The 144179-nt window shown below is 35.7% G+C and overlaps 1 protein-coding gene and 1 long non-coding RNA gene across 3 annotated transcripts; both read left to right on the top strand.

Annotated features, from left to right (window-relative positions):
* Positions 1 to 34767: 34767 nt before the first annotated feature.
* LOC118527743 (uncharacterized) lies at positions 34768 to 96298 on the top strand. The gene is made up of 4 exons (XR_013442680.1): positions 34768 to 34860; positions 36207 to 36242; positions 95533 to 95624; positions 96055 to 96298. It is a non-coding gene; the product is annotated as an uncharacterized LOC118527743 (long non-coding RNA).
* LOC118539810 (peptidyl-prolyl cis-trans isomerase FKBP5-like) lies at positions 88535 to 90626 on the top strand. 2 transcript variants are annotated; one of them, XM_078058290.1, is made up of 2 exons: positions 88535 to 89511; positions 89588 to 89839. In XM_078058290.1, the coding sequence occupies exons 1-2, from the start codon at positions 88842 to 88844 to the stop codon at positions 89704 to 89706; spliced, it is 789 nt and encodes a 262-aa protein (XP_077914416.1). In that variant the 5' UTR covers positions 88535 to 88841; the 3' UTR covers positions 89707 to 89839. The 2 variants fall into 2 exon arrangements, with proteins under 2 accessions (XP_077914416.1, XP_077914415.1); XM_078058289.1 differs by having other exon boundaries at positions 88535 to 90626.
* Positions 96299 to 144179: the final 47881 nt, after the last annotated feature.

Below are 144179 nucleotides of genomic sequence, written 5' to 3'. Positions count from 1 at the left end.
AAACATAGACCAAAATAAGGCAGACAGGGAAGATAGGTACAAACTCAACCAAGACTTGTCAATGAATCACTGCAAAGCCTTAACCCCTCTATTTGTTTTGCTTATGCATTCTTCTTCTTATTTTTTTTTAACTCCAGAGAATTAGGTCACTGTAAAACAAACAAAAAACCAAACAAACAAGAATGACATTTCCCATTTAAGAGACTTTCAAGAAATGAGCTGTTAAGAACTTCTTGGTACATGTCCTTCTTACTACAAATTTGATTCAACAAAAATTTTCAAATGAGATATTTGCATTGAAACCAAACATGCATATTAAAGTTTAAAATAATAATTTAAAAATTCTAAAGCCTAGATCGGATGGTCTGGGCTGATGAACTGATAGCTATGTTTTAGCCAATGTAATGACATCAAAAATAGCAAAATGAAAATAAATAAATATTACTATTTCTACCCTCATAAGATCCATGCATTTATTGCTAATATATAGATATTTTGATTGAAAGAAAGGAAGGCCAAGTAAAGAAGAGAAACAGGACAAACAAAACTCGATGGATCACCTACTATGGACTATATCTTTTATCAGAAATTGTCATATATTCTTATTTAACTTAATCTTCCAACAATCCCTTAAAATAAGTATTGGTTTACCTTCTTTACAAAAGAAGAATCAGAACATCAGTGAGATAAAGAAACTTTCCCAAGTTGATGCAGCTTATAAAGAGCAAAAGAAGTTAAACATGGGGTAGCAAATTCTTCACGCTTTTCACTATGTTTCCTCCAGAAGGGCCAGAAACTAACTCACATTTGTTATATATTTATTATGTATTTCCCAGATGTGTGTTACATCCCTTAATTCATTTCAAACAGTGTCAACATTTTAAGAATAAGCTTCCTTATAATCATTTTTACAATAGGTTAAGTCTGTGTTTCCCAACACTAATCCACAAACAAGGAATAGTTTTTGATAATGTTTTCAACAATCCAAAGATAAAAAATAACCTGTAAGAATGAGAAAATAGGGATAAAATAGTGACCTCCATGAATTATTTTTTAAATTTAAAGTATATTAATTGTTTTGATATTGGATATATCTTATGTTTTGAGTGTTAACATGTAAAAGGTAGTAGTTGGAGTTGTTTTTTAGTTTGTTTTAGTGTTAAATTTTGCACTTGGCAACCTCAATTTTTGTTATTGGTACTTAATTTTACTATTCTATACAATACAAAAGTTTTGGAATCTATATGTTTTTCACTTGGATTTTCACAGTTGGTACTAGGTGGGGTTGAAACTCAAAGCCTGTCTCTCCCCACTGCAATGGAGTTCTGCTGACTATTTGGGAATACACCAGTATAACACCCTTCTCATCATGGATTGTGTGCTGTTTTTCATGCAAAGAGATAATTTAATTAGGGACATTTACTCCTTTATATAAGTACTTAATCTTTACTTACCTATGTAAGAGTTTTGGTGTTATCTTCCATGCTTTTTTTGCTAGATTATCACATTTTAGCAGATGGCAGATTGTTGTCAAAAAGCACAGAAATAAACTGATTATTCTGATATCTCTTGGTGGAGATTTGTATGTAGGACAGAGGTTGTGTAATCATTTTAATAAAGATGCATTTGTGGCTCATCCCATTTCATAATTTACAGACCCAGCTGTGCTCCTCCCTAGGCTTCCTGTATAATTAAATGGGCAGACTGCATATTGAAGCAGCTGAATTTGTGCTTGATTTCCCGATCAAACTGCATATTTTATTACATAAATTTCCAAAGGCAGGTACCTTTCCTAATCAAGCTGAATTTTTAACTAATCAAGATAATATAAGAGTTCAGGGTGCCTGGGTGGCTCAGTCATTAAGCGTCTGCCTTCGGCTCAGGTCGTGATCTCAGGGTCCTGGGATCGAGCTCCGCATCAGGCTCCCTGCTCGGCGGGAAGTCTGCTTCTCCCTCTCCCACTCCCCCTGCTTGTGTTCCCTCTCTCGCTGTGTCTCTCTCTGTCAAATAAATAAATAAAATCTTAAAAAAAAAAAAAGGTAAGTGTTCTGATGACCTGTGCCTAGACTTTCATTGTATTCTTTTGCTCAATTCTTAAGCTTACCACTTTCATTTCTCGCTTCCTTTAATACAGAAAGTAGTTCTTCCATAAATTTGATGAATTACCCACTATATATAGATACATGTATATTCACTATTTCAAAATTACAGTGTATTGCTTAATTTAATGTGGGTGAAGGGAAGTAAGATACGACATTTTCATATATTCAAGAAAGATAATCATTGGTTCAAACTGATACAGAAGGGAGAGCCTATGTTCTCAAGTACTATACTGGTTTAAATATATATATGAATAAGTATATGGGCCACCTATACACAGATACTCTATTTTTATAAATGGCAATACTTCTTTTTGAAGTGACAGAACCGGGGCGCCTGGGTGGCTCAGTTGGTTAAGCATCCAACTCTCGATTTTGGCTCAGGTCATGATCTCAGGGTCATGAGATTGAGCCCTGAGAGACTCTCTCTCTCCCTCTCCCTCTTTCCCTCCTCTCTCTTTCTAATAAAAAAATAAAATAAAATAAAAAATAAAATGACAACAATTACATTCTCATGAAATTTTTTTTTTTTTTACTTATACCTAGATTGGTAGATTAGCTTAACTGTAAAAACATAAACTTAATTATAAAAACATAAACTTAATTATAAAAACTTAATTGTAAAAACATAAACTAAGAGAGTGGAAATAACTTAATTGTAAAAATAACTTAATTGTAAAAACATAAACTAAGAGAACAGAAAGGAAAGAGGAAGCAGGAAATCAGAAAGGAGAAAGAGAGAGATTGAACTAAAATTTAATGTTTGGCACTTTAAATGCCTATCTTGACTATTTCATTTACAATAATTATATGAGCTATATATTATTAACCTGCTTTTTCTGATGATGACACTAAAATTGAGTACTTAAGTAGTTTTTCCAAGGTCATACATCATCACGTAGCACATCTAAAATTTAAGTCAAGCCTGTCTAATGTCAAATCTATTTTTACCTTAACTGATGTTGTATTTTTCCAGAGTCTGGTTGCTGCTGAGTAGAAAGTGCACGAAGTTTCAAGTCAGATGCATCCAGGTTGAATTTTCATTCTAATATTTAGAAGTTTGATCTGCTGCCAGTGGATTGAATTTTATTGTCCTTTTCTCCTCCTTTGCTCAATATGAAAAAGTAAGGGAGAAGGTGAGGGGCACTGTGTGGTGGGCGGAGGGAGAACAGAAATAAAAAGAGTAGGAGGAATGAGCAATTTGATACTTTTCATTGTCTCTCTCTTTCATTCTCTCTCTCCCTTCCTCCTTTTCTCCTGTCTTTCCTCCTTCCTTCTCTCCCTCCCTCCGTCTTATGATTATTCCAAAGTGTATCCATTATGAAGGGTTTATTCTCCTTGACTGATCAGTCTATGGTGAGTGACAAAGAGGTAACTTCCTAGTAGACATTTATGAAAACATGGAATCCCCATGTTCTGTGATCAGTGCACATTTAGTTCAGGTCCTTCACATCCTCTTTAGCAGCATCAAAACACCTAGGCTTTGTTTCACTGTATTCAGAAAGCTTATCTCCAGAAGAACAAAGATTCTCAGTTATACATGGTTTCATTACATGTCCCTAGAAATTTCTGCAAAAATAATGAGAAGTGTCTACCTAAGAAATATCACCCCCTTATTATTCCACCCAAAGATAACTAAATTAAAATTTTTATATTTTCATTTCCATCTTTTTATATGAATAATTTCTTTTGTATAGTCCTAATAATCATCTAAATAAATTTTACTTTATCCTTCTACTATAAGCATTTTTGACATTTCTAAACATTTTTAAGGAATGCTAGTTCCATCATTAAAAATATGTCATGTTATTGTGGTATCATTCATTAACCCTCCTATATATTTCAACCATTTATTTATTTTCTATCTTTTTAATCATATAAAGTTTTAACATGATTGAAGATTATTTACTTCAAAGAGGAAATTCCAGATTTGAAATAAATAGAATCATAAGCATATTTAAGATTTTTATCTTTAAATTGTATACAAAATCCTGAATCAATTTATTATAATAAAAGTATTGCAAGTAAAAGAACATAATGATTTAATTTCATTATGTTCTAGCCAATAGTGATCCTATTTGTTATATTTGTTTGACAAACAAAAGTACTGAGTCTGGCATCTGATAGACATAAATATGTCTGAAAAGATTAATTCATAACTAAATTTTTAAATAAATCGGACAGGTGACAATAATCATAATTTATAGATAACTACCATTTAGCGAATGTGGGTGTATGTGTGTCTGTATGTAAGGAAAAATGTTATAATGGTGATAACAGATAAGGTTTATTGAAAATATAGCATGTTCCTGGAACTACATAAGGACTTTTTAATGTTATTTCATTAATCCTTACATCAACCCCATGAAATGAGTTATATTTTTGTGTCCTTTCTTTTATGATGTTGGAAATGTGGACAATAAACACAAAACTCAAAGGTATTAAGTAACGAGCCCAATATTACATGGATAACAAGTAATAACTTGCAATAAATATCACACTGATTTTATGCATAAGGAAATTCTAAACAAAATTCACACCCAGGTCTTCCTATTCCAAAGTCCACTGCGTTGAATTGTTGCAATTCTCACTGAGTTCTTTTAGTTCAGAACTTCCATATTAGTTTTAGTTTATGACATACCAAATACTACTGTTTTTTGTCTCTCCCATTTTTACCGTGTCTACTGATTTTCTTTGAGAAAAACAGACATTTAAAAAAAAAAAAATTTTTTTTTTTTTAAAAACAGACATTTTAGACATTCATCATTTACCCATATGTTTAGCCCAATTACCACTCTAAAATAGTGTTGATATACATTTTGCAGAGTTTTGGTTAGAAGAAGATATATAATGTGTATTAAACTACCTTGTACTTAAATTGATTGTTGAATCTAAATCTCCTTTGTAATTACTGTCCTTAACCTTTTTCTTAGTTTATTGTATAAAATAAATCACTTAAGAAATGTGAGTAGGATGTAATTTTTTTGTGCATGAACAAACCAAATTTTAACGGCTTGAAGTTGGTATTTTTTCCCTAACAAAGTATGATTATCAAATGTTGGAGATACCTTGTGGCTATGGCAGCCAGCAGATCAACATGGCGAACTTGTTTTATTCATATCATTCAACGGAGTCTCACAGGTAGGGGGCATTTCGAATATGACTGAATCCAGTCATTACATGAACCTGACTTCTGATTGTCTGGGAGGGAGCTATTCTGGCTTGGCATAAATATTTATAGAGCCAGGGCGTGCAGTTTGTCTTAAGATAGTTCATTCCATTTGGGGATATGTCTAAATTTAAGAAATGATTCTTTGGTAAAGGTTTCAATCCAGCCTCTCTGGACTGCTCACTCGAGTATCCTAGGTAAATCTGTGGAGGAACACAGACACCTACTACATCTAGCCCTTCTTACCTCATAACCACCATTTTAAATATTTGAGATATTTTTCACCACATTGATAGTATTTTTTGTGACTAAAATTGCCTAATATTAGCCAACTCTTTGAATGATAGTAATTATCTTCTTTCTAAGAGTTATGACAGGGGCACCTGGGTGGCTCAGTCGGTTAAGCGGCTGCCTTCAGCTCAGGTCATGATCCTGAGGTCCTGGGATTGAGCCCCACGTCTGGCTCCCTGCTCAGCAGAGAGCCTGCTTCTCCCTCTCCCTCTGCCTGCCACTCTGCTTACTTGTGCTCTCTCTCTATCTCTCTGTCAAATTAAAAAAAAAAAAAAAAAGAGTTATGACAATACATTCAGACAAAACAGAAAAACTTGCCAAATACCCAGGACAATAGAATTGTTTGCTTTATATTATACATAAGAAATGTGAATGTGAAAGAAATTAAGGTACTTAATCAAGGCCACAAATTTAGCACAAAGCAGATTTTAGACCTTGAACATTAGATTAGCCAATGTTTTCAATACTATGTACTCGTTTTGTTTTAAAATATTTTATATGAGACATTCCCTGCATCTTTCCAAGAGTTATGTATTTAAATAGACTGCATCAGGCAGAAATTAAGGAATGAAAATTTAATAATTATTCTAGTCAGTGTTGGCAAATGAAGGAGAGAGTGTATTAGGGGCAATTAAATGTCTTGTGCTCATGTTTAACAGCATAATAAGTAAGCCTGTGTTTCTAAATAGGTGAGTGCAGATTCTTCTGTTGTTGTTTTTAAATGCAGTGGTACTAGTCTTACCATGCTTTTGCTATGATTTATCAAGGTGAGTATGTTGGCCACAATTCTGAATCTCATCTCACTTTTTAAATAAAACAGTCTCATCCAACTTTTTATTCTTTCCTTGCCTTCCTCCTCTCATATCATTCCAAATGCAAACAGGAAAAAAATCTGCAAGGAAAATTTGGCAAAACATGTCTTTACACTTTTTGCTATAAAAAACATGCAGATTTTCAAATGTATATTTGTTCAAATATAGAAAATTAGAAAAGCCAGTGTGGGATGATTTCTCAATAAGAAAGGCATTTTCATTTTTTGAGTTGTTTGTTCTTTCCTTCACACCCAATCTTTTGGGACTCAAAAATCTCCTACTCTTCCTTGGCTTTATGTACACAAGACTATTTAAGGAGGAGTCCAATTTAGACGTAGTTACAATAAAGTTGTGTGATCATGCTTTTCGGTGGAGGACCAGGGGAAATGGCAGACTGGAAGGAATGCTTATAACCTTTTAACTCCACAGAAGTTATTAGCCTTGGGGATCTGTCCTTTAAATTGCTCTGTAAAAGGCAGTCGCTTTTATAAAACTCTCCCCAAAACCTGTAGCAGGATTGAAGGTGACCCACATTGTAGGCAGCTAGGAAAAACTCCAGAATGCAAAGGAGAATGCCCACAGGGTAGGAGTCCCCTCACTGGAGCCTATTAGGTGTGTGACATACTAATTAAAATAACTTTATTTACACCGATAATCTTGGACCCATCTACCCAGAGTCAGAGAATAGATGCAGTAGCTCAGGGTTTTTTGTGGGTTTTTTTTTTTTTTCATTTAAATTCAGTTAGCCAACATATAGTACATCATTAGTTTTTGATATAATGTTCAATGATTCATTAGTTGTGTATAACACCCAGTGCTCATCAGATCACATGCCCTCCTTATTGCCCATCACTGAGTTACCCTATTCCCCCACTCACCTCCCTTTCCATAACCCTCAGTTTGTTTCCCTGGAGTCAGGAGTCTCATATGGTTTGTCTCCCTCTTATTTCTTCCCCTTCAGTGTTCCCTCCCTTCCCCTATTGTCCTCTGCACTATTCCTTAGCTCAGGGTTTTTGAATCAGTTTCCTGAGAAATAGCTTACAGCGTTGCACACAGAAGGACAGCCTCCTGTAATCACTTCAACATTCATTTTCCAACTTCAAGACACAGCTTTCTTTTTAGGGCAATGCAACAGTAAATCCGTGCATGACAAGTAACTGGATAAAGTTTGTTGTTTGGTTTTTGTTTTGTGTAAAATAGTACTTTCTTATTTATTAAGAATTCATTACTTTAAGTAGGTTCTATTAATACTAATTAAAATTGTCCTGTATTTTTCTATTATGTAGTATATACAATATATAATGCTAAAATGCTATTATGTATGATTTTTGGCTACATAATGTTGTCTAAAATATACTTTAATTGTTTCACATCTTTGATTGTTATTAGAATAAAATGAGAAGGAATCCGTAGCATTAGGAAGTTGAAATGCACCCAGTACAGTTGGAATAAGACCCACCAGATTGATTTCAATGTCAGATTGTTAGTAAAATATTAATTGGGTATATTTGTGTGGCTCTGAGATCTTTATTTGGTTCCGTAGATATGTATATCCCTCGGCCAATTCCCACACAGTCTTAATTATATCATCAGGAAGAGTGTTTCTTCCCACTTCTTTTTTCTTTTTTTTGAAAATTGTTTTAGCTATTCTAGGGCCTTTTTCTTCCAATGTGAACTTTAAAATAAGTTTTTCTATGTCTATAAAAACTTTACTGAAATTTTGACAGGAACAGCATTAAAGCTATAGATCAATTTAGGGAGGATTTGCATCTTTGCTATATTGAGCCTTCCAATCCGTAACACTGCCCGTTCCTCCAATTATTTATAGATCCTTTTAAATTTATTTCATCAACATTTTTTAAGCTTCAGGATACAAGTCCTGCATATCTATTATTAGACTAACAACTAGTTATTTTATTCTGGAATGGTATTGTATTTTTAAATTTCGGTGACCTCATACTTATTGCTCGTCTATAGGAATACAATTGATACACGCAGGTTTTATCCTGTGAACTGAACTCATCAATTTTTTATTTTTCTTGTAGATATCTTGGGATTTTCTAAATCAACAATCACGCCATCTGCAAGTAGGGGCTGTAACTTTTCAAACTCTAATTGTCTTATTTCATTCCCTTGACTTACTGAGCTGGCTAGAACTTGGCAATATTCTCTTGAATAGCAGTGGTGAATTGTCTTCATAGTTTTTGCATTTTCTGAATGTCATACAGTTGGAATCATAGAGTATGTAGCCTTTTCAGATTGGCTTCTTTCACTTGGTAATATGCATTTAGGCCTGAGCTCATTTCTTTTTAACACTGCATAATACTCAATTTTATGGATTTTTTTGGTCATTTCTCTTGGATTTTCTACAGAGATGATCATGTCATCTGCAAACAGTTTTCTTTTCCCCCCCAATTTCTATACCTTTTAATTCCATTAAACATGTGTTACACATTTTTAGTTGTCCCACATACCTTGGATATTCTGTTTTGCTTTTTCAGTCTTGTTCTCTTTGCTTTTCAGGTTTTTTTTTTTTTTTTAAGATTTTATTTATTTATTTGACCGAGAGAGAAGCAGTGAGAGAGGGAACACAAGAGGGAGTGGGGGAGGGGGAAGCAGGCTTCCCGCGGAGCAGGGAGCCCGATGTGGGCCTCGATTCCAGGACCCTGGGATCATGACCTGAGCCGAAGGTAGACACTTAATGACTGAGCCACCCAGGCGCCCTGCTTTTCAGTTTTTGAAAATTCTACTGATAAATCCTCTAGCTCAGAAATTCTTTCCATGTCCAGTCTGCTAATTAGCCCATCAAGGCGTTCTTTATTTTTGCTCCTTTTTTTTTTTTTTAATCTAGCATTTCTCTTTGGTACTTTCTTAGGATTTCCATCTGCCTGCGCACATCATCCATTTGTTCTTACATGCTGTCTACATTATCCTTGAGAGCCCTCAGCATCTGAATCAGAGTTGTTTTAGATGTGTGACCTGATAATTGCTGTGTCCCTGCCATGTCTGCTTCTGATGCTTGCTGTTTCTTCAAACTGTGCTTTTTTCCCTATTGGTATGACTCGTAATTTTTTCTTGATAGCTAGATATGATGTAAGGGGTAGAAGAAACTGCTAGAAATAGGCCTTTGGTAATGCAGTGGCGATGTGAGTGGGGAGAGGAAGCAGTCCACAGTCCTGTCATTCAGTCTCTGCCTTTTATCGAGCCTGTGCCTCTAGACTGTGAACCTCACAAGTGTTTCTCAGTTTTTCTCTCCCTCCTTTGGTGAGATCAATTGGCTAGAGTGGGCTCAAGTTGGATGTTTCCCTTGTCCCACATGGAAGACGAGAGCAGGTTGGAGCTGAGGATTCCCTTCACCCTGGGTCAGTTAAGTACCCCGTGGGTTAAGCTCTGGTGAACTAGTTTCTCATGAAGGTGGGCTTTGTTAAGAAAAGCTCTGGCATGTGTCAAAATGATTTCTCTTTCCCTCCCTCTGCCAGAAGCAGAAGGGGATTTTTCTTTGATGTTTATGTGGGAATCTTTTTGAGCTTCTCGAGGTAACTGTCACAATGTTATTGTCTCCCCCTCCTCTTAACTGGATCCACGCAGAGCTTTTAACTCTCAGAGTTGTGGGCACAAAGCCTCCAGTCACCCGTTAATCACAGTTCAGGGTTTCTTACCCTTGCACTGCTTCTCCGGGTGGTTTCCCTTCCTGAGTCCCTGCTCTGCTAAACCTCAACTCTCTATATTCACCTGTCTGCTTCTCCAGTTTTGGAGGCAGCTGTTTGCTCTGTGTCCTCCCTTCTTGTAGGGATCAAGAAGAGTTGTTCATTATTCATCTAGTTTTCCACTTATTCTCTGCGATGGAGCGGTGATTTCCAAGCTCCTTACATAGGGTGTCTCACCTTTTTCTGGATCATGAATGGGTGTTGAATTTTGTCAAATGATTTGATCAAGTGATTTTTCTTCTTTAAACTGTCTTTTGTAGAACATGTATTGCTTTATAACTTCTTTTCTAATAAAAAGGTGAGATTTTTTAATTCTTTTTTTTCTTCAAGAGAACTTTCCATTGATTTTTGGAGCATTTTTATGACGGCTGCTTTAAAATTCTTTTCAGGTAATTTTAACATCTGAGGCATCTTGTTATTGGCATTAACTGATTGATTGTCTTTCCTTATTCAAATCGTGGTTTTCCTGGATTTTGGTTTGAGTGGTGATCATATTTAGGATTGTAGGAAGAATCCTACAGATGCAGGTTATTATGTCAGGAGAGCTTTTAGTATATTTAACACTTCTATTTTAGCAGACAATTACCCTGAATAGGTTTAGCATGGAGGGTCTGGCCTACTTACTGGGCTTTAGTTGCAACAACAGTTCAGTTTTCTATTTTGATTTCACAGTTCTGTAGATTTCCATTCAAAACCTCTTGGTGCCATCTGCAGGTGAAGCTACTTCCCTGAACAAAGACAATGTTCCTGGGGTAACTTCTCAAGCCAAGTTCCATTTTTAGCACAATGCCGCCTTTTTACCACAATACAGGAGAAGGGGCAGTTCTCCCTGATTTCAGCATTTGCAATCATCTGGGGCATTTTCCGCGATCATTCCCCCCACCACCCCCCCCAAGGCAAGGTGAGTGCTATTTGCAATGAGAGCGAGGTAGAGAGAAATCTGTCAAGATCCACCTCCCTTTCATATTCTTCCAGAGGGAAAGCCGGCTTCAACAATAGCTACAGTGCTGATAAGATAGCTAAGGCAGGACACTTGCAAGTCATAATTATTTTGGACTTATCTCTTGCTCTCTCTTTGAGAAACACTGAACATTTTCTGAACACTATCTTGCTAAGTTTTCATAATGCCCGAGGAGCACAAAGAAAACAAATTTAAAGATATTTTTGTCAATAAAGATCAAGGTACCAGACAAGGTTGTTGCTGATATCCAGCCATCAATCATGTTTTTTTAATTTTCAAATTTAATAAATGGTGTTGGGATGACCAAAGAATTTTCTCCGCATAATTATCTATGCTTACGTTAATGAAGGAACCCACACTACAGCATATCCTAAAGTGCCTTTTTCATGACTATAGTGTCAAGGGATATGCTATACCAAAGGGGTTTCAGGGTAAGGGAATAGATTCAGAAAAGTTGTACACTATATCTACCTCATATTATATTTGACCGTTATCAGGTAGCGCAATTCAAACCTCACTGGGCTTCTGAATTACCTAGGATGCTGACTAAAAGCGTGGATTCAGGGGCGCCTGGGTGGTTCAGTTGGTGAAGCATCTGCCTTCGGCTCAGGTCATGATCCCAGGGTCCTGGGATGGAGTTCCGCATCGGTCTCCTTGCTCAGCGGGGAGCCTGCTTCTCCCTCTCCCTCTGCCCCTCCCCTCAACTCATTCACTCTCTCTCTCTTTCTCTCTTCTCTCAGATAAATAAATAAAATCTTTTTTTAACACAGTGTGGGTTCCAATAATAAACAGCTGCTATGGTTTTAGAATACAAGCACTCAATCTTATTAAAAAATACTGAAGTTGATATATGAGATGAGATTTCCTAATGAACAAAAGACTGTATCTTAGTTTTCACTGTGCTACTATCTGTTACAAGATGTTGAGGTTTTTTCCCAGACAGATTGATGATTATGATTTTAAATTACTTCATGATTTCTATTACTGTATCTAAAAGCATATGGGTCATTATCATTTTTTTTTAATTATGGTGTCTAGACACCTCATGATTTTGATGCTTTTCTAATTCTTTTATATAAAAATATTTTACTTATTACAAAGAAAGAACTTTCTAGTGGCAACTTGTTCATATTGACTGAATGCCTTTATGTCTATTGAAAGCCACTGTGAATACTTGATTTCTTCTTGTAGATGCCACTAATGTTTGTGATTTTGTCTCTATTTTGTCCTTCCCACATGTATTAAAGTGCTGGGACTTTCTCAAATGTGAAGAATTCAAGCAAATTTGTTGTTCCCTTTCCTCCTCAAATTTAACTTCTTTGGTCTATTCTCAATTGGTACATCTACAGGACCTGTTCAATAAAGCACGAAGAATGTCTCCCAAGCAACACTACTGCCTGGAGATATTTCTGGTTCTGATTATAGAAAGCATTTATTAGATCTACTATAGTAGATCTTTTCCTGTGAACTTCTAGCACAGGTATAATGCAAGAAGGAGGCTGTTTCCTCACCTGGCACCTTACACACACCCATCCTGGTGTTAGGCTTTACATGATTCCATTTGTTTGTAGAAGGCGCACAAAAGTTTGAGAGTGAGGGAAATACCTTCCCCCAAAAAACTGAAACAGAAACAAAAAACAAAACTAAAACAAAGTTTGCACACATTTTTTTATGACACAAAATAGATAAATAGGATATCGGGAGAGGTATACAACCACTTAGACCCACCCCTCATAAATAAGGCAACCAAGGAAATTATTTTGGAAATTCAACTATCATCATTCTGTGTTTGACAAAATCTATTGTATCATGAAAAGACTTAACTTTTATCTCTTTCAATACAACACTTCTGATCCTTTTGTTTGGACAGATCGGAGGTAAATGGTTTGTCTAGATTCTTCTCAGAATCATTATTAAAATACCCTGCCATGTACAAACAAAATATTTTTGTGCATTACATAAGTAGAAATATATGATATTTAGATTTTAAAAATTTTGCCTCATACTAGTTTTTTTTATGACTTTTATGTTTTGTAATTTGTTGAGCCAAATAAGTTAATCTTAAATTATTAGGATTCTTGATTTTTATTTATTAAATTATATTAATTTTGACTCTTATTTTTTTGTAAATATTTTAAAAGAAATTTCAAAAGTGTCCTTGCACTAGAAAATGAGATACACACACACACACACACACACACACACACAGGCAGAAAAGCAACAGAACAACTTCTAATGAATAGTAAATACAGAAGAAAATCTATAAACAAACAACTAGATAGAACCAAAAGCTGAGTTATATACACTTAGTTGTTAGTTTCTTTATACACTTTAGAATATAATCTTGGTTGAAAAGCATGATACTTAAAAAATAATTTTATGTATTTGTAAAGTAGTCCATTTTTTCCCCCTAAAAGATAGCAGACCAATTTTGATCCTTCAAAAATAATTTGGAATAGATATCCATAGACATAATTTCATAAAGACTATATTGTCTTTTTTAGGAACTTGCCAATTATGAATTCATCTGTTTTGAATCCAGTGTTATATAACCGTTAATGTTTCTAGTTCATTCAATTTTCTAATCCTTCTATGATCCAGTTTTAAAATCACTTTGTGGATTATGAAAATTTGTGGATCCTTAGCATTATCAGGATCAAACTTACAACTGTTCCATAAATGTTTGGTTTACACAACTGATTAGATCACTTTTCTCAAGTCTGGATTCTATGCTAACGTGAGTGTATCGTTACTGTGAGTTTTATTTCTCTACTTACTTTATACTAGTAAGTCTATATAATATTAGGAAAAAATGATTAAGTAATTTAGTACTTGGCTAAAGAATTCATTACAACTGATATTTGGCATGTTATTTGAAAAAAAATTTGGATGAATGATTCAATTAATTTATTTAGCATTCTAAAGACAATTCTCATATGTATATCTCATGGAATTACCCCAACTTAGAAAAATTGTTGGCTTGTTAGAAACGTTTAACATTATTTTTTGTGTAAATCAGATAGTGGCATGTGGACTGGGAAGAACAGTTCTAGAAAACAAACACAACAAGCAGATAACACGCTCTATTTAAAAGGGAAGTTTAAGAAAGTGGGATTTAATCAAAGTAAAAATTCACATACAACCGATAATCCCAGACTCGTACTTTTAAACCACAAGCATATTATTACAAATTTAATGACTTTATTAATAACTGAAAATTAGAGTCTTGATACGACCTGAGAAATCAAATAAATGCACTGTTGAACATTCAGGAAATGGCTTTCAAGTTTAAGGAAACTGGTATTTGAATAATTACCTGATTGATAGAATTGATAGGGCCTTGAGCATATGGATTCAAGTTAAATGAAATGGATTGAATGAAGCAGTAATTTCTCTACCCTGAGTGTATTCGGTTTTTCTGGGTAGATAATATTTTGTAAACACAAAAAACATGAACAAATCATCGGTTTTACAAAATAAATTTACCAAGGCACAATGAGCACATTCAAACAAAATAATGTAAATGATAGGCCCTGTGCCGTGTACACTGTCTCAGAAATGCCTTTCAGATATGGAAGACCAGAGACTTAGAGGGATATAGTATTTTGTTCATAAAAAATATTAAACAAAAGCTCAAATCAATAGGTCACCTTCCATTTTGGGATACATTTTGGTTATGGCATATCAAAGCAATTTAGTGATTTGGAGAAATAGAAAACTATTACTAGTACTAAATTATTGTTTTAAAATATAGAAACTTTACTTAAAGAGTAATTTAGGGTCATTTATGACCTAATTTTCACATTTTCCATAGCACAGCTAGAGACAAAGAGTATGAGAAAGAAAAAGAGAAAGAACCAATTTTATAGATGATATTTAGAGTTTCCAGGTGAAATGAATAGGGTAAAATGAGGAATCAAAATTTCTTTTTTTTAAAAAAAGATTTTATCTATTTATTTGAGAGATAGAGAGCGAGCGAGTGAGAGGGATAGAGAATCTGAAGACGACTCTGTACTGAGCACAGAGCCTGACGTGGGGCTTGATCCCACAACTGTGAGATCAGGACCTGAGCCGAAACCAAGAGTCCGCGGCTTAACTGACTGAGACACTCAGGCGCCTCAAGGAATCAAAAATTTCTGCTGGCTCTCTGAGGCCCCTTCTCAGTTCTAAAAATATGTGTTTGTGTGAGTGAATATTGCCTCTTACTAGTCCCCTTAATTTTCCACCTTTCTCAGGGGAGAGGTTTAACTGTCTTTACAAGTTTATGAAAGGGAATCAGGAAACATTTCAATTTTAGGTCCACGCTTCATCCCACCCGACCCTATGCAATATAAAGCAAAGTTGGTCATCATTCCACATTAACACGATGCATATTTGAAGTATTTATAAAACTTGACAGGAGAAGCAGGCTGATTTTGTCAGGAATTATATGGCGGTAATATATTGACCAAAAAAACCATTTTGGCCTAATAGTTTTCTAGATGGAGAATCAGATTTGAACAAGTTTACTTTTTCCTATTTGTTTACTTTAACTGTTCTAAATTTTCATTCTGAGATATGACAGTATATTTAATTTTGCATCTTTTAATTTCTGGCATGATTAAGTGGGTCTTGTAGCACTGGGTGTTCTTGTTTTTCAAAGATACACACAGCCATGCATCCTTAAGTACTTATTGTAGTGAACTCATTACATTATTTGTTCTACCATAAAAACAATTGATAGTAAGAGTGGCTTTTTAAGGATTTTAAAAGAAATATGTATATTTCTTTAGTAATAGAAAGCACTAGATTATTTTCACTGTATTCTATGACGTTAAATGTAATACATGTATTTATTTCATATATTCTTTTACTTGCTTAAATTAGAACTAGTAAGGTTTAAATTGATTTAATTTTATAACTTTTTGACTAGAATAGAGGTATCATATTTAAAAAAAATATAGCTATATATATATAAGTGATCTTTTTAACTTGTTAACATATATAGCCTGATCACTTTAATGTAAAATAAAACATTAAACTAAGTGTTGGAGAACAGTAATAAAATTGTGCGGTATGCCGATAACGACAGGAGTCAAAGACTGTCCATCTTCCGTGTAATAAAAACTGATTCTTGAGTAACAACCACGTTGGCCCTTGAAATAGCATGCTTTTATAAAGGTCTGAACAGACACAAAAGTAGTTTAGTTCTTTCCAGTTCTTTAAAAGTGTTTATTAGTACGTTATATAGATTTATTTCTAAGTTAGGAATTTCTTTTGTACTTTGGTTTCATTTTATATATTCCAACTATCCGTAAATTGAATAGGTATACACTTTGTATCATGGAGAGAGCGAGAGAGAAAGAGAGAGCAAGCCTGTGTCTATCTAGCACCCGGTGCAAATATGTTTTTGAAAGAAATGTGAGGACAAAATATACTCAGTGTACAGGAAGTCAGAAGGCTTTAGTTCTTGATTAGACACAAGGAAGTTTTTCCTTTTGATCCTTATGGGTTGGACTGAAATTACTGATTTTCCTGTTTCTTCTTGTGGATGCTCAGCATCTTGGCAGAAAACTCTGGAACTGCTTAGTAGGTAAACAGACGCTTGAGAGGTAACGAATAGGGACTATTTTCCCTCCTCTACATTAAATTACAGTCTCTTTTATTTCAGGCATTATCGGGCTAACACATTGGTACCCTATATGTAATTTGATTGAAAAACAGGTTTCATGGCTAAAATGGTTTGATAATGACCAAAGATATCTATGATGTCTTTCCCATCATTTATTCGTTAAATAATTTAGTCATCAAACTATTCTAGAATCACTTTTTATATACTCACAATGTGTCAGGAATTATACAAGCTACTGGAAATACTATAATAAAGAAAAAATATAATAAAATATGAATATTCTTTTTTTAAAAAAAGATTTTATTTATTTATTTGACAGAGAGAGAGACACACAGGGAGAGAGGGAACACAAGCAGGGGCAGAGGGAGAGGGAGAAGCAGGCTTCCCGCGGAGCAGGGAGCCTGATGTGGGGCTTGATCCCAGGACCCTGGGATCATGACTTGAGCTGAAGGCAGACACTTAATGACTGAGCCACCCAGGTGTCCCAAAATATGAATATTCTTATTATCCAGGCACTATTCTAAATGCTTCTTCATATATTAACTTACTAAATCCTCTCAACACCCTGGGAAGTAGATACTATATTTGCCCTTACATTACAGAGGAGGAAAATGAGTTAAAGGATGTTATGTCACTTGCCCGTGGTTACACTTAGTAGTGAGAGGATGAGCTGGGACAGTGGCCAGGTGATATATTGTAGACATGTGTTTAACCAGCTTTTCATACTGCTTCTGCAGAAAAGGCCAGAGCCCTGTCTTAACATAGCCTAAATTCTGGTGGAAGAGACAAACATTTAACAACACAGCCTATAATTAAACATGTAATTACATGGGGCACCTGGGTGGTTAAGCACCAGTCAGTTAAGGGTCTGCCTTCGGCTCAGGTCATGATCCCAGGGTTCTGGGATCGAGCCCCGCATAGGGCTCCCTGCTCAGCAGTGAGTTTGTTTCTCCTTCTTCCTCTCCCCCTCCGCCTGCTTGTTCTCTTTCTCTCTCTCTCTCAAATAAATAAAATCCTTTAATAATAAATAAAAAAATAAACACGTAATTACAAACAGTGATAACCACTACCAAGAAAAACCTTAGAATCATAGAACAAAGGGATCAGAATGTGTTTCAGTTGTCTGATGATTTCACTGAGGAAATAGAATTTGAATTAAGCTTAGCTAACACATTCTTCTCTATGGATTTCCAAAACCTCTGAAATGAAATTCTGTATTTTATTCAGATACTGCCTTGAAATATTTGAAAGTGTATGCTGGGATTCAAATAACCAAATAATTTTGCGAATGTAGTGGGTGGAGAACGACAACATCACTTGAAACCAATGCCATTGTTATTTATTCTGTGCAATCTTTCTGAGGTTCTTTAAATTAGGTTCTTTAAATTAAGCCTTTTAAACTTAATTTTTTCTATAGACATTTTATGTTCTCTGTTGTGTCTCTCTCTCTCTCTCCATTGTATCTCTAGCGTGTGTGCATATCAGAAGGCCAGAATTTTGATATAAAAATTATTGATCCAAAATTTTCTATACCATGTACCATGATAGCATCAACGTAAATGAATATGTGTGCATGTGTTTTCCTTTATCTATCTTAGCTCAAACCCAACTGCTTAATTCCTTTGAGGGCATCATTCTACTTAATGCCACTCAGACACAGTAATGTCTTGGGAACAGGTAATACCATCTACTTATACCCAGCACCCCCTACCCTCCACCTGCACAGGGCTAGTAAACTGCACTCCTGGTTATGCAACGAGAAGATCTCTAGCTTCCCTGGGCAATATCTCTACCAAACAAGAGGACAGAGCAAGGGAATGTGCTTCTTTTCTTTGTATTATTTTCTTCTAGCCGGTCTGTAACACTATTATCATGTAAAATCTGGCTATTAGATGAATTTTGATCTGCGTAAGTCTAGTGATGGATATTTAACAGATCGGTTCTGCTTAAGTTTAAAGGCTACAGCAGGAGTTTAAGCTCTGCTCAGGCTCTGCACTTACCCCTATTAAATAAGCAATACATTCAAGATGATAAATACCCATCCTCTTTGGGTTTGAAAGGAAGAAATTTTGCTTTTTTTTTTTTATATGGTAATGTAGGCTGTATTTTTATTATTTTCCTTTACTTGAATGAGCAAAACTCGAGAATAGCTAGGTATGTTCAGGAACGTGCAGGAGGTGATAATGAAGGTGATGAACTCTAGAATCCTTGGAAAAGGAAAGTGAATCTTCTCAAAATGTAGTAGTAAATTGAGAGTTTCCTTTACTCGTATTCAGATTAACATGAATACACAGAATAAGGGATTAAAGAATTGATTACAGTTTTGGGAAATTAGAACTCTGGAAGAAATCTTCTCTGGAGAAACAGAACAGCTTTTGAATGAAACCTAGGACAGATCTTCCTACCTCACAATAGTATGTTCACTGCCTGTGATTTCTGCTTTCACCATCACTTATTTGGGGGAGGAAAAAAAATACTTTCTGGTGTTTGAGTTCCCTAATAAATTTTACTTCTTTCTAGAATGCAAATGTTTCCTTCCTTCTGAGATCTCAACTATTAGCTGAAAATTATCATTTCTGCTTGTATATATATTTATATAAATATATGTTTCCTTTTGTGTGTGTGTGTATTTCTCTGTACAGCCCCACTGTGCACATTCTCAAAGGCTTGTGTTTCCATATTTGTTGGCACATACATTAGGCATATAATAGATATATTATATACATATAATATACATATATATGTGTGTGTGTTTGTATATGTATACTCCTGACATGAATGTGTACATGTATCTACACATGTGTCTATGCCTAATAACATAGATCCAGAAAATGTACAAACAAATGTACTTATTTGTTTGCTGTGGTTTTATTTTTGTTAAAACTGTTCACAGCATTATTTACATAAGAACTTTAAAAGCACTAGGTATTAGGATTCTAAAAGCATTAGATACTATTGTTGTGTGAAGTTCCAATGTAGTTGCAGTGACCCAATATGGATAATATAGGCCGTCCACAGCGACCAAAGCTACATTGATGGGACATCCATGCCTGCCTCATAGACAGAGGCTTCATCTACATCTTCACTCCACTCATTTGCCTACATTTGGACCAGGACTAAGGAGTTACATTTGGATTTATTCACTGGATGCCCACAGAGTGGATTTGTTTTAGCAGAGCTGGGTATGCTGAGAGCCCTAAAGGAATTTTATAAATTATCCTGATTTACATCCAAGATATTTTTAATTGGATGCAAGTGAAGGAAGCAAGTATGTTAGATGGCACACGTTGTGACCACGCTGAAAAGAATGTGTACAATTAGAGATGTCATAATTTAGTTATAATGTCAAGGAAAAGAGGATATTTCATTTGTTTCCAATAACAATGGATAGAATGTTCTTATAGACACTAGCTTTAGCTATTTCTGAGCATGGGACTATTTTTTTAAAATCAATATGCTTTTGAAACCAGTGTCTGTTTGTGAGTAAAGATGGTATTTAGTTTTTGTTTAAAACAAGCAGTACATTAAAACTTTGCCGCTTCTCTACGTGCTTTATTTGTAATTTCAGTGATGCTGGTCAAACATGTGCTAACAACTCAAACAAGATGCCAGCTCTTCTTCGCTGGGGTAACCCACCAACCTTTCTTAGCTTTTACCTAAGATCTAGTGTTCATTGTATAATCTCCACAGGTAATCTGTGGACTACAACTAGCTAACCAAGTAGGTCATTATTTCTCTCCATCTTATCATCAAGTTGTTCCCTAAGAAATGCATAAATAATGAAAGCTTACCAGTTTTCATCTCTGAAAGTTTATCGATGTACTTTGTCTGGCTCAGGGGATGTGGTGTCTTTTATCAGGGGGCTGCAGAGACCTTCCTGAGCATGGCCCTCTATTTGTGGTCTTATAATAAACTAGTAAGAATGTCTCAGATCTGCTTATCCAACAGCTTGGACCTGCATACTAAGGTCCAAACATTTAGTAGACATATGTATATAGTAGAAATGGTTCAGCATAATGGTTAAGAGCAAAAGGGGCGACCAGGTGGTTCAGTTAAACGTCTGCCTTCAGCTCAAGTCATGATCTCAGGGTCCTGGAATTGAGCCCCGAGTTGGGCTCCCTGCTCAGCAGGGAGTCAGCTTCTCCCTCTCTGTCTGCCCCTCCCCCCCCAGCTTGTGCGCTCTCTCTCTCACTCTCTCAATCAAATAAATAAATAAAATCTTTAAAAATAAAAAACAGAGCAAAAGCTTTGGACCTGGACTTCTTGGGGATTCTCAGTTCAACCGTTCATTGACTTAGTGATCTTAGGCACATTGTTTATCCATTATGTGTCCCATTTTTATCATTTTTTAAAATTGAGAATAGGAATGCCTGTCTAATAAATACAGTAGGTATCCCTTGGAATATTAAGATATTATATTATCTTAATAATATAAACAAAATACCTGGACCATAATAAACCTTCTATAAATCTTAGCTACTGCTTCATATGCAGTGTATGTAACATGTTTACATACATATATGCATAGGAAGATAATCACATGTGTAAAATTTTATACAAGTAGTGGTCTTAATGCACACTCCTTATGATTATAACTCCATGTATAGGAATAAATGCATGTATTGCCATGTGTCCTTATACTCATGATGATCATATGTACATATGTGTAAAAACCATCTCTGAATACACATACATACATACATACACAGACTTCCATGCATTAAGCTTATTCAGCAAATATTGTGTGTGTAGAGGGCAGGCACTATAATTTTCTCACCTCCAAAGGAGTACTCCTACTTTGAATTATCTGGGGGGAAAAAAGACAGAATTACTCAAGATAGTTCTCTATTGTACTTAGTCTATAAGACGCAGGAGTCAAAGATATGGTGATCATCCTGGTAAAACTTCAAGAACAGTGACATAAGTGACTCTACATTTGTTAATTAGCTTTATCACATAATATTTATTTATGCAAAATTATTTCTGTCTCTGTTGTACATCACAAAGTCTGTATGATTTTGTTCACTTATATTGCAAGAATTATAAAATAATGTAATTTTGTTCCCTTCTGAGATAATTTATTTTCTGGATCTTTGTCTTTATTTGTGTTAAAAAGTAACATTGGTGACACTGGAGAGAACAAAAATAAATCATATATTTATTATCCATAACTGAAGGATGTAATTTTTTTTTTAAAGATTTTATTTATTTGAGAAAGAGAGAGCACATGCATGTGCCTGCACACAGGGTCGGGGGGAGAAAGAGAGAGTTAGAAAGTCTTTGTTTTAAAGATTTTATTTATTTATTTGAGAGAGAAAGCACAAGTGGGGTGAGGGTCAGAGGGAGAAGCAGACTCCCTGCTGAGTAGGGAGCCTGATATGGGACTGATCCCAGGACTCCGGAATCATGACCTGAGCTGAAGGCAGACGCTTCAGGCACCCGGGCACCTGGGAGAGAGAGAGTCTTAAGCAGACTCCGTGCTAAGTGCAGAGCTGGTCGTGGGGCTAGATCTCAGGACCCTGAGATCACAACCTGAGCCAAACCCAAGAATCAGACACTTAACCAACTGAGCCACCCAGGCTCCCCAGATATAATATTTTAATGACAAATCTTACTCTATAATTGCAATGAGAAAGGAGGATTTTTTTGTTTTTTGTTTTTTTTCTTTTTTTCAATTGTCTGAGTAGCATTTTGAAGGAAGCTGGATTTGGTTAAACTCTAAAATCCTTTCTACATTTATATTCACTAACCCAGAGAAATTGAAGTAGCTCAATGACCTTGTTTAGTAAAAGTGTATAAGGAAAGATGTTTAGGAAGAGAAATCCTTCTGAGAAAGTTAAAATTCCAATAGGCTGAAGTAGTTCTGTTATCCACAGGGTTCAAAAATCCCTGGCTCATTGTCATTTTTCAGAGTATGATTTTAATGCCTGATTAAAATGTCATGTAATTGAAATGATATAAATAAAATTTTATCTATAACAAAGAATAAAATCACTTCTTTCTGGGACATTTTTTTTTAAAGATTTTATTTATTTATTTAATTGACAGAGAGAGCAAGACAGCGATAGAGGGAACACAAGCAGGGGGAGTGGGAGAAGGAGAAGCAGGCTTCCCGCAGAGCAGGGAGCCCAATGCGGGGCTCGATCCCAGCACCCTGGGATCATGACCTGAGCCGAAGGCAGCCACTCAACTGACTGAGCCACCCAGGTGCCCCTTTCTGGGACATTTTAATGCAGGTGGAGATTAGACGGGGACTAAAGGAAAGAAAATTGGAAAAAAGGAAGAGAATATTCAGGGGGAATTTCATGGGTGCATATAGTAGGCAAAATACTGGCAGAAAACACACAGGACACTCAAAGATTTTAAGTGAAGAGAATTTAATGAAAGGTTATTTATAGTAGCTAAGGTATCTAACAAGCAATATGAAGTCCCCAGAGTCTGGGAACATCAAGAAGTGGTTAGCACATCTAGAAATAAAGGAACAAGAGGAAGGAAGAAGTTATTGAAGGTTAATGATGCCTGGAGAGGTGTTAAATGCATGAAAAAAAAAGAGCAACCCAACAGGAACTTGTACCTTAGAATTCAGTAGAACCATGACCATGACCATGTTCCTTAGTGGAAAAGTTCCTATTTAGGTTAGTAGGCCTCCATATCTACTAATTGCAAAGTAGTAGGGATGGAAAACAAAATTTCTTTAGAAGTGGGCTCTTAAGTAAAATACTAAAGTAAGCTACACTTGCTCCACATCTTGGTTTCTAGACCCATCTATTCTGGCTATGGGGAAAAACACACAAAAAACTGGCTGCTAGTTTAAGATATAGTCATATCCTACAGGACAGGGCCCAAAATTCCAGGGGTTTTCCCATTCAATGACAAAAATTAATGTCTATAAGCCATTGGCCATCCTATCAGGATGCACATAACGAAATGAAGTGACATTTTTAATATTTGCCTGTAATATTCTCCTGGGATATAATACCAGAATGGGATACCTGTATCAGAGTATAACTATTCCAGAGGGAGGGAGTGAATACAGATAGCTGTGGAAAATAAAAATAAAGATCCCCCAACATCTTTCTCTTCTCTCCTTATGATCTACTACCTGTTATTCCCAGTTACTGAACCTCACTGGAAACCAGTGTGAACTTCAGCTTATATCCTGCAGCACAGATATCAGACTCTTTGGCACAGAACAAGGCAGAAGAGAATACACAGAAAATCTGGTGGAGCAAATGGAGAGTAACAAGTAAAATGTGCCTAAAAGGGGCGCCTGGGTGGCTCAGTCGTTAAGCGGCTGCCTTCGGCTCAGGTCATGATCCCAGGGCCCTGGGATCGAGCCCCGCATCGGGCTCCCTGCTCCACGGGAAGCCTGCTTCTCCCTCTCCCACTCTCACTGCTTGTGTTCCCTCTCTCGTGTCTCTCTCTGTCAAATAAATAAATAAAATCTTTAAAAAAAAAAAAATGTGCCTAAAAAAGGATTTTCAGGGGCGCCTGGGTGGCTCAGTTGGTTAAGAATCTACCTTCGACTCAGGTCATGATCCCAGGGTCCTGGGATCGAGTCCAGCATTGGGCTCCCTGCTCGGCAGGAAGCCTGCTTCTCCCTCTCCTCCCCGCTAGTGCTCTCTCTTGCTATCTCTGTCTCTCTCTCTGTGTCTCAAATAAATAAATAATCTTAAAAAAAAAAAAAAAAGAATTTTCATTAGGCCAGGAATAAGAAATGCTTTCAAAGTGGAGAGAATATTACAGGCAAATATTAAAAATGTCACTTCACTTCCTCATGTACAACATCCAGCAGGAGCAGAACAGACCATTGCAGAACCACACACAAAAATAACTGAAAAAATCTTGAATATGGATCCTGGGTTTATATTTTATACTTTAGCATCATGTGGTTGCAGGCTGAGACTCAAACCTAATTTTTTATCATAGAAGAAAAATAGAGAAAAAGGAGTCCTCACTCTAAGTACTGGGGTGGAAAAAAAATAATTATTATAAACAAAGTTATTGAATAATTAGAATGTTCTTATTTTCTTTTCTGTTAGAAAAAAAAAATTACTTGCTGCTATTTTACTTTTTTTTTCTGATCAACATAAAGAAATCTTTCCACCTCTTTGGAGTGCCAAAGAATCTGGAATTAAAGTGTGTGTTAAACTAGTTTGTACCACTATACAGTCATACCAGTTGTTTATGACCAAAATCCATTTTTATTTGTTGTACCTATTTAAGTTGGATAGTACTTGTTCTTTTCCACTTGTTAAATATTTTAATACCATCTGCATGTGTGTTGAATTTAATAACCTTAAATTCTCAATTCTCTTTCATGGATAACCCTGCAGAGGTTTCTCCATACATTAGGTAATAAATTCTTACAATTCCTTCCCCTTCTTTATATATTTATTAAGAGGAGGATGGTTTGCTTACAACCTTCTCTCTCTTCACTACCTGACATCAAAATCTGTTGCCACATAGTTTAGGTGTTTGTTAAAATAGTGTTCCCTTTTTGTTACCAATTCCTATACTTACTAAGTATAATATTGTATAACAAACCACACAAACTCGGTGATTTAAAGCAACAATTTATTCTAGTTATCATAGTTGTATGTCTTCTAAAGTGTTTCTGACACAGGCTGGGCTTGCTTGAGTGACTCTGTCTCTAGCTGCATACTTAGCTGTAAATTTCATTCAGATATGCTCAGGATGAATTTATTCTGGTGCCAGATTGCGGGAGGTGCAGCTACCTGAGGCATATTTACTTCTCATTGATATTGGAGGTTTGCAAAAGACAGGCTCAGCCCCACAAGCACACTTTAAGCCTCTGCTCATCTCATATCTGCTAATATCCCATTGCCTGAAGCAAGATACATGACCAAACAAACTGGTAAAATAATCTTTCTGTGGAGGACAGAAGGGAGAGTCAATGTTTTGAAAAATAATCTGATCTACAAAAATGTGCAAATCTGTATCTGTGGGGTTTTCTGTCTATAGAAGCAGTTAGAAATTTCTTTACTTTCTATAACATATGGGGAAATAGGGTTAGCTCTCTCCACACTAATGCCATACTAGAGCTCATCAGTACATTTCAAAGTAGCCTGACTTGCCAACATTAGGTCGGTCTTACACAAATGTCAACTTTGTCCCCCTAGACCAAGACTCACTTCAAAGGTTTGAAATTTCTTTGCCAAGGCTTTGAAAGAAAAATATCTACCTCTGTGCTGCTATGCCTTTCATCTATAGTTCCTGGATTTTGTTAAACATCTCGCTTTCTCTCATTATTTTTCCCATAAGAAACTTAAGCATATCTCTTACCTTAGAGAGTATATGATAAAATGCACTATATTAAGTTTATAATAATGATGGATTATTAGTCACCTTTTTATAAATTAACTCCATAGGGACAGAGATCATGACTTACTCCATTCACCATTATATACCCAATTAGGCCTGTATTTGGGGCAATTTAGGCTGTCATTAAATGCATGGCTAATAAGTGAGTTACCTTATATTTATTATGTCATCCCAACCAGCAATGGAAATTACATTCACTAAGCAATTCTTATGTGTCAAGCATTTTTAATTTCATTTAGTTGATATCATATACATTATTTTTATTTTGACTTTGTATATTTTATAATCTTGATATGTAGATATAGATATATAATAAAGAAAAATAAAAATGCACTGATTAAAAAAAGATTACCTCAAAGTCATGGCCCTTGCAAGTGGCAGAAATAATGTTTATTTCCAACTTTATAACCCTTGTAATATAACCTAACGCTTCTTACCTGCTTAGATTGACTGTTGTTCCAGCACATTCTACATGTAGTAAAACTTCAGTCTGTGGAGGAAAATTTATTTAAAATATGCTTTAATTCCACTGGCAAAATAAATTGAAGATTCACAACGGAATCTTGAAACTAATAGACACTATGCTATGTAGTGAACCAAGATCATGTCAAAATGAAGGTCTCTAATCATTATAATTCCAATAGAGGAGTCTAAAATTACTTGCGTATGGAGTCTTAAAAAGTGGGAGATGTTCTACTAGGGAATCTAAGAATATAAACCTCAATATAGATTTGAGCTAATGAAAAGGCATGTAATGATTTAACACTACATTTTAAAAACTGTACATAGGCCAATTTAGTAAAGAATACAGTCACCATTTTTAGGAATAATATTTTGTAAAAACTCATGTTTAAAATTACAGTTGAGGGGTGCCTGGGTGGCTCAGTCGTTAAGCATCTGCCTTCAGCTTGGGTCATGATCTCAGGGTCCTGGGATCGAGCCCCGCATCAGGCTCCCTGCTCAGCGGGAAGCCTGCTTCTCCCTCTCCCACTCCCCCTGCTTGTGTTCCCTCTCTCGCTGTGTATCTTTCTGTCAAATAAATACATAAAAAATCTTTAAAAAAATAAAAATAAAATTACAGTTGAGAAAATGGTATAGGCTTAAAATCACTTTATCTAGTTTTAACTGGAATTGGGAGAAAGAGGACATTCATTGAAAACTCTCCTGATTAATTTCAACCAAGGAGTAATTAGCATACTATTGAAGAGCAAGCTCCCTGTTTGAATAACACTCCATGATGAATGGACCAGTCAAACTCCAATCTTACCAAACACAATGCTCCCATGAAGAGTGATAATGATGATTTGCATTAAAAAAAACGGGTGTATGTTATTTATATGTTTATTTTCTTGGCTCTCAGTAGTAGAGCTATCTAGTGATACATAAACTCCCTAATTCACTGACAGAATCTCTCATGGAGATTATTGTGGGCAAATGACTAAGCAATAGATAATATGTGAAAGGAAGCACATTGGGAATACTAAGGATTACCCGCATGTTTGGAGGGTCCAGAGAGCTAAGAATTAGGTTTTCAAAAATGTGAAATTAAGTTCGGCCAGGCAACAGCATATCACAAGTGAAACCATCAAGAGGACAAAAGTTTGCCAAGACAAGTTGAGTGACCAAAACTTTTATTCTACACTATGAGCAAAAGAAAGAGGAGATGCTACCTCAGGAATGAATGCCCTCAACTGTTGGAAAGAAAAGTAATGATTTAATAATTATAGTAATGCAATAGATAGTAGTACTCAATTTTTATGCTCATGAATTGTGCTAAGAGCTTCATAAGTCTCATTTATTTCTTAAAATAACCCCATAAAGAAGATTCTCTTACCAATCCTATTTTAATTATAAGGAAATTGGTGTTAAGTGAGTCTGAATACCTTCATGAGGTTACTGGTACCAAAGAGGTTTTATGTTTTCAAAAGAATCACAAGTTTTTTTTCCATTCAGCACAAATCATCTCATTTGTACTCAAAACTGTCCATTTTAAAGCCCAGAAACTGTGACTCAAATATTGAAGTCCTAATGTGGAAATTGTTAAATTTTTAGGATGTTTGTGAGGAAATTGTTAAAGTTGTTAAATGCAGCCATTATTAAAAATTAATTTATGTAAATCAGACATAAGTATGTCATATTAAACACAAAAGTAATACATATTCAAAATTCATAATTTCTTAATCATTTTACTATATTTACTATAACCTGTATTCTTGAAATTGTTTGAATCCTTTGTGTGTGTGTATGTATGGTGAAAATACAGATCTTTTCACAGTGTAAAATCTCAGTGATGTCCTATTGGTAGTATGAAATAAGCCATAGTAGAAATTTGTAAATTTATGAAACAGAAATTGGCAAATACTACAAATTGGGGCTTCAGTCATTATTATGTTGATTGGCTAGAGTGATAGGGAGAACGTGAAGAGGATAAATTAAACTTAAAAGTGTATCATATCTTTAGCCATTACATTGTGAATAGCAAAAAAAGCGGGGGGGGGAATGAATTTCTTCCAGTATTCAAAAATTACGTATAATTCATTAAAGAAGTCATTTACATGTGTGATAAACAAATAAAGATTTGGCATATGTCTTTCTTGTTCACTTTGGTTTTACACATAACTGTAAGTGAAAACAATCAGTATGTCAGAACTACCCTTGTTTTTTAATTGCAAACATAGTTTGGCTACAGTATAAAAGCTTGAAAAAGATTGATGAATACATAATGGAACATATCAACTAGGCATAGAATATTTACAAAAAAAGAGTCTTGTACTTTTATTATTATTTCTTAATTGTTTTTCTCTCTGTTGGCTTTATTCCCAGACAGACAAAAATGTTTACCAGCCTTAACCTAAAATTCTACCCCCTTCAAAATCTCAGCAGGAAGAAGATTTGTCTTCCCAAAATGTCAGAAAAACTTCTAGGATTGATTCTATTGGCCTCATTTGGGTCATAGTCAATCACTGAAAATGTGAATGTTGCCATGGAAATGGAGTTCAGATTGGCAAATTTTGGGTTACCTTTATCACTCTCTGGATTCTGGGATAGGTGCCGGGCTCATCAAAGTCATGGTGACTATTAGGATGTGTTAGTTCCCCCAAAAGAATGCTGCATAGGACATAAGCATTTGTCCATGACACATACATTCATTTGGAAACCCAGAGTCTAGAATGTGAAAGTAATTTGCCTCATGTCACAAAGTGAATTACTAGAAGAACTGGCATAACTCCTTATACCCAGATGATCAATCTGACACCCCCCAAGCTGTCTGGGGTACAGATTTTTAAATTTAAGCCTAATATCATCACAAAGCTTATTCTTTGAGAAGTGTAGTGGTGCATGTTTAATGCTTTTTTAAAAAGCTAAAGTAATTCAGAGCTAAATTTATTAAGATTTATGATTGACCTGAATAATGTGTAAGATAGGGAAAAAAAGAGTTACTATAGTTAGGCTATTGTGGACATTGCTGCTATAAACATTGGGGTTCATGTGCCCCTTCAGATGACTACATTTGTATCTTTCAGGTAAATACCCAGTAGGGCAATTGCTGGGTCATAGGGTAGCTCTATTTTCAACTTTTTGAGGAACCTCCATACAGTTTTCCAGAGTGGCTGCACCAGCTTGCATTCCCACCAACAGTGTAGGAGGGTTCCCCTTTCTCTGCATCCTCGCCAACATCTGTCGTTTCCTGACTTGTTAATTTTAGCCATTCTGACTGGTGTGAGGTGGTATCTCATGAGGTTTTGATTTGTATCTCCCTGATGCTGAGTGATGTTGAACACTTTTTCATGTATCTGTAACAGATGAATGGATAAAGAAGATGTGGTGTATATATACAATGGAATATTATGCAGCCATCATAAAACATGAAATCTTGCCATTTGCAACAACGTGGATGGAACTAGAGGGTATTATGCTAAGTGAAAGACAAGTATCATATGATCTCACTGATATGAGGAATTTGAGAAACAAGACAGAGGATCATAGGGGAAGGGAGGAAAAAATAAAACAAGATGAAACCAGAGAGGGAGATAAACCATAAGAGACTCTTAATCTCAGGAAACAAACTGAGGGTTGCTGGAGTGGTGGGGGGTGGGAGGGATGGGGTGGCTGGGTGATGGACATTGGGGAGGGTATGTGCTATGGTGAGTGCTGTGAATTGTGTAAGACTGATGAATCACAGACCTGTACCTCTGAAACAAATAATACATTATATGTTAAAAAAAAAAAAAGAAGATAGTAGGAAGGGAAAAATGAAGGGGGGGTAACTGGAGGGGGAGATGAACCATGAGAGACTATGGACTCTGAGAACAAACTGAGGGTTCTAGAGGGGAGGGGGGTGGGGGGATGGGTTAGCCTGGTGATGGGTATTAAGGAGGGTCTGAATGGAGAACTGGGTGTTATACGCAAACAATGAATCATGGAACACTACATCAAAAACTAATGATGTAATGTATGGTGATTAACATAACATAATAAAATAAAAAAAAGAGTTACTATAATTTAATAAAAATACTCAACATATGTCTCAGAAAATAATGTGGAAAAATTTACTTAAGCTGAAAATATATATGTGTATATATATATATGTGGTAATTTTGAGTAAAACACATAATATATCCTATAATCATAGTCATTTATCACACAAAATAATCTTGTCCAAAAACATTATCTCTAATTTATATACACAACTTATTTTATCATAAAAGAAAAACTAAGACAGCAAGATTTAGTTCAACTGCATGTGATTTCTGTTTAAAAAATATTTTTAAATTATGAATATGAATGATGAAGGCTGTTCCTTAAACAAACAAATAAATGAACAAAAACTTTGAAGTGAACTTTCTTATGTACCTTGATGGAGAAATGTTAAAAAACCAATATACAGAATATAACTGTCTACTACCAAAATAAAATAAAAATTACCAAAATAAAATATGGATCTTTAACAAGAATTTAAAATTTGCATAACGGAAAGGCATATAATGTTCTTGGAGGAAAAATACTAAATATTCTTCCCTTGTGAGTTTTCACTAATTTGATCAATAAATTTGGTAAAGTAAAATATCAATACCAGTAAGATAATTTTATAGGCTGAAAATGCATATATTAAAATTATTTTGAAAAATAGATTGCGAAAGTTCAGAAAATAATATTTAAAAAAAAACAAAGAAAAAAGAGTAGGCTAATAGTAAAAAAAAAATCGGCTATTAAAATACATTAATGTCTGCGAAGTTCTCTCTCACAAGAGAAATTCCAGAAACACTGAATATTACATATAAATTTAATATATGTTAGTAATCAAAACAAAACAGCAAAAAATAGATTTAATTAGTATATTTAAATAATTGGAGGGGCACTTGGGTAGCTCAGTTGTTTAAGCGTCTGACTCTTGATCTCAGCTCAGGTGGAGCCTACTTAATAAAATAAAATAAAACAAAACAAAATAAAATAAAATAAAAGGATAGGTATTTGGGGAAAATAATGTCTACAATTTTTATCATTTATTAAATGATGCTCTAGATAGATAACAAAATTAAATCTTTTTTTAATATCAAAAATGCTATCTTAGCAAATCCAGTGAATTAAGCCACTAATTAATGATCCAGAGAAAGGACTTCCTGGTAAAAAGTAAGTTTGAGAACTATGATTGACTATTCCTTCTCTCTGCCTTATTTAGTAACACTTTATAGACATGAAGAATTGCAGTAGGAGAAACCTATTTAACTTTGTTTAACCCAAATGTTACCAAACATATTTGATTATAGAACATGTTTCCAGTAATATTGACTTTATCTTATTTGGTACAAGTGTTCAGAGAGACAACACTTTAAGAAATACAAATCTCGGTCATTGGAAAATTATTCTAAAGATATAAATATTTAAAAAACTTAGAAAAGAAACATTTGCATGTTTGACTATGAACATAGTTTTAATTCCAAAAAATGTAACTGGACTTAATAAAATTAACTCCAGGAAAGGTGTGACCAGATGTTCTTGTTCACCATATATTCTCAGTAGTAGTTACTTTATAGCTGATTATTTCTGAAAAATAATTAATCAATTAAAAAGACACAGAAGAATGAGGAAGTACATTTGTTTTTAGAATATAAAACCTAATAACATTTAAAATAGATAAATGGACAAGAGGCATAAAGAAGCAATTCACGTAAGAAATAATAGTGCAAAAGTCATATGCATAAAACAATGTTTGACCACACTAGGAATGATTCCACTAGAAATTTTTTAAATTACAGTACTAAAAAATGAATTACAATTTTCTATACACAAATTTATGAAAAATGTAAAATAATGCTTTTAACAATGGTGAAATTAATGTAAAAGTAGTTTATTCAACTATTCCATGCCTTTCTGCAAAATATGTCATTCTTTTAGGAAAACAATATGGCAATATTAATATAGGTAGGGAAATGTGTGTGCATATCTGTTGATCCTATAAAGATATTCTTGAGTGCTTTCTGAGTAAATATTCCAAAAAAAGAAAAAGTGCGTATTTTTAATGCTTATGATGGGCCACATTTTGTATTTTATTTCCTGTTTTCCTTTATTTTATCATATAGTTGGGATAAGCTTTCTTTTTTATTTTCTATTGGGAATTAATCTTAAAATTTAAATCAATGTGATTATACTAAGTCTATCTATCACAGAGAATCCTCAAGCTAATGGAGTAGAGACTTAATTCAGACTATATATGGCCCCTAATTTATGATGGTTCAATTTACAATTTTTCCACTTCACAATGATGCAAAAGCAATACACATTCAGTAGAAACCCCACTTCGAATTTTGAATTTGAATCTCCTGTGCGAGCAATATGCAGTAGGATTCTCTCTGGTGATGCTGGGCAGTAAGCTACAGCTCCCAGTCAGCCACGTGATCATGAGGGTAAACAGCCAATACACTTACAGCTATTCTGTACCTATACAACCATTCTGTTTTTTCAGTACAATACTCAATAAATTACAGGAGATATTCAACACTTAATTATCAAATAGGATTTGTGTTAGATGATTTTGCTTAGCTGTAGGCTAAAATAAGTGTGTTCTGAGCACATTTAAAGTAGGCTAGGTTAAGCTATGTTTGGTAGGTTAGATGTATTTCATGTATTTTTTCACTTACAATATTTGCAACTTCAAATGGATTTATTGGGACATAACCCCATCACAAATGAAGGAAGATCCATAGTTTATAAGAGTACTGCATATGTGTGGTCCCAATTATTGGTGTGTGACCTGAATTGAGCCAATGAAACTGATCCCTAACAAGTTGATATGTATTTGATGGGAAAGAAATGGTCTTTCTCATTACTAAAATTATAAGCTACCAAAGCATTCAAAGCTGGACTTGCGGGCGCCTGGGTGGCTCAGTTGGTTCTTCAGCTCAGGTCATGATCCCAGAGTCCTGGGATCGAGTCCCGCGTGGAGCTCCCTGCTCAGCGGGGAGTCTGCTTCTCCCTCTGACCCTCCCTCCTCTCGTGCTCTTTAATAAATAAATAAATAAAATTAAAAAAAAAAAGCTGGACTTGCATCCATCTTTTATGAGACTTGGAGTAAACTGACCACAGACTGAAACCCAGAGAGCAGAACCAAGATATGAAAAGAAGCCCTTAACATTATTAACTGAGATCCTGGAACGAGTGATAACTGAGACTGGGTGTTCTTTCTGCCCTCTTCCAACCTCTTGTGTCTTCAGAGGCTGCTCTGCCAGTTGTGTGTGTGCCCTAATAAACCCCTGCAGCAGATCATCTTAAACAACTTCTCCTCCATATGACAGAATTGTTTAAAAAGATAATTAGATGATACTCAGTAATGACTATCGTTTTCTTGACTCGTTATTTAGCTTTAAGATATAATTAACCATAATGAAGAGGAATGATTTTCAGTTTTAAAGGTGGTATTCACGTTTGGTAAACTTGTTTTCATAGGAACTAAAATTTACACTTATCAAGCAAAATAACACTTTGAACTTTCATTGTTTTAGGTTCTGAAACAGGAATAAAAAAACTAAAACATTCCTACAGAATTTCAGAATTGAGTAATCAAAGATTTTATTTCTGTGTAAGTCCCCCGCTATGGCTGTTTATGTTGAATATTCTGCTTCCAAGCAAGAATGCGTCCTGCCCAGGGACTGGAGGCACAGCGGCAAACAGAAACAAGGCCGAGGGCGCCTGGGTAGCTCAGTCGTTAAGCGTCTGCTGTGGGTTCAGGTCATGATCCCAGGGTCCTGGGATCAAGCCCCGCATCGGGCTCCCTGCTCCGCGGGAAGCCTGCTTCTCCCTCTCCCACTCCCCCTGCTTGTGTTCCCTCTCTCGCTGTGTCTCTCTCTGTCAAATAAATAAAATCTTAAAAAAAAAAAAACAAAAAAAAACAAGGCCAGATGAATCCGAGGCCCCGTGGGCTCTCCGAAGGAACAAGGAAAGCTGAGTCTGTGTGTGTCGGAGGCAAACTGTCCAGGGTGAGTTATCCGAATTAACTCCTAGATAGAATGAGAGGTTTATTACAAGGTAAGTGAAAAAACAAAAAAGTCCTAATTTAAATTCACATATATTTAAAAGCAATGGTAATCACAGAAAATATTTAAAATTTATGGCAAATTTTTTTTTAGGGAGACATATCTTTTTTTCACAGACATTGTTTAGGTTTCCCATTGCGTGGTTAAGATTTCAGGTATTTTTGTAAGGTTTTAAAATTCTTTTCAGAAAGTACACCCACTTATTACCGAAGCCAGGCAGACCATTTGTGCAGTTTCCCTCTGGCTGCTGGCTGGTGTCTGGCACACGTTAGCACTCAAGACAGCGCTGGAAGAAATTAATGAGAAGGGATCCAGAAGGAGCCATTTGAGGGAGGTAAATACAGCTATAGTTCTGATTTGGCAATTTAAGGACTACTTAAATATTTAAATGCAGGGGTCAAGGAGGCAGTTGGATACAGCACATCAGGGCTCGGGGGAGAATTCCTGGCTGGGGATGTGGACTAGAAATTCATCCATTTGCACTACTTATTACAGTCCTGACAGTCAGCGAGATTACCCACATAAAAGAGGGCTGGGGACTGAGCACTGGAGCAAGCAGACATTTGGAGGCGTCCTGGATAGGAAAACAAGAACACTGTGATGGGGCAGATGATGAAGGGGTGATACGAATGGATGTGGTGTCCAGGGAGGTTTAGGAGACAAACCCTCACAAAGAAAAGAAGGGTGATGCCAACCACGTCAAATGCTGTTGAGAGACTGAGTGGGAGGATAATTAAAAATTATTCACTGACTTCAGCCTCATAATTGCCATTGGAGACTTTAATAAGTCTGAATGGAATACATTGCGGAAAGAATGAGCTGTGCAGTGGAGACAGCAAATGTACGCAAAATACTTTGCGATGTGAGATAATTCAGGATACAGGTAACATATGGAGAGTGGGGTGGAAGAGTGCTTTTTTTCTTTTTTTAAATGATGGCTGTTTTTAAGGCATCTGTGTGTCCAAAAACAAACAAAAAGGACGGAATAAACACAGGAAATTAAAGATACGGGAGAGAGGGACAATAATCCAGAACAGTCTGTTGGAAAACAAGGACAATTCAGTGGAGGACACAAGGAGAAACAATTTTTCATTGTTACAGAAGGGAAGGTTACCGTAAATTAAATTATCATGCATAAGTGACATCGAATGATCTGAATCATTAAATCATGAAATGCAATCTATAATACAAAAAGAAACAGAACAACATAACACATTATATTAAAAACTATGTAAAATTTATATGGATAAAGAATTGAGGGGAAGCTATGCTATTTCATTCAGTATAGAAGCTGCTTATTTGACAATATTTTTACCAGCATTTTAATCAGATGTTATTCTTCTTCCATTCTTCTGCAGAGAGCTTTTGACAAGTTATTTAAAGATGAAGTCTTGTAGGCATAATAAAACTGATTAAACAGTTCAGTAAGATTAAAATGAAATTTAATTTTTCTCCAAGTGTGACTGACACGTAAAATAGTGGATTTCATAGCAGGAAAGGATAAAGAACACAACAGAAGTACTTGTGGTAAAAATGAAAGAATAGAATACTTACTTTCATATTCAATTTTCATTTAAACCATTTCCACACATGAAATTTGTTTCTAAATCTAGAAAATAAATATCAAATTCTAGAATAAGTATGATGCTAACTTCCAATTTTCCTTTTTTCCTATGACAGATGCTGCCCAATTTCTACCAGCTCATTAAATTTACGGTAAGATAAATCATCTTGTGAGTATATTTATCTTATTTTTATTACACCATAATTCTTTTGCTGGCTTAATTCATTTTACATGGGTGCTTCAATTTCAGGGAAATAGTTTATTTCTTTGATCAAGGGTGTGGTCCCATAAAAATTATCTTTTGTTCTTCAGTGTAAAAGGGACTTTAATCCTAAGTGGAGTCCTAATTTAAAATAAATATACAATCTTTATTTGTCTTTTTGTAAAAAAAAAAATAATCCTACCTGGGTGGATTTTACCAATGATTCCCTAATTCAGAAAATCTGAAGTAAATTTTGTCTATCCCTCAAAGGCCACACCCAATGAAGCTGAAAATCTCACATCTTCTATAATTTTCTCATATTATAAATATGTCTCCTCATACTCTTTTTTTTTCCTTTGCAAAATTAGTGTCATTTCTTACAAGGAATATTGAAGCAGGATTTGGGCTCATTGCCTTCAATTTATATTTCTTTCTAATCTAGAGTAAAATAACATTTTTTAAAATTTCACATTCAAAAGAGATTCTGGAAGCAACTTTTTTTTCTTTTTTCCTCCAACTTATTTGAAGAACACTTGGCAAATAAAAGTATATATATTTAAGGTGTATAATGTGATGATTGGATGTATGGATACACCGTGGATAGATTACCAAGACCAAGATAATTAACATGGCCATCACTTCACAATGTTAACTTTGTGTGTGGTGAGAGCACTGAGATCTACTCTGAGCAGCTTGTAAGTGTACAATACTGTGTTATTAACTATAGTCACCATGTTCTACATGAGATCCTCAGAACTTATTTTTGTAACTAAAAGTTTGACCTATTTCCCCCTCCCCCAGCCCCTGGCAACCACCATCCTATTCTCCATTTCTATGAAGTCAGCTTTTTTTTTTTAATTCCACATATAAGTGATACCATACAGTAAATCAATTTTTGATAACCTTACTCCTCTGCAGTGCTTGAAGGAGGCATATTAGGTGCCTGATACATCTGATATGACTTGGGGTGATTTCAGAAGACTTAGCATCTTTCCTTTAGATGGTTATTTTTCTTTGCATGTTGAAAAGAAAGTATTAGCAGCAAAACTGAAATCTAACTCTTACTTTTCCAGTGGAAGTCCAAGAATGAAAGATTGGAAGGAAAACATGAGAGAAGGAAAGAGGAAAGGAAGGGAGGAAAATGATTACTAAATACTATAATGACAGACCTACTGGCAGACACACTAATGATGGGAAAATCTGTGGGAAAATATGTGGATATGGAATACTTTTAGCAGGCTGAACCTGTTCTGTCTAGGATCAACTACAATAAATAATCATGGAATGTATAGATTTACATGCTATTCATCTCTACAAAATGTCACCTTATATAATTATCAGAGCATAAAATGGAGATGTTTGATTACCAAAATTGCATCATTCTCTGTAAGTGATGCTCTGTTTGCAATATTTAGAGAGATCCATAACAAAAATCTGGTCCAGGGACATTCTTATGTGGACAGACAGGATCTAAGATTGATGTTCCCTGCTTTTCCTGGAGCTCAGAATGACCTATATCATTGAATTTATTAGTGAAGTTAGACACTGGGTAAGTTATCTGCATTGTATGTGTCTGATTGGATAATTTGTTATCTTACATTCATAGATAATAAAATACAGAGTATATTTCCTTTTAATCTTGACCCTTAGGATAAACACTTAAGGAATTGGTATGATGGGGTGCTTGGATGGCTCAGTAGTTGGGCATCTGACTTTTGATTTCAGCTCAAGTCATGTTCTCTGGGGACTGAGCACTGGAGCAAGCAGACATTTGGAGGCTCTGCACTAAGTGGGGAGTCTGCTTGAGATTCTTTCTCTCCTGCTCTGCCCCTTCCCCCACTCATGCTCTCTCTCTCAAATAAATAAATAAATAAAATCTTTTTGGGCGCCTGGGTGGCTCAGTTGGTTAAGCGACTGCCTTCGGCTCAGGTCATGATCCTGGAGTCCCTGGATCGAGTCCCGCATCCGGCTCCCTACTCGGCAGGGAGTCTGCTTCTCCCTCTGACCCTCCCCCCTCTCATGTGCTCTCTCTCATTCTCTCTCTCTCAAATAAATAAATAAAATCTAAAAAAAAATAAAAAATAAATAAATAAATAAAATCTTTTTAATAAAAGAAACCGGTATGCTGTTTTTCTGACTCCATTCCAAACTTTTACCAGTAAGTAGGCACTTTATACACATTGATAATAAAAAAAGAAGCAAAAAAGGAAATAACAAATCGAGTGTAGCAATTGGATTTGGCCAACTAGAATATAATTACCAACACATTCCCCACCCATGTCACTAAATCAATTATTTGGAGAATATGATTTTTTTCCAGGTGACACAAAATATTTTTAGGAAATCAATTATAGTACTGCAGCTTCTCAAATTATTGATATGTATATATATATATTATACAGAACACATAAACACACATTATGAGAAAGAGATTGTGAAAACTCACCCATAGAATAATCTTCACTTCTTTTCATAGCAGGTATAAGGAGTTGATTAATAAATATATTTTCAATTTACATAATGGCTTTTAAATTATTAACGTTTTCATAAATCCCTTTCTGTGGCATTTGTTTTGTTTTTATTTACTGGTAAATGGAATAAATACTCGCAAATACAACTTGTAGTTAGTGGGACATATTGGACAGACTCTCTTGGGGCAATAGCTAATTATAAATTTTCATTCTTTTCTTCCCTCGGGACTGAAAACCAACTAGGTATTTAATTTTATTAAACATTATTTCAAAGTTTTCAATAAAGATATGAATCTTTAAATTATGTATATGCTAATTAGAGTGATTATCTAATCAGAGAAGTAAAAATTACTCATGTTAAGTTTAGGAGTTTTTACAATTATTTCTTTTTTCTTTTTAAATTTTTTTTTAAGATTTATTTATTTAACAGAGGGAGACACAGCGAGAGAGGGAACACAAGCAGGGGGAGTGGGAGGGGGAGAAGCAGGCTTCCTGCTGAGCAGGGAGCCTGATGCGGGTCTCGATCCCAGGACCCTGGGATCATGACCTGAGCCAAAGGCAGATGCTTAACGACTGAGCCACCCAGGCGCCCCTACAATTATTTCTATACTAAAATTATGTATATTTTTTTTCCAAAAATTTAAGCCCTATTTGAGATAGACTATTTTCATTGACTTTCTTTTGTTACATCAATTTGTAACTATTCCGGTTAATTTATGTTCTCTATTTAAAGTTAGCTATAAATCTAACCCAATCCCAATTGTTTTTTTTTTTTTAAAGATTTTATTTATTTATTTGACAGAGAGAGACACAGCGAGAGAGGGAACACAAGCAGGGGGAGTGGGAGAGGGAGAAGCAGGCTCCCCGCCGAGCAGGGAGCCTGATGCGGGGCTCCATCCCAGGACCCTGGGATCATGACCCGAGCCGAAGGCAGACGCTTAACGACTGAGCCACCCGGGCGCCCCTAACCCAATCCCAATTGTAATAATTAAGTGCAGTATTTCCTAATTACTACTTCTGTCAAGTAGAAATTATTTCTGTAGGCCACCAGGAAACATTTAAGTGTTAAAGGCCATTGCATCAAATTATATCTATTCTTTGAGTCTCTATTCAAAGCATTTAAATGACTTATTCTCATGTAATTTTGATAGTTTTAATTGGAAATTTTTTTGTTAGATTCTAAAAGCTATTTCCTCTTTTTTGATTAAAAGAACTTAAGTCACAGTTTCCAGTTTCTTGGACAAATATGTCATGGTATATTTTTTTATCTGAATGCCAATTTTAATGTAATTAAAATTCTTTTTAAAAGAGGTTAGTCCAATGAAAATGGAAGTTATCTGAAATATATCTTAGTTTAAAGATGCCAGTTTCGGCAATAAAGACATAAAATTTGCTATATTAATAATGTATTTCTAGATAAGTAATTATTATTTTACTTAATAAGAGAATAAAATAAAACTTAATATATTAAAGTTTTAATAAAACTTTATATATTCAAAACAATGACAGTCAAAATATCATCAGAATTTTCGCAGACCTTTAACAAGCTCATATTAAAATTCCTTTAAAAATTCAAGAGCCAAGAATTGTCCAAATGATTTTCAAATATAAAATAAAAAGGACAATGTTGCCATGAAACTACACTTATATCTAGATCTAATAAAGTTTTATAATAATGCATTTCAAAGAAACAGATGCAAAATGAAAATGTTTCTAGTTCACAGGCCCAAAACTTGCAACTCATCTTTACTTTCCACTCTCGCTCCAGCCCGTTTATGACTCACCAAAATACTTTTATCTCCACCTTCAAAATACAAATCATTTGACAATTATTTCACTACCTTCATACCTGGCTTATTAAAATAGCTTCCTCAAATCCCTTCCCGCTCCTGTTCTCGAATCCCACTTCTCTACTGTCAACATTGTGGTCACAATAATCCTTCTAGTATGTAAGTGTGATTATCATTCTTTTGCTCAAAACTTTTGTTGGCTCCCTATTTCTCTCAAAGTAATAGAATTGTTAAAAGTGTCTACCAAATGCTGTCTCAATCTTTTCTAGCTGTATTGTCCATCTGGGTGTTCTTTAAACACATGAGGCACATTCTTGCCTCAGGTCTTGTCTTTGCTGTTCAATTTATCTGTAACTCTTTCCTCTCAATAAACACATGGCTCACTCCTCATCTCCTTCATGTCTTCACTTAAATATAATTCTCTTAATGATGAACGTGCTCTCCATTCTTCAAAAAAAAAAAAAAGCTTCTCTCAATTTCTTTCTTTCATTCTCAATTCTTTTTTGACTTATTTATGTCTGAAGCTTAAATTATAATCTTTTTAATTAATTATTTTTATTACCTATCTCTCGCCACAATAACATCAACTCCAGGAGAGCAAACATTTGCCAGTTTTGTTCACTGTTCCATTCCCATGGGCTGTAAGCAAGCCTGTCACATAAAAGACAGGATTGTATGGTGGCAGAGATTAAGTTTCTGTAGGAACCTAACTTTGATAAGGCCAAGTAGCAACACAGATGGTGAAATCACAGAGATAAACCTTTAAAAATTCAGGGGCAACTCACTGCGCTGGACGTGTCCTATGAACCAACTTCCCACAACTCCTTCAGTATTTTTCTGCTTGCTCACCCTCATGCTTAAAATCCCTCCCACCTTTGTTTCAGTAAGGTTGAATTCAATCTCTCTTCCACATTGTATAGAGCTGAATAACATCTTCTTTGACTGTATAACTCTGTCTGGTGTAATATTTCTTTCACAATGTGTAGATGAATGGTTTTTACAGAAAAGTGTATATAATAAAAAAAAACTAGAAACCAAATTTTCCTGAAAAGACGGATGGACAAATTTAGTTATATAAAATTATGTAATAAATTTCTATCCAGTAAATAAAATGAATAAATTAGATTGAGATTACACAATATTGAGTAAACCGATAGGATGCAAAATATGTATTGAAAGTGATATATATATTCAAAACATATCCACAATATTATATACTATAATAATTCAAAATATATCAACAATATTATACACTATAATAGGTTCATATATAGAAGAATACAAAAATTTGGATAGAGAAAGATACCAATTTCAATATACTATCCCCTTCAGCCCCTACCTTCAGGAGAGAAAAAGATTAAAACATGGGTAGAGAGATAATTAGCAACATCTACAAAATATCTGGCAAAATCTGTAATAAAAATCAATCTTGAATTTTATGAAGAAGATCAGGGTTGATATTTTAACCTCAGTGTTTACATGGGTTTCTATATTTCAAAGATTCAGGATTTTCCCATTTGCATAAATAAAAAACAATATGAATAAGATTTTTCAACCTCTGGTTTTAGATTTCAAATCTGTTATCGCTATGAAATACATATTTCAAAAGGAAGTATAGTGGAAGACACAAGGAAAATGTGCACAAAAAAGCATTATTAAAACTAGACAAATTTATATTCTATGTATAAAATATGTGAGAGTTGCAGGTGCTTTACTGGGCAAATCATTCAATTGCTCTGGGGCTTGGCTTCCTTGACTAAAAACCAAGTGGGTGGATGATCGGGCATATAAAGCCCCTTAAAACTCAGATTTTATGAATATAAAGACAACCTAATTTATTCTTAGTGACAAGTAGCTTGCACTCTAGTCAAATCCTTCTTGATTATTACAAAAAGATTTTATTATTATACTTCTGGTGCTTGCTATAAGCACTTTTCCTCATAAAGAACATATTAGGTACTTTCAGAGAGCCCAAATAATTTTCTAATCAGGTGTTTCTCCACTATTTTCTCCCTTTTTAAAAAAAAGTCCTCAGAAGAGTACTGTAGAAACTAAGTAGTATAAGCTAAATAAGAACTCCAAAATTTTATTCTTCCGTAGTATGTGCTAACTAATGTAAAAAATAATTCTCTCAGTGGTCCTATGTATCCTCACAATAACAGAATGTTAATAATTGCATGACACTAAGAAAAAGGAGTGGTGGGCAGCAAATCTGATATTGAACATAGATTAATTCTGTTATTAAAACAGAATTTTTTTCCCACCAAACTGCTTTGGTAATGAACTCTTGTATTTCAGAAAATGACATATAATAGATGTTCTTCCAAGAAGCAAAATATGGTTTATATAAATGGCAAGGCCTTCAGTGTATTTGTCCTTGTTTCCCTTGTGAAGGGTAGTAGGAAATTCTTCCCTGATACTCCCTTGAAATGGGGATGCAAAGCATGGAATTGGTCATCAGAGAACACTTTAATATAACTGTCTAGTGTAGGTTAGAGAAAAGCACATAATGAGTTACAATATATTGCTGTATCGCCTATGAAAAATTTCAAACATACAAAAATTCATAAAATAATATAATACACACTATCAACAAACACTAACATGTTGCTTAATTTATTCTGGGCTTTGGGAGACTTTATCACAAAAATTTTAAAAAATACGTATATTCACATTATCTAATAGTTATAGCTAAGTGATGACTGTGGAATGAGGTGCTGAATTATATCCTCAACTTTGTATTCTATCATCTATCTATCTATCTATCTATCTATCTATCTATCTATCTATCTATCTATCTACCTACCTACATGTCTACCTATCATCTATCTTGTGAGATTTTTTCTGGTCTGTAAGAACAAACAGTTTCATATTCTGCAGAAATAAGCCTTACAGGGAACAATTTTGTAAAGATAAAAGATTACCAGGGTCTATTGGCATTGTGATTTTACTCTAAATTTTCTCTCTTAAAGGTGTTGAAAAAGTAAAAAAAAAAATGCATTTAGATAATATTGTTAGCTCTAAATGGAAAGAAACAGCCCAATATGCTCATAATATAAACAAAGACAAATATATCCCAATTGAAATGTCAAATTTTCTCCTGCTCTACTGCCATTAATTTATTTGCAAACCAACTAGTTCTGAAGTTTATACAAAGCATCTTATGAAATAGTAAGAACAGGCAGAAGCCATTTGGACATAATTCCATTTGAAATTAGGGGAAAAAAACTCACAACTGGTGACTAACAACTATTCAACTAAATAAATATAGGAAAGAAGAAAATAAATAAATGATGTAAATAATTTACTAGTTAAGAGAAGGTAAATTGAGTACCATTTTACATGGTGACTGTTGCTTAACATTTTCTAATTAAGATGAATTAAGATGATTGGGTTTCTTTGCTATGACTACTCATTACCCAACTATTGATGTGGATTTTACTTACTAATCCTTATTGACCTATTGCTACCATATATTAATGAATTCACTGAACCTATACTTGCTTTATCATTTATGCTAAAACTCTTCTGTTTCTAATTCTCCCCTAATAAAACTATAAAACCTGGAAATAAAACAACAGGGAAACAAAGAAGATACTGAAAAATTTTAAGAAAAGGAGGATGGACTTGAGATCACAGGATTGGAAGAGTAGCATCTCATGACTTCCACCCTGCTTCAGAACGTAACACAGATCCAGTATTTCCTGAACCCCAACAAAGCAGCAGAAGAAAGCCCAGGTAGATGCATTCACTATGGACTGTATGGGAGTCCCACTGAAAGCATGACTTTATCAAGGTCACAGGATAAAAGATCAATATACAAAAATCAATCACAGTTTTTTTTACTTTTCTTGAGATTGATTGATTGATTTAAAGTTTCTCTGTGCCCACTGTGAGCCTTGAACTCACAACCCTGAGATCAAGAGTTACATCCTCTACTGACTGAGCCAGCCAGGTGCCCCTCAATCACATTTTTATATACTAGAAATAAACATGTGGAAACTGAAATTAGAAGCACAATACCATTTTTAATGGCTCCAAACAGAAGGAAATATTTTGTCTAAATCTAACAAAACATGTATAGGATTTATATACTAAAAATTACAAAATGCTGATGAAGAAAATCCAAGACCTAAAAATGGAGAGTCATAATGTGTTCATGGATTAGAAGACTCAATTATAGTAAAGAAGTCAAAATGTGAAACTGGTGCAATCTCAAACCTGAATAAGGTTGGTGGATTGTATTAAAGTCATTTTCCTTGCCGTGATATTAAATTGTAGTTATGCAAAGTGCTACCATTGAGGGGAATTTGGTGAAAAGTACAAAGGATTTCTCTGTATCTTAAAATAGCCTGTGGACCTAAAATTACCTCAAACTAAATATTTATACACATGCACAGAAACACACATATACACAGAAAATTTGATTGGTCGACAGATATAGATATATAGATATAATTAACAGGAAATGTTCATTTCTTATCCTTTCTATTCCTCTGGTTATTTGTAGAAGCTTGAGCTGTAAGCACATTGGCTGATGAACACAGAAAACAAATTGCAGTTTAAGAACTGTAAAAGAAATAAGCACACTAAATACTGGCTATGCAGATAGGTCTGTGTTTGCAGAATAAAACTGGACAAGTTCTCATGAGTGCTGTTGCTGGGGAAGACATTTGTGCATCTGTAATGAGCAGGCAGGTGAGGGCATGTAAGTGTGGGTGTGTCAGCTCAAAAAAGGATTCACTTTCTTCTGGAAAGATGATGGAGTTTATCCTTGGGCTACTTCTTTTGCTTAAAACTTGATGGAGCCATTATGCTTAAGAATTAGGGGGTGTTGGGGGCGCCTGGGTGGCTCAGTCGTTAAGCGTCTGCCTTCAGCTCGGGTCATGGTCTCAGGGTCCTGGGATCGAGCCCTGCATCGGGCTCCCTGCTCAGCGGGAAGCCTGCTTCTCCCTCTCCCACTCCCCCTGCTTGTGTTCCCTCTCTCGCTGTGTCTGTCAAATAAATAAATGAAAAATCTTTAAAAAAAAAAAAAAGAATTAGGGGGTGTTGGATGGTCTTATGCTATATATGAGGGTTCCCCGGTAGTACTGGGATAGGCTGTATATATGAATTTAGATCTTTGGGGCAAATCCCAACACCAACCAAAATCTTTGCCTCAAGAGATGATTAGGAGTGTCCATGATTCACTTTTATTTCCATAAAAAATACAGATGATTATATTCAAATAAAAGGGCTGGCTATGTGAAATAAATTTGTTTAAAACATGAACATGGGTTATACTTTCTTGTACACAGAGATTATGATTATTTATAAAAATAATTTTAAATGATACAGAAAAAAGTTGAAGGTGTTTAGGCTGAATATTTTAAACTGTTTAAAAACATACTATCATACAGTGCTTGATACCTCAAATCTAAGATGGACACTTTAATATTTTCATACATTTTTCCAACAACCCACTTAATACGTTCTCAGTTCATAAGTGCCATCATGTAACTTTGAAAATAGCTGAGACTGAGCTCTTCAGTACACAAGAAAATGACAGGTTCTTGATTATTGAAAATGACAGTTTAAAAATGCACATGAGCATTTTCTTATTCAAATATATGCAATTCAAAGTGTAAAAACTTACATTTGCATTATTTTTAGCTCTTTAAATTTACAAATTACCTAGCAGCAAGGCGGCAGTGTCATCTAAAGAAAAAAAGTGTAAATTTTGATCAGAAACAGTTTTTTTTTTTAAGATTTTTATTTTTAAGTAATCTCTACACCCAACATGGGGCTCAAACTCACAAAGCCAAGATCAAGAGTCACATGCTCTACCGGCTGAGCCAGCCAGGCACCCGTGGTCAGAACAAAATTTGAGAACCATTTTCACCATTCACTTGGGCACATCATTTAACCCAGGTATTAGGTCTATTATTTTTATTCTAACAACATTATCTGTTGCACAGAGTTGTATGTATTAATAACAATGCACCACGAAAATGCTCTGGAGTATGCTACAGAAATTGTTCATTTTTCCCAATAAGTACTTTTTAAGAAAGTAATAAAGTAGGGACTTTCTAACAATTTTTATGAAATAGAAGGATACTTTTAAGGATAAAATACTCACTATGAAAGTATAAGTATGATGATCTACCAAGGTTAATGCCTAGCTTTAAATGGTCAAGCTCTTTGAGCATTTAGGGAGAGCTTTTGTTGAGGATGAAACACCTGATATAAAAGGAATATTAAGACTGAGTCTTAATAGTCTGTGCCACTGGAGTCTTTAGGACATAGTACTTTATTTGTCGTTCCCTTATTGTCCCTAACACCAACTCCACACACATTTAGCACCATTTCTCTCCCCAGTACTGACTCAGTGATCCTGATTTCATCTCTGTGCCACCACTATTTTACCCTGGATTATGTCCATACTTGGCAAACAGACTCAAATACCTATTTGCTTTGATTATGGTTTGGATGTGGAGTTCTTGGTGCCTAGACTGCATCTCTGAATCCTGTTAACTTCACCGAGATATATCCTAAGGAAATGATCAAAGCCTTTTCTCTCTCCTAGGGTGGCTAATCATATTGCCTTCATATTTAAGTGGACAAAGAACTCAGAGAAATCGGGGTATGGAATCATGAACTCAAATGAGAGGGAAATGATAATCAAATAAAAAACATGGGTTAATTCTCAGCAAAGCCATTTTTTTCAGGGTATGGAAGATGGAGGCATAATCTAAAGAGTTCATGAGAATTTTATCCATGAGATGGTGTACATTTCTTACTGTGCTTTATGGACACTCCATCTTGAAGAAAATTTGAGATGTTTATACACTTACAGAACAAATATAACATTTTGTATTTTATGATTTTTATATTTTGATACCATTTTATGCTCTTTTCATGTGTTCTTTGTTTTTTATTCTGTTATGTATGGAAGTTTATCGTGTATATGTGCTTTATCTTAGAATATGAGGCCATTACTTATATTACACTGCTGTTCATTAGGTAACACAGACCTTGGGAAAGTCTTGGATAGATGCTTGGATAGACGCTACAGAAGGAAAAACAACTTCTGTTTTATTGTTAGTGGATGGCTATTATATGAGCTGTTGTTTTCTATTTTTTGTTTATAAGGGCAGGTTCTACTCTAGACAGGGAACATAACATTAAGTAGAGGGAAAAACAGTCCAAGGCCTCTTCTATTACTACTTCTGTATAACAAACCACAATCCACCAGAACTTCAGTGGGAGACAACAACGATTTTATTATGCATATGAATTCTGTAGGTTAAGGATTCAGAAGCACTATAGGGATGGCTCTCTTTGGTAGTATGCTTAGTTGGCACTCACTGACTGAGGAAAACTTTTTGTGTATGTCTTTTCCCATCTTCGTGTTCAGTGATGCCATGTTGGTAGCTTGAAATTACCTAAACAGCCATGGTGGGGATTTTCACACTATGGAAATTGGAAAATTCTCTACAAACCAGGGTTCCCCCCTCTCTTAGCTCAGAGAACCAGGTGTTAATAGTTTACCTGAACACCAATAGTTCTTTTCTACTACATAAAGTCTGGGGAACTGGTTGTTATGATTCCAAATTTTTGTGGCTACTTGACTCATTAGGGTCACTGTAATGCCTTATCTGTATAAAAATTCCACTACAGAGCTCTTAAAGGTTTTGGCACCTTAATTTTTTTTTTCAAAGCCTTGTGTCCTATATGATAAAGATAGAGGCAATTAAGTCCTAAATAATGTAACCATTCTAAGATTCTGATCTCCTTAAGCCATCGGGTATTATTCTCTATAGTATTCCATGGCAGTGGGATGAGGTCTCAACTTAATTTGGGGTATCCAACCTCTGGATCTATGTTTTGATTAACCAATCATGTAAACTCTCAGTGCCACCCCTAGACGAGCTAATATCTGAATTAAGAATCTGTGCTGGGAGATTGGCACTAGGACAAAGATTGGTGGAGTCAGCCTCACTGTACATGCAAGTGTGGGAGCTGTGAAGGGCCATGTTTCTGCCCTGTAGGCCAGAGAAGTCTGGGGGTCAAAGGAGTAAAACAGAAATGATACTAATTTGTAGAGAGATGCAAAAACTGAAAAAGAGAGAATCTTAACATTGTCTCTAATCCATGTCCTTCCTGAGTTCCTTTACTGCACTCACTTTCATGGAAAATCCAGTATCTTTACGAGAGATTCTCTGAGTTTGTTTCAGGTACCTTAGATTGGTTTTTACTAAAATTTTCCTGATTTATACATTCCCTATACAGTTGACCCGTGAACAACATGGGTTTGAACTGCATGGATCCACTTACAGGCAGATTTTTTTTTTATGTATATAAATACAGTACAGCACTATAAATGCTTTTTTTTTCCTTACGATTTTCTTAATAACATTTTCTTTTCTCTAGCTTGCTTTATTGTAAGAATACAGTATATAATACATATAACCTACCAGCTATGTTTTAATCAACTCTGTTATCAATAAGGCTTCTGGTCAATAGTAGGCTATTAGTTTTGGGGGATTCAAAAGTTTTATGCAGATTTTTGAACATGTGAGGGTCAGCACTCCTAACCGCCCCCACCCTTGTTCAAGGGTCAACTGCAGTTGAATTTGCCGGTGTAGCAATATAACCCAGGCAGAAGCCATGGAGTCTTCCAACAAGTTATCTCTACCGGAGTGTGGAAATGTGGCATCAGTGCCAAATTCTCAAGACTGCACATCTTCCACAGCTTCATGAAAGTGACACAGAATGTTATTAACTGTCCAAAGAAAAGCAGGGTTAAATTTCTCTATTTGTGAAAAGATGCAGGCTAAAGATGAATAGAGACAACTCTGGAGCCAGACTGTCCTGGTTAAATTCTGGTTCCACCAATATGAACCGTCTGACCTTTCATGGATCATTCTAGCTCCTTGAACCTCAGTTTTCTTACTTTTCAGTTAGGAATGATAATAAAACCTATCTTAGAGTGTTGTAAGGATTAAATGATTAAAGAAATGTAGCCCTCTTAGAAGAATGCTTCAGACATAGTCAACATATAATACAACGTTAAAGTTATTGTTTTTCACATTGCCTGTATAATCATGTATCCCTCTGGATTATTTGGCAATATAAATGTAACTAATTTGACAGGCTCAGAAATACACACACACAAAATGTGCGCACCTCTCTCTCCTCTCTGTTTCTCCTCCCTTCTTAATATGGTATGCATTTAAATACATAAATATGTATGTATATATTTTGCCAAATAGCTTTATTATGAGAAAGCTGTGTGTATAACCATATCTCCATTTTGCAGAGATGATAGCATGTTACAAGTTGAACAGGCTATATTTTCATACTCTGCACTGCTTGTTGTTTCTTTTCCAATAGTGCTAAGGTCATAAACTTCACCTATAATCGTGAGCCCTAATTATGTTGGTACATAAGTCTTTGAGAAAAATAGTATGCTAATGCCGATGAGCTATTTGCTTAGTGGGGCCATTCATTGTTCTTTGTTTCCTTATCACATCCTTCTGCACCATTAGGTTTTAGTGAAATTGCTCAGGAAAATAAAGAAACTTCAAAAGAAACCATTTCAGTAATAGTGACCCTACTACCACAACTATGGAAGACTGTAAGCATTCTATATCCAAGAATCCCTTTCTGTGGCTGTCAAAAAAGTTCTACCAGAATAGAAACTAGGACGCTACTTTCAGGAATTACAGTCTAAGGAACATGTGTTGTATGGACACAGAATATAGAATAAGAGCCTATCATTTTCTATAACGATATTGTTAGTATTCAAATTGTTTTCCAAGTCTATTTCTCTTATATCCAAGACAATTTCAAGTTTTTTGCTTTCAATGTCTCTAGAAATCACTGATTTATATATATATATATATATGTATATATATATATATATATATATATATATATATATATATATATATATATTCGTTTTGTATGTATGTAGATAGGATATGTCTGTCTGTCTACCTATCTATCTATCTATCATCTATCATCTATTTATTCTGAATGTGTGTCATCCAACCCTAAACTTTCTCTGGTTTTTGCAAATAGTGCCATATAAAACACACCGAATCCTTGACTGTTTCTTCTACACATAAAATAAATGCTATAGGAAGATAATAGAACAAAAGAGAAAACTATGGATTTTGAGCATTTTCTTCATCCTGCCATCAGAAGCTTAGTGAGGGACTGTGTAATTTCCACCAGCTCAGTGAATTTTCACAGGATTTCTTTCAGTTAGTGTATGAGAATCATAAATTTCAGAGCTGTAAGAGAACTTAAAGATCACTTGATAAATAAGAAACATGAACACCAATGGTAACCATGATCCTAACCCTAACCCTAACACACACACACATTATAAATATATAAATTACATAAATGTAGCAAATATGTTACATATGTAACACATATGTGTGTTGCATATATAAACATATGTATATATGTTACACACATGCACACACACGTATATCTCAGGATGATTTTATGTAATTCTCTATGACTTAAAGCACCCAAAAGTTTATTTTCCCCACTGAGTTTTGAAGAAATTTCTTTTTCCATCTTTCATAAAACTAACTCTACAGAACTGGTTTTTGATAGCTCATCATGCACTTCTGAGACATGGACCTATACCAAGATTGCTCTTCTAAAATATTTTTTTTGACAGTCTCATCCTAAAGCAGGCAGGAAGATAGATGAAATAACAAGAAACCATTTATTTATAAGAATTGTTTTTTCATTGATTGACATCTGAACTCAAAGAATATATGGTTTTACTTTCCCCTGAGAGGGTGAATCAAGTCTGTCAACCTAAATTCTTCTGAGGCAAATATTCTTTATTTCATTTGATGAATCAGAGACTAGTTTCTATGTCAGGGTACAAATCTTAGAGCTTAGCTCCCTGCTCCAAATTAAAATTATCATGATTTGCCATGCAATCTGGAATAAACCAATTAATATATTTTCTGCCCTGGTTTTTCTTTAATTAGATTTCCTGGGGACTTCTGTTAAAAAATTAAAACCCTTTTAATTCTTCTTATTTTCCCCACCCCTTTCAGCTTTCTGTAACTTATTGGCACAGATTAGTTCATTAAAAATGATAGAGTTCTTAAGCTTGGATATTAGAGTAAAATATGAGTTAAACATAGAACCACAGAAATGACTTCTTTTTTTTTTTACTATAATTTGAAGCCTCAAAGTGAGACAGGGGAAAATGTTGATTGTTTTGCCTGTTCTATTGTAGGATCTGAAAATAATTTTTAAAGCTTTACTTTTTATTCCTTGATTTTCCTTATATAAACTAAAACTTAAATCAACCATCTAGTTGAGAAGCACATACTAAATTCCATGAGTGAAACTTTCTTAAGCAGCAAATATTGCATTCCATCTTCAAATAAATGATTTAATTATGGCCAAATCAAAGTTTAGATTCTTCCATGTGTTAAAAAAAAAAAAGATATAGTGCTTAGATGTTCTCATCCAAAAGACGATTCAGCCACCATCCTTCAAATTTATAGCCAAGCATCTGACGTTTTAATTGTCCTCCATTATAACTGGAATGACAAGGAAAAAAACCACAAGAAAAGACTTTGAATGTTGAGTAATGTTTCAAATTCCCACCTGCCACATGCAGTTGGTTGAGATCCATATGCAGTTAAGTATGACCCTGATGCAGTCATCTTAGTGAAGAGTTTCACTGCCAACAATATTAATGAAAGCAAGGAGCAGTGACACAAAATACAAGCATTTACTAAAAGGCACTCGAAAATAGTATATGAGCAGCATTTGTTTTCAAAAACTTATATTTAGAAGGCAAAAAATAATGTAGTGTGTGTGGTAACACACACACCAGGATGTAGGTTCCTCTCCATTAGGCAATGTAATCTTACTTGCTCTTCTTACATATTCTGTGAAAAATTTTACCTCTTTCATGACCAGAGTGGAATGGTTGAGCAAATGTCTAATCTGAGATATTTATATGTTCATGCTGTGCCCATCAGGAACTAGTGAACTCTCAAGGTTAAAAGAAACCTACAAAAAGTCTATGAAATCTCTCTACATTATATTCTAAGCACAGTCCATAGACAAGCAATATGAGTACTGAAATAGACTTTTTGGAAATACAAAACAATCCATTCCCTCTCTCACCTGTAGAATCAAGATCTTCATTTTAACAAGATCCCCAGGTGATTTTAGACGTATTAAACTTGAGGGGCATTACTCTCCAATATATGCTCATCCTGACCATAATGTAACATTTTCCAGCTATTGGGAAATCGTTGTCGGGGATAACCTATTTCATAGTTGAACAATTCTAATCATTTTTAAATTCTTTCTTATATTAAGGGAAAGTCTGCTTCTCTGTTACATCTTTCAAACTAGTCATAGTTTTGCACTCTAGCTTTTAGGACAGATATGGGTAGATGATTGCCTTTTTATCATCTTAACTCTTTCTCAGTTCTTTCAGTCATTCCTCGAATTACACAGTGTTCACATCATGTTAGATGTATTACTCTGAACACTTGGGTGATTGTCACTAAGATGAAAGCAACTGAATCCCGTAGTCAAGGTTTGGTCTAATTAAAGAAGAGATGGCCGACTTATTTTGCTAAGCATAATACTCTCTAGCTCCATCCATGTCCTTCCAAATGGCAAGATTTCATTCTTTTTTATGACTAACCATATGATTTCACTCATATGAAGATTTAGGAAACAAAACAAATTTTAGCAAAGGGGAAAAAAAGGGAGAGAGAGAGAGAGGCAAACCAAGAAACTGACTCTTAACTATAGAGAACAAACTGATGGTTATAAGAGGGGAGAGAGGTGGGGGGATGGGCTAAATAGTTGATGGGGATTAAGGAGGGTACTTGCTGTGATGAGCATCGGGTGTTGTATGGAAGTGTTGAATCACTACATTGTACACCTGAAACTAATATTAAACTGGACATTAACTAGCTGGAGTTAAAATAAAAACTTGAAAAAAAGAAGAGGTGAGAGAATCAACATTTATCCCATTCTTAATATTCAAAATCTATTAAAATTGCCTATGTTTTAACTGGCCTTATTTTGGGGGTGGTGAGAGAGAGGGGTGCATCATCATGTGATCTCATATTAAGTTTACAGATACCAAGAATCCTGTGTCTTTTTTGAACTTTCGAAGTAGTGCTAACTTATGCTGGTATGTTCTTCCTCTCCTCCTACATATCAATTTAATATTTGGGACCCAAAGAAAAAACTTTCTAAACGCTGACCATGTGAGGCCACACACAAATATCTGCCTTATTCTCGGAAGTGGCTTTGGTTAGCGGCAATTACTTATACTCACCCCTTTGAAATTCAGCACATCAAATCAGCCAACTTATATAATTCAAAACCATAATTTCTTTTGTCTTAAGAAATTTTTATTCCTGGGGCGCCTGGGTGGCTCAGTTGTTAAGCGTCTGCCTTCGGCTCAGGTCATGATTCCAGGTCCTGGGGTCGAGCCCCGCATCGGGCTCCCTGCTCCACGGGAAGCCTGCTTCTCCCTCTCCCACTCCCCCTGCTTGTGTTCCCTCTCTCTCTGTGTCTCTCTCTGTCAAATAAATAAATAAAATCTTTAAAAAAAAAAAAAAAGAAATTTTTATTCCTTCTACCTTAATCTCTTTTAAGGCTGAAAACTGCTATTATTAACCACATCTGAGAAATTAAGATTTTGATATGGTTTTCTATATAGCAATTCTTAAAATTTATAAAGTATATTTAATAATTCTGGCCATACACAGGATATATTTTCTCTGATGTCTGAAATGCACAACACCCTTTATAAGTCTACTTATAATTTTTTTTTGAAAATATGTGGTTTGTACTCAGAAAACTAAATGACTTGAATTTAGGACTACTATATGCCAGGATCTGGGACTCAAGGCCAGAAGCCATTAGTGTATTGTATCATTCCTGCACTTGTGGCAGACATTGCTCATCTTTTAATTGGGTCCAAGAAATAGGTATATTTTTTAGAAAAATTGGTTAACTGTATATAAAGTATTACATAGAATGCTACTGTAAATGCTTTTGGAGAAGATTTCGGATGGAAGTGCTAAAACAACATTTTGAGATCTTTTGATATTAATGTATTAGATGCATTTTTTTCCTGACTATTGTAAGAAATTTTTCTTTGAAATTGTTCTGTTAGCTGAGACCTAAAGCAGTTCCAAAGCAATTGATCAGCATCTTAGAATAAAAGCATGCCATTTCACACCAGGGACCTCAAATTATTACATTACCTTCACTAAATTCACATAAGTTCCTAATCGAATATAGGTTCTTTCATCAACATATGAAAAATGAGACTATATGTATAAATACACACACACCCACACCCACATAAATGTGTGTATCCAGAATGGTGTCCCATTTAATTACTGTAGATAATGAAATTCAGGACACACTACCCCATAAAGACGGACCTTGGCAAATTGAGTATTTTAAGCTGAAGGAATTTGAGAAACTATAGGGGCAGGAAGGACGTTCTGATCCTCCCCTGAAGTAGATCATAAGACCCTCATCCTTAGGTGAGAGGTAATCTCCCTATACATGGAGGAAAGGAACATCCTTATTTTTGGATTCACAGGAACTATGACAGGAATCTGAACAAACAGTCTTGCTCATTTCCCCCATTTGTTCCACTGAGCTCATACCCCTTTTGTTCTGTCACATATTTTGACAGCTTTCCATAAATCATCAACTCTACCATAAACACACTCAGGCTCAGCTTCTTTTTTAAGTCTTCATTTTCTTATGAAGGCTCACACATCACCTCAAATTTATATTACATAAATAAATTTCTGTGCTTTGGTCTTGTCAATCTGACTTCTGTTATAGGGGCCCCAGTCAAGAGCTTAGAAAATTAGAGGAAAATATATCTGTCCTCCCCTATATAGGTGTTTAAAGCTTGTTAGTTTTATTACTTGCCTTCACCCCAACCACTGTTCACAAAGTGAAAGCATTCAGGCTTCATTAACTCACTATTTAATCCTTGTGGCCATGAAAATAATTTGAGTGTGTGTGTTTTCATGATGATTGATTAAGCATGAATGTAATCTTACGTCTGCCGCTCTTTGTTGCTTTGCCAGAAACAGCCTGTAACACAGTAAGAATTTTGTGTTGGGCCCCCTGATTTTGAAATGGTTTCTGAAGTTAACAAATGAGATCATTAACGTTGTGTACAAAATGAATTGTTAGAAGACCGTTTTGTGTTTTGGTTTCCTTCAGTGCTAAATTCCCAACTAAATGCCATTAGAAGGTTGTCATCTCTGACATTCTTTATTTCAGAGTATATTATTTGGTTCACTTGTCTACATTGTTCATAATGGTGGGCATTTCTTTTGCAATCTTTTAATAATAAATCCTTGAGTGATAAAAATCATCTGGATTTTAAAATATATACCATATATAGAGTTACGCATTAATGATCTGCTAAAGGGCCCATAATGTATTTTCCTCAAAATCTCCTTATGTATAATGTACAAACACAGAATGGTCATATCTCTATCTAGTTCTCTGAACTTTTCACTAAAATATTTAACTCCAGCCCTTCTAATTTTTCTGTCTCAGATAATGAGGGTTAAAAAAAAAAATAGAATGACTCTAATGAACATGTGACAGCCACTTTCATACCTTAGACCCATTAAAAGAATGAGATTTAATCATAAAATCACAGAACGCCTCTCCTCCGCGACATCTTACTATCACACTAACAAGGGTCCAAGATAACAACAGATTGTAGCTCAAGCAGCTGTAAGACACAACATTGCTTAAGAGGAGTTCTTATGAAAACCCAGAGACAACAGCTGAAAGAAACAAGGGCACTAGACGCACTCAAAGCCCTGACACTTAAAGCTACAGCGAACAGTAATGTATGGGGATTAACATAACAATAAAAAATTAAAAAAAAAAAAAGCTACAGCGAACATTAAAAACAGCCCAATTCCAAGTCACATTAACATTAAATCTCACAGTAAGGTCTGTTAACCTTAGTTCCTGCTGGGAACACCATGCCTGGCTTTTAACGCAAACTACACAGCATATTAAAAGGAAGGAGGGACGCCTGGGTGGCTCAGTTGGTTAAGCATCCGCCTTCAGCTCAGGTCATGATCTCAGGGTCCTGGGATCGAGTTCCGCATCCCTGCTCAGTGGGGAGTCTGCTTCTCCCTCTCCCTCTGCCCGTGCCGCCAACTCATGCTCTGCTTCTACCTCTCCCTCTGCCCTCCCCCTGCCCATTCGTGCTCTCGTTCTCTCTCTTAAATAAATAAATAAATAAATAAATAAATAAATAAATAAATGGGAAAGCAGAGCCTGAGAAGTCAAAGCAAGCATTAGAACCAAACTCAGCGTGTGGGAGAAGATAAGCAGGTGGAGTGCAGAGGATTTTCAGGGCAGTGAAAATACTCTGTATGATATTACAATGGTAGATACACATCATTAAACATTTATCCAAGCCCATAGAATATATAACACCAAGAATTAATCTAAATGTAAACTGTGGACTTTGGGTGATTATAATGGGTCAATGTGAATTCATCAGTTGTATAAAAATATACCATTCTTGTAGATGTTGAGCATGGGGGAGGCTATGCATGTGTAGGGGCAGTGGGTATATGGGAAATCTCTGTACCTTGCTCTCAATTTTGCTGTAAAGCTGAAACAGCCCCCCAAAAATCAAGTCTTAAAAAATTAGCTAAAACTTCCAAACTTAGTTTCTTTACTTCTCTAACCACATTTCAAGTGCTCAGTGATCACATGTGGGTAATGGCTGCCCCACTGGACAATTCAGATACAGAACATTATACAAAAGTCTGTTGAACACGTAGATTCTGTATTTTCGTCCAAACTTCTGTGCCATACACACAACCCAGAATGTGATCATTACGTTATTTGAATCACACATTTTTGTTGCTTAGCAAATCCCCAAGGTTATTATTATTTTAAACATAAATTTCATACAATTGCACAATCAGAAAATCAGAATACTGCTCTGTATCATTTTGGTAGTAAGGGTCTCAGTGTTGTTAGTGTCTTAGGCTCTTCCAATTTGCCAAATGCCTTCATAGTCTGTTTTAGGTAAACTGGCCAGACACCCTTCTGCATGAGTATATAATGAGTGGCCTATTTCCATGTATCAAAGATTATAATTTGGGACAACACCGAAATCTTAGGGGATCTAGGAATCTAGGAAATTGTAGGCACATTTCAGGCATTTGGGTTTATGTGTGTGGATTTATAAAAGTGTGTTAGGAGTGTTGCTTTTTTCCAATCAAAGAGTGTATATATGTTCTCAGGAGAAAATCCATGGTTTTTATCAGTTTTTCAAAAAAATCTGATACTCAAAGGAATATTAAATCACTGACCTAAAAAGCAGAGTTATTTTATCAGGATGCAAGACATCTAACAACATACAGCTTGAAGAATAATTGTTTGAATAACTGACAACTCATTCCCTAGATGTTCAAGGCACTTTTTGATACTTTGTTTAAGTAACTAACACTTTTAAACATGGAGAGTGAAATGGGTTGGAAGCGAGCATTTGAATGAAAGATGAATAAGCTACCTCCATGAGTGTTCACTAAAAATGCTCATTATGTAAAAAGGATTCCATGTATTTTGTAGATGGAAATGTTCAGGAAATATTTCTTTCATTAACAAAGGGAAAGCATGACCTGGAGAATGGTTGCCCAGCATTTTCGAAGCTATCACTTAGTTATCAAATGAAACCGCATCTTTATTCATGTGTTTGCAAACAAGAGAAGATAAACTCTTGGTGATTTTAATACCAAGCTACAGCTACCATGTAAATTTTATTTTACTAAGGCAATCCTAAAGTCACTTCAATGCCCCATGACTTCTAGTAATTAATTACCTTTGTTTATCTTAGCTGTAAATGCCTTTGACGCTGGATCCCAGCCTAGAATCACATGGAAACAATGCTTTAATCATTCTGCATCACTGTTTTTTAAAAATTATATAAGACTATTCAGATTATTAAATTAAATTAAAATTGTTTAAAATATCTTTGTACCAAAGGAATGGAATAGAATATTATTCTTTCATCACTGTTTTCCAAAGGAAGGAACAGTTGTACAATTCTATGATAATTCAAGAATTGCCTTTTTAATTATCATGCACAAATGTTAGAAATTATTATTTTAGCATGACGGTGGCACAGTGACATGAATCAAAAGAAAAAAAAGTTTAGTAAGAGAGTTCTCTTCTAATTACCCTTACCATCATATATCTTTTTAATTTGTCTTGAAAATATGTTTTCTGTCATTTAGAATGTGATATATTTCCTTTAGATGTGATTTAGAAAGTTATAAAATTGAAGGAATTCCTAGATACCTTGTCAGAATCACTGATACAAGAATATGTTTAAATATAACTGAAACTTAATCAACACTGAGTTCGGAAAATTCAGACTTGCATAAATAGGGAAAATTCTCCAATGAGAAGGATCCTGACAAGTGTTTAGCTTCTGCCTTCATCATAGTGTCAATTAAAAACCATTTATGAAATTCTATTTTAGTTATGATAAGAATTATCCATGTGTGAAGACTTATTCCAACTATGAAATGACAGGTTTGATATGCTGACATAGACTTCTCACAATCCTGTTGGGGCTGCCTTATGTGGATGCGGCACATAGAGCTCACCTGGGCAAGCAATGATATGCCCTAATCAAAGACAGGCAGCTGCATTTTAGACTGGGAAAGGCCCATTATATGCATGCAGGCCCTCATTCTATCATAATGGCATCCTTGGTTGGAGGTAGCAAGAAGAGAGGGTAGTGGTAATGGGAAGGAGGGACATAAATTGGCACCACTTTGTAGAGTGCAGAACCTGAACCTTCTGGAGATATGTGCTGACCCCCCGTGGCATCAAGTTCATGACCAGCGAAATCAATAGCAAAGCCAAGACTTGTACCCAGCTCCCAGGCTTCTCAGTCATGATCTTTTCTCCAATTTATCGGTCACCAAACTATCCCTTAGATTTTCTGCCCTTTTTTTTAACTATAATTTTTCACTAAGAAGTTCATGGAAAAGAGTGAACTGACTTTTGATGAACTGTTACTTTAAGTTAGGAATGACATTTTATGCTTTCATGTAACTATATTTAACTCTCATAACAACCCTTTGTGAACTATGAGATAGCTATTATTATCCTCACTTAACATATGAAAAATTAAGATTCACTGAGGCCAGGAAGACAATAATTAAAGTGCTATACAGTTGGTTGGCAGGTCTGATTAATTGACTCTCTGCTTATCAGGTTCTTGATGATGATTAGTAGTGAGTACCTAAGCTTAAAATGAGAAAATATGAAGAATATTTATTCTAGAGCCTAATATAACCATATCAAAACCAATGTGGTTCCCTCAAGAATTATCCTAACAGGGGCACCTGGGTGGCTCAGTCGTTAAGCGTCTGCCTTCGGCTCAGGTCATGATCCCCGGATCCTGGGATCGAGTCCCGCATCGGGCTCCCTGCTCCGCGGGAAGCCTGCTTCTCCCTCTCCCACTCCCCCTGCTTGTGTTCCCTCTCTCGCTGTGTCTCTCTCTATCAAATAAATAAATAAAAATCTAAAAAAAAAAAAAAAAAAAAAAAAGAATTATCCTAACAGTATACCTTGGGTTGTTACCTCTTCTTTGAGACACACAGGGTTTCCTAGTCCCCTTCACTAAAGATCTATGGCTTTATAATAATTATTATCAACCCACTAATTAACATTTACTTCTTGCCTTTTATGTGTAACAGGGTCTTACCTAGATTTATAATGATTCCTAGTGATTACTTAAGCTTAAATCTGAGTAAACATGGGAAATGTCTCCAGAGGTAAATACAGCTTTATCATTAGCCAAATTTGACACAAAGCGACATAAATTTCTATCTGTAATAGTGCATAAAGCCTTGGACATATTTTCTGGATGTGTATATTTTAAGGTCTAGAAATTAGTTCTATAGCCTCCTACAACTGGGAGTTTTTCAGTTTTTAGTTTATTTTTCTTTTTTCACTCACTAAGGAGATTTTCATTCAAGAATTCTTACTTGAGCACCAACTAGGCACTACAGACTATTGGAATCTGAGATTTGTTTGTGAACAGAACATGGATCCATTTCTCATGGTTTCTATATTCTATTAAAATTCACATCTTTCTGAAGGAAGAAACTTTGGAAATCAACCAAACATTTGCAGATTTTTTTTTCCCGATGAGAATCACAGGAATATTGATGCAGTGTGTTAGGACACTCAGAATTCTCTAAGGAGCTCTAGCTATTCACCATTCACCTGTGCCTATTTTGATTTCTAGGATTTGACTCCAAGAACCAAGTAAGGCAAAGCAGTCTGGACACTTACCTATGGCAATATCTAGATGGTTTTCAACCTTAGATTCTGCAGGATGTTCAAGGGATGTCTGAGGAATAACCAAATGCACTAAGCAATCTGTCAATATCACACAGAAATTAATATGAGAACGGAGATTTGAAAAGACTCCAAAACTCATGTTTATTCTTCTCATACGTAGCTTCCAGTGAGAAGACAGAGGGATGACTTATTGTGTCTGACTCCAGAGATCAATGAGGTCTCTTCAGAGAGGAAATGGTGATGGACCAAATCAGCGGAGAATAGCAATGGTCAATTTCAGAAGGTCATTCAGAAAGGAAAACATTTACCTTGGGTCACATTTCAATCCTAATATGGTAGGACTGATAAAACAGATCTCCTTAAGATTAAAAAAAAACTGTTATAAATGCAGAGATGTGCACACATCTGTCTTTCCCAATTAGCCAAAATTAACTTGTTCATTTAGTAAGCAGTGTATTCTTATCCAGTCTGTTTTGAAATGTGATCTGAAAGGTTTGCTCTTTTCTCTGAAGATAGGCATCTCTGAGAGCGAAATCTTCAGCCAACTTCTCAAATATTAGCATACTTCCAAACAAACAATTTATGATGTGAAAATGTTGGGGTTTAAAGTGAATAGTCGAGAAAGAATTCTTGAGACATTTTTGGTGTAAAAAGAGTGGCTTTATTAAAGCATAGGGACAGGACCCATGGGCAGAAAGAGCTGCACCGGGGTCAAGAGGAGTGGCCCATCATATACTTTCAAGTTGGGAGGGGGTTAGAGATAGCTAAGTCTCCAAGGAATTTAAAAGCAAGGTTTCCAGGACATTGAGGGGCTAGCTGTTGTTAGGAAAAAGTCATTTACTACTGTCCACTAAAACCTTTGTAATGAGACCCTGCAGATGTATATCAGTGGGCCGTATGCTTAGATGATGATTGCCAACATGTATCTTGGGGAGAGTAGAGATAAAGGAAGTTTCCAAAGAAATTTTTATATGTTGAAGGAGACTTACAGTATCCTGGAGGTCGGGCTAATGTTCAGCTAAAGTATTAACATTGAGGCAGTTGAGATCCTAGAGGAAGGTTGTCTGCCTATCTCAAGGACTTCTCAATGGGCTGTAAGGAAATTTAATTTTTTTTTTTTTACCTTGTTCTCCACATCGATTTAGAGATCCTTTTCAAAGCAAAAAACAAATGCTGGTATATTGCTGAAACCTGATTTTGGCTGATTATGTTTTATGATGGTTTTGCCAGTGTGGGTTTATATTATCTGACATTTAACACCAGATGGGCATATATACTGCAAAATAAAGTAGACACCGCCTTCTGGTAGCTTAAAAACAGACTGTGTGATTGACCTCAGAGGTCTTTCTCATCTGGAATGTAAGTGGATATATGATTTTTCTGTGAATTTAAATTCACAGAATTAGACATTGAGCTCTGCTAATGTCTATATTGAAAACCTTATTTTGTTTGAATCAGTTTGCCTGAGGTTTGGGGAAGTCTATCTCTTATTCTTTACCCCTGTGTTCTTTCATGAAGAATATTTTTTCCATTTTGTTTTTCTCTTCTAATAAAGAATATTTTATTAAGTTTTAGATGTGTGTAAAATTTAAAATATTTTCATTTTGTTTTGTATAAAAAAGTCAAGGATGACTGCCTGGCACAGTCAGTGGAGGATGGGATTCTCGATCTCAGGTTTGTAAGATGTAGAGATTACTTAAAAATAAAAAAATCTTTAAAAAGATAAAAAACAAAAACAAAGGCACATCTTTATTTTGTTTTTAAATAGAAAAGGGGTCAAATCTTAGCTCATTGCTCTTTTAATCATTAATTTTACATTTAAATGTGTGTTTACATACTTCTGTTTCCTATAGTAAAAGATTTGGCAAAGCATTTGTGTAACTAGATAGTTGTTGTATTGATATGTTGTATTGATATTTACTGAATATTTACCATGTTGTAGGCATTTGCTTTAGACCAGTGAATTTATTGAAGAGACACTAAAAGATCTTTGGATCAAGGACAGCTAAGAATTTAGGTTGTACTAAAACGAGAAGCTGGAAATGCTCTGGGCCATGCTTTCTTCTCTTAATCTGTTTTCCTCTTTCAGCTATTTCATTCCTGCTCATTTTGTTTTGTTCTGTTCTGTTTTGTTTTGGCAGAGAGACTTTACTTTTTACTAATACGACATTGTAATTCACATCTTTTCTCCTTCACTAATGTCACTGGTTCAGTTCCAAATTTCTGGGGTCTGGGGCTTTCTTTCCTCCAGCTATCATCTCTGGATCTGTGGCCATGGGCTTAGGGTCATAGTTTTCAGGATACTTCTCACTGGGTAACATTCTTAAACTATGAGTGTCATCGTGAACTCAACGAACACTCCAAAAGATGTTAGTTGAAATATCATGCTGAGAGGCTACCACATATGATCTGAGTCTATTCTTTCAACAACATTTAGTTAGGAAGGAAATCAGGTTTATACATGTTGCCCAAGGTGACACAACTGATTAACAGATCCATGATTTAACTTCAACCCGTTTTAACTTCTGAGTTCAGTCAAACTCACACAGTCTATATAAAAACAGGTATGATGGGTAAGTATATCATCTATAAGTGAAAACCAATTTCCAAAATTGAGGCATTTATCATATAGCTACATTGATCATAAATGATAAATGTATCAGATCTTATACTGACAGATCTTATTTATCAGATCTTATAAATTATTTATTTGTGGTTTTGGCGAATATTCTAAGAAAACCAATAAACACTTAGTCCTGGGGAAAGAAAACTACTAAACTTCTATTTCAAGGGAAAGATAAAAAATGGTGATATGTCCAATTAGGGATTCAATTTAACTTTTCCCTCATCCTGAGCATCAGATTTGATGGAATTGTGCGTGGATAAAAAGTACCACAAACGAGTAGTAGTGGTAGTATGGGGGTGGGGGGTGGTTACTGAGGAGTGCATGTTCTCTTAAAGTGATGTATTCCCATAAATTCAGGAATGCCTATAGTCTACTCATAAATGTAACCTGAGTAGCTAAGCAAGCATGAGGGGAGTTTATTTTAATTTTATTTTTAAGAGGGGAGTTTAAAATTAGAAAGGTTGGCATCTCCATATGTCTGTGTGATTCTTAATTAATAGCATAAATCCCTCTTCTCCTTCTGTAGTCCTCAGGACCCTACCCTGCATCACCCAATATATACTATCCATAACATAGTCAGGCAAATAGGAAAGAGGATAAAAATAAAGAAGAGGACATCCCATGTGAAACAAATTCATCCTATCCCATCCTCATTTTATTAATCTCATTGGCTCATTATAAGTAAAATCAGGCTGCATGGTGATTTACCAGGCAATGTGAAGACAGACTTTGTTGAGCAGAACAATATTCTAATCAGAGTTATAATTAGGGAGTACACAGCATAGTCCCTGGATCATAAGAAAGGATTAGTAAGGTTAGTGCATTTATATCTATGGTAAAATATTATATTAATTATATTCTAAAGAATTCACTAATTATATGTCTCATTTAATTTGATTAGTCACAAAATTGTGAGTTTTCTCTCTGCATAAGAATGGCCATAGAATAATGGGCCATGAAAACAGAACTGCATTTTCCTTAAAATTCCAGGATAGTATACTCTTTAGCCAAATGAAGCAGTCTAAAAATTAGATCTTCAAATGCAGGTAAGTTAGAATTTATTAGAGCAGGCATGTTTCTTAGTGTATAAATGCATACTTTGTGCTTGCAAAGTATTCTGGTCTACTGAGTTCTCAATTGTTCATGAGTAAGCTGATTTTGCATGAAAATAGTAAGTTATGGATGCAAGATATGAAAATACAGATGCATTCAAAAAGGAACATTGGATACTCTGGGCTGGCAAGAAAAAGTCATTTGAAAGGATTGTTTCCATCAGCTTGGCCTTGAATCAAGAAAATTGGGCTTTCCAGCAAACTTCCCAGCCACAGTGATATTTGTTTTCATCAGAAGCCTTACAGGAATGATTCAAATTTGCAGACTAAGGATAAATAAATACACTGTATAAAAATATATAACATGTATTTTCACAATGACCTCTACTGAGAGTATGATCTCTTCAGAATAAATTATATGAAATAACTAATGTCCGCCAAGAGGGTGACTTGCCCTATTGTAGAAATGCTGTGTCATGTGTGACAGACGCTACTCACCAGGATTGCTGGGACTTCCCTCAACTCCCCACGCTACCAAATGCCTGACTCATGGGTGCATTCTATTTAGTTTGTATACAGTTGGAAATTTTCACTCTAAAAATACAAATAAAAAGTAAATATATTTATTTATTTATTTATTTATATGTGCTTCACTTGTAGATTGGGGTTCAAATTCTCAATTAATCAATGGCAAACTCTGTGTCTTTGGGTAAGGTGCAATCTTTCTGAGCCTCAGTCTCTTCAACTGTAAAATTTGGATATCGTTCTTTTAAAATGGGTTGTTAAAAGAATAAATAGATTATGTACATAAATTCTAAAGGAAGGTCTGAGCCAATATGTGCTTCTGTGTTGTTTTGAAGACAATTGCAAAATAGCTTATCTGGTCAAAACATCTTTCTACCATGTGCCAGAAAAAATATAAAAATATGTACACATATTCAAGATGAACAAAAGGCATATTGGCCCTCTAGTATTGGTGATATATAATTATATAACTGTATGCAGCAGTTTTAAGTACCTGTCATAAAATAAGCACCCAAACCATCGTTGTTACTATAGTTCCCAGTCACCAAACCTGTCAAACAGTGGTAGAATGCTGTGTTCTGGAATTGCAGATGAGCCAGGACATGGTGGAGGAGCTGAGGCTCAGGAAGCTATATGTTATATCCCCACACCTCCACCGGGACCTGACCAAATTTCAGCTTTCCTACTTGCAAATCTACCTTAATTAAACCATAGTTGCTAATCAGGAAATGAAAAAAAAAAAAAAAAAAAACTTTACTAAATTTCTTCAGGTACTGAGAAACTGTGAAGTGGGTTCCTGGTGGGTCCCAAACCACTCACTAGTCTCTCCCAAGAGGACTCGGTGCTCCTCTGATGGGTCTTCTCTCTCGTCTTTGGTTCTGCTTTTATCTCAAAGTGTCTTATTTTACATCACGCTTGCCCTGTAAACTGCTTCAAATTATTTTGATTTAGAGAAAATGGGATTTAAATCTAAAATAAACACCTTCATAAATACATACTATATTTGAAATGGAATGTGGAGGAAACTTCACATTTTCCAGAATTGTAAAGGAGAGAAGCAGCTAATGAACTGTGAACTGGCATGGGAGCCCGTGGGAATGGTAATGAGGTAGCGAGAGCTGTATTACCGTTCCAGGGCTACCCTAACAAAGTACCACAAACTGAATGGCTTAAACAACAGAAATTTACTGTTTCACAATTCTGGAGGCCAGAAATCCAAGATCAAAGTTTCAGCAGGGCCATTTTTTTCTGAAGACACCAGGGAAATAAGTGTTCCAGGTCTCTTAGCTTCTAGTAGGTCCGTGGCTCAAGGGATAACTACAGTCTTCACGTGGCATACTCCCTCTGTGAGACTGTTGGTCCAAATTTCCACTCTTTATAAAGATGTCAGTCATATTGGAGTGGGGACCCACTGTACTCCAGAATCTCCTCATCTTAATTTGACTAATTATATCTGTAAGGATCTTATTTCCAAATACGCTAACCTTAGATATTTTTCCTGTTAGAGAAGATATTATTTAATCCAATATTATATAAAATCACTAGAAATAATTATGAGAAAAATTAATTTCATAATATAGAATTAGAGTCAAATAAGTATATACTTTATATGATATAAACACAAATAAGATTACTTGATATTAAAATGAAATAATAATTGATACCACAGATTTTCTACTACTTTATCTAATGTTAATTTCCTATCATATCCTGGATCTTCTGACTCATTACTTTAATTGTAACATCTGTCACTTGTACTGGAACTTCTATACTAATTACAAAGAAATCTCAGCCTTTTATCTAAAATAACTCACAAGAGCTTCTCCATAATGAATTTATATTGACCAAACTATTCTGGTTCCAATTAGCTACTACTGCAAAGTTTTGTGTATTGCTGAAACTTAGGATAGTTTTCTTGAAACTATCTGCATCACCTCCTTTGCAGCTCAGCAGATTTTGAAGTGGTAACAGAGGCTGACTTTTAGCAGGAAAATAGCATCTAAACAGAAGCCTTTCTAAGTGGGTATAGAAATCATGAATTCAATGATTTCCTTTAATATCAAGTACTCCCATTCATCCTTGCCCAGGATTTGGTTGTATAATCATTTATTGCATATGGATGTATAGAATAATTATTATAAATAATAAGAGTGATCATGATTATCATGTTATCTCTAATTTTCTTTAAAACACTTCAGTAGACAGTGTAATATATGTGTGTGTCTTCTAACCTATACTTTAATGGCAGTTAACATTTGAAGCTCTCCAATCACTTACACATTATCCAGCAATGGTGTACTAAAAGCGCTTGAACTATGGCTATATCGTCAATAGAACATTTTCTAGTTACTATAAATAATTAGAAACTTTTTTGTTGGGGAAATGTACAGTGGTTGATACATGTAGATTAGTCAGCAAAATTCTACAGACATCTCTGCCCTTATCAGAATCTCATAAGGTGATCTTAGCAGCCTGCAACCTCAGGCTATACTTTTTAGTTTAGGGCTCAGATTTGGCGCTGTGTCCTTGAAACTAAGAGAGGATTCTGTTGCTTGATCAGACCATTTAATTAGCCTGGCCAACCACTGTTGCAACTTTCTCAAGAAATACTTTTCAGAGCATTTTTAACACAGACAACTGAAACTTTATCAAGTTTGCCATAAAATGTATAACTTGAGTTAGTATGTGTTTGTACAAAAGCATTCTTCCAAAACATGTTTCTATGAACAGCAGAACTCAAGCTACGAACTGAATTTCATGAACACATACCACCTGATTTGTGGATTTGTGGGGACAGAGACTTCATAAAGATCACCTAACAATAATCTTATGATGCCACTGAATTTTACCAAAAAAACCAAAAACAAACCAAGACATAACATAAAATAACTGCAAAGGTAAAATTGGGTTATGTCATTTCACAATAATAATAGCAATGATAACATACATTGAAGGCTTATTATGAGCTAGGCACTGTTCTGAGCACTTTATATTACTGCATTTAATTCCCAAAACAAAACTGTAATGTTTTATTTCCATTCTTCAAATTGAGCAAATACATACAGAAACATATTATTGCAATTGTAATAATTGAATAAATATAAATTCATTTTATATTTTATGTACATTTCAAAATGCTTCCCACATTACCTTTAGTCTCCATTATAATTATACATTTAATGATAGGGTAATAATTGCTTGCATTGATGTCCCATTTGTGTATTTGTTATTTCTAGGCTTTTTTTTCTTCTGTTTAAATAATGGGTAATGCATCAATGAATATCTCTGTGAATTAAAATTTTGTCTATTTTTTTTATAAACTTAGAAACACAAGCACCCCAACAATTTCAAGGTGGCATGTAACTATGAGGTCAGAATATATAAATATCTTTATAACTATGCCACATATTACCTGATTGATGTTCAAAATTTTAAAGCCATTTACAACTTCTAAAAATCTTCCTTTAATTTTGCTAAATCTTCTAGCAATTAGCATTATAATTGTAATATTGTCTAGTGTTCACAGTATAAACATGGTGCCTCAAGGTTGATTAAATATACATTTTGTTGATTACTCAAAAGGGTGAATACTTTTTCCATTTGCTTTCAGTATTTGCTTCTTTTCTTATGTTAATTAACCTCTTTGCAATCATTTAACTTTAAAAAAATTCAGCACCAAATGCAGGAAGAAATACATTAGGCATTTTCTTTGTATTTATCATTTACTTGCAAGAGCAAAAGAAAAAAAATTCATTTGTGATTTCCATTCACAGAGATGTTGTATTCATTATAACATGGCAAGATGTGATGACATGACATTTGAGAGATACCTTTGACAGTTGGGGAACAAAACTTGAGCATTTCACAATAATAATTGTGAGTTTAGAGTTTGTTTAAACTCCCTTATTGAGTAGGCTTGAAATGTCTAAAGGGCAAAATAAAAACGAAAAGGAAAAGTATGTTAAGTATCTGAAAGGCAAAATTACAAAAGTAAAACAATTACATTTTCCTTCAAATGGCATTTTGTAAAGAAAGATCATGATTCCTCTGAAGTCGATAATGAATATAGTATAGATGGCAGTTTAAGGCATAATTGGTTACAAGGTTCACAGGCAAACATAAATCAAGAGACGAGCAATAAACAAGTTGGAACAATTATAAAGAAAGGGAGAAAAGGATGATGGCCTGACAGTGATAACAAAGAGGTCCTTCCTGAGCTTTCAAGGAAATAATAAATCATGTATTTAAATGTCCCAAGTATTTTCCACATTAGTTACAGTTAAAATGATCAGACACTGTAAAGGCATTGGTAGATAGAAAATTAAGCAAGGACCTTTCCCTGGTTTTGATTAGTATGCATTTATATTTTAACTTGGCTACTTTTAAACGTTTCCTTCTTTCACTTGTAATGTAAGGCATAAGGTAAGAGCTGAAAGAAAAGTATGAAGTAGCAAGAAGTAGCAAGAAGGCTTCCCTAGAGATTATGCTACCCATTCTGGTAAAGAAAGTAATCCTAGTAAGTTTAACTGTTCCGATGACACGACACATGTTGCTTAGGACAATGAGACACTGTTTTGTCATCAAGGTATGTGCTCTGTTCCTAAGTCTGTCACATTAGTACCTTTATTGAAGTGATTTAAAACTGTAAAATATGGGTATGAGGAGGAATAAATGAGTTTCCTGGAATTTTTGGTTTGGGATGATTTCTGAGGTGGAACAGAAAGCAGTGAGATGGACACTCAGTTCTCCAGGCTTTCAGGGTACATACTAAGGTCAGATAGAACCAAGTCAAAATCCCAGCTCCACCATTCTTTGTCCTGTTGCTCAGGAAACTGCCTTAATTTTTCTGACCTATTTCCCTCACATTAAAAAAGTTATAAAATACTGTTTTAAGTCTTTGGAAAAATTTCAGCGAGACTGCTTGTAGAAACCGACTTTGGTCTCTGGAAGTAAAATAGCCCCTCAACTATGTATCCTTCTCTTTTGTTTGCATTTATAAAGATGTAGGGCGGGTAGTAGGCAGCTATTTCCTGAGGGCAGCTGATGCCTGGGACTGAGAAGTTGAATAGCATCTAAAAGTCCCCAACTTAGTGTGAGACTCCTAATACCTTGGGAAACAAATGGACCATGCACATAGGTCCTCTCTCTTAACGAGAAAGAAACCAGGCTCAGGGCAGAGCAGGAACTTGCCAAAGTTCCACAAAGAGATTATGTTAGAGCAAGACCTAACACCGAGCTTTTAGGATTCCCTATGTGTGTATGTGCACCCTTGAGAATCCTTCTTTTCTATGTGTGCATGATTCATTAATCCTGGATAAATATATAAACTTAAATCCACATTGACTAAGGAAATCTACCTGTGTTTGGCGGGCTCTTTAATTCTTCTAAAATATTGTGTGATGAAATGAAAGAAGACTGGCTCTGAGAGTCTGTAAGTAGGAAAAAAAGCTGATGAATCTACTCAGTGGCAAATATGTGCTATCCTTTGAGAAGACGGGATTCTCCCATCTTCTTAAAGGATAAGAGTCCCCAGACTCTTAAAGGAAAGATTCCCCAGACTCTGAGGGTGGAGAGGGAGGAAATTTCTGCCCAGAGGTTGCAGCATGGGGCACAGGGGGTGCAGGCAAGGGTGCAGAGGGTGGAGTCTCCAACCACAGAGGGTTATTCCCAGGCTTTGAATCCTCACAGAGTTCGTCCAGTTGGATTTCAGAATTTTAGGGAATCAGTAACTACTCTCTTATTTCCATTTTCTCTCTTTTGGAGTGGAAATGTTGTACTGTTATCCTATGCCTGGCCCATCACTGTAATTGGAAAGCATATGACATAACTTATTTTCTACTTTCACAGGTACACAACTGGAGATAAATTTTGCTCCAGGGAGAGTCATACCCAGAGTCTCATCCATACCTGATTTAGATTTAGATTATTTAAGTAATGATTTGGGGACTTTTGAGGTCATGGTATTTAGGTGAGGTTTTGGACTTTAAATTGATTTTATAATAAGTTGAGACTTTGGGGGATATTGGTATAGGGTGAATGTATTTTGCATGTGGGCTGGACATGAATCATTGTGGCCCAGGGAGTAGATTAGTATAGGATGAATAATGACCCCCAAAGATTTCTACATCCTAATGTCTGGAAACTGTGAAAGTTATTACACGGAAAAAGGAAATTTAAATATGTGAATAAGTACTGGGGGATGAGGAGATTATTCTGGATTAACTGTGTGACCTATCCATGTAAACGTAAGTGTCCTTATAAGAGGGAGACAGAGGGATATTTGCCCACAGAAGAGGTGAAGCTGATGTGAAGATGCTATGCTACTGGCCTTGAAAACTGGAAAAGGAATCATGGATTAAGGAATGCAAGGGAGGCAGCACTAGAAGTTGGAAAAGACAAGGGGACAGATTTCCGCCTTAAGCCTGGAGAAAGCATGGCCCTGCTGACACCTTGGTTTCAAACACAGCAAAAGCCACTTCCGACTTCTTACCTCACTATGGAAGGGAAAAAAACTTGTGTTTTAAGTCACTAATTTGTGGTAATTTGTAATAGCAGCAATGTAAACTAATACATGCTCTGTTCCTATAGTCTAATCATTTAACACATATAAGAATTCAGTTATTGCTATCAAGGAGGTTACAAATTATTTGAAGAGATGATACATAAATGAATGTTTAAATAAACAGTACAAGAGAAAGCCTAACGCTTGCAGAGATGGTAAGTGGTATAGACTGAATTTAAGGATGCTGACAATAGTGATTATGGTGATCATGATGCTCTTGAGAGCTTTGTTGGGCATTTAACATATGGATATGTACTGCCCAATGTAATTTACATGAAATCCTCATAACAACTTTACCGGAAAGACTCTGAGAGTACCCTCACTTTTAAGGTAAGGAAATTGGGATGTGAGAGATTTAAGTAACTTCCCATCACACATCTGATAATGGATAAAGTCAAGATTTCAGTCCAGGTATATCTGCCTCCAGAGACAAAGCTATCAATCTCATTACTTCACTTGGCATCCAGAATAATCAAAAATAGCTTTCTAAGTGGGGTAGTAGCTCACAGATCTTAAAATTTGTTATGATTTATTTTGGAAAAGAAAGGAGAAAAAATAACAAGTCTATTAGTGAAGCAAAGTAAACTTTTTACTTCATCTTGGCAGTAATCAGAATGTCTTCTCTACGTTTGTATTTCCAGGGTTTAGCAAAGGAAGCTTCGCATTTACTGAGGCTAATCATGGTTTGGAATAAGAACAAACTGAATGTGAAAGAAATTAGGCTCTTTGAGCTGATACTGATCATACCATCTGGATGATACTTAGAAGAACTGAGTCCAAAGGAACTGAGTCCAAAGGAAATTCCTTTCTCTACTCTTCTTCGTATGAAAGCGAAGACGAAAATGATTCCATCCTGTCCAGACAAATCCATGAAGTCTTTTTTCAGGGCCTAAAAGATTCTTCATTCTGTCTGGGCAGCTATAGTTCCATAATTTCTGCATAATCATTCCCAAGACAGAAATGTTGGTGGTGAAGATGCCCAAGAAACAATTCGAGTTAATAACAAATATAGTTACTTTTCCATAAGATACTATTTCAATAAATAGCAAATGACGAGTTCATGAAAAACTAGAAGTGATAAAGCTTTGAAAACCAAAACTTGGCCCAATGCTTTAGTGATCTGTTTTCATTTATGGCGAAAGCAAGAATTTGTCCAGATGGAACACTCAGAAGCATGATCAGCCACCACCAGCTCCTAACTCCTGTCTGTTTGGTAATGGAAGATGAATTACCACCTTATGGGGGAAAAAATGAGTCTGGCTGTTTTACATTAGCAAATCTGTGGATCACAATGAAAAAATCAGAAATTTTGGCAAGAAATCACATTATCTTGTTATTATATTTTAGGAACAGAGAGAAAAGGTATTCCCTGAAATAAGTAGCTAGCACAAGTAACAGGACAACTGAGTTCAATTTTAATCAAGGAGTTAGGGGGACATTGTGTGTTATGGTTAGTTGTGAGTACACAGTCCCATACCTCCAAACTTAGATAAACACACACTCTCAAATACATATATGCTACAACATGGATGAACCATGAAGACATTACTTAAGTGAAATAAGCCAAACAGCAAAGGACCAATATTATATTATTCTAGCTATATGAGGTACATGGCCTAGTAAAATTCATACAGCAAGAAAGTAGAAAGTTGGTTGTCAGGGACTGAGGGGTGGGGTCAAGGAGGGATTATCTTTTAATGAATGTGGAGTGTCAGTTTGGGAAGATGAAAGAGTTCTGGGGATGGATGGTGGTGATACCTAGTATGCCCAGACAGGGTAAAACTGGAGAAGCCTGGTGGACGTGCGCAGTGTTTCTCATACAAATCAGTCATCTCATTCTCATCTCTGCCTTTGATTCCTGGACACATGCATTCCAGCTACAGGGGTGACTTCACTATATATCCACATGTTTGAGTCATATGTCAAATCCTCTTAGAAAGAACCACATTCTTGTGGGGCACTTTTTTCTTCCAGATTATAGTGTTAACAGCTGTCAGATGTCTAATTCTTAATTCTGTCAAGCCAACTCCTCTAGCTGATGGGACTTGAGACTGGAATGTTAATGCAACTCCAAATACTCAAGCCAACACATTAAATTCCAGATGAGAGCCTCCACACCGTCAAATGTAAAGGTCCTAGGTATGATTCTCAACCACTGCAACTCCTACAGAGGCTTTATGCTTTTTCTCTTTGCCTCGAGGTTGGACAATCAAACTTTGACTTTGTCCTTTACTCTTGTAACCTCTCTAGTGTTGTCCAAAGTAGCAAATTAACACCTGAATTCCTATTAAATGCCACTGGTGCCGTAGTAATAAGTTACCAAAGGCACTTCATCTCCCAGGACTTTGTCCTGCACTTTTACTACTTCCCATGCCACTCCATTGTTAGTTTCATAACCATGACATCAATGCATACTGTTCTATTTCCCCTGAAAAAAGGATATCCATTCATTTGCCAAGTGTGTGGACAACCCAATCCTACATATCCATATTGAGCATCTCTTCCTGGGGCCACTCATGGAATTAATTAGCACATTAAATGGGATCCCCAATGAGAAATAGATGAATGTTCAAAAGAAGTGATTGTTTAGCATTTAATGGAAAATTTATTAACAGACATGTGGACAAGGTTAAAATTAACAAGAGATAGGAAAATACTTGGGGGTTAATAGCAGAGAGAAATAGCTACCACCCCGAAGTCTAAAGGGACAGGGAGTGGCGCCTGGTTGGCTCATTGGGTGTAGTGTGCAGCTCTTGATTTCAGGGTTGTGACTTTGAGCCCCACATTGGGTGTAGAGATTACTTAAATAATCTTTAAAAAAAAAATAAAGGGACAGGGAAAGGAACGGTCATTAAAGACTTGGAGAAATACCTAACTGTTGATGAAGACTGCTGGAGAGGGGCTGTGGCCTTCAGTAGAAGAACTCATCCACTCCCAACCACAGCCCAGAAAGGAAGGAGTCAGGGGGTAAATGCTTCTGGTGCAAGTAGGCCTGGTCCAAGGACCCAGAGAGGAGGTCCCACAGGATCAGCCAAGAGGGTCCCTGGTTTCAGGAGGATGGAAATCAAATGTCAGCCAGCAGGAAATCAAAGCAGAGTTTATTGAAGATCTATATCTGTATCTATCTATATCTACATCTATATTTCTATATCTATATCTATATCTACATCTATACCTATATCTATATAGGGAGATATGTACAGAGCATCCAGGAGACTTGGAAAGGAAAAGAGCATGAGTCTCCTCTTTGTTTGGGGTCTGGGGTTTTTACTGGCAATTGTGGTCTGGTGTCCTCTTAGACATCCGGGAACTGGTCAGAACAAGGAGGGTCCGGGTGTCCTTCATAAGTCATTCATTCCCTGAAGCCAGAGGTCTTGGTGTCAAGGTGTTTGGAGTCAGTGGTGTTGGAGAACGTTTATGACGATCCCACCTGGTCACTCATTAGATACTTCTATTGTGCTGGAAGACTCCAAAGACATCATTATCTCTTTGTCCCTTACAAGGACACTTGCTATTTGCATTACAAGGTGTCTGCAGAGTGGCTGGGAGCGCAGGCGCAGGTAAGAATAGAAGCCAGAGCAAAGGAAAAAATGGAGTTTATTTATGGGGTCCCTTCCGTTTCCTTGTCTCACTTCTACTGCATTTTCCTCCCACCATCATGTCTCCTGCTGATCCTTCCTAATGACTGAACAAAACCCAAACCCAGAGTGCAAGGGATCCTTAAAGATCACACTCCTGGGACACAGGAAAGTAGAGAAAGAACAGATCTAGAAGAATGGACAGAATATACTCAGCACAGCCATCTTTCCTTTCCTGTATGTAATGATCTGTGTGCTGAAGCCTAGATATATAGAGCCAGGCCAACTAAGCCTCATTTGTTCTTAATCTTTAAATTTCAAGTTTAACTACCTCAGTTGGTATGTCACCCAGCTGAAACACAGTTTCACATACATATGGTATGAGTTGTTCTAAAGACGATAAGTAGGCATATGCGGCATTTTCCAGTGACAGTCTTTCCCTCCCTTCCTCCCTCTCCTTCCTCCCTCTCCTTCTTGCCTTCTTTCCTTCCTTCCTTCCTTCCATCCTTCCTTCTCTTGCAGAACTCCTGATCTCAGGGTTGTGAGTTCAAGTTCCATACTGGGAGTAGAGCTTACTTTAAAAAAAAAAAAAAGTAGGGGCGCCTGGGTGGCTCAGTTGGTTAAGTGTCTGCCTTTGGCTCAGGTCATGATCCCAGGGTCCTGGGATCGAGCCCCACATTGGGCTCCCTGCTCAGCAGGGAGCCTGCTTCTCCCTCTCCCTCTGCCTGCTGCTCTGCCTACTTGTGCTTTCTCTGTCTCTCTGTCAAATAAATAAATAAAATCTTTAAAAAAAAAAAGTAAACTAAAGCAGCTGTTCTAAATTTAACCTACATAAGAATCTCCTGAGGAATTTTGTTAATTTGCAGATTCCGATTCACTAGCTCTGGGGTGGTACCTAAGATTCTGCATTTGTATACATTTCTCAATTGATGCCTACTTTACTGGTCCATGGACAACCAACCTTTTAGTCTATAAGTTTCTGAAAAGTATTGTAATTGAATGTTACTAATAGATGTCCTACCAGAAGGGGTGAAATGCCCAAATTAGTTTGCAAAATTCTATCTTAAACACTGATAAACTGGCTTCTCTACGACAGGATGTCTCAGAACCTTTAAAGAGCCAATATATGCTGAGACAGCTCAAGTCAAAGAGGATACGGTGCAACATTAACAATTTCTGACATGACAATGAAGCTTTTTCTTCACTGATTACATTGGAGAACCTATATTCCACAAAACGCATTTTGGGAAATATGGTATTAAACTTTCAAAAACTTTATTCATTATTTAAATGTTCCCTCTTTTATCATTTATTAAATAGAATGCATATTATTTTTAGAAAACACACCATTTTTGTAGAAAAACATAATATATGTCTGATGTATGTTAGAACACTGTTTTATCCCAGAATTTTTTAAAAAGTGCAAACATAACCAAGACTTCACCATTTAATGTAAAAACTCCATATTGAAAAAAAAATGCCTAAGAGATAATACATATCCGGGATGGGGCTCACTTGCAAGCTCAACTTCTAGAGAAAAAGGGAAACATCTTATAATAAAATTGTGAAACAAATTGTCTATATTTCTTTAAAATATTTTCGAAAACTTACTATGGGCTATGTACTCCGATAGATATGAAGGTGAAACATAATTAAGTAGTGAATTTTATTATAGGTAATTAATGGATTTCAACATAAATTATGAAATGTATTTAGAAATTTTTAAAAAATTATATTTATTGATTTATTTCTGTCAAAGTTCCACCAATTTTTTTTAAAGTGACAAGCTATACCTAAAATTCATATGCGGAAGCAAAGGACCTATGATAGTCAAAATAATCTTGGAAAATAACAAAGTTGGAGAACTTGTACCACCTCAGTTTTAAACTTACTATAATCAAGACAATGTGAGACAGAGTAAGGACAGACAAGTATATCCTATGACTAGAAAAGAGAGTGAAAACACTGACAGATACGTACATGGCCAATTTATTTTCAGCAGAATCATCAAGTTAATTCATTGGAGAAAAGAGTGATTTTTTTTTTTTTTTTGCCACAAGTGCTTGAGATTTAAAAAAAAAACTTGAGATTTTTAATTTTTCCGTAGCAAAAATTTGTCACATATCAGAATTTAGATATAAAAGATAATACTTTGGGCGCCTGGCTGGCTCAGTTGGTAGAACATGCAGCTCATGATCTTGGGGTTATGAGTTTAAGCCCCACGTTGGATGTAGAGCTTACTTACAAAAGAAAAAGATAATACTGTAAAACTTATAGAAGAATACAGTGGAGGATATCTTTGCAATTATATTACTTATCTAATGCTGTATTAACAAATCATTCCAAAACTTTTTACCTTAAACAACATTAAGCATTTATTATTATCTCTCATGTATTCTACTGATCAGGTATTCAAGGTGGCTTGCTGGGGTCTCTCAAGGGACTTCAATCACAGTTGTACTTATGTAGAATGTGTAACCATTCTCATTATTCAGTGTACTGGTTTCAATATATTTGTTTTACTTTAGTAATTAAACAAGAAAACATGTGTTCATAAGTTCTCCATCATTTTTCTATATGTAACCATACTAATACTCTTCAGAGAACATGTATTTACATGAGAATCTAATGTGGTTAGTATAATGGTGATATAAACTGCTTATTATAATCAAGTGTATTACAGTGTTTGTGTCTATTTCCCCAACAGTGATTTCCAAAGTCATGTGTAGTTCCTCACAATCCCTTTTATTTTCAATGCATGGGTCACAGAAGCATTTAATGTTTGAAGAATGAATGAATGATGGACTCACAATGAAGGAACACAGATCCCAGTTACAACCCAGAAAGAGCACTGACTTTCATGGTGATGTTTCCGACATCATTGGAAGTGAGAATTCAGAAGGACAGAGAGGACCTTGATGGAGTGCCTCAGCAATATCATGTTAGGGACCGGCTGTTCTGCAGCATATACCATGTGCTCTAAACACAGGTGTTTCCTCCAAGAAGAACAAAGTCATTTGCATGCAGAAAAATAGTGATAAAACATTTCAAAAGCGAAAATGTGTTGGAAAATTTGTGCTATATGGCAAGTGTCCTTTAAAAGGCACCTGTTCCTATCACAACATGCATGAACATTTGCTGCTGTTCAGTTGCTGTAAAATTATTAAATTCAGTTTTATAAGAACTAGAAAAGGGACAAAACCATCAGTACACTTACTGCATAAAAATTAGAAACAAACACATGAAGATAGGGATGAGCAAACTTGTACTTAAGAGATGAGGCACACAGCAGAGGAATATAACATGAGATGCTGTTATTTTGATTTTGGTGTTGAATTGCCTTCAAATTTTCCAATCCCTTCCTTTTAACTGACTTTAGTAGAAAATTCTAAGTAGTTTATCTTATATTATCTGTCATCTCTACCCAGATTCAAGAATGGTCTCAGCATTCAGATAAAACCATCTAACCAGTGGTGAGGGCTAACACATGAATTCTTCTATTCTTCAATTCCAGTGAGATCCAAATTGCTCCACTATAAATGGAATATAACAGTTCTATTGTGTTTTTAAGGAAGTATTGCTTTTTTAAATTTTATTTTATTATGTTATGTTGATCACCATACATTACAAGTCAGGAAATTAACAAATAGGTTTTAAGTAAGTGCAGCCTTGGTCTGAGCACTGTTATGGCCGTTAGATCTCTTTACACATATCTATGACATCAGCATATCTCTCTGAGGATCACAGGTAAATAAAATCTTCCTATCTCAAATCCTATTCTCCCTATAGGCTTACGTTAAACTTTCAGAACTCTTGATTACTTTTTCATTGTAAAACTCTTGTTTACTTTCTCATTCCAATAAATTTAATTTGCATATGTACATTTGGATTTTTGCTTAGAACAATTAATATAGTTCACACTCCAAAGCATCCTAGACTTCATGAAACTATTATGCTCATAATACATTTTAGGGCAGATTAAAATAAAATACAATTTCATCTTTATTTTTTGAGAGAGAAATTCATTGGAGATCATCCATCAAAACAGAGCACCCTTTCAAAAATGAACGATTGGGGTTTTATCAAGATAAAAAGCTTTTGCACAGCAAAGGAAACAGTCCTCAAAACCAAAAGACAACCGACAGAATGGGAGAAGATATTTTGCAAAGGACATATCAGATAAAGGGCTAGTATCCAAAATCTGTAAAGAACTTATCAGACTCAACACCCAAAGAGCAAATAATCCAATCAAGAAATGGGCAGAAGACATGAACAGACATTTCTGCAAAAAATACATCCAAATGGCCAACAGACACATGAAAAAGTGCTCAACATCGCTTGGCATCAGGGAAATCCAAATCAAAACCTCAATGAGATACCACCTTACACCAGTCAGAATGGCTAAAATTAACAAGTCAGGAAACAACAGATGTTGGTGGGGATGCAGAGAAAGGGGATTTATAGCAGCAATGTCCACAATAGCCAAACTATTGTGGAAAGAGCCTAGATGTCCATCAACAGATGAATGGATAAAGAAGATGAGGTATATATATATACAATGGAATATTATGCAGCCATCCAAAAATGAAATCTTGCCATTTGCAACAACATGGATGGAACTAGAGGGTATTATGCTTAGCGAAATAAGTCAATCAGAGAAAGACAAGTATCATATGATCTCACTGATATGAGGAATTTGAGGAACGAGACAGAGGATTATAGGGGAAGGGAGGGAAAAATGAAACAAGACGAAACCAGAGAGGGAGACAAACCATAAGAGACTCTTAATCTCAGGAAACAAACTGAGGGTTTCTGGAGTGGGGTGGGGGGTGGGAGAGATGGGGTGGCTGGGTGATGGATGTTGGGGAGGGTATATGCTATGGTGAGCGCTGTGAATTGTATAAGACTGATGAATCACAGACCTGTACCACTGAAACAAATAATACATTATATGTTAATAGAAATTAAAAAAAAAAAACAGAGCACCCTTTAAGAAATACTCTTTTTAAAATTGTTTAAATTTATCCAGCATTAAGGAATAGAGTATCATAGCTGTAAACCTTACAGAAAGGTGTAATTTGAGAATTATCATAACATAATACCTTGGAAAGCAATCAAACAAAACAATCTACCTGAGTACAAGAGTGATGTATCTCTGAAGCTGTCCAGGAAAAATCTCTGTTTTCCTTGACTCCCATACTCACAGTTCTGACCCCAGATATGTAAGTTTCCCCCGACACTGATCAGTTCTCAGCCTGGTGTCTTACAGTTCAATTCAGTTCTGGCATTATCTACCTGGATCTAGCAACAGATCCCACAAGTTAAGGGTCCTGTTCCACAAGACTGTCCCACTTCAGATAGCAATTATAAGTTCTAGGTTGTCATTGTACTTGTGACTAACTGGCTATAAATTAGGGATCCCACAACCCTCTTTTTCTATATGTATGTAATGCTTTTCTTTTTTTTCAAAGATTTTATTTGAGAGAAAGTGTGCAAGATAGAGAGAGAGAGCACAAGAGGGGGGAGGGTCAGAGGGAGAAGCAGACCCCGCTGAGCAGGGATCCCGATGTGGGGGGAATCCCGATGTGGGACTCAATCCTGAGACTCCAGGATCATGATCTGAGCTGAAGGCAGTCGCTGAACCAACTGAGCCACCTAGGCACCCTGTAACGCTTTTAAAAAGTACAAAAATATATCCACCAAATTCAGGAGTGTTGTTAGCAATGGAGAGGAAAGGAAATGTGGGATAATGGTATGAGAAGCAAAGTTGATCTTTTTCATGTTTTGGTAAGACTTCTTCATTATTTTTATAGTTACTTTCATGGAATAAGTTCAACATTGTTGTCTTAACAATAAACCCCAATGGGTGCCATATGTTTATACCACAGGCAAGACTAACTTATTCTGCTTTGGAATAATAAGGGAGGTGATATTGCAATTCCCTGCTCACTGACTGTCCCTGCCCATTCTACCCAGCATTGAAAATTTTCAAATGATGCTGATGGAAGAAAATAAACCAAATGCATTATATAAAGTATCTTGCTTTCTAAGTATGCAACAGCATTTGATTGTCTGCTTGAGGCATTCATGAGAGCCTAGCTAGTAATCAGTTAAAAAGGAATTGTCCACAGCAGTAAATACTTGGCAAGCTTTACTCAATGCCCACATAATAAACAAGGTGTTCACTTATTCCATCTAACAAATTATCTTTGATGCCCTTTATATGTCCTGTTTACTGTTCATATTTGAGCATAACATTTTTAAAGCAAATGATATTTGTATGTCTTAATGCACCTAGTAAATTTATCCCATTATTTGGAAACATGTAATATATTTTTATATCTTTGGCTTGAACAATAAGGAAAAGTAATTTGGCAAAATGTTAAGAATTTCCCACAGATTTGAGATAAGAGTGAGATCTGTTTTTAATCACTGTAGTCATTCAGCCATGTTCCTGGGATAAAATTGTTTTATTCGCCAGGGGATTCCCAGCAGAATAGCATGGAAAAGGTGGCAGGTGTTCAGGCCTTAATTGAGTAGGTCAGGGCACAAATATCCTCAGCAGTAATTATGGGTGAATTAACTAATTTTTCCTAATGATTTCACAGCAAATTTATCTTGCCTTGTTATGGCTCTAGGTATAAGTTACTTCTTGAATCATAATACTTTATTTTGCCTTATAGAGGGATGCATTGACTTTGAAAACTGCAGGTTTCTGACAAAAAGAAAACATATTAAAGTTTAAAGCAATACATACATAATTTTGGGTACAGAGAGATAGCTTATTTGTTTTTCAAAACAGGAGCTTTTGCAAATCTTTCTGTGCAGAATTTATCTTACAATCTGTATTTTAACTAAGATGATGACGTACCAGCAACTTTCTAAAATTAAAAGAAAGAATACATGAAGAGTTTCTAACTTTTGTAAGCTGTATCTTGGATTCAAAAACTTTAAAAGTAAAAAATTGCATATCTAAGAGTTGATGAAATAATGTTTACATTTCAGATTAATCACTGTGCACTATGGATTTCCTTATTATTGATAACATAAGATTTCTCATCATTTGCAAACTTAAATCTTTGAAGGGCATATGTCACTTTTCAAAAGATTTTAAAAATATCTGACTACATGTAGAGCCCAAGTAGTCTTATAAAGTGGCTCTGTACAGTCAGTTTAGTACATTTTAAATATGAGATATTTTGAACAGTAAAACATGGCAAACTCAAGTTTTAGATTGAATGCTTCTGCAGGTGTTTTTGCTCTCATTTTAAATTCAATTATACTTAGGAAATCTGGTGGTATATTTTCGGCTGAGGGCAATGATAGGTTTTATTTAGGTCTAAAAATAATGTGATGAACACATATTCATAATTTATAATTTATGCAGCCATAATTAGTCTGAGATTCTGAAATTTTCTGTGAAAGTCTGGAGTTCAATTATTACACTATATAGTTCTGTATAGTGCTTTAATCCCTTCTCTTGACCTTAGATGTAGACTAAGATTCATATTGGTTTATATTGCTTGTATCTTTTTTAGCTTACTTTTTAAACTTTTATTTAAATTTGAATTAGTTATTAGTTTCGTGGATAGAATTTAGTGAGTCACCAGTTGCATATATCACCTACTGCTTATTACATCAAATGCATATTGCCTGTTTCTTATTCATTTTCTAAGGCTTGATCCTTAGACTTTTAATTAAATTTATCCAAAATTCTTCCAAAGGAATCCTGTTTAATACAAAATTTAATACGATATAAATTGGAGGATCATAGTGATTTTGCAATTAATGAATTTTTATGAAGGAAGATTACAGAGATGCACTAGAGTTATGGTAACTCATTTCTGTTTTATGGACTAAAAAAATTTTGGGGATTGCTCTACTAAATTCATAATATTAATGTTTCCTTTCAATACACAAATCTAAATTAAATGGGTTTATTTTCAAACAATTTCTCAATACTATTACCAGATTGAGAGATGTTTTTTTTAAAGCAGTACATTTTATTAGACGTTAGACAACATATTCCCCAATTTGTCTCAGTTGTGATATGTAGATGGCCTTGGATTGCATTTTGGTGGCCACCCATGCTGAGCAAGATTTTTCAATCTTCAAAATACTCAAGGCTCAGAGTCTGCAATTCATATCAGTTCACAAGTCAACATCTATTTACCAGAGCATTTGGCATAGATTCCCTTTGAGGTAGAAGGGTAGAGATGAAGACATTTACCTTTAAAATGGATTTTTAAAAAGATTTTATTTATTTATTTATTTATTTATTTATCAGAGAGAGAGAGACAGAGCACAAGCAGGGGGAGGGGCAGGCAGAGGGAGAGAGAGAAGCAGGCTCCTCACTGAGCAATGAACCCTGATGTGGCACTTGATCCCAGGAGCCTGGAATCATGACCTAAGCCAAAGGCAGATGCTTAACCGACTGAGCCCCCAGGCATCCCTTTAAAATGGATTTGTTTAATCTTAAAATTTGTATGGAACCAGAAAAGACCCCGAATAGCCAGAGAAATGTTAAAAAAGAAAAGCAAAGCTGGTGGCATCACAATTCTGGACTTCAATCTCTATTACAAAGCTGTCATTATCAAGACAGTATGGTACTGGCACAAAAACAGACACATAGATCAATGGAACAGAATAAAGAGCCCAGAAATGGACCCTCAACTCTAGGGTCAACTAATCTTCGATAAAGCAGGAAACAATGTCCAATGGAAAAAAGACAGTCTCTTCAACAAATGGTGTTGGGAAAATTGGACAGCCACATGCAGAAGAATGAAATTGGACCATTTCCTCATACCACACACAAAAATAGACTCAAAATGGCTGAAAGACCTAAATGTGAGACAGGAATCCATCAAAATCCTAGAGGAGAACACAGGCAGCAACCTCTTCAACCTCAGCCGCAGCAACTTCTTCCTAGAAACATTGCCAAAGGCAAGGGAAGCAAGGGCAAAAATGAACTCTTGGGACTTCATCAAGATAAAAAGCTTTTGCACAGCAAAGAAAACAGTCCTCAAAACCAAAAGACAACCGACAGAATGGGAGAAGATATTTGCAAATGACATATCAGATAAAGGGCTAGTATCCAAAATCTGTAAAGAACTTATCAAACTCAACACCCAAAGAACAAATAATCCAATCAAGAAATGGAGAGAAGACATGAACAGACATTTTTCCAAAGAAGACATCCAAATGGCCAACAGACACATGAAAAAGTGCTCAACATCGCTTGGCATCAGGAAAATCCAAATCAAAACCTCAATGAGATACCACCTCCCACGAGTCAGAATGGCTAAAATTAACAAGTCAAGAAATGACAGATGTTGGTGAGGATGCAGAGAAAGGGGAACCCTCCTACACTGTTGGTGGGAATGCAAGCTGGTGCAGCCACTCCGGAAAACTGTATGGAGGTTCCTCAAAAAGTTGAAAATAGAGCTACCCTATGACCCAGAAATTGCACTACTGGGTATTTACCCTAAAGATACAAATGTAGGGATCTGAAGAGGCACATGCACCCCAATGTTCACAGCAGCAATGTCCACAATAGCCAAAGTATGGAAAGAGCCAAGATGTCCATCAACAGATGAATGGATAAAGAAGATATATATATACACACACACACACACACACACATATACACACAATAGAATATTATGCAGCCATCAAAAAAACCTGAAATCTTGCCATTTGCAACTACGTGGATGGAACTAGAGGGTATTATGCTAAGCGAAATAAGTCAATAAGAGAAAGACATGTATCATATGATCTCACTGATATGAGGAATTCTTTTTTTTTTTTTTAAATATTTTATTTATTTGCGAGAGAGAAAATGAGAGACAGAGAGCATGAGAGGGAGGAGGGTCAGAGGGAGAAGCAGACTCCCTGCTGAGCAGGGAGCCTGATGTGGGACTCGATCCCGGGACTCCAGGATCATGACCTGAGCCGAAGGCAGTCGCTTAACCAACTGAGCCACCCAGGTGCCCGATATGAGGAATTCTTAATCTCAGGAAACAAACTGAGGGTTGCTGGAGCAGAAGTGGTTGGGGGGATGGGGTGGCTGGGTGATAGACATGGGGTGGCTGGGTGATAGACACTGGGGAGGGTATGTGTTGTGGTGAGTGCTGTGTATTGTGTAAGACTGATGAATCACAGACCTGTACCTCTGAAACAAATAATACATTATATGTTAAAAAAAAAAAAAAAAAAGAAGATAGTAGGAAGGGAAAAATGAAGGGGGGGAAATCGGAGGGGGAGACGAGCCATGAAAGTATGGACTCTGAGAAACAAACTGAGGGTTTTAGAGGGGAGGGGGTGGGGGAATGGGTTAGCCCGGTGATGGATATTAAGGAGGGCACGTATTGCATGGAGCACTGGGTGTTATATGCAAACAATGAATCATGGAACACTACATCAAAAACTAATGATGTAATGAATGGTGACTAGCATAACATAATAAAATAAAATTAAAAAAATAAAAAAATAAAAAAATAAAAAAAATAAATGTATCATCTAAAAAATAAATAAATAAATTATCTGTTCCTAAGAAAGGTACTCAGCATGCCTTTGGAGTTTGTAGAATAAGCAGCTTCCTGTTTTTCAAGCTATGGGCATTTACTATGGGAATTGTTGAGAAATCAGCGTATGTTATGGCAAATGTATTAAATGTGAACTCTGTGTATGCAAAATCAAAAGAACTGGGGGGAATTTTAAATACTCAGTAAAAAAAAATGGATTTGTTCACAACTTCACTTATGCAACAAAACTCAGATGATGATAACAATTTTCCTATTCTTGTTTTATCAGTAGTGGTGGTCTTAGGATGTCAGAAACTTAGAAAGGAAGACTTTTAGTTACTATTTCCTTTCCACTTTCCAATAAGGGACCCTGTGTCCCCACCTGAAGAGAGGGGTGTTACAAAGTCCAGCTGACACCAGATATTAAAGGCCAAACATTACTATTACTATTATTACTATTATTACTATTTCAGATGTATCTGATGCCTAGATAAAAGTGTACAAAGTAAAAACTAGAAACATCACCCCCAAATCCTCAACTTTGTTCCCTCTACCAATTATACTTCGCCATTTATTTCCTTCTCTGTTTATAGACTGGCTTGCCACATAAACTACAGCTGCTTTCAAAGTATGTATGAATTACAGTGAACAATACAGTTCTCTTCCTTTGGAGTGAATTTTGACTTTAACTTTAAGACTACCTTCTGATGGAGGTCACATTGATTTAATTAATAATTCCCATAATTCAGATCGAGAGATTTTTAATGTGTGTAAGAGGAAAACATATAATAATAAATTAATTAATAAATGTAATAAAATAAGTAAATAATATTAGGTTAGGTAGGACTTACAAATATATAAAGTTGTGTTTCAGAAAGATTATAGTGGACATTTAGTCTATCCAGCATTTGACCAAAGTTCATATTTGGAGGATTCCTAAATATTTTATAAAAAGGATCTGCCTTTTCCTACAGAAGACAATGATAGGAATTTATTTAACTTTCCCTTTCCTTGGCAGCTATGTCATGAACATGTGATCTAAGCTTGGACAATTATATATTTCTGTTTGCTGTTTTGATTTATAAGTAGTAACAAAATGACATTTTTTTAAAAAAGTCAGAATATTCATGGCAGAGCAAAAAGAGTCAAATATTATGGGAAGTGACTAATGACAATAGTTCTAGATACACGTAACTGAAAAATACAGAAATGTAGAGCTTCAGGAATAGTTGTATCCAGGCATGCTATATCATTCAATTCAGTATTTCTCTTTCTACAACTTAACTCTGTTCTCTCCCTTGTTGGAATTTATTCATCAATAAGCTCTGTTCTACTGGTAATCTCTACCCTTCTCCTATTACTTCCAGCAAAAGTTATGTATTTCTAACTAGGTAGTCAAGCTCATGCAGTAAACTGTAAACTGAATTTTCATTGGTTAGAACTGTGCCATGTGTTATTCATCAATTTACTGAGTGGAGTCAATGCTACCCACATCAAATAAGCTTATGTGGAGGAGGAGTGTGTCCCCTAGAAAAAATCATGGTGTGATGACCAAAAGAAGAAACAAAAATAGGCTAGCTGAAAGGTAGAAATAACAAATATTTATTACATTCGATAAAGACTCTTCTTTTCTCTCTCTCTCTCTCTCTTTTTGAGAGGGGAAGGGGCAAAGGTAGAGAGAATCTTAAGCAGGCTCCGTGCCCAGCGTGAAGCCCAACGTGGGGCTTGATCTCACAACCTGAGATCATGGCACAACCCTGAGATCATGACCTGAGCCGAAAATCAAGAGTCAGCCGCTTAACCAACTGAGCCATCCAGGCACCCCTGATAAAGACTGTTCTAAACTACTTTTCCTTATATCCCTTCCAATGCAGCATGAGCAATTTTAAATTCTTGAGGCACAAAGCATGTGATAGCTGTAAGTCAGAGAGGGCAGTGTAGCTACTAGTTTTAAAGTTACAATGTAAATTTCATTCAAGCCCACAATCAAAGAATATCAAAAGGAAAATAATTTATCCTATTGAATATCCATCTATCATTACAGATTGAACAAATGCTGGGCTAAAGTTAATCATTTCAAGAAATTTCTATAAAAAAGGTATTGTTAAGCAAAGAAATGCCATGACAAGGACAATCAGTGTGTGTTCCACATTTCAAAAACAATTTCGAAGCACTTAGTTTAATTCAGCCAGTTAATATGTCCTCCAACTTTCCCTGTCCCTACACCAACAAAATATCCCTATAGTTTTTTAAATCAGAATAGGATGAATAGCGATAATAAAAAAATGTATTTATTTATATTGTATAGTGTATTAACATTTTCACATACATCATCCCACTAGAATATAAGCTCCATGAAGACAGATGCTTTCATTTTTTTCATTTTTTTAATTCACTTCTATATCCCTACCTCTTAAAACAGAGTATGGAATGAAAAAATAAAAATGCAATTTTACTAGTTTCAATTGACAAAGTAAATTTCAGTTGCCAATCTAGAAAAAAAAATTATTATTTATTAATCAATTTTGTATTTAATTGATTAAATAATATATTTTATAAAGAACCGTATATATACATATACACATATATATATGCTAACATATATAACACATATAGTGTTTCATATATATATATTTCTTTGTCAATCATGCTTGTCTTATTTCTTAATCATTCCAAATTTCTGAAGAAAAATAACTTTAAAGTCTCGGGCGGCGGCGTCCAGCGCGCGGACGGCCTGCTGGGCGGGCTGGGGGCCGAGTGGCGCGCGGGTGAGGCAGAGAGAGACGGGGCCGAGGAGCAACCACGGCGACAGGAATGAACTGCTGCTTCACACAACATAAATGAATCTCAGAAATGTTATTCAGAGCAAGAGAAGCCAGGCACAAAAAAGTTGCAAGACCTAGTACAAGGAACATCCAGATTCACCAGTTGTTGGTGTATGCGCTTGTTCAAACTTACTGAGCTGACTACTTAAGATCTGGGCATTTTACGGTTTTCTTACTTATAAAAGACCATGACTACTGATGAAGGTGCCAAGAACAATGGAGAAAACCCAGCAGCAGCTGTGGCTGAACGTGGAGAGGATATCACCTCTAAAAAAGATAGAGGAGTATTAAAGATTGTCAAAAGAGTGGGGAATAGTGAGGAAACACCAATGATTGGAGACAAAGTTTATGTCCATTACAAAGGGAAATTGTCAAATGGAAAGAAGTTTGATTCCAGTCATGATAGAAATGAACCATTTGTCTTTAGTCTTGGCAAAGGCCAAGTCATCAAGGCATGGGACATTGGGGTGGCTACTATGAAGAAAGGAGAGATCTGCCATTTACTCTGCAAACCAGAATATGCATATGGCTCAGCAGGCAGTCTCCCCAAAATTCCCTCAAATGCAACTCTCTTTTTTGAAATTGAGCTCCTTGATTTCAAAGGAGAGGATTTATTTGAAGATGGAGGCATTATCCGAAGAATCAAACAGAAAGGAGAAGGATATTCAAACCCAAACGAAGGAGCAACAGTTGAAATCCACCTGGAAGGCCGCTATGATGGAAGGATGTTTGATTGCAGAGATGTGGTATTCATTGTTGGGGAAGGAGAAGACCATGACATTCCAATTGGAATTGACAAAGCCCTGGAGAAAATGCAACGGGAAGAACATTGTATTTTATATCTTGGACCACGATATGGTTTTGGAGAGGCAGGGAAGCCTAAATTTGGCATTGAACCTAATGCTGAGCTTATATATGAAGTGACACTTAAGAGCTTCGAAAAGGCCAAGGAATCCTGGGAGATGGACACCAAAGAAAAATTGGAGCAGGCTGCCATTGTTAAAGAGAAGGGGACTGTGTACTTCAAGGGAGGCAAGTACATGCAGGCAGTGATTCAATATGGGAAGATCGTATCCTGGTTAGAGATGGAATATGGCTTATCAGAAAAGGAGTCTAAAGCTTCTGAGTCGTTTTTGCTTGCTGCCTTCCTGAACCTGGCCATGTGCTACCTGAAGCTTAGAGAATACACCAAAGCTGTGGAATGCTGTGATAAGGCCCTTGGACTAGACAGTGCCAATGAGAAGGGCTTGTACAGGAGGGGGGAAGCCCAGCTGCTCATGAACGAGTTTGAGTCGGCCACGGGCGACTTTGAGAAAGTGCTGGAAGTTAATCCCCAGAATAAGGCTGCACGACTGCAGATCTCCATGTGCCAGAAAAAGGCTAAGGAGCACAACGAGCGGGATCGCAGGATATACGCCAACATGTTCAAGAAGTTTGCAGAGCAGGATGCAAAGGAAGAGGCCAGTAAAGCCATGGGCAAGAAGACTTTAGAAGGGGTCACCAATGAAAAAGAAACAGAAGGTCAAGCGATGGAAGAAAAAGCTGGAGGCCACGTATGACCCCACTCAAAGGAGGGAAGAACCCTGATGAACTCGGCCCCTCCTTCATGGGCTTTCACCCAACTCAGGACCCACCAGTGTTTAATGTCAAGTTTGCTAGAGTCTGTGTGAGTCTGGAAGCAAATGGCAAAACCAGTTGCTTCCCAGAAAACAGCCACCCTGCTGCTGCCCAGCGCTCTCCTTGAGGGGGTGGCGTGGGACCACTCCAGGTGGGACAAAACGGAAATGACTGTTGGCGTGGCAAGACTGAGCCAACAGCTAAGTCCAGCTCATTTCAGTTTCTGTCAACTTTCAGTATCTAATTCAGGGTCCCTTGAGATAATCCTGATAATTTGGGGCTGTCTGTTAGGTTTTACATCCGATTGAACTTCAATAGTACCGCAGAAACCTAAAAATAAATGCTTAATGACTTTCTCCTTTCCTACAGTTGGGTGGGGGAGAGGAGGAGGAAAAAAAAAAAAAAAAGAAAAATAACTTTAAAAGTTGGAAGACCACTAATGAGTTTCTTAAATTATAGGAACTGAGGTCATAGCTTATCAGTTATCCAAAACGAGGTAAAACAAAACTCAAAAATTTTAGTTAAGTGGGAAAATTAATGATAAATGGCTAAACTCATTCTCAACACTAAGTAACAATTAATGCTTATTTCAAACAGACACTAATTATGAGGACACTTCTCTCTTCTGGGAATACTTATAGCTGATTCAGAGAGATAGATATGGAAACCAATTATTTCATTATAAGGTAGATATGAGGACCAAGAAAGCTATTCTTGGTAACCTAGAAGGATACAGGGACTAGTTTAGAGGAAAAGCTTACTAGATGAGTCGTCCTCTCAACTGAATCTTAAAGAATGAGTAGGAGGTTTCAAAAAAAAAAGAATGGAGAGGAACCCTTCACACAAGGTAAGAAAGGTATTCCAGGTGAAATTTCCACTTATTTTGGCCAGACATTTGTGATTGGCTGCAATTAATTTATTCTGTCAGTAGTCTAAGCAGTTTGCCCACTGTGAAATCCATCTATAGCTATGTTTCTCACGTGGGTGGTACCATCTCCAAAAGGTATTTTGAAAATTGATGGTGATGGTGTTGCCTTGTGGTTTGCACAATGGTTAGGAAATACTACTGCCCTGTGGGGATGCTGGTGGTACGAGGACAGTGGGGATGGGGAAGATAGGTATTCTGTCAAGCCCAGCCAGGACTGCCTCCCACAAAAGAATAATATTCCATAGCTCATGCAACTTTTGAAAACCCTGCCAGCCTTTCATTTAGAAAACCAGTCCAACAAACAAAAAGAAGCTGTTTATAATAATCTTAATCTAGAACCTAACACTCATTTTATATAAACAGAAAGATTTTTCATGAGTTTAGTATACACTAAATTTTCCAAGCATGCAATTACCAGCTGAACTTAGGAAACACTTTTTTTTGGGGGGGGGGAACACATTTTTTTTCTGTTCAGAACTTTACCAAGGTTAGTGCTGCTTGTGATACTTGAATTGCTATACATCTTTCCATAACTTTCTACATTTCAAGCTGTTGTTCTCATATAATTCTACATTTAGGCACATGTCTCGACTTTATTAGTTTTGCCAGAAGGTTGTGCCCAGAAACTTACATCTTGAGGTACATATTCATTATATATTACTTTCCACTGATGTCTCCTTTATATTACAGTTAGAGCTTTATTTTGTTATTTTTGTTTTTAATTATGTCAGGATGGTTTAATAATATATGGACTTCTCAGGAGAGTAAAGAGAGAATCACAATGTATTTGTTATCTAAATAGTCTGATAGGAATAAGAACTGTCGTTGAGAGGACAAATGATCATGATTCAAGACTTCTCATCAACCTGTAGAAAGTTAATTCTCAAGGCTTATGCACAACTGAATTATATTTTTTTGTATATCAAAAAATAAAGGTGCACTAGTTACAAGGGAACAGTCTGGATCAGCCATTGGTCTGAGAGTCAGCAATGCCTCTTGGTCATCTGTGCCATCTATGTCTTGGAAATGAGTGTTTCTACCCTAAAAGCAACCACAACAGGAGCCTTGACAAGAAGCTGTCCTGAGTCCCATTCAGCTTTCAGGCTGAACTGGCCCAGCTGTGGCTGTTTTTAATCACACACTATTATGGATATCTTTCCAAAGAGTGAAATACTTGGAAGTTCTGGGAATAACATTTGGCTTAATGGAAACATATTCCTTTACGCAGTTGCCCAGGACCACTGGCTGCTGGAGTGGACTGTGGAATGCATCAAAATCACTGCCCGTTTCTGGGTGGCCGTATGTACATCCATATCCAGGCATGAAAACTTGCCTTATGACACTCCAGCTTTGTTGTCCAAGTGTAGTATATAAACATTTATGCTGAAACCCTGTGAATTATGCTGCTTAACTATTGTGGAATCTGATGGAATAAACAGAGGGGGAATATCAGTGAATTTCTCTTGGCTTTAACCGAGACAGTTTTATTTTGTTGTTCTTGTCCTACTTGAAGTCAATATAGTCAGATGAAATAACCACCACATAATATACCAGGTTCCTTCCAAATCTATAACACCTATGAATCCAAAAAATTCCCACTCGTAAATTCAAAAATTGGATGACTCTATGTAAATATAAACCCAAAAATATTCTAGGAAAAAAGAGGGTTCTAAAATTATTTGGAACCATAGCTGTGACAGTCATGTAGGCATCAAAGCAGATAGTCTGCATTTTAATGTACTTCAAATAAAACAAATTAAGCACATGAAGAGACAATGTAGACATGTAATCTCTACAGATCCACAAATTAGGTTTTTTTAATCAAAATGACATTTTCCAGCAATATTTTAATTGAATGCCATGTAACTGATCAAATGGAAAATAGTTTATTTATGTGATCTTTATGAAGGATATACTTACACATGGTTCCATTAAATTGATTTTGATGACCATTTGGAGTCACCATTTATAAACCTATCAATTGCATGATGAATGTTTACTAGCAAATAATTGAAACAATCAACCATGCAGACCTGATTTGTGAATGAAGACTTTCTGATAGCTAAACCAAATGCTGAAGTGGGAAAGAACAATTAAAGAAGATGATAGGAGGGGTGGCCTGGGTGGCTCAGTTGGTTAAATGTCTGCCTTCAGCTCAGGTCATGATCCTGGGATTCTGGGACCAAGCCCCATTTTGGGCTCTGCACTCAGTGTGGAGTCGGCTTCTCCCTCTCCCTCTGCCCTTCCACCCCCTGCTTGTGCTCTCTCTCTCTCAAATAAATAAAATCATTAAAAAAAAAAGATGATAGGAACCACTCTTAACATAAATTAAGCATATTAAGGTACTGGGGATCTTTTATGCCCTGGCATAAATAAATAAAATGTTTCTCTGACAGCCATATAACCTGAAATATTTAATCTGAAATAAATTATAAATGTTGTACTTGTTATCATGACTGTAATGTGTATTTAATATTATTTAAATAAAAATTGTACATAGAAATATTTTCATATTATATATAAACCACATATTATATATAAATAATATAAAATATATGCTATTTTTAGATCTATTTATTTTTATAGAGTACAAGGATGTTCAAGCAGAAAAAAAAAAACAAAATTAAAAAAAACAAAGCTTTAAACAGAAAATGTAAAAACTCATATACAAAAGCCAGACACTGGATATTTAAAGGAGGTGTAAAAGTTACTACAAATCTCAATAATACCCAATGATATCACTATTAAACAGTGTAGAGCAGAAGCTGATGATCTAAATTCATGGATAAATCTGGTCCTACTGATTGATTTTGTAAACAAACTTTTATTGGAACACTGTTATGTCAATTTTTAAAAATATATTGTCTATGACTGCTTTTGTGTTGTGACAACAGAACTGAGTAGTTTTAACAGAAACCGTATGACCCTCAAAGCCTGAAATGTTTACTGTTCAGCTCTTTATAGAAAAGGTTTGTGAATCCCTTATCTAGAATATTTATTTTCATTCATGACAGAGTTCTGAAGCATACAAAGGTAACAGGATTTAAATGTAATCAGTAGGGGCGCCTGGGTGGCTCAGTCGTTAAAGCGTCTGCCTTCAGCTCAGGTCATGATCCCAGGGTCCTGGGATCCAGCCCTGTGTCGGGCTCCCTGCTCCCCGGAAAGCCTGCTTCTCCCTCTCCCACTCCCCCTGCTTACGTTCCCTCTCTCGCTGTGTCTTTCTCTGTCAAATAAATAAATAAAATCTTTAAAAAAATAATAAAAAAATAAATGTCATCAGTAATGATAAGAGAATTCAAGTTTTAGCACTTCCATATTAAATGCTTTTTAAAAATTTTTTTAAAGATTTTATTTCTTTATTTGAAAGAGAGACAGAGATAGCAACAGAGAGCATAAGCTGGGAGAAGAGGGAGAAGCGGGCTCCCTGCAGAACTCGATCTCAGGACCCTGGGATCATGACCTGAGCCAAAGGCAGACACGTAACTGACTGAGCCACCCAGGCACCCCTAAATGCTTTTTTTTTTAAATTTTTTTATTGTTATGTTAATCCCCATACATTACATCATTAGTTTTAGATATAGTGTTCCATGATTCATTGTTTGTGCATAACACCCAGTGCTCCATGCAGAACGTGCCCTCCCCAATACCCATCACCAGGCTAACCCATCCTCCCACCCCCCTCCCCTCTAGAACCCTCAGTTTGTTTTTCAGAGTCCATCGTCTCATGGTTCTTCTCACCCCTAAATGCTTTTATTTTTATATGCTTCTATAAGCACTAACATATTGTTTTCTCTACAATCTGTTTTTATTTTATCTTAAGTAACACTTAAATTTAATTTCAAAACTATATTGCAAATGATGGTTTAAATTATGAAAACTATATTGAAATACAATTTTTATTAAATTTACAACAATCACGAAGAAAATTAGTCACAACCGTATCACCAAATCACTTAAAGATGCTCAGTGTGAGATCTAATTATTCAATGTGTGCTTGTTCAGTGATTACATATTTGAATATTACAGAATTTTAATTCCACATTTTAACCCCAAATCTTGCAATGATATTTACCAATCTGCTATATGGTTCTCCTCATCTTTATCGAATTTCTTGCAGCCACACACATATATGTATAAACATTGATCATTTTATTATTTTTTTGGAGAAATGGAGTCATAGTTCACGTTTCTTGCTGCAATTTTTATCTAAGAAAGAAGTGCGGGCAGGGTATCTTTCTACAGTATTATTTACAGGTCTGCTTTATTGTTTTTAATGCTGTATGATTTGTAAAGCAGGTCGTGTGTTTTAATTGTGCTCCCTGCCTCCTCCCTAGTCTAACTCGTGCACTGTGTGAGAGGAGAGGGGCTCTCGTTCACACCTGAACGCCAGGACCCGGACACTGGCTACCTGGAAAGGGAAGAGTGAGTAAGTACGTGACTTACTGAGCATTAAATGGCGAGAACAAACAGTACGTGGCAGAAGGTCAGAGCAGAGAGCTAGTGCAGAGGCTAGAGAGGCTGTCACGACAACTTTTGGAAGAATGGGTATAAGATTCATGGAAGGAGGAAAGGAAAAAGATGCAAATGGAGGGACTGATTGCTTTTGGAAACCGGTACCCAGGTGAGCTGGGGCCCCAGCAGGGAAGAAGCAGGTCTTCAGCCTTCAAGCCATGGGCTGACAACAGCTGAACAGAGACAGGTGACCCTGAGAAGTCCTGACAGGAGTACGGATGTACAAGCAAAACAGAGACTAAGGACAAAATAACCGAGGGGATAGATGATGTAATGCCAAGTATGAAACATGTCTAAGTGTAGTGTAAGCCTTAACAGTTGCCTTTTCTTTTCTGTAATGCAAGTGCCCTACTGAAGCTTTGCTTGCTGAGGCATTCACTTCAAAGACAGCCATCCTGAAGGAACAATTGCTGGCCACCGACTAGATAAAGAGATAGGCGTCTCCCCTCCACGAGGCTCCTTTGTTTTAGAAATCTTGGCTGATCTCTCTTAACTGACCACTGGGGCCTCTTGCTTTTTACTCTTCCTGAATTTTGAATTCTCACTCCTAGGTTTTCAATTCATCAATGCAGAAGGAACCCTAGAAAGCCTAGGCCCCCACACTCAACACCCATTAAAGCAGATCCCCAGGCACGCGCTGCTCTGTGTGGTCCCAGATGTGCCTCATGCTTACCAATACCTGTGAATAATAAACCTCTTTTTCTTCTTCAGTGTCCTGGTGGTTATTGCTGAAGGTATCTTGAAATCAAGACCCACAAGGGCCGGTCCAGTCACAATACTGGTTACCGACTGGCTGAGACCACACAGCACTAAGATTAAATATAATCATGACATCCTAGAGTCCAAAGATGAGACTAGACTCCATTAGTTCTCCCCATTGTTATAAAAAAAAATCTGTCAAGATACATAGAAACATTATTTTTGTATAATAAGTCTGAAACCCGGATGGAGTGAAGTGTTGAAAACATGCATCTCATATTTCCTTCTCTGAAGATAATTTCAGGCAATATCATGTAACCACATAAAAAATGAAGATTCCTGTTTAACATACTTTTGGGAGGACTCCCCAAAATATTCCCATGGAACCTGGCAGACAACAAGAGTTACATCTATAACAGGCAAGTGCCAGAAGCAGAAAACAGATTACCACTGTCAAATGTGGCCAAGTGTGAAGCAGAGATTTCCTTTGCACCTGGTGAAAAAGGTAGAAGTTGTTGTAAAGCATTTTTTTCCTAGAAATAATTTAAATGCTTAAAAATTTTTTCCACCTATATAAATGGGATAAAGAAAAATACACAAAGGAAATACCCTGATTTCATATACCTGGGATGTGTGTATTTATTTTTTGGAAATTTTGCAAAATAAGACATTCACATTTAGAGATCATCTCTGAATTCCTCCTCACAAAAGTCTTGACTCATCCAATCCAAATGGGATGTTCTTTATTATTTTTCCTTAGCTCATGAACTGCAGCTGCATTATACATGTTATATTTTGTAATTTTTATGTTTATGTGTCAATTTATTTATGTGTTTCTGTGTGTATATCTATACACACATATATACACATACAGATAAACATATGTATATGTATATATACACACATTTATAAAAATATATATGCGTATGTATAACATACATATAGAATATTTTATTTTTGTTCTTTCTCACTGGATTAAAATCTAAATCAGGATTTAGGATCACCTGTCACATAGTATCTTCTCCAAAATACCAGTAAGAGATAGGTTCTTCATTAAAAAAGTGGTCCATGAGGAATTAAATAGAGGAAAATACTACGCACTATGCACATTACTATAACAAATGGTCTGAAAAGTCTGACAGACAAGGAAACCTTTGTTCTCTTTTTTCTATCAAGTTTTGTCTCTGTCTCATGGTAGAACATTCCTATTCTGATATCCTACCCTCTCAACACACACTCTTTGCCACATTTACTCCTAGCATCTAAATCAATTATTCTCATGAAGCAACATTTTTAAAAAACTCTGAATCCTCTTATTAAATAAGGAGGAGACCAGATGTTCATTGATAGTGTGGAAGGCTTAGTACTGTGGATTGTTCTATAAATTTTGCAGGTGTACCCTGGTCTTACAAAATATGTAATTTAAGTAAGTTAGAAATCATTTCTACTCAAAATTCTATCTGCTAAGGAGAAAGGAAAGGCCCTTAATCATATCCATACTGGAGGGTTAAAATTAGTAAAAAATATTATGTTTTTTTAAAAAAGAAATGCAAATTATAAGAGATAAAGAATAGGATCAGTTTTTAAATATGCCCTCTATTTTATTTTTTATTAACCTATAATAATTTCTCAAGATTAATTTACCAAGGAGTTATTGGTGTGTACTGATTACATGGATCCTCATATCAGATACCCTTGACTCACATCCACTTATCTATAATATAAGCAACATTTTAGCATTAGGACATTTTAATATATATTTCCTTATTGTACTTTGCATACCTTTCAAGAGAGGGACAATATATATTAGAATCTGTTTAAAACTTACAATTTGTTACCTTGCCCTATGATGACCTGTTTACCTGAGATTCCCTGGCATTAAAAATTTTAAGTAAGATTTTAGCATGCTAAAACTCAGCCTCAGTGGAAAAATAAACAATTTACTCAAGTAGCATTGCATGGCTAAAAATGAAATCGAAAAAAAGTTATTCAAGATCAGAAAACATTAAGGAAAGAACACTTAAAAATTTGATACACTAATTCAACTATTTATTCATTTTTTATAGAATTTTATACAATTTCTTCATGCTACTAACATTTCCTTCCTTTCTATTTTTATTTTTTTTTTAGAGGGGGGAGGTGCAGAGGGAGAGAGAAGCTTAAGCAGACTCCACCCCAGTGCAGAGCTCAATGTGGGGTTCGATCTCACAACCCTGAGATCATGACCTGAGCCAAAATCAAGAGTTGGACGCTTAACCAACTGAGCCACCCAGGTGCCCCAAAATTTGCTTCCTTTTTAAATCATTGTGCATAAAATGTACATTTAATATTATACTTTTTACTTCTATAAACATATCACTATTGGGTCTAAAGCCTGTGGGTTGTATAAAGTTCTCTATCTCCAATTACATCCATTTATTAGAGAAGAAAGTTATATCGATGACTGTATCAGGATAAGTACAATGTGCGTAAATGTAATGTGACAGAATATTGAAGAATAATATTGAAAAATAAATGAATCTTTTTTTAAAAATGAATCTTTTTTTAAAAGATTCATTTATTTATTTTAGAGAGAAAGGGAGAGAGTGTGTGAGCAGCAGGAGGGGGAGAGAATTTTAAGCAGACTCCCTGCTGAGTGCAGAGCCCAGTGCAGGCTCAATCTCATGACCCTGAGATCATGACCTGAGCCAAAATTAGAATCGGATGCTTAACCGGCTGAGCTACCTAGGCATCCCTTGAAGGTGGTTTAGATTCAGATAGTTAAGAAGACTTGGCTAATATAGGTTGCAAAACTTGTAAGGAATAGGCATGTTTATAAACTGGATCAGGAAGACTAGATTCTGAGGGTTACCAGGTCTCTAGTAGTCTAACCACCAGGAAGAACATTTGTCTGAGAACTGAAAATGGTCTCTAAGAATCAAGGAGCCCTTACAGTATAAAACACACATCTTCTATGAATCTTAAGAATGTAAGGCCTCCCAAGAAATACAGAATTCTTGATGAGCATTGGGTGGGTTAATAGGATGCAAATTCTAGTATTTATGGTATTTTAATAACAAGTAGATTTAAGGTGATGCTTTCACAAACTAGAAGCTGTCTCAGATTAAAAAGAAAAAATTATATATATATATATATATATATATATATAATTAAATGTGAAACAGAGGACTTTTGGACATTTGACTCATTAACCCAACACTGTTCTAAGAATAAATAAGAATCTTTCAATGATGAGGGTTTGTAATTGTATCATATGACCTCACTGATATGAGGAATTCTTAATCTCAGGAAACAAACTGAGGGTTGCTGGAGTGGTGGGGGGTGGGAGGGATGGGGTGGCTGGGTGATAGACACTGGGGAGGGTATGTGCTATGGTGAGCGCTGTGAATTGTGTAAGACTGTTGAATCACAGACCTGTACCTCTGAAACAAATAATACATTATATGTTTAAAAAAAAAAAAGAAGATAGCAGGAAGGGAAAAATGAAGGGGGCTAATTGGAGGGGGGACGAACCATGAGAGACTATGGACTCTGAGAAACAAACTGAGGGTTCTAGAGGGTAGGGGGGTGGGGGGGATGGGTTAGCCTGGTGATGGGTATTAAAGAGGGCACGTACTGAATGGAGCCCTGGGTGTCATACGCAAACAATGAATCATGGAACACTACATCAAAAACTAATGATGTAATGTTTGGTGATTAACATAACATAATAAAAAAAAGAAAAAAATTCAAGAATTTTAATAGATGTAGAAAAAGCATTTGACAAAGTACAAGATCCATTCATGATAAAATCCCTCTGGGAAGTAGATCTAGAGAGAACATATCTCAATATAATAAAAACCTTATAAGAAAAACGCACAACCAATATCATATTCAATCGTGAAAAACGAGAGCTTTTCTCCTAAAGTCAGGAGAAAACCTGACAAGGTCAGGAGAAAACAAGACAAGGATGTCCACTCTCACCACTTTTATTTGACATAGCAAATCCTAGCCTCAGCAGTCAGACAACAAAAAGAAAGAAAAGGCATCCAAATCCATAAAGAAGAAGTAAAATTTTCACTATTTGCAGGTGACATGATACTATATATAGAAAACCCAAAAGATTCCACCAAAAAGCTGAATTCAGTAAAGTTGCAGGATACAAAATCAAAGTAAAGAAATCTGTTGCACTTCTACACACCAATAATGAAATAGCAGAAAGGGAAATTAAGAAAACAATTCCATATACAACTGCACCAAAAATAGTAAGATATGTAGGAATAGGGTGCCTGGGTGGCTCAGTCTGTTAAGCATTTGCCTTTGGCTCAGATCATGATCACAGGGTCCTGGGATCGAGTCCCGCACTGGGCTCTCTGCTCAGCGGGGAGTCTGTTTCTCTCTCTGCCTCTGCCCCTCCCCCCTGCTCGTGCTCTATGTCAAATAAATAAATAAAATCTTTTAAAAAAAGGATATGTAGGAATAAACCTAACCTAACCAAAGTGAAAGACCTGTACTCCGAAAACTATAAAAGACTGATGAAAGAAATTGAAGATGACACAGAAATGGAAAGACATTCCATGCTCATGGATTGAAAGAACAAATGTTGTTAAATATCTCTATCCAAAGCAATCTACACATTTAATACAATCCCTATTGAAAATACCAATAGCATTTTTCACAGAACTAGAACAAAGATTCCTAAAATTTGTATGTAACCACAGAAGACCCTGAATGGCCAAAGCAATCTTGAAAAAGAAAAGCAAAGCTGGAGGTATCACAATTCCAGACTTTGAGTTATATTATGGAGCTGTAGTATTCAAAACAATATGGTACTGGCACAAAAATAGGCACAGAGATTGATGGAACAGAATAGAAAACCCAGAAATGAACCTACAACTATGTGGTCAATTAATCTTCAACAAAGCAGAAAAGAATACCCAGTGGGAAAAAGACAGTCTCTTCAATAAATGGTGTTGAGGAAACTGGACAGCTATATGCAAAAGAAAGAAACTGGACCACTTTCTTACACCATACACAAAAACATATTCGAAATGGATGAAAGACCTAAATGTGAGACCTGAAACCATAAATATCCTAGAAGAGAACACAGTAACTTCTTTGACATCAGCCAAAGCAACTTTTTTCTAAATGTGTCTCCTAGGGCAAGGGAAACAAAAGCAAAAAATAAACTATTGGGACTACATCAAAATTAAAAGCTTCTGCACAGCGAAGGAAACAATCAACAAAACTAAAAGGCAACCTACAGAATGGGAGAAGATATTGTAAATGACATTCTGATAAAGGGATAGTATCCAAAAGATATTAAGAACTTATAAAAACTCAACACCCAAAAAACAAATAATCAAATTAAAAATGGACAGAAAACATAAACAGACATTTCTCCAAAGAAGACATACAGATGACCAACAGACACATGAAAAGATGTTCATCATCACTTACTATCAGAGAAATGTGAATCAAAACTACAATATCACCTCACACCTGTCAGAATGGCTAAAATCAACAACAAAAGAAGCAACAGGTGTTGGCACTGCTTGTGGGAATGCAAACTGGTGTAGACATTCTAGAGAACAGTATGGAGGTTCCTCAGAAAGTTAAAAAATAGAACTACCCTATGATGCACCAATTGCACTACGTATTTACCCAAAGAATACAAAACACTAATTCAAAGAGATATATGTGTCCCTATGTTTACAGCAGCATTATTTACAATAGCCAAACTATGGAAGCAGCCCAAGTATCCATGGACAGATGAGTGGATAAAGAAGAGGTGATATTATTCAGCCATAAAAAAGAATGAAATCTTGCCATTTGCAAAACATGGACAGAGCTAGAGAGTATAATGTTAAGTGAAATAAGTCAGTCAGAGAAAGACAAATACCATATGATTTCACTCATGTGGAATTTACGAAACAAAACAAATGAGCAAAGGAAAAAAAAGAGAGAGAGAGACAACCAAGAAACCGACTCAGCTATAGAGATCAAACTGATGGTTACCAGAGGGGAGGTGGGTGGGGGAATGGGGGAAATAGGGGATGGGAATTGAAGAGTACACTTGTCATGATGAAAAAATAAAATAAAAAAAATTATAAAAAACAAAGGTATACAAATAATCAAAAAAATTAAATTAAATTAAAAAATTTCCTGAATATTGGCATACTGAATAAATGTGCTAGTTGTTATATTTCTACAAAAATGCTACATGTTTATTATCAATTTTCATCTTTTTCATAAAGAAGTTGATTAATCAAAACTTTTCGTTATATAAAGCAGCCATACTTCTACATTAAAAATTTAACTCAGGCTTTTATGAATTCTTAAATTTAAACAATGGTTATTTTTTGTTTTTAAATTCTGTACGAAAGCCTGAGATACAGCTCTTGTCATGAAATGAGCTCAGAGGCATCCGTGTAGAAGAGCTGAGTTGTATTTCTATTCATCTAGGCTTAATCAGATAAAAACAACATTAGGGCCCTTTTCTTTTCTTTTAAACCTCAGACACTTGCCATCTTGCAAAATTGCCCCTTTCTCTTCCTAGCAGTTCCATTAATTTTAGTGTGTTTTCTAACACAATTGCAAACATTTTTATAAGAAAAAAGAAAGAAAACATTGTAAATCTCTAGACATCAGTAAATGCTTTAAAGTCATATATCTAAGAAATGTCTGTTTAATGAATGTTTTCATTGTCATTTTCTATCTGCTGTGAAGTTCTCTGAAATACTTTATTAACTTGTTTAACAGTTGTCTGTAATAATAAATACCTGTCATTCCATTGACATTCTAGTGAATTTTGATGACTTTTCTATGTCAATCCTACAGCTCTGTGCCATGACAATTATCAGATTGAGCAATCTGTGGTTGATGATAAATCTTAATGAACCAATACATTTTCTTGTCTCTTCTTGCCTGAGGCAATTAAATGGTTTCATGCATTTCTTAAAAATAAATAAATGCATATATAACCATAAATACACAAATAAATAAATAAATATAGTTATTCCAATGTTAACTTGAATAATCAATTATCTTCTCCCTAAATAACCAAATGCCTCCATTTGGTAAGATTCCCTACTTATTTTGGTAGTAACATAACTTTTTGAGTGTGATTTTTTTCCACCTGAGGAATACAAGAACGAAGGTATGTTCTGACCTGGCTTTGTGTCCTTCTTCCAAAATGGCCATAATACCCCTTAAAATATATAGAACACTGAAAAGGCATTCTGTAGAAAAAAACATGTTATTAATCTAATACTTTATTTCAGAAAAACACAAAAAAGTCTGTACTAATATTTAACATTTCTGAGGTATCTACTACAAAATCAATTACAATCTATACAATTAATGACAAGGGTTTTTAGTAAGTTGAAATTACTTCTATTCATCAAATATGTTGAAGAGCCAAATATAAGATACACAAAAGAAAGTTTTTCTTTGACAGTAGGCAGTATGCTTCTTAAAATCAAGACAGGAAGAAGATTTTTAGATTGAAAACAGATAGATAGATATAAACTGCATAATTTTCCTCTCAGATTAAATATGATTTATTAAGAAGTTGTCCATCTTTGAGAGAACGTCTCTATAAGAAGGTGAGAATTGAAGTTAGTGCATGAGTAATAGTCCTTAGTACAAAACTTAACATGGGCAATAATAGTCAATAATATCCTTGAATATATCAATGGAAATATTGACAACCTAGAAACTGTGGGTCAGTGCTCCATGAGATAAAATACACTAGGGTGAATGGCTCTGAATTATTAATTAGTGTTTCTTCTATTCTCGTTGCATATCTCTGTAGAAAGATAGTCTTCTTCATTTTCTACACTTGCCATATTCTTAGTAATGATACAAATATGGATTGTGCGTATCCTGAATATTACTAGAAGGTTTTGAATTAGAAAGATCTGGATACAAACTGTTTCCTGGTCTTTCCCCCTTGTTCATAGGGAACTCAAAATACTCATGTGTATGGTAAGGCAGTGGAGACTGAGAGAAGAATTGCTTTGGTATTGGAGAAAAAAATATGGCCTTCTTTATATTTTTAGATCTTAAATTAATGAATGACTTATATTTTCTTCCTTAAAAGCAGATTATATATTATCTCTGAATTTATTTCTAGATGAGTCATACATTGATACTGTAAAATATTAAAATGCATGGCAATATTCCCACTTTTTCTGAGTAAATTCCCTTTATAATACTTAATACTAAAATTAATATATAGTTCAATGCCTATGTAGTACATAGTACTGAACATCTACGTAAGCACTTTAAAATACATTATTACAGGGATGCCTAGATGGCACAGTTGGTTTAGCATCCGACTCTTGATTACGGTTCAGTTCATGATCTCAGGGTCGTGAGATCGGGCCCTGCATTGGGCTCCATGCTCAGCACAGAGTCTGCTTAAGACTTTCTCTCCCTCTCCCTCTGCCTGCTGCCCCCTTCCCCGTTCTCCTTCTCTCTCTCTCTCTCTAAAATAAATAAATAAATCTTAAAAAATAAAATACATTAATACAGATACCAAATATATATTGTTGGAGACACAGGTTTATTGATACTGAAATATATCAACAAGTAACCAGAATCTACTCCACTTCCTTATCAACGTTAGCATATTCCATATGAAAATATGATGCTTTATCAATAGAGCAGGCAAAGATTTAGAGAGATATACCTTCACTCAGTCTCACATAATCTTCCTCCTATTTCCTCCAATCTTTATAATCAATAAAAACAATAAACAAAATAATACTGTTTTAAAAGATCTATGGTCAGGGCGCCTGGGTGGCTCAGTCGTTAAGCATCTGCCTTCGGCTCAGGTCATGATCCCAGGATCCTGGGATCGAGTCCCACATCGGGCTCCCTGCTCGGCAGGAAGCCTGCTTCTCCCTCTCCCACTCCCCCTGCTTGTGTTCCTGCTCTCGCTATTCTGTCTGTCAAATAAATAAAAACAAAATCTTTAAAAAAAAAAAAATAAAAGATCTATGGTCAGAGTTTTAATTATATGTCACATGACTAGGAAATACATATCAAACCAACTCTTTGGACCTCATTACTATCATACTCAAAGCTTAGAAGTCAATTGATCAGTGTTATTTTTCATCACTTATCAGACAAAGTGATACTTATGTAGATTAGGGTATATTCGTTATGTATGTCTACACATAAACATATTTGTTGCTTGTCAAATGTCATGCCAATCCAAAGTGTATGCAGACATGACTTTACACAAATTTAGAATTTCCTTTAAATATACAGAATCGGGCACCTGGGTGGCTCAGATGGTTAAGCATCTGCGTTCGGCTTAGGTCATGATCCTGGGGTCCTGGGATCAAGTCCCACATCGGGCTCCCTGCTCCTTGCGGAGCCTGCTTCTCCCTCTGCCTCTCTCTCTCTCTTTCTCTCATGAATAAATAAAAATAAAAATAAATAAATAAATATACAGAATCCCTGGGGCGCCTGGGTGGCTCAGTCGGTTAAGCGTCTGCCTTTGGCTCAGGTCATGATTCCCCGGATCCTGGGATTGAGCCCCACATCGGGCTCTCTGCTCAGCGGGGAGTCTGCTTCTCCCTCTCCCTCTGCCTGCTCTCTGCCTACTTCTGCTCTCTATCTCTCTGTCAAATAAATAAATAAAATCTTCAAAAAAATACACAGAATCCCTAAAGATAGGGTTATCCAGGAGAATTTAGAGGTAATATAGTCCATCCATCCTATTTTAAAGGCAAAAAGAAGCAAAATAAAGCAAATTCAGAGATCGAGAAAATTATATAAGATCATACAACTTCAATCTAAATCTCATAATTCCGAGTTTATTCATTTGTTTATTTATTCAGGAACTATAACTGAGGCTGCATTGTTTATGAGGCAAGGACAAGTGCTCTTTCTAGCCATTCTCCTTAGGAAGTTTTCTTAACCGAAGTCAATATTACCATTTGTTCCAGGTTTTTTTCTCTCTTACTCCCATCAGTTTGCTGATTTGAGGACTGAAGGGGATGATTTCATTGCCAAGTTGGTAGTTATGTTATTGGCCGTTTAAGGAATGTATTCTCAACCATAAATAGCTGATTCATAAGCTATTGCATATAACATTTAATATTTATATATAATTTTTAGTATACATACAATATTTATATTTTGCCACTAGTTCAAATTAAAAAATATGGTACAACTCATAGGAAAATATGAAAATTAAATGAGATAATTGAGTTATAAAAAATATTTAAAACTATTAATAGATGTATATCCCACTCTGTGCCTATTACAGACCGTGCTAAGGGGTCATGACAATCTTTCTTACGCAGCTTGGGTCCAGGCTCAGAATCATTCTCAGTTCAGGACTTTGAGCAGTTCACCAAAACCAGTAAGTGTTAGAATTCAACACTGAACTATTATCATCCCTAGGTGAGGCTTAGTCATATTTTCCGAGTAGTTAGTTTTGAGTCTTCAGATAGCTTTTTCATGACGATTTGCTCATTATCGTCTTGTGGGGGCAATAAGTCAAAATCATTATTTTCACCCTTGATGTTGGAGAGAATATGGTTGGTAATCTACAGAATGTTAGAGAAGATGCAAATGAAACTTTTCATGCAGGGGAGCAGGACAAAGAGAACAAGGTTTAGACTAGCTGCAAAGCATTTCGCACTGTTCCTGGGAAGGAAAGATGAATTGCTGTGCTGGTCTTCCTTCCCCAACAGTCTACCGGAGCATCGTTGGTTAGCACACTGTTTTAAATGGGCTCACAGAGTAAAACTACAATAGATCAAAGTTTGAAAATATCACAGTTGGGAATGTATATAGGACAGTGGAGTTCTCATTGGTCCTTTTGGGGGAAACTACCAACTTACAGAAACTGCTTTTATTACTAACATCTCTATCTTACACAATTCAATATTTAATTGGTGAAACCATTTCTTCAGGCCCTGCATGCTTCCTGTGCAATTACTTTTTGAAAAACTTAATTGCAATGCATCTTCTAAATCTTTCAAGTGTCTTTTGAGTGACTTTTTGAGAGACTATATACCAAGTTCTGAAATCGTGGCCTATTTCAGAGTTGCAGTTAGACATTGTAGAATTACTGCCCAGGGAATTATTTCATCCATAAATAGCATAATATCCCTATTCAAAATATAGAAAATTCTGATGTGGATCTGCATGCTAAATAGCAATTTTACTTGAAAATTTTATTGTAAAATAAAAGAAAGGTCACTGATTAAAATATACATTGATTTTATTCATTACTTTTAAAATCATGTCTTGTTTTTATCTTAATAGTGATGTCCGTAATTTCTAAAATAGGAATAAATTTTACTTCTCCTTTGAATATTATTTCTTTAGACACTATATTTAGTTGCTCTCTTCTATATGTTAAAGAATGATTTTTCAAAAAATATATAAAATCATGCCTGTCCTATGGACAAAATAGGCATGTATTAAAGATTTTATTTACTACCTTATTAAGCAGGAAGCTAGGCACATATAATCAGCTTATGGAAAATTCAAAAACCATAGTCATTTATAAATTAGAATACTGAAGCCAATTTAGAAATGGATGCTAAACTGGTTTCTTTCACAATAGGGTAAACAAGTCAATTGAAACTCCACTGGACAGAATTTATTTAAATATATAGAGAGGAATTATTTTTTGTCCTGGTATCAGTTATCCATAAGTTAGAAAGTTGTGAAATAGCCCACAGCCAGTGAAAGGCATGGAGTCTCCATGGAATGAAAATTAGGTAACCCCAAAAGCTGTGCTCTGAACAATGCTTAACTTCACATTTTAGCATATTTTTTTCCTATAAAGTCCTAGCAGGTATCATTTTGAAACCAAATTTGTGGGTTTATTTAGTTTATTTTACTTCATTTCATTACTAATCTTCTGGCACAAGGTTATTTGTGAATCTATTGATTAAAAAAAAGAGAGAAAAGAAAAAAAGAAGACATTCACCTCTAAAAACAGCTATTCAGAGGGACTCCTGGGTAGCGTAGTCATAAAGTGACTGACTCTTGGTTTCTGCTCAAGTTGTGATTTCAGGGTCAGGAGATCAAGCCCTGAGTCGGGTTTTGCACTCAGCGCGGAGTCTGCTTGAGATAATCTTTCCCTTTCCCTCTCCCTCCCCTCTGCTCCGGCAAATAAATAATCTCTAAAAAAAAAAAAAAATAAAAGTAGTTATTCAGAAAGATCCAGCGACAAATACAGTAAGAAAAATGTTAAAAAGAGAAATAAGAAGACGGAGAGGAAAAAGGAGAAGGAGGAGAGGGAAAAAGAAAAAAGAGGAAGAGGAGGAAGAAGGGGAGAAAGAGGAGAGAGAGGAGGAGAGAAGGAAGGAAGGGAGGAAGGTGGGGAAGGAAAAGGAGAAAAAGACCACCCGATCACAACACTTCATAAAGTACATTGTTAATCAAAGGGCGCTCACCCACCTTATAAAAGTAAAACCAAAATCTGAGGGTTTTATACCGTAGCAGTGTTGTACAGGTGGACGGCACATGCAGCTCTTTACCTAGAGTGTGATGAGAACCTCTGAGAGGAGACTTCCTATGCATAAAGGATCTGATAGCTCAATCTCCACCATTTTTTATAAAAGTTCTCAGAAACTTAGAATCTCCAAATGGGAGGGGTCCTGAAATTCTATCTAGTTCATTTCCAACAAGATGCAGGGATTTCCCTCATAGCCTCTGATAGACCCTTCTTGTCTCACATGAAATTATTCAGTGGAAGGGCTTTGCTACACCCCAAGAAAGATTATCCTCTTCTTGCTAAATTCTGACTGTTACAGAATCTCCTGTTCTCTGTTATAGAATCTCATACAAGGCAAAAAATGATTTTTATAGATTCCTACAGGAAATGCACAGATAAATCAGCTGCCATCTATGCAAATGGGCAATCTTCTCCCTCCAGGGTTCAAGTCTTGGTCTCTTTACTCTTTGTCTTTATCCACTTAATCTGTTCTCCACACTCTCTACGCCCTTTGAGAATTTCAGTTCCTGGTGTAAGTGGTTTCCATTCCCAGGAGTGGTTTTGTATTAAGTAAAAGATAAAATTCTGTTGAATTTTTTTAAAAGATTTTATTTATTTATTTGACAGAGAGAGAGACAGCAAGAGAGGGAACACAAACAGGGTAAGTGGGAGAGGGAGAAGCAGGCTTCCCGCCGAGCAGGGAGCCCGATGCGGGGCTCGATCCCAGGACCCTGGGATCATGACCTGAGCCAAAGGCAGATGCTTAACGACTGAGCCACCCAGGCGCCCCAAAGTTCTGTTGAATTTAAAGGCAATAATCACCTGGAAAGGTTAGTGCAAGGTGGAAGTATTTGGGAAAGGTGTGAAGATCATGTCAGTGCTCTAAACTCACGACACTTTGGCATTTACAAATTGTTAAAGCCCACTGCTTTATCTACCACCACTAATACACCCTTTTCTTTTTCTTCCTGATTCTATAAACTTTTATTTGGAAACCTAAGCTGACATAATTCCCCTCCACCATTGTCTCACCTCCAGAACTAGAGGTATAAAAATTCTCTGAGGCTGCTGATATTTTTAGGTTATCTTGGGATATGTCATATGATGTGTAGAAACTCTGTTTATAAATCACCTAAACCTTTTTGTGCATTTAGCACTTTCTGATATCAATGAGGAAATTTACATACCACAATCAAGAAGCACCAGCTATGGGTCCAGGACTGCATTGCAGGTGAAACAGAGAGAAACTGATATAGGAAAAACTATATTACAATGCCAGCTGTGGTGTTTCCATGATTAAACTACATAGATATTTTTAATTGCATCTACACTTAAATATTTTCTTCTGAAGATTTTTACCTTGATTCTTGTTTGGGAAACACAGTTCATGTGGTGGAATAAATATATGGTCAAAGTCTGAGTTCCTTTTAACTCTTTCACTTAAGTAACAATTTAAGCTGGTCAGGTCTCTTAATGTCATTGCTTATCAATATCCCTGGATATAAACAGGGGATACAGTTAACATACGCTACTCAGGATCGTTTGACAGAAACAAATGTGATTATATTTGTAAATGCATCTTACAAAATATTTTATTGCACACATGCAAGAAAATCTAAGTCAAAGATGTGAAAAGCCTTTTTCCTGTAACAATGGTTTGCTTTCTATTCTTTCTGAGAAAAATATAGTATTCCTTAAGAAATTTTCTCACCACTTTTTCAAAATTTAAAACAATGATCTTTCTTTCAGTCAATAAATGTGTCCAACTCCTCATTTCAGGGTCTACTTTTTAAACTCTGGATTGTAATCAGGTGTATTCCAGGAACTTTTGTCCCCCCCCCCTTTACCTTAAGGGAACAATCTACTCAGTTCACCTGAGGCAGAGCTCTTTGTTTAGTTTAATTAAATATTATAAAGGCAAAAAACCTCTTGAACGCATTCAGTAGAGTCCCAAACTCATGTGCTCCGTTATTTCTTAGGCTACCAAAAATGAGGGTTTTAGCTTTTTACAAATAAGGTTTTCATTTTGATTTTATTTTTCTGATAAAGGGTTTACATGAGTCTTCTTATTACAGGAATGTAATAGATGTAGGTACCAAAAAATAAATTCAATTTATTAACATGATTTCATTTGACTGGTGTCTGGAGACAGATCTGAAAGATTAAATTCTCATTTCCAATTGCCTTTAACATACTTATCCAGAACGAATTTCTGAACCTCTCTGTGTCTACTTCTCCAACTGACTGAAAATTACAATTGTTGTATAGGAATATTGTGAGAGTAAAAATAAGAACTGTTTGTAAATTAACTTCACACAAAGCCTGGGATGTAGTAGGCACTAATCAAATGCTGACCTCTTCTAATTTTTTCCAATATATTTAACAAAATTGCATTTAGATTATTGAATATTACCAAAGACAAATATAGTGAAAAGTAAAATATTTTTCCCTGTTGATACTTGGCAGGTAAATCTGAGATAGGCTTGACCTATACACTTCTATTTTAGACATGAAGGAGACCAACAGCATTCACAAGGTAATCCATGGAGAGTAGGGTCTCATAGTCTTTTATTATCTCAAGATAAATGGTTAAAGCCCACATGACTCTGGCACACTAACCCATAATTGCTGTGTCATCCCATGCGATTGATTATGAAACCATTCCTCTTTATAACTCTTAACGAGTCACATTTCATGGCATGGTTGACTTCGCATTTCTTTCCCCTGTGTATAATGTGTTCCCAAACCATTAGCAGCACTTTCATTTCCATTTTGAATTCAATAAATAAGAAGGTTGTTTATTATTTCCTTGCCTCTGCTAACAAAGAAAATAATTATGATTCATGAATTTTAAGTGTGAAAATGAGAAAAAAAAGGAATACTTGCTAAAATGTTATAGCTGCACAGCTGGGCTCAAGTAGAGATTAATTCATTCAACAGATGTTTATTGAGTACCTGGTTATACAGCACTAACAAAGCTAATTATGACATTTGTACTCAGGAAACTTACGGGAATAAATGAAAGCTTGGGGTAAACTAAAACACTGCTATTTAATTTTGATGATTTTATACTCCAACCTTCCACATACCCCTCAACAGACCTAAAAGGATGTTCTTAATAGATGCCAAATTGGCTTCTATAGTAGAGGAGAGGAGTCTATTTAACATCAACCAGACAGACTGTATTTGCAAGTCTATAAAAAAGAATTATTTACATTTCTTGTTTTCCACAAATAAACTTCTATCTCTACAAAGTTGTAAAACAGATCAAAGAAAATGAAAATTACAAACCCTTAGAAACAGATAACCCCAGAAAAGTGTACTTAAGCAGTGCATAGTTTTCCATTGTGAAATGCCCTTTCAGACAAAACAATAAATTTAAAAACAGACTATTCCTCTTCAACAAAAATTAACTCAACATGGATCATAGACTTAAATGTAAAAGTCAAAATAGTAGAACTCCTAGAAGATAATATGAAGGAAAATCTGGACAACCTTGGGTATGGTGATGACGTTTAGGTACAACTTCAAAGGCATTATCTATGAAATAAATAATTAGTAAGTTGGACTTTATTAAAATAAAAAAACTTTTGCCCTGCAAGAGACATTGTCAAGAGAATGAGAATATAAGCCATAAGCTGGGAGTAAATATTTGCAAGACACATCTGATAAAGGACTATTATCCAAAATACACAAAGAACTTTTAAAACTCATCAATAATAAAATGAACTGACTAGTTAACAAATGGGCAAAAGATCTGAACAGGCACCTCATGAAAGAAGATACACACATGGCAAGTAAGCATATGAAAAGATGTTCAACATCGTATGTCATTAGGGAGTTGCAAACTAAAACAATGAGATACCAGTATATCTATTACAATGGTCAAAATTCAGAACACCAAATGCTGGCAAGGATGTGGAGTAACAGAAACCCTCATTCATTGCTGGTGGGAATGCAAAATAGTGTGCCCACTGTGGAAGACAGTTTGACACCTTCTTAAAAAACTAAACATAATCTTATCATAAAATCCACCAATCACACTCCTTGGTGTTCACCAAAATGAACTGAAAAGTTATATCCACTCAGAATTCTGCACATAAATGTTTATAATGGCCTTACACATAACTGCAAAAACTTGAAGCAACCAAGTTGTTTGTCATAGGCAAATAAATACATAAACTGTGGTATTACAGTTGATGGAATAATATTTGTAATTTTAAAAAATTAGGTATGTTATAAAGCTATAGTAATCAACACAGTGTGGCATTGGCATAAAAACAGATGTATGGGGCACCTGGGTGGCTCAGTCGTTAAGCGTCTGCCTTCGGCTCAGGTCATGATCCCAGGGTCCTGGGATCGAGTCCCACATCGGGCTCCCTGCTCAGCGGGAAGCCTGCTTCTCCCTCTCCCACTCCCCCTGCTTGTGTTCCTGCTCTCACTCTCTCTCTCTCTGTCAAATAAATAAATAAAATCTTTAAAAAAAAACAAAAACAAAACAGATGTATGGATCAATAGAGAGCCCAGAAATGAACCCACACAGATATTCTCAATTAATTTATAACAAAGGAGGCAAGAATATATAATGGGAAAGGGACAGTCCCTTCAATAAATGGTGTTGGGAAAACTGGGCTGCCACATGCAAAAGACTGAAACTGGACCACTATCTTATACCACACACAAAAATCAACTCAACATGGATTAAGGAATTGAACATAAGACCTGAAAACCTAAAACTCATAGAAGAAAACACAGGTGTTAATAAGCTTCTTGATATGGGTCTCGGTCACGATTTTTTGGATTTGACACCAAAAGCAAAGGCAACAGAAGCAAAATTAAACAAGTGGACTATATCAAGTTACAACCACACAGCAGAGGAACCTTCAGCAGAGGGAGAGGATGGTGAGAGACACAGTCCGAGGAGCTAATATGACCCAGATCATGTAGGGCCTACACAGGTTGGTTGGTTTGCTTTGAGGATTTCCTTCTTTAAAACTGGATAAATGTAAAATTTTAAAGTATTTTTATTACAGATGTTTAAGAGCTCACAATCAAAATAGTACTGGAGAAAATAAAAATACACACACACACACACACGCACACACCTTTTTTTTTTTTTTTTCCTGTGGTGGGAGAAAAAAATAGATAAAGGCATCCTGGTTCAATAGTTGAGATGTTACTCAAGCTCTCCTGATGGGACATGGAGTAACCTGGACTAGGTTTTTGATGTTGATATGGAGAAGGGAGGATATGGGAAACAGTGGCAGAGGTGAAGCCCAATTAAGAGGAGAATATACAGGACTTGTTCATGAACTAGATATGGCAGATGAGGGGTAGAAACATATCAGGATGATGCAGGTGTCTGTCTTACTTAGATGTTTATCACACTGACCTGTTCTAAAGTACAGGGTGATCTCAAATTAAGAAATGAGTTTAAAAAGTGAAAGATCTCTGATGATAAACTGAATAATCTTGTATCTCAAAAATACTGAATTATTAATTATGTAATTACACAAATTATGTATATAATACACAGAGAAGTTGAAAGTGTCTCTAAAGATACCATTTAATCCCACTGTTTTCCCTTTTTATGATCTAAACAAATTGTTTAGGAATTGTGATAGGAACTTAGAAATCTAATATCAGCTTTTTGGTAAACTGGAGAATGGGATTATAAACTACAGCCAAATTTGGGCATTCTAATTACTTCCCCAATTTACTCCTAATCTATGCCCTGAATCCATGCATGATGGAAATGAATCTACAAGGCAGTACCAGGCTAACTACAAAGCAGATTATATTTTACATGCTGAGGATCCCCAAAACAGGAAAGAGATACAATAAGCTCCAGAATTGACTCTAGAAGGCACATCCTGGATCCTTATACAGGTACACTTACCATACAGAGGTTAGGAGTGAAAAAAAATGTTAGTTTCTTACAGGAAAGTCCCAAAAGAGGGTTAAAAAGAAGAATGTAGCAGGAGGGGAAGAATGAAGGGGGGAAATCTGAGGGGGAGAAGAACCATGAGAGATGATGGACTCTGAAAAACAAACTGAGGGTTCTAGAGGGGAGGGGGGTGGGAGGATGGGTTAGCCTGGTGATGGGTATTGAGGAGGGCACGTTCTGCATGGAGCACTGGGTGTTATGCACAAACAATGAATCATGGAACACTATATCTAAAACTAATGATGTAATGTATGGGGATTAACATAACAATAAAAAAATTAAAAAAAAAATGAAGCCATGAGGAAACACAATGTGTCCATACCTTAACCCTGATATATATTGAGAAAAGCGACCAATGTGTTTTTAGACTCTGGCAACCTTCCACTCATACACGCAAACACCTCTACCCTGGGTAAGAAATGAAGAGTGAGTCCAGAAGTGTTTTATCAATATCACTTCCTCTTAGAAAACGAAAGGAGAGTTTCCTCTTGAAAACATGAGTAGAAAGATCTATTCTGAAATCTAACACTTACTTTCTTTTGATAAATGTGTCAGTTCCAAAATATATTCCTTTTCTCTTCACTAATACCAATGGATTTGTTTCTTTATTTTTTAAAGAAGTATATTTACTACCTATTTTCAGTATGTTAATATTGAATTTTCCTCTCTCTTTGGATTACATAGGGCTTACACTGGATGCTAAAAATGTTTAAAGTATGTAAGTGTTCTACTGAGCTGTGCCAGGAGAAATACTGTATTGAATGAAAACTATATGATATGCTTGCTCTGAACCAGCTGTACTCAATGTTGGATGTGCGCCAAAATCTATACGCAGGGATTTAAAAGCATTGACGCCCTATCTAAGCTGCTGGATAGTCTGCTTTAGAACATTTATATCTTTATTTTTTGCAAATACTTGACGTAGTTTTTGTGTGCAGTTACAATAGAAAATAATTTATTTCAGAAGTCTTGATTTAGGCAAGCAAACGATAATAACTGCACTTTGATCTTTTGCAAAAATTTCTTAATTTTCTAATAAATGAAATCAAACATCTCTCTTCTCTTGTCTAGATAAACTCAATGTAATTACTTCTTGTACTTCACAAGTGTTTTCCTAATGTCTCACTTATGATTGGCTTTAATAAAAATTAGGTGGGAAAGAGGATGGATGGATCAGCAGATGAGTGGACAAATACAGAGGTAGACGAGTGGATGAATACACAAATCAGAAATTGGTAGGTGGTGAGTGGGTTGATGGATGGATGCATGAATAATGAGCTGATAGGTGAGTAACTGAGTGAAAAGGTAAAGGAAAAATGGAGGACTGAGTGAACAGAAGGACTATGAATGGGTTGTTTGGTGAATGAACAAATAAAGGATGGAAAACAAAGAAAGAAAGACTTCTGGACTTTTTAATGTATCCTTCTCGTGTCCAATTTACCAAATCTCCCAGAACAAACCAAAAGTTTAATTTCTCTTATGCTTTACAAAAATGATTCATTTTGAAGATGTCAAGTGAGTAATGAATTATCTGGTTATGGAATACCCAGAATTAGATTATGATTAAAATATGAATGTAAACTCAATCCCCATAAGGGCTAAAGTAAAAACAGTTTGATGACCATCTGCAAGAATGGTTATATCAACATTTTGACATCCTAAGTATGATTTTAAGGGATTTTAGTCTGTTTGAACTATAGAGACAGGGAGAGATGAAGCAGGCTTAAACAAATGAAGCAGTACTTTACAAAGTCACTCGGGAAGCAATAAAGGGGTTACAAAAGAAAATATTTAGACTCTAAATCCCAGACAGTTAGCCCAAAGATGAGAGGAACATTTAATTATACAAAGATTTTAGTTCCCCTAGAACCCACAGATTTTTATCAGCCTAAGAGAATATTATGACCAGGAACAACACAATCGTGATTTATATTTGTGTATTAGGTTCTACATAAAGAATGACTGCCATGTGTTTTTCATCAGAGATCTTCACAAATACAGAGAAATATTATATCTAGGCCATATACATAAACATATTTATGGGGTTTTTGGAGGGGTTTATCTTGAAAAGATTAAGCAATGAATTTAAAATAAACAAATACATATGTCAACTATTTTCTTAGTATATTTTTAATACATTTCATTTTTAAAAGTTTTTGTTTACAGAAAAATTGCCAAGACAGTACAAAGAGTTCCCATATACTCCACACCCAGTTTCCCCTATTTTTTTAAAAAGATTTTATTTATTTGTTTGTCAGAAAGGGAGAAAGAGTGAGAGAGAGAATGAGAGCACAAGCAGGGGGAGTGGCAGGCAGAGGGAGAAGCAGGCTCCCCGCTGAGCAGGGAGCCTGATGCAGGGCTTGACCCCAGGACCCTGGGACCACAACCCAAGCCAAAGGCAGACGCTTAACCAACTGAGCCAACCAGGCACCCCTCCCCTATTTTAACATAGTACATTAGTATGGTACATTGGATATAATAAATGAAACAATATTGATAAATTTTTATTAACTAAAGTCCATATATTTTTTTTTTTCACATTTCCTTAGTATTTACCTAATGTCCTTTTACTGTTCCTGGATCCTATCCAGGATACCATATTACATTTAGTCTTTGTGTATTCTTAGGCTGGTCTTGGCTGTGACTAATTCTCAGACTTTCTTTGTTGTTTTTTTTTTTTTTTTTTTTTTAAGATTTTATTTATTTGCGAGAGAGAGAATGAGAAACAGAGAGCATGAGAGGGAGGAGGGTCAGAGGGAGAAGCAGACTCCCTGCCGAGCAGGGAGCCCGATGCGGGACTTGATCCCGGGACTCCAGGATCATGACCTGAGCCGAAGGCAGTCGCTCAACCAACTGAGCCACCCAGGCGCCCCAAGACTTTCTTTGTTTTTAATTTTGAGGAGTACTACTCTGATATTTTGTAGGATACCCCTCTATTGGAATGTGTCTGATGTTTTTCTCGTGATAAAACTGAAGTTATGGGTTTGGGGGAGAAAGATCACAGATACAAAGTGCAATTTTCATTACATCATATCAAGGGTGCATACTATCTACATGATTTATGACTGTTGATGTTGACCTTGATATTGTGGCTGAAGCAGTTAATGTCAGGTTTCTCTACTACAAAATTACTTTTTATTCTCCTTTCTATACTGTACCTTTTGGAAGAAATCATTATCACAGCCCATACTTAAGAAACAGGAACGTACACTCCACCTCTTTGAGGGAAGAGCATCTACACGAATTATTTGAAGCTATTTTGTATGGGAGGTTTGTCTCTTCTCTTTATTCAATCACTTAATTACAATTCTTTGAGATTTGTCTCTTCTTTTTCATTTATTTATTTATTCAATCACTTAATTACAATTCTTTGAGACTAAGTTCTGTTTTTTTTTTTTTTTCCTCCAGTATTGAGAATGCGGGCTCTTACTTTCACAGCTACACCTGAGCAGGGCATGAAACTAGAATAAGTTAAAATGCCACAAAGTCCACTGTTCTTATGTCCAGCAATCTGAATGTGATCAAACCGGCACCAAGAAAACAACTGATGGATGCATGAAATTAGTATCACGGTAATAGCTGGAATCTTGGGTAATATTATGAAAATATATGAAGAAGTTTCTTTGATAGGATATCTCCCCCACCCCCAAATTAAGCTCTTACCTTATTTTATTGTTCATGTGAGAACATATCTAACCAATAAAGTGACTGGTTTTCTTAAAAGTACAGCAGAACCTCAAAGTACACTTAACTTTAGGGGTTATGACAGCAAATGCTATAAAATGCAGCAGAAATAAAAGATGGATATAAAAACAATTCAGACAAGAAATGCAGATAAAAAAGCATTGACATAATGTTATTAGAACCCAGAATTCCATCTCTCACCCAACCCTATGCTGTTTCCTTCATTCCATATAACTCACTAGCTTAAATTTAGTTAAACTTTACAATTTAAAGGCCATGACTATTAAACCTCCTTAATTGGACAAGAGCTATTTGTCAATTTTTCAAATTTGTTGGGAATGTAAAGTCATGTTAGGGCATCAAGCCCTATCCAGGAGCTTGAGGACATCCGAATGAAAATTACATTCTGCTTGGCATCTGCCTATTTAGAGCAAGGAGATTTTGTATTTCCCTCTCCTTTGCCAAAAATCTGTTGTAGAGAATTTTCCAGGAATTTTCAATAGATGCACCTGGAGTCATAATAGATCAGTGGTTTTCCACCTGTGCCATGCATTTTAATCACCATGGAGCTGTAAATATTCTCATGCCAAAGTCCCATCTCTAGAGATGCTGATTTAATTGGACTAGAGTGCATTCTGGGAAATGAGATTTTAAAAGCTCCTAGGTTAATTTACAGCCAAGGTTGTGAAACCTGCGAAACTAAGGAGACTCTAAGAATAAGCCTGTTTATTCTCACCATTTCCCTGCCTCTAGATCAGATAATCTCTCACCTAGCTCAGATACCGGTTATCGGTCTTTATTAGCTCCCTTTCTGACCAGTTGTTTGCTATTAGCTAACCATTCCATTCCTTCTAGGGTCTACCATTCATCTATGTTCTCTACATCCTGTTTCTGTAAACATATACATCTAACTACTTATCTTCCCAAGACATGGCCAGGGTAATCTTGAGGATGACAGTGAATGCACAGGTATAAAGAATTTCTACAAGGTATTACATAAATCTAAGGATTCATTTATTTATTTTTGGTAGGGATTAATGTCTTACATACCCACATCTCAGTAGACATGGCATTTTAGAGACAATCAACATACTTTAATCCTAAAATTCTTTATTTTTTGGGTAAGTGCACATGAATATGTGCATAAATTTTTTAGTTTTGAGTGTATAAATAGTAAGGTATATCATGAACTAGTAAATATTAATACATTGACTGAAGCTAACTTTATGACCCTTTAGCAGCTTCCTTGATGGCTCTAAAGTAGCAGATACCCAGCAATCATAAAGGTAAATTTTTGTTTACCAATTACCTAGGCGTAAGTTAGAAAGACCGCCCATGTGGTCTCACTGATAATGAACCAACCCTAGTCTTACCAAGCCTAAGGGCACATTTTGCTTTGGAGATAGAAATTATTGAACCACTTTCCTTCTGTTTCTTTTTTATTCCATAAAAATCACTAAGCATAAAATGCCAACTATAAAATTTTATTTCTTTATGGCATGTGGGAAGAATATCCTATGTGATTTATTTTTTCCTCTCCAGGGATAATTTATCAACCTATTATTTAGGCCATACTAGGAAGCCTCTAGAAAGTCAATAAAAGAACTTAAGCAAGGGAAACACTGACAAGATTAAAGTTTTAGAAAAATACCTCACGTGGTTTCATAGTGGAAAGGATCAGAGAGCAAGAAGTTGGAGGCAGAGAAAATGGCCATATTCTGGGTGATCAATAGGAGGACAGTGGTAGCCAAAAAGGACAAAGGAGAAGGATTTGAGAAACACGAATGTGATAATATTGGCAGGAATTTGCGAGGATGTGGAGCAAGTAAAAAAAAAAAATCCTTCTTCTAAAAAATTTGGTAGTGAAGAGAAAGACAGATCTAGGGAGGCTTCGTTTTTTGGCAAATGGTTGAACACATTTTTAATTAGAGAGAAAGGAAACAGAGGAAGGAGACAATGAAATCCTATGTGAGAGACGTAATAATTGGTGTAAAGTCCCATAGGAAGCAACAAGGAATGTGGCCTTGAACCCAAGAAAAGTAGCTGAACAATGAAAGAAAAGACCTATTAGCATTAGAGAAGAGAGACAAGCTGACCAGGAAGAATAAAGATCTTGTAACTTTTGATGTAAACATCAAACAAACAAATAAAAAACTGAGATGCCAGTAGCCTGTATTTTCTCAGTGAAAGATGCATTTAGGGGAGGAGATTTTGACCTTGAGGACAAGACACTAAACATCTCCATACGACCCTCACCCCATACTAAACACTCTAACTTCACAGTTCAAATCTTTCCTATAGTATTTCTCACTTCTGAGTAGTTTTGCAACTTCTGCTTTGCTTTCAAATCCTGAAAAATAGAATGCATGAGGAAGCACACTTCTTCCATAAGAGAGTGAACATTAGGGTAGGTAAGAAGTGATGTAATGAAATGTGCCTTCCAATAAGAGGTAGCAAAGAATCATAATCATAATCCCAAAGTGACACCCATTAAATTTTAAAATTAATTCAATACAAGCTTAGTAAGTTAAAATATAAACACTGAAAATTATGAGCAGAATACATTATGAGACTGAGCTTACCTGGAATTCACCACCTTCCTGAGTTCTCAAATACCTTCTCCTAAAGACAGGGGATGGTTTTTATTCTGATCTATACAAATAATATTGTATATAGGTAGAGAGAAGCTGAAAGTGTTCTTTGAGTTTGGGCTGATGCTCACTTTCTGTTGTGTTGTGCGGCATTTGCAAGCTATATTAATGAGGTCTCACCTCACTATTCTAGATCCTGTTATACATCAAGCCCTTGAGAATGATGTTGGATTCTGTTATCAAATGCCTTTCCTGCTATGATATGAAGGGACTTAACATTAGTAGAAGGAAACTCATGCCAAGCAACATATATAAGAGGTATAGACTTTGGAGTTTGACCAATTGTATTCACATCCTGTTTTCTGCTACTTCATCTCTGGGTATGTGAGATGTTGCAAATTTACTCAAAGTTTTGATTCATCATCTATGAAACAGAGGTGACAATATAAAATCATTGAATATAATGCAATGGGATTATATGTTGTAATACTTTTTTTTCTAAATTTCTATTTAAATTCTAGTTAGATAACATACAGTGCAATATTGGTTTCAGGAGTAGGATTCAGTGGTTCATCACTTACATACAACACCTAATACTCATCCCAACAAGTGCCCTTCTTAATACCCATCATCCATCTAGTCCATCCCCCACCCACCACCCTCCATCAACCCTCAGTTTGTTCTCTGTAATTAAGTGTCTCCTATAGTTTGTTTCTCTCTCTCTCTCTTTTTCCCTTCCAATATGTTCATCTGTTTTGTTTCTTTTTTAAAAATTTTATTTATTTGAGAGAGAGAGACAGAGTGAGCAAGAGAGAGAGAAAGAGGGAGAGAGAGAGAGAGAGAATGTGCATGCACCAGGGGAGGGGCTGAGAAGCTGCTAAGCAAGGTTGGATTCGATCCCAGGACTCTGGGATCATGGCCTGAGCTGAAGGTGGATGCTTAACCAACTGAGCCACCAAGACATCCCATCTCTTTTGTTTCTTATATTCCACAAATGAGTGAAATCATATGGTATTTGTCTTTCTCTGACTGACTTACTTCATTTAGCATAATACACTCTAGCTCCATTCATGTCATTGTAAATGACAAGATTTCATTCTTTTTGATGGCCGAGTAATATTCCTGTGTGTGTGTGTGTGTGTGTGTGTGTGTGTGTGTGTGTGCGCACACGCACCACATCTTCTTTATCCATTTATCAGTCAATGGATATTTGGTCTCTTTCCATAGTTTGGTTATTGTTCATGCTGCTATAAACATCGGAATGCATGTACCCCTTTAAATCTGTATTTCTATATCTTTTGTGTAAATACCTAGCAGTGCAATTGCTGGGTCATAGGCTAGTTCTATTTTTAACTTTTTGAGGAACCTCCATACTGTTTTCCAGAGTGGCTGCATCAGTTTGCATTCCTATCAGCAATGCAAGAGGGTTCCCCTTCCTCCGCATCTTTGCCAACACCTGTTGTTTCTTTTGTTAATACTTTTAACTATTCTGACAAGTGTGAAGTGGTATCTCATTGTGGTTTGATTTGTATTTCCCTGATGATGAGTGATGTTGAGCATCTTTTCATGTCTTTTAGTCATCAGGATGTCTTCTTTGGAAAAATGTCTATTCATGTCTTCTGCCCATTTCTTAACTGGATTATTTGTTTTTTGGGTGTTGAGTTTGATAAGTTCTTGATATATTTTGGATACTAACTCTTTATCAGATATATATGAATACCTTCTCCCATTCTGTAGGTTGACTTTTAGTTTTGTTGATTGTTTCCTTCATTGTGCAGAAGCTTATGTTGATGAAGTCCCAATACTTCATTTTTGTTTTGTTTCTCTTGCTTATGGTGACATGTCTAGTAAGAAGTTGCTATGGCCAAGGTCAAAGAGGCTGTTACCTGTGGTCTCCTCTAGGATTTTGATGGTTTCCTGTCTCACATTTAGGTCTTTCATCCATTTTGAATTTATTTTGTATATGGTGTAAGAAAGTGGTTCAGTTTCAGTCTTCTACATGTTGCTGTCCAGTTTCCCCAACATCATTTGTTGAAGAGACTGTCTTTTTTCCATTGGATATTCTTTCTTGATTTGTCAAAGATTAGTTGACCATATAGTTGTGGGCCCATTTCTGGGTTTTCTTTTCTGTTCCATTGATCTATGTGTCTGTTTTTATGCCAGTACCATACTGTCTTGATGATTACAACTTTGTAATAGAGTTTGAAGTCCAGAATCACGATGCCTCTAGCATGTAACATGCCTAGTTATTAAGAGCAGACTCTAAAGCTATACTACCTGGTTTGAATCTTAGTTCTGCCACTTACTAGCTGTATATAAAAGAAAAAAAAAAACTAAATCAAACTCTGCCTTAGATTCTTCACTTGTAAATTGAAAATGGTAATAGTATTTTCTTGTTATGGTTGTTATGAAGATTGCATGAGTAAATACATGTTAAATAAACACTTAGAACAATGGAGAAGAAAAGTTTAGTTTTGACTGTGATTTCTATGAGGTGTGTGTGTGTGTGTGTGTGTGTGTGTGTGTGCATGTGTGTGTGATAAATAGAAAATTAACCAATGGCTTTCAGACTGACTATTCAACTTAATAAATGCTGCACTTAGTCCTATACAAATAAAAATAACAAGTCTTATAAATCTTTCCATGAGTGTTCCATAATGACTACGATTATCACTATCTCAGGCTCAGAACTTACTAAGAAAATACTGAACTGAATATATATTTAGCTTCTTACTGAGATAGCCACGAGGGTGTAAGAATTTGTGTGTGTGTATGTCTCTGTGCATATATCTCGTGTGTATGTGTGTGTGTGTGTGTGTGTGTGTGGTAGAGGCAAAGAGTAGAAAAAGAAGAAAACATGCCCAATCACAGTCATCATGCAAATATTTTTCAAGCATCTTCTGGAACTAGGAATGTAGGCCTTGAATTTACTTTTATTTGTTAACCACATTCAACTGGGCTACCAGGACCATTTTATCTTACACATCCTTAACATTTTTATACAATAAAAGTATGGTATGAAGTCTCTCTCAGTAATGCTCAATAACCTTTTAAATTAGAACAACAAAGGAAAAGTCAAGTCTTAAAGACAAATAGCTAATATTTATGCTGGCATTCATTTTTAATGTGTACCTCTAGGTTTTCATCAGAGAGTCACATGCATCCATATTAAATTGAAATTAACCTTATTGTTGTATCTGAAAATCGAAATTAAAGGGTTTATGTAGTTCTTAGAGCAGGGCAATTTTTTGTGTTTAAGTTTCATATTTTCAAATACATTTCATGCAAAAAGTCCAATATTTGAATATAGGTAAAGAATAGAACATTTTCTTTCATGTCAGGTGATAAGCACCTGCATCTTCCCTCCCTAGTCAGCCTCCACTTAAGGGACCTCTAACAACCCTGTATATATCCAGAAATTCAAAGAATTAAGTTTAAAAACTTCCTTATAGATCAGAGGTGTCTGGGTGGCTCAGTTAGTTAGGGGTCCAACTCTTGATTTTGGCTCAGGTCATGATCTCAGGGTCGTGGGACAGGGCTCCATCCTGGGAGTGGAGCCTGCTTAAAATTCTCTCTCTCCCTCTCCCTCTACCCCTCTACCTTCTCTTATGCACAGTGCTCTCACTCTCGAAAAAATAAAAAAAAATCCTATAAACCAATATTCTTATCTCATAACTCAATTAATGTTTCAGTTAAAATTATAGTTTCAAGTCTATATGTGTGAATAGAATGTTTCATAATCATCTATGAGAAGTATCCAATTTAAAGGTCTAAATGGAGTTTGAACAATTAAAATAAAAAAAAAACAAATCAAAATAATTCCAACTTTCCCCAAAAGAACTTCCCCAAATCATAAGAAGCAAGAGATGCTTGTATGTGTTGAAATTAATTACAGTTTTTTGGTCATGCTGATAAAATTCCAGTGAATTTGCATTACTGATCGATCCTGAAAGTAGTGACAGTCAAACCCATTTTCAAAGATAACTAGAACCTTGTTTTTCATCACTATATGAAGGTGGTTGAATTATTCAGTATTTCATGAAACCATGGCAGTGTTTGTTAGGCTCTTTCGTGGTGTTAGCTTTAGTGTATATTACATTTGTAACCATCTTTGGTCTTGCATTTATAAAAGCAAAAATATTTTGTGGATCTTGAAAAATTGTTAAAATCAATTGTATGTTTGCTGAACTCGGAAATTGTTTCCATCGGTTACAATCTTATCAGCAACTCTGACCTTATGCAGGCATTTGGTATATTCCTTCATGAAGAAGCAATGTGCATGCAGTTACAACTTTTTTTCTGTGCCCTCTGCCGATTGTGAGAGAATACCTCTGTGTGTTTGTGTGTGTGCATACATATGTTTTTCTTTAAGATACCTCAGTTATTACAAAATAGTAGCAAATTTAGTTTTTAAATTTTTTAAAAGATTTATTTATTTATTTTAGAGGAGGAAGGGAAGCAGTGGGAGAGAGAGAATTTCAAGCAGCCTCCCTGCTGAGCGTGGAGCCTTAAGCGGGGCTTGATCTCATGACCCTGAGATCATGACCTGAACTGAAATCAAGAGTCGGGCCCGTAACCAACTGAGCCACCCAGGCGCCCTGCAAATTTATTTTTTAATGTGATCAATATTACCACATATTTTTACCACATAACATAGTACATTTAATAGATTAGACATCCATGATGTATTTGTAGTTTTTCAGACATATGAACTATACAGGAATTCTTTTTTTTTTTTTCTAGTTCATGTTGGGAAATAGTTGATTGTTACATATTTTCCTTTATCTGTAATAATATCATACAGCATATGAAAATCTTTGTGTAGTCTAACCTGAACTTAAGTAGAAAACTGAGTTATTTTTTCTCTTTATATATATCTAGGACCTGAAATGTAGTGGATATTTGAGATGATTGCGCCTGAAGTAGGTTGTAATGAAGTAGATGAAAGGGGAGGAGAGTGAAAAGGAAAATTAATGACAGGCACTCTGAAATGAAGATATTGTTTTATATTTGTACACTTGGGGAAAATAGTTTACAGTTTTAGACAGTTTCCTCTAAACTGTCAGACTGTATTTTTACTGTCATTTCTAGAGATGCCCCACCATGCCTTTAAGTTTTGAGATACTTGCCAGAATGTAACTTCAAAAATTACAGAGAAATCTCCCTCCATGTCTCTCTAGTTTGGTTTATCTAGGTTTTACTTGGTTCATAAGTTGCAGTTGCCGATAAGATGGGAGATTAATGGAAATTAACTTTGAGGTCCTTTATTGTTGGTTCAAAGTGGTATTAAATAGACTCCATATAGCTTGTCTGCCATATGAAGGCAGACCTGGCAGGCCAGTTTTTTTCTGGTCAAAGTTATCATGATAAATATGTTTCACACATCTTACCTTCTCTCTCTCTCTCTCTCTCTCTCACACACACACACACACACACACACACACAAAGTTATACACACAAATCTTTAATGACTTTTTCCTTTTTCTAAATCTATACTTTAACTATGTATGTATCCATCCCTCCACCCATCCACCCAATGTTTTACAATGTTTCCTTCCTATATCCTTTAAAGGGGAAAACAATGTGAATGAAGCATATGGGTGTTTAGGGTCACGTGAGACTGAGCACCTCAGCTTTGTAGACTTTAACTTTCAGGCTCCTACTCAAAGGAATGGGTCCGTGCCCTTGTTCAACTTGCTTAGCTCAACACTAGTATATGAAATTTGCCTGAAGTCACACAATTGGTAGCATAGATGTAAACTAAGGTGACAGCTCTAAAGCCATCAATCTTTGTACTTTTCTGTGTTCCCAAAGGAGATATAAATTATCTATTCCTGTTAATACTCAAACTAGTTATTCATTATTTCAAAAATGTAAAAATTTTCCCCTCCAGAAAATGAAAGGTTCTTTAGTTTTTATGATTTAAAAATAAGAGGGGAAATCAGAGGGGGAGACGAACCATGAGAGACGATGGACTCTGAGAAACAAACTGAGGGTTCTAGAGGGGAGGGGGGTGGGGGGATGGGTTAGCCTGGTGATGGGTATTAAAGAGGGCACGTTCTGCATGGAGCACTGGATGTTATACGCAAACAATGAATCATGGAACACTACATCAAAAACTAATGATGTAATGTATGGTGATTAACATAACATAATGAAATTTAAAAAAATAAATAAAAATAAGAGTGGATTTCTAGGTTCTAAAACATTCTCTTCCCCCCTTCCACTTCCCTTCCAATCTTCTTTCAATAAATATTTATTATCATTAACTGTGGGTAATGCAGTGTGTCAGGTGGTGATGATAAAGCTGTGAGCTTGATATAAACTGTTCAAATTGCATGGATTTCATGAATTAAAAGTCATATATGTTTTTTTTATTTCAATCATGAGAAGTGCTGCAAATGAGAAATACAGTGTGAAACAAAAAGACAAAGTTGGAGACTTGCCGAAATATGTGTTAACAGTCATGGCCAGGGAATCCTACTTTGATGTGAAATGTCAGCTTAGCTTTGAAGTATGAATAGAAATGTATTGGGTAAAAAGAAGAGAAGGGTAAGGAGAACAGTACCTGTGAAAGCCTCGCATCTGGAAAGAGCACACTGTGCTCTAGGAAATGAAAGAAGACCCCTATGGATAAAGGGAGGAGGGAGAGAACCTAACCCAGAGGAAACTATTGACGGTTTTGAAAGAGGAGGCAACTTCATCAGAGGTAATATTTTTAAACTTCACTGTAAAAATGGGTCACCTATTTAATGATAAGTAGGAACTATGGTTTTTGAATAAAAAATGGTTGATCAGAGGCACTGGGTGGCTCAGTCAGTTAAGTATCTGACTCGTGATTTTGGCCCAGGTCCTGATCTCACTGGTCATGGGATGAAGCCCCGGGTCAGGCTCTGTGCTCGTGGGAGTCTGCTTAGGATTTTCTCTCTCTCCTCCTCCCTCTGCCCCTTCCCACACTTGCACATGTTCTCTCTTTCTCTCTCTCTCTCTAAAATAAATAAAATAAATCTTGAAAAGAAAAAAGTTGATCAGTTTCCTCTCAAAAGTATTGACATGTATAATAAGTATGATATAGGGAAAAAGCAGCATTTATTTTTTATGTTTATAATTTATCCTCAAATTTGAAATTGAGATATAACTGACCTATAACACATTAGTTTCATATATACAACAATATGATTTGATATTTGTATATATTACAAAATGATCACAATAAATCGGAACAAGGGCACCGACCCATTCCTTTGAGTAGCAGCCTGAAAGTTAAAGTTAAAAAATTAATATCCTTCACTATACATATTTATAAAATTTTATTTTCTTGTCCTGAGAACTTTTAACATCTACTCTCTTAGTAATTTTCAAATATACAGTACAGTGTTATTAAACTATAGTTACCATGTTATACGTTACATTTCCATGATTTACTTATTTTAAATTGCAAGTTTATACCTCTTCTTCCCTACACCTATTTCTCCTACTCCATTCCCACTACCTGTGGCAACTGCCAATTTTTTCTCTGCATCTATGAGCTCTTATTTATTTATTTTTTTATAGATTCCACATATAAGTGAGATCATTTGTCCTTTTCTGTCTGATTTATTTCACTTAGCATAATGCCCTCATGGTCCATCCATGTTGTTGCTAACAGCAATATTTCTTTCTTTTTTATGGCTATATATATGTATGTATATATATATATATATATATATATATATATATATGTATATATAAATATTCCATAGTGGCTGCACACATTTACATTCCCACCAACAATACATAAGAGACTCCTTTTCTCCATATCCTCAACAATGTTTGTTATTTCCTGTCCTTTTGATAATAGCCATTTTTAAAAATTTTATTTTATTATGTTAATCACCATACATCATTAGTTTTTATGTAGTGTTCCATGATTCATTGTTTGCGTATAACACCTAGTGCTCCATGCAATATGTACCCTCCTTAATACCCAGCACCGGGCTAACTCATCCCCCCACCCTCCTCCCCTCTAAAACCCTCAGTTTGTTTCTCAAAGTCCATAGTCTCTCATGGTTCGTCTCCCCCTCTGATTTCCTCCCCTTCATTCTTCCCTTCCTACTATGATAATAGCCATTTTAACAGGTATGGGGTAATATCTTATTGTGGTTTTTATTTGCATTTCCCTGATGATTTGTAATGCTGAGCACGTTTTCATGAATGTATTGGCCATCTGTATGTCTTCTCTGAAAATACATTTATTCAGATCCTCTGCCCATTTTTAAATCAGATTGCTTGTTTTTGTTTTTGCTATTGAGCTGTATGAGTTTTTTATATATTTTGGATATTAACCCCTTATCAGATATATGATTTGCAAAAAGTATTTTAGAGCCACATTTTCTAGAGTAAATTCTTTTAATATTTGGCAAAATGTCCCTCCTCATAAATAATATGGATGGTATTGTCATTAATGTTGTCAACTTTTATTATTTATAGCCTTTTCTAAATGGTTTAATAAAATAGAATTATAATATCCACAGATTTTGACATCATTGTTTATTTTTCTTCCTCTTCTTAATATTTTGTAAGTGGAATAAAAACGTTGACCATAGCTTCTTAAATCGATCCAAGTAGCCATATTTGACACGTGAGGGAATTCTTTAAATCCACTGAATCTTGAATTATTTTTTATTTTCCTTTTTCCATAAATGACTTAGATATTTCTTAAAAATATAGAAACTAAACTTTCATTTTTGAATATTTGGAAACTATTGATAATCTGAGAGAAGAAAACCACATACACACACATATCCTTACACACATAAGTATTCATAATACCAGTAGTTGAGAGAGACAATTAACTTTAAATATGCACCTTGGAAATAATTTTGATCACATGCAAATATTTGAGCTAAAAAGAACACAATATTTAATATCTAAAAGTATACTAAAATATATTTCCATATCATTAGTCTTAACTTCCATCATTCGTGTAATGGCTACATAGAATTCCTTCCACTGCTTTTCTCTAATTTTCACATTGCTTTTCATCTCTTGTAACTTTCTTCTTTTGCTACAGAGCACCTTTTTATAAATCATTGTCTTGAAAGCTTCTTGTTGATGAGAACGTATAGTACATACTGAGGCAAAAGTAGGAAGAATTAAGAATTAAGAACACTGGAAAACTTAGGTGTATTGTGTAGTCTCAGAATATTCAATTACTAGCATTTCAAGTATAGTAGATACTAACATACTGGAATAAGTAAAGTGGACAAAGATTTGTTTCAAAAATTATTTATAATAACATTCTTTCACAGTATTGAAAGGACACCAAATACTTATTTAAAAGAAGGCAGATTAAATCAAAATTTATATTCATACACTGCCTTATTAAGCGGTCATTAAATGAAGTATTGAAAACAAAATGTTGGAAAGCTTGGGAAATGTTCCAACATTAATTTCTCAAAAGAAATTTGATTATTTCTAAACAGTATATAGATGATGGTAAAACATATATACAAAAAAATGGGAAGAAAAAAACTGATTTTTTCCTTATATCTGGATTGAAGTTTTATATACAATTTTAACTTTTAACTATCTTTTTTTTTCAAATTGTGTTATTGGAAGCACATATTATTTAGCAGTAAAATATTCATCATTAAATGAAAGGAGTTTTGGGACGCCTGGGTGGCTCAGTCGTTAAAGCATCTTCCTTTGGCTCAGGTCATGATCTCAGGGTCCTGGGATCAAGCCCTGCATTGGGCTCCCTGCCCAGTGGGGAGCCTGTTTCTCCCTCCCCTTCGCCCCACTTGGGCGCTCTCTCTCTCTCTGACAAATAAATAAAAATCTTTTTTAAAAAATGAAAGGAGTCTTACAAGAGATGAGTCTTTATGGAATCCTCTAAGATTTTATAGAAAATTAAGAAATAGTGTTAAATGATGTATTTGTACTTTTTCTCTCCTTGGTACTAAAAACAACTCAGTTCTCCCTCCAAATTTTGTGACAGGCACATGTTAACATAGAATGCATAGAATCACTCATAAATAACACTGTTGTTTTAAGAGAATCTATTTTTCATGACACTATTCAGACAGCATGGAAACTTGCATCTTGAAAAACATCTTTTGAAACAAACAATTTCAGTCCACTTTCTTTCCTAATAGTAGTAGATAGACATGTTCTCACTTATAGTAGAAATATTTAGTATCTGTTGTCATTGATTTGAAAGTCAAAGGTGGTTTCACAAAAGATTGATTAATTACTCTTGCATTCCTTATGAAAATATGGTTTTAGGAGCTTCATTTTAATTTTTGCTAGATATGATTTGAAATTGCAATACTTAAAAAATAAATAGCACTACATTTTAACATAAAATATGTTCTTATTGCCATGATCATAACAGGAAAACTTCTAACTGCCTATTAATTCAAAGTCAAGCCTCTGTCTTCTGTCCTTATATATATTATTATTTGTCAGTTTTGAAATTAGTTTTATATCCTCAGGCATAACTTTGTTAAATAAGGCTCTGGCCATAAAATAATATATATCAAAGATGTAATTCTATTCAGTTATTGGTTAAATCTTATAGATATTCTTGTGAAGTGAAGAGGGAATATGCCAAAAATAATTCAGGACAAAAAACTGTTTCACAGAATATTAACTACACCGCTAGTTTATGTAATCACATAATTCCTTAATTTCCACATCATTCCACATAATTTCCTCAACTGATAATTCATTGTTGTCTGTGCAGATAACAGATAACATGGTAAGTTACACTGTATTTCTTTATTATATTATTCATTAAGAAAGGACATATTGCAAAGATGTTAGGTAGGAGTCTGGGATGGTTAAGGCATTCACTGTTAACAAGGTCAGGTCTACTGAGGAGAACGGATCTGGTCAACAGTGAGCAAAGTGAAATCCTAAAGTCTAATTAATAATAAGAACATCAAAAACAACAACAACAACAACAAAACAGTAAGAAGAAGGTCATGAAAAACAGTAATAATTAACATCTTAACATTTGACAGTAACTGTATTAAAAATACAAATTGTGATTGATGATCCTCACAACATTTTAGGTATGATATCAACCTCAATTAACAGGTTAAAAACAAACAAAACAACCCTTCCCCCTGCCAAGGTTATAGAGATGATGTAATTTGTCAGAGTACAGACGTGGTAAATAGCATAAACAAGATTTGAATCTTTGTCTTTCTGACTGGGGAATCATTATCAACAACCACTGATTGCCCAGAGAAGTAGGAAGAAGTACAAAAAGAAAAAATTACAGACCTATGAGTTGGAAGAATCATTAGGGAAACTATAAACAAGATCAATATGTATAATTTTATGGACAGAAACAAGATAGAATCAGAACTAAGAAACAGGGCAAATTCCTGAAAGAAGACATAAGAAACACAATTAAAGATCCAAAACTATTATCATAAACATATTTGATATGAATATGTGTTAATCAGAGGATCTGGTGAGATAAATTCACCATCAAGGTTTCTGCTTTCTAGTAGAGAAGCTAAAGCAAGCTTGGAAACCTAGCAGTTTAAAGTGCACAGCTAATGAGTGGGAAGTGATGGAGTAAAGAATGTATCCACTTAGTGTTTGTGCACCTGGGTGTATATGTAAAAATTACTAGAAGTGCATTTCTCCATTTCATTAAAGTGAAAAGTAACTATATATCCAATACTATTTTATTTATTGGATTCTAACCCAATGTATAAAATAAATTTCCACGAGTCAAAACTAATATAAAGAAATAATTGAATGAATACATAAATTATGGAGGAGACAAACCTTCCTTGCAAATCCCAAGTAATTTATTCAGATACTCAACACTTGAGGAGCAAAGCAAAATCCCTCACTCTTTAAATGTGGGATGCACAGAGTGACTTCCTTTGAAAGAGAAAAGTATTAGGAAGGGGTAAAATGAGTAACTTTACCATGGAGAAACTTGACAAACACCCATTTGGCCAGGTGATCAAAATTAACAGTGACATCATATTGATAGTACTTGCCTTTGTTATGATATGATGACAATGGCACTTCTGTGTTCTTCCTTCCCAAAACCCAACTTCAGTCTTGTCATGGAAAAAAAAAAAGAATCAATCTCCATTTGAGCGGCATTCTACAAAATGCCTGACCAATATATCTCAAAATTGTCATGGTTATCAAAATAATAAAAGTCTGTAAGAAGTCTAAGGAGACATGACTAATAAATGTAATGTAGTATCCTAGAAAAGGGGAAAAAAAGGAGAGGGGAAGGACATTAGTTAAATACTGAGAATATATTGAAGTTAAGTGAACACTAATCCATAAGATCCTTCTATACTCAGATCAATAGCAGCCGAACACTACAGCACAATGTCTATGTCATTCATCCCACTTCACCTCATCATGAAGGCATTTTATCATCTCAGATCATCATGAGAAGAGTGAGCACCATACAATAAGGTATTTTGGGAAGAAAGAGATCACACTCACATAACTATTATTACAGTATATTGTTCTAATTGTTCAATTCTATAATTATTGTTGCTAATTTCTTATTTTGCCTAATTTATAAATTAAACTTTATCATAGGTATGTATGTATAGAAAGAAACAGTATATATAGGGCTTGGTACTATCTGGGGTTTCCCCATCCGCTGGGGGCTTGGAACATACCCCATGGAAAGGGGAAGACTGCTTAATATGAAAAATACTTACAACTTGGGGTGCTTGGGTGGCTCAGTCAGTCAAGCATCTGCCTTCGGCTCAGGTCATGATCCCAGGGTCCTGGGATTGAGTCCTGCATCGGGCTCCCTGCTCCGCGGGGAGCCTGTTTCTACCTCTGCCTGCCGCTCCCCCTGCTTGTGTTCTCTCTCTCTCTCTCTCTCCCTCTGGCAAATAAATAAATAAGATCTTTAAAATAAATAAATTGTTTTTATCCAAACTGAAATCTTCCTCTTTTTAAATCTTCTTTTTCCACTGCATTTTCCGTTTCTGTTGGATTCTCTAAATTATACAGTTTCTAACTCTTTTGTTTTCCCAGCATAACATTGGTTCTTACTTTCTGCAGACTTTACCTCATTGCCATTGCCACTCTAGTTCATCTTTTTGTTACCCCATCTGATTTTTGTGCATTTGTTTGTTTTTAATAGAGCAGTTTTAGGTTTACATAAAAGGAGTTGAAAGTACAGAGAGTTCCCAAATACTCTCTGCCCCCGCATTTGCATAATCTCCTCCACTATCAACATCCATTACCAACACTACAGGGATACATTTATTACAATTGATGAACCTACCTTGACACATCATTATAACCCAAAATCCATGGTTTTCATTGGGGTTCATTTTTGGTGTGCATTCTAAGGGTTTTGACAAATGTGTGTTGACATTCCATGTATCTACCACTGTAGTATTATACAGAATACTGTATTCTGTATACAGAATTATAAAAAAAACTGCCAAGCTGTCTTTCTGTGCTTTGCTTATTCATCCCTCCCTCCCCTTAACCATTGGCAACCACTGATCTTTCTACTGCCTCCATAGTTTTGCTTTTTCCAGAATCTGGTCATGTTTTTAGACTCATTCAGTATGCATATTTTTCAGATTGGTTTCTTTCACTTAGTTATATGTTTTTACATTTCCTCCATGTCTTTTCATGGCTTGATAGCTCATTTCTTTTTAGTATTGGGTATTATTTTATCATCTGGACTTACCACAATTTATTTATCCATTTACTTACTGACGGACAACTTGGTTGCTTCCAAATTTGGGCAATTATCAATAAAGCTGCTATAAACACCTATGAGCAGTATTCTGTGTACACATAAGTTTCAACTCTCTTGAGTAGTATTTGATTGGTGTTTACTTTTGAGTGCATCATGACTGTTGTGAAATCATATGGTAAGAATATGGTTAGATATGGAAGAAACTGGCCAACTGTCTTCCTACGTGCCTGCACCATTTTGCATTCACATCAGCAATGAATGAGAATTGCCATTGTTCCCCATCCTTTTTAGGATCCTTTTGGATTTGGGGCCATTCTAATAGATATGTAGTGGATACCTTGTTGTTTTAATTTGCAATTCCATAATGATATGTAATGCTAAATGTCTTTCATATGCTTGCTTTTTGCCATCTGTATATCTTCTTTGATGATGTGTCTATTGAAGCTTTTAACCCATTTTTTAAATCTAGTTGTTTATTCTCTTACTGTTGAGTTTTAGAAGTTCATGTGTATTTTGGATAATAGTCCCTTATCAGATGTGTCCTTTGCAAATATTTACTCCCAGTCTGTAGCTTATTTCCTCATTCTCTTGATAATGCCTTTTGCAAAGCAGGAGGTTTTAATTTTAATGAATTCCAGCTCATCAATTATTTATTTCATGCATCACAACTTTAGTGTTGCATCTAAAACGTCATCACCATAGGCAAGGTCATCTCGATTTTCTCCTATCCTATACTCTAGGAGTTTTATAGTTTTGAATTTTGCAGTTAGGTCTATGATTTATTTTGATTTAGTTTTTGTAAAGGTTATAGGGTCTTTGTCTAGATTGATTAATTTGTTTGTTTCTTTGTTTATTGTATTGAAAGTTCAGTTGTTTGAGCACCTTTATTTAGAAGTCTATCTTTTTTCCAGTGTATTGCCTTTCCTTCTTTGTCAAAGATCAGTTGAGTATATTTAAGTGAGTCTATTTCTGGGCTATTTTGTTCCATTGGTCTATTCTTTAACTAATATCACAGTGTTTTGTTACTGTAGGTTTATATTAAGTATTGAAGTTGGGTAGTAACAAGTCTTTTTTTTTTTTTTTTTGAATACTGTCATTTTTCTCACTCTTAATTGGTTTTATCCCAATTCTGCCCACACATGGCTGCCACATCCTTTTGACAAGGGCTCTAATCATGTCATATCCTGCTTTAAAAACCCTAAGGGCTCCCATGATTTTTTCAACTAAGTACACACTGTGTACTTCAATTTCTGAACTCCCTGCTTGCCCTTATAGCATTATCTTCCATGACCACCCTATTTTACTCTACAGTACCAATCAAACCAGCTGACTGCTTTATTCCTGAAACACTTTGACAAAAGTGGCATGTCTTTGCTTACCCTGTTTCCTTTGCTGGATTGTCCTTTCTCATTCTTTACATAATTCTTCCAAAATCCATCTCTCCTTAAATAATCAAAATATACATTTCTGTTGTTCTATCCCAAATAGATTTGATATCTATTACTTCATTCAAAATACATTTGTATCTTTGGGGTAAATACCCAGTAGTGCAATTGCTGGGTCGTATGGCAGCTCTATTTTCAACCTTTTGAGGAACCTCCATACTGTTTTCCAGAGTGGCTGCACCAGCTTGCATTCCCACCAACAGTGTAGGAGGGTTCCCCTTTCTCTGCATCCCCGCCAACATCTGTCATTTCCTGACTTGTTGATTTTAGCCATTCTGACTCGTGTGAGGTGGTATCTCATTGAGGTTTTGATTTGGATTTCCCTGATGCCGAGTGATGTTGAGCACTTTTTCATGTGTCTGTTGGCGATTTGGATGTCTTCTTTGGAAAAATGTCTGTTCATGTCTTCTGCCCATTTCTTGATTGGATCACTTGTTCTTTGGGTGTTGAGGTTAAGAAGTTCTTTATAGATTTTGGATACTAGCCCTTTATCTGATATGTCATTTACCCCAAAGATACAAATGTAGTGATTCGAAGGGGCACGTGCACCCCAATGTTTATAGCAACAATGTCCACAATAGCCAAACTATGGAAAGAGCCAAGATGTCCATCGACAGATGAATGGATAAAGAAGATGTGGTATATATATACAATGGAATATTATGCAGCCATCAAAAGGAATGAAATCTTGCCATTTGCAATGACGTGGATGGAACTGGAGGGTATTATGCTGAATGAAATAAGTTAATCAGAGAAAGATATGTATCATATGATCTCACTGATATGAGGAATTCTTAATCTCAGGAAACAAACTGAGGGTTGCTGGAGTAGTGGGGGGTGGGAGGGATGGGGTGGCTGGGTGATAGACATTGGGGAGGGTATGGGCTATGGTGAGTGCTGTGAAATGTGTAAGACTGTTGAATCACAGACCTGTACCTCTGAAACAAATAACACATTATATGTTAAAAGAAAGAAGAAGATAGTAGGAAGGGAAGAATGAAGGGGGGTAAATTGTAGGGGGAGACGAACCATGAGAGACTATGGACTCTGAGAAATAAACTGAGGGTTCTGGGAGGGGGATGGGTTAGCCTGGTGATGGGTATTAAAGAGGGCACGTATTGAATGGAGCACTGGGTGTTATACGCAAACAATAAATCATGGAACACTACATCAAAAACTAATGATGTAGGGCGCCTGGGTGGCTCAGTTGGTTAAGCGGCTGCCTTCGGCTCAGGTCATGATCCTGGAGTCCCTGGATCGAGTCCCGCATCAGGCTCCCTGCTCGGCAGGGAGTCTGCTTCGTCCTCTGACCCTATCCCCTCTCATGTGTTCTCTCTCTCTCAAATAAATAAATAAAATCTTTAAAAAAAAAAAAAAAAAAAAAAAACTAATGATGTAATGTATGGTGATTAACATAACATAGTAAAATAAAATTTAAAAAATTAAAAAGAAATAAAATAAAATAAAAAAAGAAAAAACAAAACAAAACAAACCCAAAAAATACAAATATCCTTATACTCCCTTTTATAATCTGAAGCTTCTTTATAGTATACTTATTTCTGTAAATAATTAGAGTGCATACACTAAACACAAAGGCAACTCTTGCTCATTTTTACATCCCCAACATCACTATTTCAGTGCCCTGGTTTGTTTGCTGTTTTTAATTAAAGGCCAACTCCAAAAATGTTGAAAAATTTAAAATGAGAAGACAGAAGAAACTCCTATTTCCAATTTAATGTTCTATGAATTTAGGGGGTAGATACAATGTGATATAAAAAGCAGGGACCTTATAGAAGGATGGAAATTATCAAAAAATAGAATGTGGGGTGAGACTTAGTGCCTTTTTTAGAGTCTGTGATTAAGTTAGCTCAGAAAAAGGCTAGTAGAAGAGGAATGTCTTTCATTTAGTTATTTTTTAACTCCAAAGCAAGGAGTTTGTGTGAACTAATTTATAATCTTTTGGTGAAATAATGTACTTTAGTTTATCTAGTTTCACTTAGAATTATTTTTATTAGTTTTTTTCTTAATAACGGCCCTTGATTTTAAATTTTATCATAGTTACTATCTTTATAAAAATGTTTATATACTAACATATTTTGTTTATTAAAGCAAAAATTGTACCAAGCAATGTGAAACAGGCAAGGGATATTTTATCCAAGGCTATTACAATAGGCGACACAGGCCAGAACTAAAGTCTGAATTTAACTCAGCTGAAATAAGGAGGCTGAGCTAGTGGAAAAATACTGGAGAACTTTGGGAAATGTCTGTCAGTGGAAGGTGTGGAGCATACTGAGTTATTCCTAAATTTGCAAATGCTTTGCTCTGTGATTAAGCCATCTGTGTTTGCTAATTGGTGCCTATCAAAGTTAGGTTTCTATTATCCCACAGGGCCTTAGAGATAGGGTGATATCTTGCTTGATGATTATTATTTCAAAGGGATGGCTCTCAGGTCCTTAACAAAGACATCCCTGAGTCTTAAAACTGGCAAGAGCCTTTAAAAAAAGTTTTACATATGTCTCAAAGGGGCAGGGAAAGAATTTACAACTATAAGTTTTCTAAAGTAAAGGCCTGAAGAAAAAAGAAGTCAGGGGCCTAGAATCAGAAGGAAGCCTATCTAAAGTTTAGTCAGGCAATGAGAGATATTAGTGTTCTTTTGTCAAAGGCTGAGGGCACACCCTCTGATTCTGGGAACGTGCCTTCTTCTTTTTGCCACATGGAAAGAGGTTCAATAGCTGTTTTCCACAGTTCATGGAATTAATTATTAAAAGTATTCAAAGCTAAGATAAAATGACCCCTTAATATATTGCAGCATCTTTCACTTGGTATTTGCAATTAATCTAGAAGGTGCTTACTACTATTATCCCAACCTTAAAAAGGACTCCTTTCATATGTTACAATATGGATGAAACTTGAAGATTTGGTGCTAAGTGGAGTAAGTTAGTCACAGAAGCCCAAATACCATGAGGTATCTAAAGTAGTCGAACTCATAGAAGCAGAAAGTAGAATGGTGGTTGCCAGGAGCTGCAGGGAGGAGGAATGGGGAGTTGCTGTTCAGTGATTATAGAGGTTCAGTTATGCAAGATGAAAAAGTCTAGAGATCTGCCGTACAACAATGTATCTATAGTTAGCAATACCGTATTCTACACTTAAAAATTTATTAGGAGAGTAGATTTTATATAGTGTGTTTTTTAATCACAATTTAAAAAAAATAAAAAGAAATCAGCTCAGAGAGGGGTTTAAAAATATAGATATTTGCCTTTGGTGAACAATCTAATAAGTCAGATTCAAACCCCAGCAGCCTACAACAAAGCCTGAGCACTTAGCCATCAATTTTATTTGAAGTCCATTATACTTAGGGATTTTGGAGCACTCAGAATAAGGAGGGTGGGGTTGGGGAGGTGTGAGGTCACTTTAATAATCAAAATGTGAGGGGTAACTGAGGGTGCCAATTGGATTCTATGATATCTCTTAATCGCTATCTGTCCTAGGGCATAGCATTAACATTTCTGAGACTCATTCTTCTCATCTACACAAAGGTAATAGTGATACTTTCCCCATACTGTGTTCCATTAAGGTTAAGATTAGACTATCCAAAGCAAAGTTTTCCTAAGCTTTATGAATATTAAAAATTGGCATTCTAACTGTGGAATCTCAATTCTGTGTTGATGCCAACCTTCATCCTTCACACCAGTACAACCCCCTGCTATTGGAGATATTTAAGGAAAAGAGGAAACTTAAGGACACACAAATCTTCAAGGATAGTAATCAAATCCAAACATCCTCAGAACCGGATATACAAGGATCATTTACATTTGTCTTTCTTTAGAAGAACACTATCCAAAAGAAATATGACAGCCACAATTGTAACTTCAAATTTATTAGTAGCCACATGTCTAAAAAAAACCTAAATAGCTGAAATTAACTTAATGCTAAACTTTATTTAATTCAATTTCCAAAATATTGTCATTTCAGCATGTGGTCAATATAAATATTATTGAAGGGCGCCCAGCTGGCTCAGTCAGTAGAGCACCTGCCTCTTGATCTCCGGGTCATGAGTTTGAGTGCCACGTTGGGTGTAGGGATTATTTTAAAAATATATAAAAATAAATATTAGTAATGCGATTATTTACCTCTTTTTTTTCTGAGTCATTAAATCTGGTGTTTTTATTAGACTAACAGGACATTTCAATTTGAATGCTAAATTTCTATCTATGTACTTGATCTGTATTTAAATTTCATTAAAGTTAAAGTTGAAAAAGGCAGTTCAGATATCCAAGTTGCTGCAAAGATGCTTAAGTTTGTCCAACAAGTGAATTGAGCAGCAGTTTTAAAATTTAAATTCATTAAAATTAAACAAAATTTAAAATTCAGTTCCTCATTTGCACTAGTTAAGTTGCAAAATAACCACATGTGCCTGGTGGCTCCATGTGGCTCGGAGGCCTATGTTCTCATTCCTGCTGCCGCTGAGATTTTTCTGTGTGAATGAATGGCGGAATACCATAAACAAAGGCCACATCTCTACATTATACGGTCTTGGACATTCTGATCAAGAGAAGACTTGAGAGAGGCCAAATGCAATCTATCTAATGCTCAAGTGAATCTTGGACTTCGTTTAGATCAAACAGTTTATTTTATACACAAAGTAAGAGAGGACTGGCAGAGAAGGCAACTTGCATGAGAGCAGAGTTAACGACTGCCCGGCAGAGCTAATAATACAACCAGGAGTTTTGAGCCCCAGACCATTGCCTGCAGGACACAGGGCTAACAGCTGCTTCTGAACTAGGCAAAGGGCCATTGGAAAAGTTTTTCGAAGCATTTAGGTAAATAGGAGTTCCAAGATTAAGCTTTTTAGGAAAACCTCTCTAGTAGGCTAAATATCTGAGAGCAGACCTATACTGCACTCTGAACTGACTCTTCCAAGTCTGCCACTGGTTGAGACAAGGAAAAAGAGAGAATCTTACGGGGTAAAAAAAATCTGTCACTGCAATACCAGTGCCACTCAAGGACTTTATAACTGTTCTGATGAGTCAAGGCTTGAGTGGAAAATGAATTGTAGTCATCAAGTCAACATTTTTCCTCCTACCTTCAGAAAAAAGATGAAGACCCAGGACCAGAAACTTGTAAAATAACACCTCTTATGATTCCTACGCCATATCTTCCAACTTCTACTTAAAGTCCTGAATGTTGGGATTAATCACAGATAACAGGGTTTAAGGAAATTTGCAGTGTTCTTTTTACTAAATGGAAGAATGTTGCATAGGGATAGAATTATGTGATGGTCTTTTGTAGTAGATCTATTTATTTCAAAGTCATTTACATTAATGATCAGTAATATTTGTTGTTTCACAACTCTTAGAAGGAGCGATCTATATATTTGATTTTGCCCAAATCCTAGCATTAAGACTTCATCACATTTCCTTGGTGGGGATGGGGCAAACAATCTTCTGGAGGACCATGAGTTTCCCATTGTTGGGCATTTGTGCACATGTACTTGCTGGGGAGATGGCCCACTCCTTTTTTTAAAAATTAAAAAGCGTTTAAACAATAGACCTACTTAAGGAAAAAATCATGCTATTAATTTATACTTGGCAATATAACTGTGCATGAACCAAAATAGCGCACATAGCTAATGCATTCTTTCTTTTGAATTAATGTTATTATTATAAAAAGGATTATTTGTTATGCATGGGATGAGAACTAGCAAATTTGGGAAATCTCAATGTATTGTGTCAGTCTGCATAAGTCTGAAACAAATATTTTTACTGTATGCTAGATTTGCTAAGACAATACGGATATTTCCACTCACTGATCATAACATACTCTCACTTAGAAAAGCTGAAAAATGTTGCCATTTTTTTCTTTAAGATTCATTAAAGGGATTGTGTTGTAAGTTACAGATTGGTTTGTTGGTGAAGCATAAGCATGAAATAAAACAAATACATGGAATAATTTGGGATTATTTGGGACAAAATTAATTTATGCAAATAATGCAAAAATGTCATTTGGAATATAATTTCATTGAACACCAGTGGCTCAAATTTGAATAGGAATTCTATGACTTAATTTCAAAGTTAAGAATTGTAAAATGCACTCCATTCAATGTGTCTCATACATATAATATAGACTTTGGCTTTGGTCTTTGTTTACAATGCTGCAATTATATCATATTTTAAACCAACCATATATATATCTAGTTGTTGAAACTAATTCTATTTTTTGTTCATTAATTTTCTAATTTTCTTTTCTCAAGTCTATTATAGTGTGTTCACAATGGAAACAATGAGACCTATCAGGTTGAATCCATCATGGGAAGAAATCAAGTACTACCACATTTGACTCGAGAGATGTAAGATTAAGTTTTAAAAGGGCTTAATGGCACTCAGTGTGAAATTGTGACATAAACATCTGCACAATGCTAATACGTGCCACCATGAATCTTTCTATTTACCCATAATAAAAACTACCTAAACATTTTACTTTCAAGTATAGGAAGGCAAATGCTTTTTGGATGTGAAGTATGCAAGCACTCCTTTAGAAGGTGTAGCCAGGCTTTTAGAGCTTTGTGAATGTCAGCTGTCAGACACATGAGTGGGTGACAAGCAGGCTCAGCAACCTGCTCAGTCCTACTTCCACTGCATGAAAGCTGTTGAAATATAAGGAAAGTAGGATGTGATTCTGTAGTATTCTCCCCAGAAAGTAAATACAACCTATATTATAGAGGCATCATACTATATCACACTAAAACGAGAGGGTTGTTTTTTTTTTACTTTAAAATGATAGAATTTTTTAAAATGTGAAGCTGAACCCTATTTTTTTTCCACACAAAGGAAATGTTATAGTTTTAATCCTAGGACTTAAGGAGATTCAAGGTTATAGTTCTACCCTGCTTGAACTTGAGAAAGAGGGAATAATGATGACATTGAATAAATTCAGAATGAGAGCTTCAGTAGAGTTCACAAATTTAAAATAGTCTGCTAAAACTGTTGATGCTTGAAAACAAATCAGGTTATGTCTAAAGAAATGAAGCAGAGAACAAAAGTAAATTAACCATTCAGTCTCTTTGTCTCAAGCTGGCTGCCATGGAAGATTTTTAGAAAAATGAATGGATCAGGGCTCTCATCACTATAGCTCAGATATTTACATAAGTACACCAATGATACAAGGTAGAACATTACACGGTTAACAAGAAGTAAACATAAAATATTCCACCATTTAAAGAAAGTGTAATTTACTTTTATGGTGTAAAAGGAAGGGGAAGAGAGATTCAAATAAGAGGGGACATCGGTGCTGTACTTTGAAAGGTGGGTATGTCTTTGGTAGTGTGAGTATATGTGCAGAGGTGGGAAATTTTAGGATTACATTCAGCATGGCTGGAGTACACAGTACACAAGGATGTACAGTGAGATAGCCTAGGAAAAAGAGAATTTGACTAGTTTGTGGAGGACCTTGAAATGCAGGCTAAGGAATATGGTCTCCCTAATTAGGGAGACCACAGAGGTTTATCAAAAGTTGTGTGTAACTGAGTGACATGGCCAGAACACTGATTTTTTTCTTAAAGATTTTTATTTGTTTATTTGGGGTAGAGAGAACGAGAGAGAGAGAGAGAGAGTGCGCATGCAAGGTGGGGAGGGTGGGCAAGGAAGAGGGAGAGGGAGAGGGACAAGTAGACTCCATGCTGAGCAGGGAGTCCAATGTGGGGCTTAATCTCAGGACTCTCAGGTCATGACCTGAGCCAAAATCAAGAGTCAGCTGGTCAACCACCTGAGCCACCCCGGAGCCCTGGCCAGAACACTGATTTTGGGAGTAAGGACAGTTCATATGCATGCAACTTGTACCTGTGCACAGGGCTCTCACTCAGAAGGGCCCCATGCTTCTGCAGTCACTATCTCAAAAACTGTAATAATTTTATCTTTGTTTTATAGGAGAAATCTAATGAGTTAATGG

Source organism: Halichoerus grypus, chromosome 11, assembly GCF_964656455.1.
Source record: "Halichoerus grypus chromosome 11, mHalGry1.hap1.1, whole genome shotgun sequence".
In the NCBI taxonomy this organism is placed as follows: domain Eukaryota; kingdom Metazoa; phylum Chordata; class Mammalia; order Carnivora; family Phocidae; genus Halichoerus; species Halichoerus grypus.
The sequence above is the reverse complement of the archived record's forward strand: the minus strand, read 5'-3'. Positions and strand labels throughout refer to the sequence as shown.

What these genes read in the sequence shown, in the direction of transcription:
- LOC118539810 (XM_078058289.1), top strand. Translation starts at nt 88,842, where the DNA reads ATGACTACTGATGAAGGTGCCAAGAACAATGGAGAAAACCCAGCAGCA.